The sequence below is a fragment of the Vipera ursinii genome, assembly GCF_947247035.1.
Source record: "Vipera ursinii genome assembly, chromosome: Z".
Taxonomy (NCBI): Eukaryota; Metazoa; Chordata; class Lepidosauria; order Squamata; family Viperidae; genus Vipera; species Vipera ursinii.
This window is the reverse complement of record NC_139517.1, coordinates 78952717-79073342: the sequence shown is the minus strand read 5'-3', so window position 1 is coordinate 79073342 and position 120626 is coordinate 78952717. Positions and strand designations below refer to the sequence as shown.

The 120626-nt window shown below is 37.8% G+C and overlaps 2 protein-coding genes across 10 annotated transcripts; one reads left to right on the top strand and one right to left on the bottom strand.

The window, feature by feature from the left end:
- The first annotated feature begins 20775 nt into the window (after positions 1-20775).
- On the top strand, positions 20776-76838 carry ANO10 (anoctamin 10). 2 transcript variants are annotated; one of them, XM_083378554.1, is made up of 13 exons: positions 20776-20862; positions 24427-24580; positions 27166-27360; positions 27646-27780; positions 35517-35636; positions 36566-37135; positions 38826-38881; positions 39209-39283; positions 40181-40363; positions 42740-42931; positions 44296-44424; positions 50837-50953; positions 76618-76838. In XM_083378554.1, exons 2-13 carry the CDS (start codon positions 24442-24444, stop codon positions 76654-76656), a joined length of 1950 nt encoding a protein of 649 aa, XP_083234680.1. In that variant the 5' UTR covers positions 20776-20862; positions 24427-24441; the 3' UTR covers positions 76657-76838. The 2 variants fall into 2 exon arrangements, with proteins under 2 accessions (XP_083234680.1, XP_083234681.1); XM_083378555.1 differs by lacking the exon at positions 20776-20862 and having other exon boundaries at positions 24230-24580.
- On the bottom strand, positions 76668-117569 carry SNRK (SNF related kinase). Of its 8 annotated transcripts, none has more exons than XM_083378541.1 (9): positions 117301-117535; positions 112760-112904; positions 109975-110662; positions 101499-101640; positions 94199-94411; positions 91200-91334; positions 88002-89188; positions 78701-78800; positions 76668-77040 (listed from the first exon to the last, which is right to left on the bottom strand). In XM_083378541.1, exons 3-8 carry the CDS (start codon positions 110561-110563, stop codon positions 78772-78774), a joined length of 2295 nt encoding a protein of 764 aa, XP_083234667.1. In that variant the 5' UTR covers positions 110564-110662; positions 112760-112904; positions 117301-117535; the 3' UTR covers positions 76668-77040; positions 78701-78771. The 8 variants fall into 8 exon arrangements, with proteins under 8 accessions (XP_083234667.1, XP_083234666.1, XP_083234664.1 ...); XM_083378543.1 differs by lacking the exons at positions 76668-77040; positions 78701-78800 and adding exons at positions 83813-83828; positions 85389-85498 and having other exon boundaries at positions 117301-117569; XM_083378540.1 differs by lacking the exon at positions 78701-78800 and having other exon boundaries at positions 76669-77040; positions 85389-89188; positions 117301-117529.
- Between the last annotated feature and the right edge of the window lie 3057 nt (positions 117570-120626).

Here is a 120626-nt window from a genome sequence, read left to right as displayed (position 1 = left end):
TGCTATAGTTTTTGCTGTAATGAAATAAGGGAAATTTGGGTTGTGAATATTATTTGGGATGTTAAAGGCTAAATTTGAATAATATAATTAAAATTAAAATTAGCTAAACTTTAATAACAGGACATAGATATATCTCAATGAAATTGAATTGACAAATTTTTCAACTGACCATGCTATTTCTAGAAATTTATTAGTTTAAACTGGTTGTATGAAATGTTAAGGGAAATTGAGAAGGATGTTTTGATAATGTAACCTGAATTATGTACTGAAAACTCTTATTGAATCTCTGATTACGCAGTCATCATGATGCTTTCTAAATATGTAGATTTTAACTGAAAAACCAATAAAACTTGTTTTTTTTAAAAAAAAGCTCTGTGCTTACTTTACTAAAATGAATAGCAGTGTGCTTTAAAAAAAACAATTTTGTGTTTGGCAACTATAATAGTACTACAGCTACCACTATGCAGCGAATTAGTATGGATACATCCATTATATAATGAGGCAGTTATGAATAGTACCATTAATGGATCAGTCACTGAATGTCACTAAATAGTCCTCTGCTGTTTATGCAATACATCAGAGGTCTCCAACCTTTTGGTCATCAGGGACCAGTTACGTGGAGAGAGGTTTTTCCGTGGACCAGAAGAGGCCTGGTTTTGTGTACTGCCTGTGGATGGAGCTTTCCTTGCTTGTACGGACCAGTTGCTGGCATGCTGCGGCCCAGTAGAGGACAGGAAGGCCTGGAGGAACGTCGTTCATGGGGTCGTGATGGGTCGGACACAACTTTGCAACTAACAACACTGGTCCACGGACTGGGGATTGGGGACCCCTGCAATACATTATAATCTAGCTTTAAAGAGCTCTTACCTACCTGTCAATTCTGTTAATCACTAATTTTGGAGGTAATTGTTTGACCAGGTGATCATCTCCAGTATATCTGGATATTGTGTGTGTATGTACTTTTATTATTCTGCAATATCTTCCATATGTTTAGAAACTATTTTACCAGGAATTAATTTATTGGTCTATAAGTATAATATATTATTATCTATAAATAATACTTGAGTTTTTGTAAACTCTCCTGTCTTGCTAAAATAATATGTTAAAAGCTATTACCAGTTTGATATATACTGTAGTTATTAAATAAAGAATTAAAGAGCCAGTTTGTTGTAGCAGCTATAGAAAACTGGCTCTTTATTTCTTTATTTAATAACTACAGGTAGTCCTTGACTTACAACAATTCATTTAGTGACCGTCCAAAGTTACAATGTCACTGAAAAAAGTGACTTATGACTATTTTTCACACTTATGACTGTTGTAGTGTTTCCATGGTCACATGATCAAAATTCACAGAGTTGGCAACTGCCTTATGTTTAGGATGGTTGCAGTGTTGATTATTGTGATCACCTTTTGCAACTTTCTGATGGGAAAACCAGTTTCATTTAACAATCATGTTACTAACTTATTAACTTTGCTTAACAACTGTGGCAAGAAAGTTTTTAAAATTGGCAAAGCTAACTTAACAAAGTCTCGCTTAGCAGCATAAATTTTGGACTCAGTTGTGTCATAAGGACTAACCATATATATCAAACTTGTGATAGCTTTTAACATATTATTTTAGCAGCACAGGAAAGTTTACTACACTATAGCCAGATAAAGATGCTAGACTAAAACTGGGAGACTGTGCTTAGTCCTTTAAGGAAGTTGGTTAGATGAATCTGGCCAATTCACTCTGTCTCATACCAGGATTAGGGATTTAAAAACTTCTATCTACAGTACTAACTCAATAGGTCCAGTATGGCAGAAGGTGGCCCATACCCTTCAAAGAAGAGGTTTTCAGCCTGTAATGCATTGATGCCAGCAGATAATGGTAGTAAAAGAGAAAGAAATAGTGCCATAAATTGTTTCCAATTGATAGCAATTTTTAAAACTGGAGAAAATATGTAGTTCAGGGTTGAATTGTTGCATTCTTGCTTTATCTGAGCTTATTTTTCTCCTTGCATATGTTTCATTACCAGGCTAGACAAGAATATCAAGAATCCAGCAAAGAAAGAAATGTCATATTTTAAATCTAAGCAATGCACTCTATACACATTTATTTAGTACTGGGATACAAACATTTGTCACAGATAATGGACAATTGCTAATAGCCAAATTTGTGTTTAATCCATTTCAGGTTTATAGGAAAGATACTTATCTTTCTTATATAACTATTATTGTTTTATTATGTATAAAATTCAAAGAAAAAGAAAAATAGGAAATTAAGGCAAGAAAAAAGAAAGGGGGGGATATGAGGTACAATGGAAGAAAGAAAAAGGCGTTGACTTCCAACTCTTTTTAGCACAGTACAAGAGAACATTACAACCTCAACTTTTTACTTTTACACATTAGTAAAATGTGTGTTGGGGGGAGAGAGCACGGGGGGGAGGCTCAACTAATCTCAATGTACACATGTTGTACTTTGACAATAAAGGTTTATTATAACTAGCCATTTCTATAACAAATCTAATTGCCAAAAACAAGTTTCATTTTTTTTCATCACAAGCACAAAATCTTAAAGTAGTATACAAATTAAAAAACATAAATATATTGTCCTCTTTGAATAGAATAATCAGTTCAACCATTACTGCTTTAACTTCCTTGCTGTTGAAATAATATGTATTTCTATTTGCACTTAATAATCTTTATAAACTACCACCATTTATATTAACAAAATTCACTGTATTCTTTCAGATTCTTTAACCTTAAAGGAAAAAATATTTTTTCATCCATTTTAAAACACTAAGCTTTTTTTAATTTTTTCCCCTAAAATTAAAATATTGTAATACATCTTTTTTAAAACTTCATTTTAGCATACATACTTTAAATTTTCAGATCAATACAACTCTAATTAACTCATTAAATTTAGATCACTTCCTCCAAGTTGCCTTCATAGAATATTTTTTCTTCTTGTATACATCCTTTTTAAAACTAGATTTTTCTTTAAGCTAATACATCTTTTTTTTAAAACTTTGTCTTAACACAGATATTTTCAAATACACTTTCAATAATATTTTACAGACTTTAGGAGTTACTTAAGCATTATATATAAAGGAAAAATATATATTTTCAGATTTTAGATTAAGACTTTCTTTCAATTACAAATATCAAACTGATGAAAATCCATCCTAATTCCAATTGACTCATTAAGTTTAAGTCACTTATTCCAGCTTGTCTTCTATGGAATAAAATCTTTTTCTTCTTTGGAATGTTTGTTAAGTAGGTATAAGCTTCTTTTTTCCTCAACCTTCAGGAGATACTTATCTGGAACTTGATTTAATGTAGTTGCTCAGAGTCACTTCAAAACGAAATAAGTGACAAATAAAACAAAACAAACAAATGAACATTCTTTCCACAGTTGTCCTGGAAGGGAAAAAATAGGAAAACCTGATAGAAAACCCTATTCCGCCCCTGTGAAATGGATAGCCTAGAAACCACAGCTCATATTCTTCTGCATTCACAGTTCCGCAGGGATATTCGCAACTAGTTGATAAATCTTCTTTTAGTCAAATCTTTTTTTATTATTATTTATATAAAGTGACCTATAAAATGGATTTAAGTTTTCACTATCTGCCAATACTTAACCTGGAAGTTTCCACACAGGTCTCTGTTGAAACTTTTTACATTTGGAGGAAGAATGAAGAAACTTCTTACCTTGCACCAAATAATGGGCTTCTTGAGCTTGCAGACTCTAGATTCCTTCAAAGTCAAATTATTTTTCTTCCAGTTACTCTGTGTATGTTCATAGTACACCCTATTATTGTTCCAGTTTAGGGACTATTGATGTTATTTGTGTTCTAATACCAAGGCTAATGGGGAAATCTGGCAAATCTACTAAACAGATTGTTTGGACATGTGTTAGATAAGAGATAAGATAATCTTTATTGTCATTTTTTACTGTGGGCACAACAATACACATCAAAAATGAAATTTAGTTGCCTGCTCTCAAAGTGAAACACATATATGACACATACCTAAAACATACTACATACAACATATGTATAGACCCACACCCCTACATATACATAACAATAAAATATTAAATACTTTCCATCTTGACTATATAACGGAAGGAGGAAGCCTGAGAGTTCACAAGGTTAATGCTGTATGGAATGAAACTATGGTTGAATCTGTTCTGCTACGGATACTGTAATGTATTGAGCTTTGTCTTGCTTGGAATATTACGTGGGGTTAATTGCCAGAAGGTTGCTTAAGCAGGGAAGCTGGCTAATGGCTCCCAGCTCCTCAGACAACCCGTCTCCAGCGCCGCCATTGGCTGCCTCTAGGGTGGCAATAGGTTGCTTCAAACCTATTGGCCGCTGCCTAGAGGCCAGGGTATAAATTGCTGCATTTGCAGCCCTGTTTCTCAGTTCAGTTCCTGCAACCAAATAAACAATGATCCTTGCTGAACTCACTCGCCTCGTCTTGTCAATCAATGCAACGAACCCAGTACCTAACAGATATGTTGAAGCCTCCTTCCAGAAGATAACAAGGAAAACAGGCTGTAAAGAGGATGAGTAGTATCCCAGATAATCTTATGGACCCTGTTCAAACAACGCTTCTGTGCTATGTCCTGGATGGGAGGGAGGGAACTGCCAATCATCTTTTCGGCCATCCTCACCACTCTCTGCACCACCTTCCTGTCTGAAGCAGTGCTTCCAAACTAGACTGTAATGCTGTATGACAGGATGCTCTCAATCATCCTCCTGTAGAAAATGGTCAGAACAGGGGAAGGAAGATGAGCTTTTCTCATGCGACACAGAAAGTGCAGGTGCTACTGTGCCCACTTCACCAGTTTCTCACTGTTGAGCGACTCATTAGCTGCACACCCAGGAATTTGATGGTGGTAACCATCTCCACAGGTGAATCATTAATGCACAGAGAAGTGTGGCTGTGCCTGCCTTTTCTGAAATTGATAATGATCTCTTTGGTTTTTCCGGTATTTAAAACTAGGCTGTTTTCCTTACACTAGTTCACCAACCCCTCAACCTCCTTGTGGTAAGCTTCTGCATTGTCATCATGAATAAGGCCAACTACTGTTGTATCATCTGCGAACTTTACAATATGGTTGGTGGCAAACCTAGCACAACAGTCATGAGTCAACAGGGTGAACAGCAGCAGACTTAGGACGCAGCCCTGAGGAGAACCTGTGCTCAAGAAAATGGTATTAGAGGTATTTGTTCCAGCTCGCACATATTGGGGCCTGCTGGTAAGAAAATCCAGAATCCAGTTGCACAAAGGGGTGTTTAAACCTAAAAGGCCCAGTTTGTCTACTAGATGCTGGGGAATGATTGTGTTAAATGCTGAAAGTTGACAAACAACAAATGCACACAAGCATTTCTTTCCTCTAAGTGCTTCAAGCTCAGATGGAGAACAGAAGAGATAGCATCCTCCGTAGAAGCGATTTGGTCGGTAGGCAAACTGAAGCGGGTCAAATGCTGGCAGGAGGCTAAAGTCCTTTATCAGCTTCTCAAAGCATTTCGTAATGGTGGATGTCAGTGCAAGCTGACGGTAATCATTAAGTCCTGTAATTGTGGACTTTTTTGGCACTGGCAAGATGATGGCTGTTATGTACTGGGCTTTTTGAGGGAATACCACGTGGGTTGCAGGAGCAGCTAACGGCTCTCCAGCAACCCAGACTACAAGTCTCCTGTGCTGCAATTCGCTATCTCCAGGTGGCAATGGTTGATTCAAACCTATTGGCTGCCACCTAGAGGCTAGACTATATATTGCGGCTGGTTGCAGCCATTTCCCTCAGTACAGTCATTGCACGAATAAATCATGAGTTACCCTGTACTCTGCTCCACGTTTTCATTCCTGCACCAAAGAACCTGCTATTTAACAATGGCCATCTTAAAACACAAAGGGACCACTGCCTGCTGCAATGAGAGATTGAAAGTATCTGTGAGAACACAAGCCAGTTCATCTGCACAATCTCTAAGGACACGTCCAGGGATGTTATCTGGGCCTGCTGCTTTCTGAATGTTAAATTTCTTCAGTGTTTTCTGGACAGAGGTGATATCACTATTTTATTTTATTTTATTTTATTTTATTTTATTTTATTTTATTATTTTATTTTATTTTATTTTATTTTATTTTATTTTATTTTATTTATTTTTAGATATCACTATTTTCTGCTATATACAATATCTACAAGATCCCTCTCACAGCTACTACTATTGAACGAGGTACCACTTATTCCATACTGATGCATTTGGTTTTTCTTGTCTAAATGTAGAACCTTACTTTTCTCACCATTAAATTACATTTTGTTAGATCAGGCCCAATATTCAAGTCTATTGAGATCTTCTGTATCTGGAGTGTTGGCTATTCCTGCCATCTTGGTGTAATCCGCAAATTTGACGAGTTCCCTTTCTATCTCTTCATCTAATTCATTGACAAAGATATTGAAAAGTACTGGGCCTAAGTCAGATATCCCAGATGCACCAGGGGTGCCAAAGTGCCGGCCCAAGGGCCGGACACATCACACAGAAACCATGCGCACCCATTGCCGGCAATGGCAAAACTGTCCCGATATGTTGCGTGATGTCACGTGACATCACGAGTTTGACATGTCTGCACTGCATGCTTCCCTCCATACAGAAGCAGTTCTCTTAAAGAATACACATTGAGTGCAGTTATCAGCCAGTTATAAATCCATCTGGTAGTGATGCTATCTACCTTACATTTTTCTATATAATCAAGTTACTAAGTTGTGGTCTGCTTTATCAAATGCCTTGCTGAGGCCTTACTTTGACAAAACCTAGGAAATCTAAGAGGTAAAAAACTTCTCTTCTCTCTTTGCTGCCTCTCTTGGCCTGGATAGCAGGTCACCAGACTGGGTGTGGTAGCAGTTCAATGTAGGCTTTTTTGATAGATGACTAAACACATTAATCTAGCTATCTATCAGAACTATCATACCAGATTTTTCCTGCCAGCTGATGAGATATAGAAAGTGTGGGAGGAACAACTTGCCTGAATGAGAAATGAGGTCACCATCCTCCAGGCAGAAGCCAGCACAGAAGTAATTGAGATTACAGAAGGACACAAAGTCCATTCCATTCCATTTTAGTTTTTTTTTTTTTTTTAGTTTCCAGTCTTGTAGAAGAATCTTTGGTAACGACATAAGTCTGATTCACAAGTGGGAACAAAATGAAGCTAAAATACAATCAAAAGGAAAATGGGAAATGTCGGGGCAAAATGGAGGCACAGTAAACTATTAGTGGGGATAGAACTACAGATTCTCTATTTAAAATCTATTCTTTTGGTAACAGTTGTTATTTTATTGAAGAGAGTTTGCCAGTTAGTTTCATTGTTAACCTGTAGCTTACCTTTTACTGTTTTAGATTTGCTGCAGTGAAGTGCCTTGAGATTATTGCAAATAGATAAGGCTGAACCCATATGCAAGAATAAAATAACAAACAATAAAACATTTAAATAGCCAAGCTATTTCCAAGGAATGGAAAGCACTGAGGTAACACATTTTCTGTGTAACCACTGATTCCCCCTGGGGGATTGGGGGGTCAATCCAGGCAGAGACAATGAAAGAAAACAGTTTTTTTATATACAATTACGCAGCAGCCAGTTAGTATTAACTTCTTTATTAAAATATAACAAAATGTACAACTGAGTAGGTCAGTCTTCCACTATATTTCATGATTCCAGCCATTAAGGATCAGACTTGTTCCAACTGACATGGACTGAAGTATCACTGTTACCAAATCACCAAAGTGTTAAGAGGCATGGTAGCTCAGTGGCTTAAAGATGCTAGATATATATATATATATTATTTTAATTCCATTTATATCCCGCCCTTCTCCGAAGACTCAGGGCGGCTTACAAGCTTAGCAGTAGCCTTCATTCTATGTATATGCCTGCTTATTAGGGCTTTCACACACACACACCAAAGCGGCATTATTACAAAGTCAGCTTAATTGCCCCCAACAATCTGGGTCCTCATTTTACCTACCTCGGAAAGATGGAAGACTGAGTCAACCTTGAGCCTGGTGGGATGCGAACCTGCACTAATTGCAGGCAGCTGGTGTTACTTAAGGAGGCATTAGCCCACTGCTCCACCAAGGCTCTGCTTCAGCAGTTTAAGCATCACATGTTGAAGTGAGCTCCCATCACTTGCCTCAGTTTCTGCCTATCTAGCAGCTTGAAAGCATGCTACCTACAATTAGATAAATAAATACTATTTTAGTGGGAAACAAGGCGGTGTTTCATGAGAACAGTTGGCCCCATGCCAGTGCAGTACCTGCCCAGATGTGATACCAAGGCATCACAATGAGAGGCAACATTGGTGATAAGAGAAGGTCCTGGCTGACACCACAGGATGCTACTCGTCTTTCTGGTATGAAGCTAGTTCGCCTGCTGTGGTGCACCCCAGATATACACAAATGTGAATTAAACAAATTAGCACTCTTCAGCAGCCAAATAACTACCATTGCCATACATTAAATAAACAACCAAAATGTCCTTTTCCCTGATATAAAATGTTACATACCCAAACTGTGGTTCATGATGTTTTTCTTTTGCTTTGTTTATTACAGTTAAATTTGTGCCCTACCTAGTTGCTTTGGCAATTGATGTGGTAAATATATTGTTTTAATTATATTAATTAAAATGTCTGTAATGTTGCATCAATGCTTTGGACATAGGGTTTGGCCAGAACTTTGTTGTCATCTAATCCTATGGATGCCTGCACAGCCTGCTTTACTCTAGAATATTCATCAAAACAATATGTAGCACTCTTATTTTGAAGTGATATAATTCTGCAGCTCTTGGTTGAGTAATTCAACATTATGTTTATCGTTTTGTGTGCCTAGAGTCTTAGTACAGTTTTAATCTGAGTTTCTTCATAGGGAGGTAAAGGCTCTTGAAACAGTAATACCAAGCTTAAGGTGACCTTGTTCCTTCATTTCTTCAAAGATGGATGACTTAACTTGCATGTTTTATCAAATGCTTGTTCAAATGCTTTGCAGTGACTTACCAATTTTTTTTAACTTGGTCCCTTTCTTCCTTGTTCAGACATATCTACCAGATTTAGCTTCTATTTTTAAAACTGTATAAACAATTGTAAAGAATCTATTGTGTCTATCTTGTCCTTATCAGCTCTATCTCTCTATATCTTTTTGTCCCTATGAATTTGAGAGCTTTTCTGGTAGCATATTAAGCAATGTCTCCAAAGAGTTTGAGTTTTGTTGGACAGAAGTCTCACTTAAATTTTAGTGGAAAAAGTTTACTGGAACATTATGAAAATGAGCTGAGCAAGTAATATCATCTAAGTATATAAGGTGAACATTTTTGCACTGATTTGTATAAGATTTGAGGGATTTCATCCCTTTATAATGCCCTAATTTACACTGGAGTACAACAAAATCTTCTGAATGAAAACAGAATGACCAAATATGCTTCCAGGCTTTTGTCATGTAAAGAAAACAAATATTATCAGAATATATATTCAGGAATATCAATTCTGAAGCAACTTTTTACTGCTTGAGAACTAAAGAAGCATCTTGGAAGAGAATCGAAAAGTTTTCAAAGAAAAAACCAAGAAAGGTCACTTGCCTTTTGGAAAAGCACCTTTGGGACAACCAGTATCTGGATGATGATTGAGAATCTCCATAGATGATTACAGTTTTATAATTTTTCCTTTCACAAAACAAAAAATGCCCCATCCTTGCACTGTTACATCAATGAGCTTGTAAAAAAGAAAAAGTAAAAAACTTGCAAGCTATTCCACTGACTGATCGTGATAATGAGCCACAATATATATAATTGCTAAGCACATTGGTTTGTGCTTAAATTGTAAGCCGCCCTGAGTCTTCGGAGAAAGGCGGGATATAAATGGGATTAAAATAATAAATAAATAAATAAATAAATAAATAAATAAATAAATAAATAAATAAATAACCTGGTCCTTCAAGTCTTGCAATCACTACTGTAATTGAATCCATCCGCTCTGCTGCTAGTTGCCTTCTTCTCTCTTCCCACCCCCTTTCCAGCATTACAGGCTTATCATGAAATCTAGGTCTTCACATAATATATTTATGCTTCTAGTGAGAATTCTGGATTAACTTGTTTTATGATTTTTTTGTATGTTTTCTTGCCTGTCCATGGTATGAACAGGCGTCTTCTGCAAGCAAAGTTCAAAAACATCAATATTTTCTTTACATTGCTTCTTTATAGATTTAATTGGTGTCACAACTATTATATGTATGATTCTGATTTTTCTAGATTTAGAGACATTGCATCCCAGTATCTTTTCCAAGGTCTTCATTGAATAAAGATGTTCAGTATTTAATATCTTCTAAGTATTTTTCATAGCTTGACAAAATCTATCATTAATAAAGAGCATATCAACTATTTTGGCTTTTTTCAATTATCCTGTGTAGTAATAATATCTTGTGTTCCTTAGCCTTTTCTAAAACCAGCTTGAAACATGGCTTTTCCTTTTCCATGTAGGATTCCAATCTGTGCTGGATACCTAGGCAGTATTGCTAGCATGTGAAATTAAGCAATCTATGATAGTTTACAAATTTTGTTATTCTCCTTTTTTATAGACTGACCTCTGTTGGCCACTATGCCATTCTTCAGGTTACTGGCATAGTTTGATTAGAACCTTCACAGATTAAGTTGCTTGCTACATTCCTGTAGGCGTTCCATTAGTTCTTATAGGCTTCCAACATGGTAATGCCTGGTGTGCTGATTATCTTCATTTTCTAGCACAAGAGGTTCTTGTAACTAGGAAATATTGCCTGAAGTGTATTTCATCTGCACTGTACAGAATTTCAGTTCACCCCTTTCAGTACAGCCCTTTCACCTCTTGTTTGATTTTCTTTGATCAGTTATTATCTGCCAATTGGTGTTCTATGGCCTAACAATTTAAGCTGGAACATTCTTTTGGATTTGGAAATCCTTTGGAAGACTGTCCTTGGTTTTTTTGTATCTATTTCCATCTTTGATGTCTTTACAGAAGACATAATACTGATTTTTGTCTCTTGTAAAATTTCTTTGAAATTTTTTTTTGTTAATTTGCTTCCTGAGATCCTTGACTTGCTTAGCTTTTGGTTCTCTTCCTGACAATTTCTACAATTAATTGTTTCTCGGTCCTTGAAAAATGTCTTTTCACATTAATCCTTAGCAAATAATAATAATAATAATAATAATAATAATAATAATAATAATAATAATAATAATAACAACAACAACAACAACAACAACATCAACAACAACAACAATAATAATAATAAGTAGTAGTAGTAGTAGTAGTAGTTGGAAGGGACCTTGGAGGTCATCTAGTCCAACCCCCTGCTCAGGCAGGAAACCCTATACCATTTCAGACGAATGGCTGGCCAGTCTCTTCTTAAAAACTTCCAGTGTTGGAGCATTCATCACTTCTGGAGGCAGATTGTTCCACTGGTTAATTGTTCTAACTGTCAGGAAGTTTCTCCTTAGTTCTAGGTTGCTTCTCTCCTTGACTAGTTTCCATCCGTTGCTTCTTGTCCTGCTTTCAGGTGCTTTGGAGAATAGCTTGACTCCCTCTTCTTTGTGGCAGCCCCTGAGATATTGGAACACTGCTATCATGTCACCCCACACCCTTCTCTTCGTTAAACTACACATACCCAATTCCAGCAACCGTTCCCTATATGTTTTAACCTCCAGTCCCCCAATCATCTTTGTTGCTCTTCTCTGTACTCTTTCTAGAGTCTCAACATCTTTTTTACATCGTGGTGACCAAAACTGGATGCAGTAATCCAGGTGTGGCCTTACCAAGGCCTTGTAAAGTGGTATTAGTACTTCACGTGATCTTGATTCTATCCCTCTGTTAATGCAACCTAGCACTGTGTTGGCTTTTTTGGCAGCTGCAGCACACTGCTAGCTCATATTTAAGTGATTGTCCACTAGGACTCCGAGATCTCTCTCACAGTTACTACTATTGAGCAAGGTACCACCTATACTATACCTGTGCATTTGATTTTCCCTGCCTAAATGTAGAACCTTACTTTTTTCACAATTGAATTTCATCTCGTTAGATAGTGCCCAGTGTTCGAGACTGTCCAGATCCTCCTGTATCTTAAGCCTATCTTTTGGAGTATTTGCTATTCCTGCCAGCTTGGTGTAGTCTGCAAATTTGATGATTTCCCCATCTATCCCCTCATCCAAATCGTTGATGAAGATGTTGAAGAGCACTGGGCCTAGAACAGAGCAAAGCCCTAGTGCACCCCACTACACACTTCTCTCCATGTAGATGTAGTTCCACTGAGGACCACACGCTGAGTACGGCCGGTCAGCCAGCTATGAATCCATCCGGTGGTGATGCTGTCTAATCCACATTTTTCTATCTTATCAAGTAGTGGGTTGTGATCTACTTTATCAAATGCCTTACTGAAGTCCAAGTAAATTATATGTACAGCATTCCTCTGGTCCACTAGTTTTGTCACTTGGTCAAAGAATGCAATAAGATTTGTCTGGCATGATCTGTTTTTGACAAACTCTGTTGGCTTTCAGTGATAACTTTGTTTGCATCAAGGTGTTCACTGATTTGTGGTTTGATTATCTTTTCCAGAATCTTCCCAGGTATTGAGTCAGGCTGATAGGTCTGTAGTTTCCTGGATCTATTTTTTTCCCCTTTTTTGAAGATGGGAACTACATCAGCTCTCTTCCAGTCCTCTGGTAGTTCCCCAGTGCTCCAGGATCTTTGAAAAATATAGTTCAGTGGTTCTGAGATCACGTCTGCCAATTCCTTGAGAACCTTGGGATGTAATCCATCTGGTCCTGGTGACTTGAATTCGTCTAGGCTGGACAGGTGCTCACTTACCATTTTCTTGCCTATCTTAACTTGCCTTTCTATTCTGTTTTTTATGGCACTGGTTTTGGTAGGTTGGACTGTTTTTTCCCTTCTTTGATTTTATTCCACCATTTCTCTGATTCTTTATCAATGACATTATTCTTCCTGTTTTCCTTGGGAGTGATAAGTATATGCTCAAAATCCTATTGAGAAAAGTGGTTAACTTTTTTCTTTCACTTTAGCCTGGCTTGGAATTTGCATATGATTAATTTCTGATGTGTGGGGTCCTTGGTGCTGTCTGAGCTTGGTTGTTTTCTTGCAGACATTAGCAAACTAGGTAACATCATCAGTGCTAGAAGGGAGTGTGGTTTGCTTTCTTTATAGTAGCTTGCTCTGTCATTGTTGGTGGGAGTGTTCTTTGTGATTTCTTGATTAAGTTGTTGTTTATTGTTAGCCTGAGTCGATAGTTCCTTGATTGGGGCATTATCTATTTCTTGATTGTTGGTCTAGTATTAATCCTGGTGTTAATCTTTGTTTATCTAGTGTTGATTGCTGGTGAAGAGGTGTTTTGGTCTTTTGGTTTCCTTTTTGGATTTTTGATTGTTTCTTTTGATGATAGATGTTGTTTATCTTTATGTGCCTGTGGGGATGAGACAGCATATAGGGCGGAGGTACAAAAACTATCCATATGGTGTAGTAACAACAACTTGCACCTAAACATTGGCAAGACGAAAGAGATGGTGTTAGACTTCCAGAGAAAAAAGGAGGAACCTGCCCCACTTTACATCGGGGAGGACTGTGTAGAGAGAGTTTTCTCCTTTAAATTTCTGGGAGTCTACCTCTGTGAAGATCTGACCTGGAAAGTTAACACAACCCAGGTGGCTAGAAAGGCCCAACAGAGGCTTCACTTTCTTAGGGTCTTGCAGAAGAACAGGGTAGAACAATGGCTAATGACCCTCTTTTACTGGTCTACTATAGAGAGCGTCCTCTCGTATGGTATTGTGGTTTGGTATGCTGGTCTGACAGCCGCGGACAGGAAAGTATTACAGAGGGTAGTGAGCACAGCACAAGACATTGTGGGCTGTTCCCTGACACCACTGGATGACATTGCCAGGGCTCGTTGCCTTGGAAGAGTGAGGAAGATTCTCAGGGTTGACTCACACCCTGGATGGTATCTCTTTACTCTCCTACCATCCGGTAGGAGATATAGGAATATAGCCAGCCATACCAACAGGCTGAAAAATAGCTTTTATCCGTGGGCTGTTAGGCTTTTAAATGGGACATAATCTTATGCAGAATTGACTTGGGAGGCCGGTGTGTGGTGTAGTTGGTTCACATTGTTGTGTCTGTAAATAGTTGCAAACATGGAAAATAGCAGGTTGCAAAAGTAGGGTTTTGAAGCGGGAGATTCGGGTGCAACCATTGGTTAAAGTAACAAGAAGCGGGAAAATAGTGCTTGATGATTGGCTACAGTTTAAACAGTTCTACTATAAAAGCTTGAAACATTTGACAGTTGTCAGTTGACTTATGTGTATTGAATAAACTCTTTCATTGTGAACAACTCTGAGTCTTCGTCTATCAGAACTAAACAATTGGCGACGAGGGTGGGATAGACGGAAGACCAGAGAAGATTGGCGAAACAGCTGCGCAAAGGCGGCAAAAAAAAAATTGAAAGGTGTCACAGTCAACCAAGCGGCCGCGGCGGAATAAAGAAAAATTCTCCGAATGGCGCAAATCGGGTCATTGAAAGAATTCGACCCAAACTTCCCAGAGGACTGGGAAGAATACATTGGACAGGTCGAAGGGTTCCTGCTTGTGAACGGAATTACGGACGACCGGAAAAAGGCGGCAGCGTTACTGACAATTTGCGGCACACCAGTATATCGGATCGCTGTAGGACTTTGTCAACCACAGCCGGTCTCTAGTGTTCCGTATGCTGACCTGTTAGCCAAACTAAAAGTACATTTCACACCTAGGAGATCCGAACTCTTTTGGCGTCGTATTTTTGAAAAAAGGAACCAGAGACCGGGCGAATCAATTCAAAAATTCGTTGCTGCCGTCAGGGAAGCCGCAGTACGATGCAAATATGACAATTTGGAAATAAGAATTCGGGACCGAGTTGTACTGGGCTTGCGAGACGAGCAGCTGCAAAATAGAATAATCGCCAAACCCACCGGCGATTTGCAAGAAGTGCTGGACGAACTTTTAACATACGAATCCACCGGGTATCGCGACCCCCACCGTAGTAGCATGGCCGTGTCTGCCGAGATCAACCAAGAAGGCTATGTGGACTGCGGGGAGGTGGACCAGCAATGGGAAGACGACATCGCCGAAGCATCCAGACGATTCAGAAAAATGGCGCCAAAACCATCCCGAAGTGAGGGGCCTGAACCGAACTGCCGTCACCAACCCGCAACACTGCAACGACAAACGACAGGGGCCCAACGACCATGGAGAGACTCCACAACGAGACCGCGCGACAATGACAACCGGTGCGGCAGCTGTGGGGGCAACCATCCCCGCGCCACTTGCCGATTCCGTACCGCCAGATGTAGATCGTGTGGGAAGACCGGCCACATCCAGGCCATCTGCAGGAGTCGTGCACGCGACAACCGCCTTCATGAAGTCGATGTGTGGCCCGAAGGTAAGGTAACCCCTTACTATAGTGGCAAAGAGACCCCTAGACTGAGGGCTAAAATTCCAAACCGCGGGGAGGTGGCGCGAGTCAATCGCAGTAGGAAGGAAAAAAATAGCAATTTTCCAGAAGGAAAATTAAAAATCATAGTCCATTTGCATGGGGTCCCTTGCAAAATGGAAATAGACTCAGGGGCTTCAGTGTCAATAATATCCAGTGAAACCCTTGAAAGGATTGAACAAATAAGTGGAAGAAAAATTCCACTTAGTTCAACAAAAATCCAATTAACCGATTTTCAAAAAACCCCAATAAAAATAAAAGGAAAGATTACCCTTAGCGTTAAATTTAAGTGGTTTAAGGGGGTTTTAGATTTAATAGTTACTGAGGGACAGAGGACTAGTCTAATTGGCCTTAACTGGTTCCCGGCCCTGGGCATTTGGATTGGGGGAATAAATTCAGTTATTAAAAATAAGACCCTCGAATCAGTCTGCAATGAATTTGCAGATGTATTCGATGGGTCTCTAGGTAAATACAAAGGGCCCCCAATTAAATTTAATCTAGACCCGTCAGTTAAACCCATCAGGCTTAAGGCCCGAAGGGTGCCTTTCGCCCTGAAGCAAAAAATCGAGGCCGAGCTCGACAAGCTTGTAGGCCAAGGCGTCTTAGAACCAGTTGAGGGAGGTTTGTGGGAAACGCCGATCGTCACACCCCTCAAACCTAACGGGGATGTGAGGATCTGCGCTGACTACAAAGCCACCCTGAACCTGGGAATGAAAAAACATGCTTACCCGGTCCCGACGGTGAAGCAGGTCCTCGCCACGATACAGGACGGCGCCATGTTTGCCAAGTTAGACTTGGCGCAGGCGTATTTGCAATTAACTGTTTCTGAAGAGGCTGCAGAAGCTCAGACGATAGTTACCCACAAGGGGGCATTCCGAGTCCACAGACTGCAATTTGGTATTGCAGCAGCTCCAGGCATCTTTCAAGAAGTGATGGAGAGGACCTTAAAGGGCATACCTGGTGTATGCCCTTACTTTGATGATGTCTTGATAGCTGGAAAAAATGAAGAAATATTAGCAGAGCGGCTGGAACAGGTATTGGAAAGATTTAGGAGGGCTGGACTGAAATTAAAAAAGGAAAAATGTTGCATTGGGGTCAAGTCCACTGAATTCCTTGGATTCAGGATAGACAAAAATGGAATTCATCCTACCCCTGATAAAATCAAAGCAATAAAATTGGCTCCTGAACCAAAAAACAAGGCTGAATTACAAGCCTTCCTTGGCTTAGTAAATTTCTACCATACATTTGTGCCACACAAAGCTGCCATTGCAGAACCCCTCCATAGACTTTTAGATAAAAAGACCCCTTGGCAGTGGCTTAATAAACATAGAGTTAGTTTCCAAACTTTAAAGGACATTCTTTCCAGCCAATCAACAGTAGCCCATTTTATTGAAAATAAACCAATTTATTTAGCATGCGATGCTTCACCTTATGGTGTGGGGGCTGTTATCAGCCACTTAGACAACCAAGGTATCCAAAAACCAATCGCATATTATTCCAGGACGCTGACCAAAGCAGAGAGGAATTATGCTCAGATAGATAGGGAAGCATTAGCAATCGTGGCAGGAGTAAAAAAGTTCCATGATTACCTTTACGGTAGGAACTTTACCATACTCACTGACCATAAACCCCTATTGGGACTGTTTACCACGGATAAACAGACACCCCAAATCATGTCACCTAGAATGCTGAGGTGGTCCATTTTCCTCTCAGCATATTCATTTTCTCTCCAACACAGACCGGGCAAGGACATGGGACATGCTGACGCCCTTAGCAGACTGCCATTAAATATCACTGAGGAAGACCCTGCCCCTGTGGGACAAATAATGTCCCTACTGGACATTCCTGACTGGCCCTTAACCGCTAAAGATATAGCTGCGGCAACAAATAATGACCTTACTCTAAAGAGAATTATGGCCTGGGTCCTCAGCGGGTGGCCAAATACCAACCCGGATGCCAAGTACATTCCTTATTTTAGAAGGAAAGATGAACTGTCAGTTCATGTGGGATGTGTACTGTGGGGAAACCGTGTGGTCATTCCCGAAATCCACAGACCCTCAATTTTACTAGAACTACATGAGGGGCACCCGGGAATAGTACGTATGAAGGCATTGGCTAGGAGCCACTTGTGGTGGCCAGGACTAGACAAAGACATTGAAGAATGCGTTTCTAATTGCTATTTGTGCCAACGTTCTAGGCCTGAGCAGCAACACACTCATACGCATAAGTGGGAGTTAGCCAGGAATCCTTGGTCCAGGATTCATATTGATTTTGCCGGACCTTTCCAAGGGTTAACCTTCCTGGTAGTAGTGGACAGTTTCTCTAGATGGTTAGAGGTAGTACCCGTCAGTTCATTAACTTCAGGTAAAACAATACAAGTATTAAGGGGCCTCTTTGCCACTCATGGTTTACCTGATGTAATTGTGTCAGATAATGGGCCCCAATTCACCTCTGTTGAATTCCAGGATTTCCTCAGGGCCAACTTGATTAAACACAAGACATCAGCACCCTTCCACCCGTCCACCAACGGCTTGGCTGAACGGAATGTGAGGACCACTAAAGACGCATTAAAGAGAATCATCCGTGGCGACTGGCACCAAAGACTGGCCGAATTCTTGCTGACCCAACATACGACCCCATGCACGGCTACCGGTAAAAGCCCAGCTGAAATGAGGTGGGGAAAGAGACTAACCACCAAATTGGACAGGTTACACCCTGACAGACTTCTATCAAGTGCGGAACTGGACATTCCAAACAGATCATTCAAAGTTGGGGATTTAATCTGGGCCAGGAATTATGCACATGGGGACAAATGGGTCCCAGGGGTGGTCACTGAAATATTGGGTCCCTTGTCTTACACTATTGAGGGGGAAGGGAATAGGATCAGCAAAAGACATATAGATCAGCTAAGAAAGAGAACTATTGGCTGTATGCCAGTTGAAGGGGATCAAAGTACACACGGGGGAAACTTTGCATCAAGACTTATTGATAACAACACGCCAGATAGTGGGGAAGCAGAAACGCAAAATAACTCGTCCACAGGTAACCAACAACAACATAGTCAAATTGACTGGGAAATGCCCCCTCTGAGTAGGCCAGCAATAGCAGATCTTCAAACACAACAACATCCACAAAGTGTTAACAGAGAAGCGTCAGAGCCAGTCAGCCAAGAGTCCAGGTCCACCAGAGTGAGCCAGCCAAACAGACAAACAGACAGGAATGACTCTAGTATCCATAGCAATAGATACCCTTCTAGAGTCCATAGGCCACCCAAATATTTAAAAGATTATGTCCATAAATAACAACTTCTGGGGGGTAAGGGGTGTTGTGTCTGTAAATAGTTGCAAACATGGAAAATAGCAGGTTGCAAAAGTAGGGTTTTGAAGCGGGAGATTCGGGTGCAACCATTGGTTAAAGTAACAAGAAGCGGGAAAATAGTGCTTGATGATTGGCTACAGTTTAAACAGTTCTACTATAAAAGCTTGAAACATTTGACAGTTGTCAGTTGACTTATGTGTATTGAATAAACTCTTTCATTGTGAACAACTCTGAGTCTTCGTCTATCAGAACTAAACACACATGGTGTGGTAGGATGGTTTGTTGTCACTGTGTGTTGGGGGGAGAGAGCGCAGGGGGGGAGGGAGGTTCAGCTAATCTCAATGTACACATGTTGTACTTTGACAATAAAGGTTTATTATTATTATGACTGGCTGCAGAATATCCAAATATTGTTCTTGCTTGTCCTTCCTGATTAAGAAAATAATCTCATTCCTTTTTAGCTTTTTGTGTCCAGAGTAATAGAGAATGATATTCTGTATGGAAGTATCCAATTTCAATCCATTTCAATTTGTTGATACCTAAGATAACAATATAAAGTCTAACCTTCCACTGCATTAAGCTTTCTCATATTCATGCTTTTTTACTTTTCATGTTTCAGCTCTAATACTGTTATTGCTGTTTTGTATGTTCTTTTCCTGCATGGCAATATTAGCAACTAGACATCTAAAATTGAGCTATGTCAAAAACACCATTAGTGCTCAAGAAGATCCTTAGCTCTTCCTCAGTAACATGTTGAGTGGTTACCAATTGAGGGGCCCATTGGCAGTACATTGCCTATCCACGTAGTTTTCTTGGTAAAATACATGAGTACTTTACATTGTCTCTTCTGCATAGTAGAAGGGATCATCCACTTCCAGAATGTTCTTGTATTGCTGTTTCTTGTTATATTTAGCTTGCTTACTTGCTTTAGCTGCTGCCTGGGATTATTCAATTTTATACTCTGGGCATGCATTCCTGGCATTTTTTGCTGATCCCTCCCAAGGACAACACCCTTCCTCCGCCAGTGAGACAGCCCAGGAGGAGTGGAATGGGATATTGTGAAATTTTTTTAAAAAATTAAAAGGGCAGTAAAAAGCAGTGACTAGTTCCCCACACAGGCTATTGCAGCCAATAGGAATGAATGGTGGAGGGGCTTATAGGTTATTAAAACACAGCATACTAACTAGAAGCCAAGGTTTGATCTGTCACATGTCAGAAAACAGCAGTTCTGATATGGAGCTAGAGGTAGAGATTATGTTACTAGCCAATTGAGGGTGAATTGACAATTGACATCATCATCATCATCATCATCAACAACCATCTAGCATTGTTCCAGGCCTCAAGAAATGATGGGTGTCTTGCATTGAGGTACACTGGAAGTGTAAATGTGCCCTAAGTTACAAAGATATACAGGATCATGTTAGATTTGCAATAATAAAGTATTTACTGTTTGTGATGGGTTATGTACTTATACACGAAGTATAGCTATACTCTCAAATTCTGCCTCAGTAATTATCCAAAAGAAGATAACTGGAACAAGATGGGTTATAAATAATGTTTTTGGTGTTTTATGTATGCAACGGGACATTTCAAAAAACGCCAATTAATTATACATTTGCTCATCATACATTTAAGTGCCCAGGAAAAGGAAGAATAAGTCAGAGCCATTGGACAAGGAAACAGAATACAGATAAATCTAAATCTAAATCCACGCACAAACAACTAACAAAACACGTCCACAGCCAAAACCATTTCTCCCCTCGCAAGAAATAGAGAGGTGCGCGCGCATCTCCCTACAAGCGCACGGCAGGGTGTTTGCGGAGAAGCTTGCTCTGCTGAGAGAACCAATAAAACTTTCTTTCTCGCCACAGAGGCGGGGCGAGTGAGAGTCCCCGCCCCTCCAAGCAGGCGCAGATCGCCTGGAGTGGTTCCGCCCGTTGGCGGCTGTCATGATGTGTTGCGGAGCCGAGGCGTAGCCTTCCCTCCCCCTGGCGGCCGTTGAGAAGACAGGTTGAGGGTGAGTGAATGGATGAGGGCGTATGCAGGGAAAGAAGCTCCGTTCTTCCTCTGGATGAAAAAGGCCGGAGTCTTCTTCCTCATTCCCTAAAAGAGGGAAGGATAAGTGGTGGTGGTGGTGAGGTCGGGGAAAAGTACGCTCCGGGAAGGGACGCAAAGGTGGGGGTTTCTTGTTTGCTGCTCGTGTCACATTCTTCGCTTCACCCGCTATTACTTCTGGGATCTCACACATTTTGCACTTCAGACTTTCCCGAAACTTAGTACCACCATCCTTGTTGCTTGGACCTTGCCCTTTCTCTCTCTTGGCGCGTGTTTTTCCTTTGGCACTCCCTGCTCGCCTCAAGAGGCTCAGCCGGATTGGGGGAGGGGGCGGGTAAATTTGCAGGAGGCGAACTCTCTTTACTGTACCATGGGAAGAAAAGGAACTCTTGCATTTCTCCAGATCAGTCATTTCCCCGTCCGGAGCTCTGCTCCTGCCTTGTAAGAGAAGATAGCAGGGCCTGGCGGGGGGAGGGAGGGGAGAGGAGGGTAGGAATAAAATGCAGGTCTCGGTTGCTCCAGCCTAACTTCTCGCACGTGGTATGGGTGTAGAATGACAGCCTTAAATGGGAATCTTTGCTAGAGTGTAAATCTTAAAGAATCCCCAAAGAAGCCAACAGCGCAAAATGAAATCACGGAGGAAGAGGGCAAAATGGATTAAAGAACAAGTTAAAGGTTGATAACGTGACAGATTCCTGACTACAATACGCTATTTGTGGTATACAAGGCACCCTTGGGATGGTGCCGGGAGGGAGGGGCAAATGGAAACGTTTGCCTAATAACGTCGTTGCAGTGATGCAACTTGTGTCTTTGCATCAAACATTATGACGCCAGAATGCAATTACCACGTCACCCTGCATATGTTGTCTTTTGACATAATGGAAGTTTGCTACAGTTGTCACTGTTCCAATGCAGTGCTCTTGAGACATATTATTTTGTACATTTACCTTCAGTATTAAAATAAATGTTAATACAGTTTTAAAAGTTTATGAAATATTTCAAATAGTTACAAAAAAATTACTGTTATAAACTGTTAAAAAAACTATAATATGTATTACTATAAAATATCAAAGGCACTAAATGATTAAAATGTATGGATATAATAAATATATAGTCCCAAAATCAATATAACACAATAAATATTAAAATTAACCTAAAATAGTAGCTAAATTAAATTAGTAATTATATATAATTTTAAAATAGTATCTAACTTTTCCAAACTACTATTAAATAAATTTATTTCTTCAAATTGGTTTGAAGAATCATTGAATTAAATAACAAAAGGCTAAAAATACAAAAATAAAGATTTATGTTGTAATTAATGCTAACTCTATATTAGATCTATCAAATATTACATGCTACCCTTGAGAACCTGGCTGTTTTATAAATTACAAGTGAATAATTATTTTGAAGTGATAAATATAATAAAATTAGACTTAATGGATAGATAAGAAGATATATGTTCTTTAATAGATATGATAGATGTACTCTTTATAAAACATAAAAATAATGTAGAAGAACATACACCACAGTTTTAAAATGCCTATTATTTTATAGGCACAGGCATTCTATGTAAGACTCTTCTTTTATCGTTCTTCTAATCCCTCTGGTCTCACCCCTTTTTATTTAGAATAATATGTAAGTGCCTTTGAAGTTTGCATCTATTTTTCAGCTAATATTGGTAGGTGTGGTGCAAAAAATTACACAATTCTGAAGACTCTTAACTTTCTTCATAATTTTATTTGAGAAATAAAATGAAAATGTTGAGCTTAATTCTACAAAATCTACCTTTGGGTTGGTGGATTAATGCAAGGCAGCAAGGAAACAAGCTTTTTTTAAAAAAAATTATATGTGCCTTCTTATGTGCTCAAAATGAAAAGCTGATTCTTTAACACTGGCCCATTGCGTTGAGAGAAGCATAGAAACTGGAAGGCCAAAATAATCAAACAGTTGGGTTGAAGCATTGCCATTACTAAATTGCAGTGGGAGAGCTATTGTCCAGGGCAGAGTAGAACAAGAAGAAAAAGTGCCAAGAAAGGGGAAGGACTGTCTGTGAGAAGAGCCAGACATTCAGGATATGTGGCAATGATAGCAAAGTGCAGCAATGAGTAGAGATGATAGCTGTAGGCCGAAGATTGATGAGAGTCACAGCAGAGAGAATCCCTTGCTAACACCAACTGGTCTCTGCTGGGCTGAGTTCCTTGAGACTATTGTGAGGGACCAAGTATAGACACTATTCTGTAAACTCAGAAGCTGGCAGCCTGGACACTTAACAGATGCAGACGCTAGCAATTAAGAGGTACAAGTGCAAGACATGACCAGTCTGGAAAACAGTGAACAAAGCAGTGGAAGCAGTGGAACAGCCAAAAAGGGCACTTGAATTATCTCAGCAATGCTGCTGTTTGAAGAGGCCAGGGTAGGCCAACAACATCCCACTGCAGCAGACTGGGTGGGGTGAAGCAGGATCTGACTGAACAGCACCAGAGTATAGAAACGTAGATAAAAGAAAGCTCGTAGCGAGGGTTGATGAGAGACCCTAGGAGTTGGCAGTAGTCAGAAGTAGCAGAGGTCCATACGAGTTCCAGAGCAAGAAACTGGGAACTCTCAGTGGGTAGAAAGAGACTCATTGGCACAGTGGCAGAGCATAATACTGCAGCCTGGCAATGAATCCTTGTATCAACTCTACCTTTTAGAAACTGAGTTGGATTAAGAGCAAAATCAGCTGAAATGGCCAAATTTACTATAGGCAAGAAACCTCAAATTAAGAAAGAGGAAAATTAAATCAAAGAAAAGGTAGAAAGTAAGGGGGAATGGTATAACCTAAGCAACAAAAAATAAGATAAGCATTGTAGTACAGAACTAAATTAAATAATATAGAAATGTTATAACAAGGAAGCTACAGAAAGATAAAGCACTGTAAAGCAATGTAGGGATAATCTTGGGAAAGGAATGGCTAAATGGTTGAAGAGAAACAGCAACTCAGTCCAGGGAAAACGGAGAGCATGAGAAAGAAACACAGAACAATCACATCTTGTTTTGGGGTGGGGAAATATGAGATAGGGCAGAAAGAAATTCTTGACAGGTTTTCCAATAAAATGGCATGTGTCTTGTTTCCTGACTAGAAACTAAATCATTGAGATAAACTTCTATTTTAACATATCTACCATATTTGATACAAGGATTAACATACATTATGTTTCTCCAGTTAGGTACCTTGCAAATATTTTTATTTCAGGGTAATCTGCTGATAATTTGTGTAAAAATCTCAAAGCCTTAAAAGTCTGTAGCTCAGAGAATACCAGAATGAAGAGGGAAATAGGGTTCTTTGAAACAGCAGAGCTTGACTGAGAATATGTGGATAAACTGGAAGTGTCTTTTTTAAATTGATGGTAAAATTTTGCTGTTGCTGTACCCAAAAAAGAATGAAAGCAGACAAAAAGTAGTTGTTTTGTAGCAGTGTTGCCTTGAATATTACCATCTTTCACAACCACAAAACCTTTTTATTATTTTCTATTTATTTGATAAGTTGGTTGTCAAAAAGATGAAGATAAGCTGGTCTGCATATGATACATTTGAGGATAATTTCAAGCCTTTGGTGGTGGTTGAGCTTGCACAAAATACCAAAGATGAAACCAAAGAGTGGCTGATGCAGAAGATTGTAGGGAAGAAGAAGAATGGAGGTGAGTGCCCTTAGTTTTATAAGACAATTTATAAGCATTTTTTGTGAACATTGATTTATAATACACAATAGAAAAGTATGCATATGTGTAGGCCAGACATGTCAAACACAAGCCCGGGGGCCAGATCCGGCCCGCGAAGTGGTTTCATGTGGCCCGCGAAGCCATCCTGGAAACAGTGAGGGAACGGCCCCTGCTGCCTTGGCTCTGGCCCAGGCCGGCCAGGAGCCAATGTACAATTTTGTGGTGGTCATTATGCTGAAATATATTCAGTCTTAGCTCCACAAGGCCATCTGGAAACAGTGAGGGACCGGCCCTGCCGCATCGGCCCCGCCCTCTGGGTGCACGCTAGGGAGGTATCACCCTTTGTGAGGAATGAAGAAATGCACCATCGCCTGGAAGTGGCCAGCATATGGCCCTGCCTACTTCGGGCAGGCTAGGGGCTGGGCAGCGTTGTGCTTCTCTTCAGATTTGTGCCACCCGGCTCGGTGCTGTGAGAAGAGGGCCATGTGCTGGCCACTTCCAGGCGATGGTACATTTCTTCATTCCTCATGAAGAATGACACTTCCCCAGCTGCATTTCTTGCCTGTTTTTCTCCCTCCCTCATCTCAAATATTTTCCCATCACTCTGTTCTTAGGAAGGAAGGAAGGAAGGAAGGAAGGAAGGAAGGAAGGAAGGAAGGAAGGAAGGAAGGAGAGTGAGGTTCTGAGGGAAGTTCTGCCTTAGACCTTCCCTGCTTCCCTTTCAACATCCCCTTGCCCCCTCCTCCTGGCCTAACCTGGGTGGTCTCCCATCCTATTGCTAAGGAAGCTTTGGAAACAAAGCCAGGTCTCCTCACATGGAGAGGAAGTGGGCCTCCCTCTTGACGTTGCCCTCATACCCATCATGAGCAACCTGGCCAAGGAGAGCAAGCACAGCAGCTGGGCACCCCCTTGGGGAAGTGGGGGTGGGCTTAGTGCTGCGGGTGCTTGAGGGCTAGGCTGGGCAATTGACCTCCACATCATCGTCCAGCCTCCCCCCCCCGCATGGCCTGAGAGGAACAGTGAGGCTCCTCCAGTGGACCATGCCTCGGCACTTGCTCCAGTCCCATCTCCTTCTGCCAGAGACCCTCAGATTTGTCCCACTCCTGCCCAGGCCCCCATAGGCACCATTGACGCGAACAATGTAGAGCTGGCCATGCCCACCCAGTAGGTCACACACACTCCAGCCACGCCCAACCAGTAGGCCACGCCCATCCTGGCCACACCCACCCGGCCCCTCAAGGGTAACCACAATGCTGATGCGGCCCTCAATGAAATTGAGTTTGACACCCCTGGTGTAGGCAAAGAGATTTTTCAGGGTACTTTTAAACTTTTTTTTTTTTGCAGAGAGACTGTTCTATTTTGGAAATGTGAATCAGAGATGAATAAAAATAGTTTTGTACCTAACAGGAGAAGCAGTCCAAATGTTGTATTTAGCTACAAATATATGGCACATGTGCCAGGATATGTGTTTTAAGTTATTCAGTTTGTCTGTTTCTCTGTAATACAAGAATTTATACAGTCAAGGAATAAGTTTCAACTCCTGAAAAAATTAACTTCATATTTAGGAATTTACTTACAGTACAAACCCTTAGATTACGCAAGAAGCAACGGATTGAAACTAATCAGGGAGAGAAGCAACCTAGAACTAAGGAGAAATTTCCTGACAGTTGGAACAGTTAATCAGTGGAACAACCTGCCTCCAGAAGCTGTGAATGCTCCAACACTGGAAGTTTTTAAGAAGAGATTGGACAGCTATTTGTTGTCTGAAATGGTATAATTTTTCCTGCCTGAGCAGAGGGGTGGACTAGAAGACCTCCAAAGTCCCTTCCAATTCTGTTATTCTGTATGGCTTGATAAATTGCTTTATTGCAGATGGCAGAAGATACATGCATATTGACACACACACACACACACACACACACACACACACACACACACACACCGATTTAGGCTTTTTAAAAAATTAGAAAGAAATTCCACCTTTTGGAATCAAAAGAAATGTTATTTTTTTTCCTGGACCTAAGTTTAGAGATATTTATTAAACAATGCTTCCATCTAGTCTGAGGTTTCCATCTTGCCAGCTTTAGACCTTTTTTTAGCTAAATTACAGTTTGGAAAACCTTTTAAGAGCAACATCTAATTTTGAATGGTTGCTGAACAGAATTATAAGTCAGGGGCTACCTTCATAGAAACTGTGTGGGGAATCTTAAATGGGGAATGTTTTGCAAATACCGTAAGTGAAAATAGGGAAGAAATGGCTATCTTACCCATTTGCCTAGAACTTATATTTTCCTATTTTTTTAATATAATTGCAGCAACCAAATCAAATAAAAGAGTTAGTTTCCCTAATTCAGACCTCCTTTAATCCAAGAATTTCATAACAGAAATGACCCAATAAATGAAATGACTGTGTAATTAGTTTAATTTTATCCAAACATGTCTTGTGAACATAACTGTCATTCCCATTTTTATGACTTAGCATAAGCTGTGTACATAATACACACAGTACATCCTCTTCACTATGACCTTAAATAATTAACTTGATTTGTTTTCCTTTTTTGAAGGAGCCCAACTTTTAGTTAAACCCTTGGTGGAGAAAGGAAAAGATATTGAAGAAAGCAAGAACATATATCTTGTTGGAGCATCTTATTTAAGGCTGCTTCTAGGAGCGGAAACTGTAGGGTTGGTTAAAGAATGTAATGATAATTCAATGAGAGTGTTTTCATATACATCTAGAAAAAATTTTAAAGATTTTGCAGGTAAAAATAAAACAATTGTGAAATAATTTCAAGTTTCTTGCTATTTAGGAATCACACTGTTAACCATTTCAGGAAATATTGTGAAATAAATAAGCATAATGTTATTGGATAAATTTTGCTCAGAATACTAGCATTTTGTTAATGTTAATAACAGTTTTAGAAAAGTGGAGAATATTTCCATTGCATATAGGATATAAGATTTTAGAATCCTCGTGCAATTACTTTTGCTTGGAACTTGTCAAAATAAGAATGTACTTTTCAGCAATGCATTTCTTTTTTGTTTAGAGGACAATCATGATTTCCTTACAATGGCAGAATGTCAATATATTATCAAACATGAACTTGAAAATTTAAGAGCTAAAAATGAAAAGATGATCCCTGGCTATCCTCAGGCAAAGCTTTATCCAGGAAAGTCAATTAGTGAGTAATTTGTTCCTTTTGCATTGCATATGTAATTACATTTTAAAATTAGAATATAAAAATCTTTGGTTCTTCATTTTAGAACATTGTATAATGTTGTAATGGTAAATACTGTCTGCACAACTCCCATAGCTTCAGTTATTTATTTATTGATCATCACATAGTCAGTCAGATATTTAGACTAGGTTTGCCATTTTTGTCTATCAAGCCCTTACCAAGGACCTGGGATAGGCAGATGTGGATATTTGATGGTATTATAGATATTGTTGCAGGATGGAAGCTGTTCCCAGTAAGGCCACCTTTTGCAATTGACTTAATGGAGAATTTGTCAATTCCAATAGTGTTCAAGTGGTGCTCCAATTGTTTTGGGATGCAGCCAAGGTTCCTATTACTATGGGTATTACCTTTCCTTGCTTTTGCTACAGTCGTTCTGTTTCTATTTGTGGTCTTTGTATTTTGTTATCTTCTCCAGTTTTTCTACTGAATCTACTATCCAGACTTTTTTTGTTTTTCTTATTGACAATTGGGATGTTATGGATGTATTATGTATTCAAGATGAACAATGATTAATATTTATATGTTACTTATATGTAAGGTTGTAGGTCTATATACATATATTGTATATAGTATGTTTAAATGTGTGTTATGTATGTGTACACTTTGAGAGCAAGCAACTTAATTTCATTTTTAATGTGTGCCATTGTGCCCACAGTAAAAAATGACAATAAAGGTCTATCTATCTGTCTGTCTGTCTGTCTGTCTGTCTGTCTGTCTGTCTGTCTGTCTGTCTGTCTGTCTATCTATCTATCTATCTATCTATCTATCTATCTATCTATCTATCTATCTATCTATCTATCTACCTACCTACCTACCTACCTATCTGGCAGGTACCTGTTTGAATTCTAAAATCCCAGAGCAATTTGATTTCTTCATTTTCTATGACTTTCTTTATTTTATGGTCCCACCAGTATTTGCTTTCAGGCAAATGATACGTCTTACAGATCTTCCAATGCACCATTGTTGCTACTTTGTCATGCTGCTGCTGTAGTTAGTTTGTGCAATCTTCTTGCAGCAACGTACCAGGTGGTCCACTGTTTCTTCAGCTTCTTTGCATAGATAGCACTTACTGTCTGTTGCTATCTTCTCAATTCTGGCTTTGTATACGTTTGTCCTTAAGGCTTGGTCTTGTGCAGCCAGAATTAGTCCCTCGGTCTCTTTCTTCAACTTTCCTGCTCTTAGCCATTGCCAGGCCTTGTTATTATCTGCTTTCTCTGTTGTTTTTTTTAATGTACTGGCCATATAGTCCTTTGTCTTCTCACGCCTCCATTCTGTTCTGCATTTGGTCTTTCTTGTAGTCCAGTTTGGTCAATAAGCCTTCCTGGCATACTAACTTTAGTGCATCTTCTTCATTGTTCTTCAGTTATTCTTCCAAAACCCTTTTTTCTTCTTTTTCAGCTATCTAATGTACTTGCAATATTCCATGCCCACCTATTTGCCTTGGTAGGTAGAGTCTGTCAATGTTGCTGCAAGAATGAAAGACATGATTCATTGTCATTATTTTTCTGGTCTTCCTATCCATTGCTTTTAGTTCTGCTTGAGTCCAGTTCACTATTCCAGCTGTTTATCTAATGACTGGAACTGTCCAGGTGTTGATAGCTTTGATGATATTTTCTTCCCTTAGTTTGGACTTTTAACATCTTTATTCTCTTGATATTAAAGATTCACCTTTAATTTTTTTCTTGACTTCAGTGAGGTTGATGTTGTCAGATTGAAGGATTCTGAGGTATTTGTACTAATCATCACGCAGACTCTTAATTTTCATGGGGCATCTTGATTCCTTCAGTTTTTACTATTTTTCATTATTTGATAGTAAGTATGGCACATTTGTCCAATCCAAACTCCATTACAATATTTTGGTTATATATATGGGCAGTGTTGAGCAGCAATTCTATTGCAGGTGATGTTTTTCTATACAGCTTCAAGTTGTCCATATAAAGAAGGTAGGATAGTCTGACAGATGTTTTTGATGTTTGATAGCCATGGCCTGAGTTATTCAGTATTGTTGAGAGAGAAAACAGTGCGGTGACAAATACTAGTGGTGACAGTATATCTCTTTGGAAATATTCCTCTCTTGATATTAACCTCTCCCAGTGACCTGCAACAGTATCTTCCATTGTGCCATCTATCTTTGCATAAAGCTTCTGATGTTTTGACTGACTTCTGTTATCTCTAGACACTTGATTATCCAGTCATGTGGCAGAGAGTCGAATGCCTTTTTGTAGTCAATCCATGCTACACTCAGGTTGGTTTTCCTTCTTTTGCAATTTTCCCAAAATCATTTTGTCAATTAGGAGTTGATCTTTTGTTTGTCTGCTATTGGGTGTTTACTTTCTGCTCAGGTGGAAAGAGACTGTTTTCAACTAAATGCTGTTGGACAGAATCAGCTATCACACCAGTTAGCAATTTGAAAATTTTTGGTAAAGAGGTAATTGGCCTGTAGTTGCTTGGTGCTGCCCCTTTGATCTTTCGTTATCAGTTAGGTTTTCCTGGAGGTTAGCCACTCTTCAATTTCACCTCCTTGTAGTATGTTGTTAAATTGTTTGGCAGTGAGTGGGTGTAGACTAGTTAGATGTTTCAAACAAAAACTATTGAATTCATCTTCACCTGGTGCTGACCAATTCTTGATCTTCCTTGCTCTTTTCTCTATTGTTTCTGCTGTTATTACTAGTTCTTTCATTTCAGCTTCTTTTTATTCTTATTCTTCTCCTTTAACCAGGCTGTATTCTTGTTGTATTTCTTTGGGTTATTCCATACCTGTGCTCAGAACTGTACTACTTCTTCCTTGTCAGGTACTGACTGATTCGCTGCAGTCCCTCGATGGATTGTAGAAACATTTCTGGTTGGACTGAAATTGGAGGTTCTGTCTATAAATTGCAATTTGAGCTTCATATCTGCAGATTGCCTTGGCTATAGCTGTTATTTCTGCTTTATTACTTCCATACCTGCTCTTTCAATAGAATTTGCAGATCTAGGAAAAACCCCAGTTATGCACCAAGTCTCTCTGAGGTAATACTACCCCATCCAGAACTAAAGACGATAAATCTCCAGATCCCAGATCTCCACATCCTCTAAATATTATGAAAGGGAAGCCACAGCAGCACGGGTTATGAGGAATGGAGATGTAAAGCTGATTATCCTCAGCGTACTGGTGATATCCTATCCTGTTGGGCCAGATGATATCATATAGTGATTTCATGTAGATATTAAAAAGGAGCAGAGAGAATGCTGTGTTCTGCAGCAGTGGCCATGGGCACCTGTCACACCATTTGGAACTGACCATGGAGAAAGGAACTGAATTAGTGCAACACTGCACCACCCAATTTCAAATCCTGCAACCATTCCAAAAGGATACCTTGGTTAATGGTATTGAAAGTCACCTAGAAGTCAAGGAGAGCGAGGATGGATTCACTATCTCTATCCTGCTCTTGCCAGAGATCATGAACAAGCATGACAATCCTTTCTGTCCCATAACCTGAAACTCAACTGAAAGGGGTCCAGATAATCCATTTCATCCAGGACCTTCTGAAGCTGCAGCATAACCATTTCCTCCACTATCTTGCCTAGATAGGGAAGATGGGAAAAATTGACTCAAGGTGGGGATCTAATTATGTCTTTTTAAGGAGGAGAAGCACAGCTTCCTTAAAAAGTGTCAGGTATACCCTGTCCCACAATGATGCATTAATCATTGCATGCAACTACCAAGAAGTCACCTTCCTGGGGGCTTTCAATGACAAGGATCTAATAAGTAATAAACACTACCTCAGGTCCAACAGGATCAAACTATTTCCAGATATCAACAGGGTAAGTCCATTCCCAGGGCTTCTGTAATGGACTTTCACCATGCTTGGACTCAGAGCAAATCTGAGTGATTTTATATGTTAGGTATTGCACAAACTCCTTCGTGCAGTCCTGAAGAAAATATCTAAGCCTTCCTTGAGGAGGAATTGGATGACTTTGAACAGGGCCATCAGGTGACACTCTGTGAATGCAATAAGTGTGGAGAACTACTGGCATTTAATGCTCTTACTGCCACAAGTTTGGCCTTAATGGCACCTCTGATCTTTGTTCGGTTGGATTTGTTCTTTGTTTTCCTCCAGCAGTGCTCTGGCTTCTGAGGCCATCCCAAAGGACAACAGATTGAAGTCCCCAGGACCATAAGCCTGGAAAACTCTGCTACCAAACCTGAGATGACCTCATGCAGGGAGGTTGCTAAAAAGGAGGATGGTTGGTACAGCAATTAGTCCCAATTGATCCTGCAAAATCCAGTCTCAAAAACATGGTCTTACATGCGGAAACTTGGAGAGCATGGCTCCTCATGGCTAAAAAAAGTTCCTGAACTACAACTGCCACCCCTCTATCCTGTGGCCTCAGTTGGTGCCAAACTAATATGAATAATATTTTCTGAGGCTGGATTAAAACCCGATAAACTGGGAGCCAGTTTGGTCTAAGACACCAGACTTGAAAGTGGGAGACATTAGCTCTAGTCCCGCCTCACTCATGAAAACTGGTTGGTGAGCTTGGCCCAGTTTTTCTCAGCCCAACTCACATCACAGGGTTACTATGGGAAAAAAGTAACAGTATTGTGTAACACCATTAATACATATTCATATGCTTCCCCGTATTTCACTGATAGTATTGATACAATTTTTCTGTTTTTGATGAAATGATAAATGTCATCTGATTTTTGAAAAAAATTGCATCATGGGAGAAACTTTTAAAAATATGAAACATAGAACTTTAAATACTTGTAGAACTTATTTTGTGAACGAATCAATCACTATAAAGAGACTTCAAATTTAAATTTAGAGGGATAAAATGCAGTACAGATGATCATCAACATATAACCATTTGTTTAGCAACCATTGGAAGTTACAACAGCACTGAAAAATTACTTACAACCAGTTGAATGCTTGGCAACCAGCATGTATTTATGATGGTTGCAGCCTCTTGGCACCCTTTCCAGTTGGCTTCATGTCAATGTGGGAAGCCAGATTTGCTTAATGACCCCATGAATCACTGAAGAACTACAGTGATTCACTTAACAACCATAGCAAAAATATAAAATTAGGTACGAATTACTTAATTTTCTTCCTTGGGAAAGGAAATTTTAATTCCAACTATAGTTGTAAATTGAGGACTAATTATATACAGTATAAGATCTGACTTGTCAATACGTCATTATGATGCATGACATTTTGGATGTGGTTCTAAAATATTTATGGTTTCTTTACAATCATTGAATTAGAAGAAGTCGTTTAAGTCATCAATCCCCTACACTCATCAATCCCCTACAGCCAATGCAAGAGTTCAAATTAGAACAATCATGACTAATTTCTATATACCATCTAATTTCTATATACCATCTCTGTCTGAAGATATTCAATGAAAGGGGAGTTCTTCCCCACTCTCTAATCACTGGACTAAATGTTATGTTAAGAGGATGTGGTGGAATGTAGTCTAGATTCTCAGGAAGGAGTGTGTTCTAGAGAAGCAAAGGGGAAGGTTAGATAGTTTGTGTGGAGGAAGAGAGTTAAAATGGCTCCTCCCTTGGAATTTTCAAAGTATATATTTAATGGTGTGAATGGTCTGCTTTAGTTTGGCAAGATTTCTAACAATAGATGAGGATCAATAAAGGAAACTGCTTGGAAGAACTTCAGTGTGTCTTTCTAGGCTTTTGGAGCATGACAGATAACTATTACTGGAATGGGCAGTATTGGGCTTCAGGATTTAGTGATTGTGGTGTAGAGCAGGGCTTTTCAACTTTTCCACCCATTGTACCCCTTTTAGGATATAGCAATATCCGAGTACCACCAGTCACCTAGCAAGGTATCAAAAACTCGATGACCCCCCAAAAAAGTAAAAAAGTGATGAAGTACAGGTAGTCCTCGACTTACAACAGTTCACTTAGTGACTGTTCGAAGTTACAATGGCCCTGAAAAAATTGCCTCCCAAGCCACAGCCGAGCAAGACAACTGCCTGCCTGCCTGCCTGCCCGGCGGCGCTCTTCCTCCTGTCCAAGGTTTTCATTGTTGTGAGCATTTCTGTTGCGGATTGGCAGCGCAGGGGGGTGTTTGGTTTTTATTCCCCCCCCCCCTGCTGGGTGGTTGCAGCAGGTTTTGGTCACTTCACATGACCCTGGGACACTGCGACCGTCATAAATATGAATCAGTTGCCAAGCATCTGAATGTAAATCACAAGACCCTGGAGATGGTGCAACATTCCACCTGATCAGCGCTTCTTCTGGGCTCAGCAGAAGTACCAGGATCAGCACCGAGCTCCAGCTGGAGCCTGGCGATGATCCTGGTGTGTCCACTCAGCCCTGACAGCCCTGCAGCTCCAGCCGTCTCTCACTCAGGCTTTTGCGGTGTTGCCACTGGTTCAGCTCATTTCCCTCCCCGCTACCACTTTTCTAGGATGGTCGCGTACCACCTGCTAGGTGCCAATGTACCACAGGTGGTACCTGTACCACTGGTTGAAAAGCCCTGGTGTAGAGAACAGTTTTCCTGACATTTCATTGACAATTGTGGCTGGCATTTTCAGAGGCAAAGATAGGCAACAAAATGGAATGACTGGGCTTCTGTCTTTACAGCCACATGTCTAATATCTGATTGGCATTTCAGAACTATACAGAGCACACAGTGGTGACTCTAGACCACAATCACTAAACTCTGAAACCGAACACTGCCTAACAGATACCAACTGTGAAAGCCTACATCTGTATATTACTATAGATTAGAATGTAGAATGTAGAATGTAGAATAGAATAGAATAGAATAGAATAGAATAGAATAGAATAGAATAGAATAGAGCTGGAAGGGACCATGGAGGTCTTCTAGTCTGAAGGCAAGTTGTTCTACTGGTTGATTGTCCTCACTGTCAGGAAGTTTCTTCTTAATTCCAGGTTGCTTCTTGCTTTGATCAGTTTCCAACCATTATTTCTCATCCTTCCATCTGGTGCTTTGGTGAACAACCTGGCCCTCTCTGCCTTGTGGCAGCCCCTTAGATACTGGAATACTGCTATCATGTGTCCCCTATTTCTTCTTTTTTTTAGACTAGCCAAACACAAGTCCTGCAGCCGTCCTTCGTATGTTTTAGTCTCTAGGCCTTTGATCATCTTAGTTGCTCTTCGTTAAATTTTTTTCCAAACTCTCAACATCTTTTTTGTGATATAGTGACTAAAACTGGTTGCAGTAATCCAGGTGTGGTCTTACTAGGGTTAAAGCGGAACAAATACCTCGTGTGATCTTGATTCTATGCCTCTGTTTATATACAATCCAGGATTGTATTAGCTTTTTTGGTTGCTGCTGCACACTGCTAGCTCATAGTCAAGTGATCGCGTACTAGGACTCCAAAATCCCTCTCACTGTTACTGTTTTTAAGCCAGATCTTACCCAATGTTTGGTTTTTCCTGCCTAAATGTAAAACTTTGCTTTTCTCCACATTGAAACTCATTTTGTTGGATAGGGCCCATTGTTCAAGTTTGTAAAGATCTTTTTGGATCCTGAGTTTCTCTTCTGGGGTATTGGCTACTCCTGTCAGTTTGTTGTCATCTTCAAATTTGATGAGTTTCCCCTTCAAGTTTGTATATGGTCTTGTATGAGATTGGAAAAATGGGCTTTAATTATAAATAAGATCTTAAAACTCTTCAGAATTTAACAAATTTTTATTTATTTCAGTGCGAAGGTTAACAACTAGTGGCATTCTGCTTCAGGTTTTTCCACTTCATGACCCAGACCATTTAAAGAAACTTGGACAAATATGGTATGAACGACTGAAAATTAGATACCAACCTTTAGGTAAGTTTACTGATTCTGGAAAAGAACAGACTCAGATTTGCATAGATTATGTAATTGTTAGGGGCTTCAGATTCACAAAGACTGTATGTTGAGTGAAAATTCAAGACCATATACAGCCTGTGTGCAAGAAGCAATATCAGAGAATACTGGCCTTTTTATTTGATTTTATTCTTTTCTGATACCATGTATGGGTATAGGTATATTTTTTTAGTGTGATGAACTGATACAAAATTGACATTCACAAAGGGAATTGAAGATTTTTTTTGCTTCCCAAAGGTGTTTTTTCAAGAGGCAACTGGACTTTCTTGTTTTTCTTTGAAGCCATTTCACTTCTCATCCAAGAAGCTTATTCAGCTCTGACTGGATGGTGGGGAATGGAAGGATTTATATTCCTTGCAGACAGCTGGTCATTTGCATTCTTTTAGAGAGTTGTTGAGACCATTTGGAGGTTTATCTGTGTCCTCAGAGTCACCTGAGTAATGCAAATGGCTGTGAAGCCTTCTTGGAACTGCTGAAAGGACTCTGTTGTAGTCTGGTGATAGATGATATCTTATCTCTCCCCTTTGGGACACCTTTGGGACAACCATGATCTGGATGACTGGGAATCTCCACAGACATTTTGCTATAAATATTAAATAGTTAGAAAATGCTTGAAATTGTATATAGCTGATAACTGCAATACAGTACTTACTAGGAACAGAGCAGTATGTAAAAGGACCCCATTTCCATTTCAGGAGATAAGGGCTTGGCTTGGCTTGACTTGATAAGTTAGGGAAATAGTAAGATGAAGATTCATAAATAGATTCATTATATAATATATTCATCATATAAACTCACTGAAGGCTAACCCCATTTAGCTTCTGCTTTTGAACCAGGTTACTTAGGTATTGCTACCTAATGAATGTGACTTTTTTTTTCCCCTCCCACAGATGAAATTCGCTGTTATTTTGGTGAAACACTTGCTTTCTATTTTGCCTTTTTGGAATATATCACATTTGCTTTAATTCCAATGGCAGTCATTGGGATCCCTTATTATGTTTTTGATTGGGAAGATTATGACAAGTATGTGCTATTTGCAGCATTCAACCTGCTATGGTCTACCGTTATCCTTGAACTCTGGAAACGATCTTGTGCTGTCATGGCTTACAGATGGGGAACACTGATGATGAAGCGGCAATTTGAGGAACCGAGACCAGGATTTCATGGGGTTTTAGGCATTAATCCTGTCACTGGAAGAGAGGAACCCATATACTCCAGTTTCAAAAGACAGTTACGGATTTATTTTGTTTCACTTCCATTTGTGTGCCTTTGTCTCTGCCTTTCGCTTCAAATAATGATGATTTATTTTGACTTGGAATTCCAAGCACGTTTGTATTATGAAGAGAACCAAAATGAATTAAGCGCCTTGATATTATACATGCCCAGCATAATTTATGCTGTTGTGATTGAAATTCTAAATCGAATTTATAGATATGCTGCAGAATTCCTGACCTCATGGGGTAAGATTATTCCATCTTTTTCATGTATCTTGTTTACTGTTACTATTATATTAACGTGTATTTATAATGCAATTACTTCCACTCTTGTATGATAGTAAAACTATCACAATTTAGATGCCAAGATAAAACCTGCAATGAAATAATTAGCGTGAAGGTATCTTGAAAGCATAACAACAGAGGATTCTCATTATTGGCAGTAGTTATCTTCAATAAAGTCACTGTGAACACTGAATTAGCAACTACTGTAACATCTGCTGGGAATATGTGTGTTGCTCCAAAGATTTTTGTTTTGTTTTGTTTTGTTTTTGCTGCCCTCTGCATGTCCACGGATGACTGTGAAAGCACAATATCTATTAATTTTTTAGTTACAAATAAAATTTAACAAGTAGGCAAATTCACAAATACAGAATTTGTGAATAAGAAGAATCAACTGTATGGTTTCATGTGTTTTTTTTAAGAGCTGATAAATTACTAAGCCTAAAACAGGGGTGTCAAACTCAATTTCACTGAGGGCCGCATCAGCATTGCGTTTGCCCTCAAGGGGCCGGGTGGGTATGGCCAGGGTGGGCGTGGCCTACTGGGTGGGCGTGGCTAGAGTGCGTATGGCCTACTGGGTGGGCGTGGCCAGCTCTACATCGTTCGCATCAAGGGTGCCTATGGGGGCCTGGGCAGGAGTGGGACAGATCTGAGGGTCTCTGGCAGAAGGAGGGTCTCAGGGCCAAGGCAGTGGGGGCCGTTCCCTCACTGTTTCTAGGATGGCTTTGCGGGCCACATGAAACCACTTCATGGGCCGGATCCGGCCCCCGGGCCTTGTGTTTGACATGTTTGGCCTAAAACATTGAAATTCAATGTTCTTGTTTTGTGATAGCTAAAATATCCATCTTGTTTGGATTTTTTTTCTTAGGGAGTTGATATCTATGAAACCAACACTGCCCTATTAGTTTCAATAATTTAAAGGCAATACAGACTCTTAATTATCTGGAAATGAAAGTTCTATTATTTTATAATAATCATTATAAAATAAAATTTGGATAGATTTGTGGGAATTGAAACTTGCCTTATAACGGATGATGCAGAGTTTGAATCTAGAATGGTAGAGAACTGAAGTTCAAATACCTTTTCAGTTATGAAGCAAATTGCCTTTGGCAAGTTACAATTTAATTCTAATCATTCTAGATTGGGCAAGGTAAAAAGTTATTTGAGTCCATTAAAGTTTTGGAATAAAATATAACTTTGAATTTAACAAAGTTGATAGTGAAAGCTTTGCTACCAGGGTAATTGCCCTATTCTTGCTAATTCCCTCCTACCTAATTTTATTTTAAAAGGCTTTTCTTCTAAAATAGCTTGATCTAAAATTATTTTAGTCACACTTTATTTAGTTCAAGGCTCACATATGGATTGTCAGACTATTTTAAAACTCAGTGTAGTTTTTCTTTCTAGTAGTATGGACTCTAGATTACCGAAGTTGATAATGCATCTTCTTAAAATCTAGGCAGTCTCATGTTTAAAATCATTCTCTATAATAAGAAAAAGAAGAATGATATAAATATTATATTTTTAATATACATTCTGCAGTTTCTCATACTTTTCATTTTTACATTCATTCTTACCTTTATTTAAAGACAAAATGTTTCACTTTCTATAAATAGTCTAATATTTTAACTAATTGCAATTTTTTATTAAATTTCAGAAAACCATAGATTGGAGTCTTCATATCAGAATCATTTAATTTTGAAAGTCTTGGTGGTAAGTATAATTGAGGCATTTTGCTTCTGTTTAATAATACCCCTGAGAAAGCCAACTGAAATTAGTTTGACTCCAGAGATTACTGTTTTTGGTCAGAAAAGTCTTTTGTGTATTGTGGTTACTTGATTGGAGTAGCATTGTAAATCTTGGGAACCACATTTAGTTCATACAAAGATTTTCTGCATTAAACTTCTTTCTCCAACTAATTAAAATTAATTATACACAGGGTTATATGTATGTATGTATGTGTTGTCATATGAATCATACATTACTATTTCTGGATAACTGATAGAATGCCTTTTTAATTAATTTTCTATTTTTTTGCAGTTCAACTTTTTAAATTGCTTTGCCTCTCTATTCTACATTGCATTTATCTTAGTTGACATGAAACTTCTGAGACAGGTAAGTTTTGTGGACAAATGTTCTAAAAATCAACTTAGATGATTTTCCTTTGTAAATATAAACTATTGCTCAATCTTGAATGGTTTGGGTTAAGAAATTCGAAGAACTATTTTCCTGTCATAAAAAAATCTTATGTTTACATTTGCACTGATTTATTTGCTCACTGAAAGAACTACTGAAGTGTGTTGTTATAAAGGCTGTTTTAGTTTGTGTTCGCTTGTATCAAATTTGAAAGACTGCTCTTAATTTACTAAACAATGTTCCATGAAAGTAACACAGTTTTGCCAACACTTCTCTTTGTAAATTAAGATTTGCTAAGATCATTTCTGTCATAGAACATTAATCTGCGTATAGAACAATTGCAGAGTTCAGTGCCTTCATAAAATATAAACTTTTAAAATATATGCACATGTCAGGCTTCATGAATGGGGGAGAAGCAGTAAAAGTGTTGTAATGGAATTTAAAATAAGCTCTATTTACAATGGAATTTTACAATAATAATAGTTGAACTTGAGGCATTTTTTTAATTATCTACTAATATATTTTTCTTCAGAGAATGATTAATTCAGTAAGGCTCCTGAAAGGTAATTGATACCAGGTCTGCAAATGAGTTATTTATATTATTATTGCTACACACATCTCTTATATCAACCTCAATACAAAACCTGGATTAATTCAATATATTTTTAAGTGTTTATATCAGCACTGTTTGCTGGAATTCACTTGATCCTTTCATTGGCTGTAAATATCGTTGCTAAAAATCAATACATATGGCCACCCACCTGGCAAATGTGATTTTGGGTTGTTAACAACACTATAAAGCAATAGAAAAAGCAGTATCAATCACACAAAAGATGTTGAACACTGTTTAATTTGATTTTTTAAATTTTCTTAAAGAGCTTGGCAACTTTACTAATAACTTCACAAGTCCTTAATCAGTTTGTGGAAGCTGCACTGCCTTATTGGCTCCAAAAAAGAAGGAATAAAACAGTAGAGAAAAAGGTGAAAGCCCTGGAAATAGATACTGATATGTCTTTATTTGAACAAGTTAATCTGGAAAAGGGGATGGATACTTACTTGGTAAGCTATGCTCTCTCCTTTCTTTGAATCCTATTAGATTTAATTCATGTTTATTCAGTCAGTGTTTGTCAAAATTGCATAAACATGTAGCTTTATAAAACATTGCTTGGCCATATTTATATTAGTTGTGCCTAAAGCTAATCTGATTTATGAATTGTAGATTATAAAAACACTTGGATTTTGATATGCCAGGAGAATTCAGTTGGAATATAATGTACACTGATTTAATCCAAAATTCCATCTTGTTTACCTGCTTTTGTAAGTTTAGATGTCTATGTCAGAATCCATTTATATCACATTCATAAATGTATGTTTAAGACATTATCCCCGCCCCATGGATTCTGCCATCACCCGAGGAAGTAGGAGCGCATGTGGATTCAGCCTGCCTTAGGTTATTTCAAAGACCAAGGGAAACCTTTTGAACTGGGGGAACAAAGGGGAGGGTTAGGGAAGAAGGCATCTGGCCTGTGTCTCCATTTGAATCTGTAAAGGAAGAAGGCAATAACCATAAAGATTCGAAGTTCCCTTTTTCCTACGAAAGGGATGACACGAAGTAAAATGATGGGGGGCTGACCAAATGGGGTTGAGGGAAGGAGGATTGAACCGGGAACTCTTTATAAAGTTTCAATCTGTAAAACAATACCAAGTCCTGTCTTGTATTTCCACAACCAAGCATGTCCTAGTAAAAATTCCTTTTGGACTAGAACTGACTCCAAGAGTTTTTGTTTTCCTAAGACGTGGATTGGGGTGGGTCCTGACAGTCTAGTCTATACCTGGCAAGTAAATTTTAATGTTTGCCCTCATGAATCCAGACATGAATATTCCACTAGTAATATTTGGGGGGGTTTTCTTCATTTTTTCCCTTTGGACACAAACAGAGAAAGACTTGTCCCAATGGCTTTCATTAATGGGAAAACTTAATTTTGGGGGGGGGGGTGTCAGGTCATTTTTGTCACTCACTTTTTAAGAGTGTTTAATTTAGGGTTGTATTTAATAATAATGATAGTAATATAATATAAGAAAAAAACTCAAGGAAACTGTAGGCCCGCTAAAGGGAGAAGATGGTAAGGAAATTACAGGTAACAGGGAGAAAGCAGAGCTGCTTAACTCATATTTTGTATCAGTCTTCACACAAAAAGAAACTACAGCCCAACATATCAAAAAAATCCACTGCAAAAGACATATCAGAAACAAAAATTAAAATAAGCAAGAAAATGGTAAGGGAGCACCTATCCAACCTTAATGAATATAAATCACCGGGACTAAACAGGCTACATTCCAGAGTTCTGAAAGAGCTGGCAGAAGTTATCTCAGAACTGTTGCATCACATTCTCCATAAATCCTGGAGCACTTTGGAAGTACCAGAGGATTGGAAAAGAGCTGATGTGGTCTCCACCTTCAAGAAAGGAAGGGAAAAAAACAGACCCAAGAAACTACAGACATCAATACCTAGGAAAATCCTAGAAAAGATGATCAAAAAATAGATCTGCAAACAACTAGAAGCAAACAAAGTCATAACTAGTAGCCAGCACAGGTTTGTCAAAAAAGAGATCATGCCAAACCAATCTCATCTCATTCTTAGAAAAACTAGTAGACCAGCGAAACTCAGTGGACATAGTAAACTTAGACTTCAGTAAGGCATTTGACAAGGTAGACCACAACCTACTCCTTGGTAAAGAAAAGGTGGAATAGACAATATCACTACCAGATCGATCTGTAACTGGCTAACAAACTGTACCCAATGAGTAATCCTCAATGGTACTACATCCAGATGGAGAGAAGTAAGTAGTGGTGTACCACAAAGTACCGTTCAATATCTTCATCAATGACTTAGATGAGAGAATAGAAAGGCAACTCATCAAATTTGCAGATGATACCAAACTAGCAGGAGTAGCCAACACCCCAGAAGACAAACTCAGTGAGGACAATCAACCATTGGAATAGCTTGCCCCCAGAAATCGTGGGTGTCCCATCACTGGAGATTTTTAAGAAGAGGCTAGACATCCACCTGTCTGAGACATAGGTTCTCCTGCTTGAGCAGGGGGCTGGACTAGAAGACCTCCAAGGTCCCTTCCAGCTCTATTCTATTATTATCATTGAATGTTGCTGTACTTTAGGGAAGGAAATTAATTGGATGACTCCTAGTGTTAGATGTATACATTCTCTCATGCAGCAGTGTCTTGGTACTTTTGTTTCATGTGAAATGAATGCTTAAATAAGATTAATTGGACTTCAAATAGCAGTAATTTAGAATGGATAATCTCCTTTTAATCTTATTCTCCACTTCCATCTTTGTAATTAGTTAGCCATGTACATAAATTTTGCCAAGTGTTATAAAGCTGCTTCTAATCTGAAAATTATTGTCTTTCTTTTCAGGGTACTTTTGATGATTATTTGGAGTTGTTCTTACAGTTTGGTTATGTGAGCCTTTTTTCATGCGTCTATCCTTTGGCTGCTGTTTTTGCTGTGCTAAACAACATCACTGAGATGTATTCTGATGCCTTAAAAATGTGCAGTGTTTTTAAACGCCCATTTTCAGAGCCTGCTGCAAATATAGGTGTATGGCAGGTAATCCATGTAAATAATTATGTTTTCTAGACTTCATAGATGTTATTAGCATTGAGAAGATTAGGTCAAATATAAGTCAAGGTTGACCATACTTTGTTTCCCCCAAAGCTAATTTTCTTTCCCTCTTTTTTTCCCCTTTAGCTTCTGAGGTCCTGGGGAACTGTGGCAAATAACAGTGATTTCATTGCATGGGTGGGACAATTTCTCATCCCTTTTTAAAAAATCTGGAGACCTACAAATAAAAGAAAGTAGATAAGCAAATCACTTTTCCATTGCCCTCAGTTGAACAAATGTCTTGGATCTCAGCTGTCATAGTTACGATATCTCTGTTTCTATTTTGTTTTATTATTTATTCTCTATGTTATAAAATAGAATGAATGTCTCTCTATTACATTTTGATCCCACCCTCTCATCTGCAAAAAAGCTGGAAACCTGATGCTTTAATAAAAAAAACAACACTGTAAATAAGATTGAAAAAAAGATGCAAATAAATCAGCATTACAGGGCCATGACATGTTTTCATATTTCAGATGCTCTACTAATGACTCAGATCCTCATGGCATTATGGAAAAATAAGACACTAAGGGACGCGGTGGCTCAGTGGGTTAGGACGCTGAGCTTGTCGATCAGAAGGTCGGCAGTTTGGCGGGTCGAATCCCGAGTGCCGCGTAACAGAGTGAGCACCTGTTACTCGTCCCAGCTTCTGCCAACCTAGCAGTTCGAAAGCATGTAAAAATGCAAGTAGAAAAATAGGGACCACTACGGTGGGAAGGTAACAGCGTTCCGTGCGCCTTTGGCGTCTAGTCATGCCGGCCACATGACCACGGAGATGTCCTCGGACAAGCGCTGGCTCTTCGGCTTTGAAACGGAGATGAGCACCGGCCCCTAGAGTCGGAAACGACTAGCACGTATGTGCGGGGGAACCTTTACCTTTACCTTTACCTTAAGAAGACTTAAGATGTTGGGAGGAATATATTTCACAGAATGTGGGCTACCATTGAATAAACCTAGTAACCTGCCAGGGAAGATGAATCTAAAACATTCTTTCGGATCATTTAAATAGGAGAAATAGATTCCTTCTGGAGAAAATGGTTCTTCAGCTAATTTAGCTTAGGCTTCATAGGTTATAACCATCACTTCGAATTGCATAGAGAAGCCACCTGGCAACCCAAGCAACACAGGCAATATAAGTGTAGCACTGCCGTAATTAGGCAGATTCTTATCTAGTTGTAGGTAATTATACCAATATTAAACAAAATATTAAACACATAATAATTATACAAATATTAAACAAAAGAGTATCAGAAAATAATGTGATCGTAGTTAATACATTCTATTTTTTTTTATTTCCTTATTTCTTTTAGATGGCTTTTCAAACTATGACTGTAATCTCAGTTATTACCAACTGTGTCCTAATTGGCATGTCACCTCAAGTAAATGCACTCTTCCCAGATTCAAAATCTGAACTTATCATAATTGTAGTTTTGGCAGAGGTAAGTCAAGGTTTAAATATTTCTTATATTTCAGAAAAAGTGACTATGGATTACATATACTTTCTTGATAGGTTATAGGTGACTGCAAAAGCAGTATTATTGAAAACATCATTTCTTGCTGTTTAATATATCCAACTAGGAAAAGACAAGAAAGCAAGGCTGAGAGCAACTGTTGAAAGAGTTAAGAGTTTATATCCACAAATTCACTATAAGTAGTCATCAACTTATGACCAGTCACCTAGCGATTGTTCAAAGTTATGAAAAATTAAGAAAACATTTCTTTACAAGACCATCAATTGTGTAGGCCATGAATAAAAATAAATTGTTTTGTTTTGTTTTATTTATATGATTTATATAGCCATCCATTTCTCACAAGTCACTCTTGGCATCTTACAAGATTAAAACCCACCAAATATAACTGGTTAAAGAAAAGCCACATGAGTATTTATGAAAATAGAAAATAACTAGTTTTCTAGTTCAAGATGGCTGCATAAGATAACTGCCATTACTTGTCCAAACTTGAATCAAAATCATTAATTATATATGCTTCTTGAGTAAAGCCTAATTAAAAGTATTTTGTAAATTCTTCTAAAACTTGTACTGAACTGAATTGTTGATCTGTTATGTTTAGATAACATATGTATAAATTGTTCTTACAAAATGTTTGTTATAAAGTGATTGATCTTAACTTCATAATTATTGTTACAATATATTTGCATAAAATAATTTCATAAATGCACTCACTAGCATTGTCCTTGGCTCATTCATTTTAATAAATTGATTGAGTTCTACCATAAGGGGGCGTGTGAACATACTGTACAAGCTGTTACTTAATTGAATTCTTGTTTTCCATGAACTCGTAATACTATGAATGTCAAATGAAAACATTAATAGAATTAGGAAAAATAGCCTCAAGTAAAAGAACTTAATAAAAAATTGAGTAATACAATTCTGTCCATATTTACTCAGAAGTAAACAATGCAATCAGTGAAATGTAACTACTTAGTAAAGTCAAACTTTAAGTACACTAATTAGTCATTAATAAGCTAATTTAATCTACATTTATCATAAATCCCATAGCCTAGAGTAGTGGTTCTCAACTTTTTCTTCGTTTTAAATACCTTTTGTGACCACTGCCATGGACTCCCAAGACTTAACTCAAGATTTAAATCATAACATTTTTTTCAAGCCTTTGTATCCTGTGACAACATTGCGGCCTGCCAGGGGTCTGTGGACCACGGGTTGAGAACCACTGGCCTAGAGATTTCTATAAGTGCCTTTGGAAATGTGATTTTTTTTTTCAAAAAATGTATTGGAATATAATTCATAATATATTCATTATTAAGAAAAGAAAGAATGAAATCAATTCAGCTGTTACTTTTAAAAAATGACTGTAACTGTAGCTCCTTTACTTTTTAGCTCCTATACTTGTAATATTCATTTTCCATTTCTCTAGACCAGGGGTGTCAAACTCAATTTCATTGAGGGCCGCATCAGCATTGCGGTTGCCCTCAGGGGGCCGGGTGGGTATGGCCAGGGTGGGTGTGGCCTACTGGGTGGGTGTGGCCAGCTCTACATCGTTCGCATCAAGGGTGCCTATGGGGGCCTGGGCAGGAGTGGGACAGATCTGAGGGTCTCTGGCAGAAGGAGGGTCTCTGGGCCAGGGCCAAGGCAGTGGGGGCCGTTCCCTCACTGTTTCCAGGATGGCTTCGCGGGCCACATGAAACCACTTCGCGGGCCGGATCCGGCCTCCGGGCCTTGTGTTTGACGTCTGCTCTAGACCCTTCCCATTCTTACTTCACTTCAAAGCTATTTTCCTTTTCATAATAATTAGAATTTCCACTGGCATTTGATGAGTGTGCTGTCATCACGTAACCTATTTCATGTCACTTTATTTTCCATCTTGCTTCTCATATCTTCAGTTTCCATAGCCCAGTCTTTTCTAGCCTATGTATGCTATATTACACTAAACAGTTGACTGTTAATAACTGTTAACAGCAGTTAATAACTGCTTCTTCCTGTTACCATTAGTTTCAGCCTTCTCTGTTCTTTACCTATATCTCTGTATCATTCCACTAGTTCATTTTGACACAGAACTATAGATGAAAAATAAATATGAGAGGTTTTCTCTGAAAAAGAAAGCCATATTTAATGTTAACTATAATATCTCATTCTATTACGCTTTAAAAGGGACGCGGTGGCTCAGTGGGTTAGGACGCTGAGCTTGTCGATCAGAAGGTCGGCAGTTTGGCAGGTCGAATCCCAAGTGCCGCGTAGCAGAGTGAGCACCTGTTACTCATCCCAGCTTCTGCCAACCTAGCAGTTCGAAAGCACATAAAAATGCAAGTAGAAAAATAGGGACCACTATGGTGGGAAGGTAACAGCGTTCCGTGCGACTTTGGCGTCTAGTCATGCCAGACACATGACCACGGAGATGTCCTCGGACAAGCGCTGGCTCTTTGGCTTTGAAACGAAGATGAGCACTGGCCCCTAGAGTCGGAATCGACTAGCACGCATGTGCGGGGGAACCTTTATCTTTTTATTACGCTTTAGTCTTTCCTATCTTTTATTATACTGGAGACCTTGCAATAAGCAAGGACTTTGAAGGACTTTGCTCCTGCAATGATGAACCATCAGGATTCTCATAAAGAGTTATTTTAATTAATGAAACTGATATATAGCTGATACGTTTTCTACTTCAAATAGTTTCATGTTTTCCTCTTTTTATACTAATATAACTTCTTGTTTTGTCAAAAGGTTTTGTTTTATTTTTCTGTCCTTTTTCTAACTATCTTACAACTGTCAGGCAAAAAAATCTGTGAAATGTTTTCTCTATACATTCTTAAAATATTTTTAGAAGTTGAATGCATTATATTAAAATTTTATGCATCCCCCCACTTTCTTTTTTTTATTCAGGAAATTATTTAGAAAAGCATTGTTTTCCTGGAACTTGTTTTCATGGGCCTTCCTGGAATCAGCATGTTTGATACCAATTACAAATGTAGGATTTCCCTTCTCCTTCCATTAGCTAATAGAGAAAGACAATTTGCAGTATATTTAATTCCTCCAGTCATACTAATTAATATTGAAGATGAAATTGGCAAAGCATTTCTTTTGTTGGCAGATCTAGCACAGGATAGAATATAGAAAAATTGATAAGATTAAAAAAAGGATTTTTTGTTGTTTGAGGAGCCACAGTGTACTATTTGCCCCAAAGTGCAGTGTTTTCCCTTAAAATACTTGCTGATATGAAAGTGTAGACTGTAAACATAAGTATTTTGGCTGTCTCTAGCATTAAAGGATTTAAGAAGTCTATAATAAAATTGTTGTAAGAATACACTAAATTAGATATCCAAGGTAATAGAGAAGCATGGAATAAGAGATGTGTGGTATCAAACATTAATAGATGAGCATTTTGGTATTTGTTATATTTCTTCATAAAACAAAAATTGTTGGGTTCAAATAATAGTTGACAATGTGGCACTCAATATAAAGCATTGGCTCAATGATGTGTGGCTTCCTTTGAGGCAGATGTTATTTCATTTATTAATTTTCCCCAGGAATACTGTTGTTGTTTTTTTTCAAACATTTAAACCTGAAAATTACCTGGGGGTCAGTAAAAATGGATATTGCATCTATTTATGACTGCAGCAAGGGACGTGGTGGCTCAGTGGGTTAGAACACTGAGCTTGTCCATCAGAAGGTCGGCAGTTTGGCGGGTCGAATCCCGAGTGCTGCATAGCATAGTGAGCGCCTGTTACTCGTCCCAGCTTCTGCCAACCTAGCAGTTCGAAAGCAAGTAGAAAAATAGGGACCACTACTGTGGGAAGGTAACAGCATTCCGTGCGCCTTTGGCATCTAGTCATGCCGGCCACATGACCACGGAGATGTCCTCGGACAAGCGCTGGCTCTTTGGCTTTGAAATGGAGATGAACACCGGCCCCTAGAGTTGGAAACGACTAGCACGCATGTGCGGGGGAACCTTTACCTTTATGACTGCAGCAGCAGCAACAACAACAATAATAAATACAAATATATAGGAACACATTCTCCATCAGTTATAAAATGCACACATTTTCCAACAATTGTTACGTGATCAAAATAAGCTACTTATACTTCAAGTGCTACTTGTAGTATAATTAGAAATTTAAATTGCATGCACAGTTTACATGCTTAAAGTCACAGTTCACACTATTCATATGCTGATTTGATTTTAAACAATTTACTGGAAAATAGCAAGTAGTCATACACAAAGGCAAGCTGATTATTCAACAATTGCATACATATTCTGGAAATGCCTTGTTTGAAAACCAGGTTGTTAAAGAACTCAATCCAGAATAAAAAACTGGGTCCAGAGATACAGATAATTCTTGATTTATGACCATAGTGAAGTTTATTCATTACAGTTGGACTTCAGGATGGCCGTTAAGTAAACATGTGGTTCCTCAGGCAGGGGAGACTCTAGGATCCTAGTGCAGGGACAAGCCTACCTGCCTCACTCCTCCCAAGGCCTTTCCCCTACCCCCTGATATATCCCATGTTCTTCTTGTCCCTCGAGATCCCCAGAGCGGCTTGGACCTCCTCTCCACCCCTGTCACAGTCACACATTTACCTTTCAAAGCACCCAGGAAGTAGAAGAGGAAAGGAGGACAGGCTGTTCCGTTGCTAGGCCACATGGCACAATCCCACAAGTAGTTGTCTTTTTCTGAGTGCGGCTGCAAACTCCTGCCACCCAGTGACCCATGCAACCTAGCAACTAAGGAGTTTGTAACTGTGCAGCATGATCATGGAAGCACTGGTTGAAAAAATGACAGTCACTTGTGGAATCCCAGCCACAGAGAGGTTGCTTTGCTTCTCTGAGGTTGGGATCCTACAAGTAGCTGTCATTTTCCAAGCAACAGAGAGCTTTGCTTTTAAAAGCTTTCCAGGCTTATGGAGAACTTTGTTTTTCTTTATGAAAGAAACCAAACCTGTCAACTTTCCAAGCAACAGAAAGCTTTGGTTTTCTTCACAAAGATAACCAAGGCTCTCTGCTTTCCAGAAATGGAGAGCTTTACTTTTTCCTAATTTAATCATATATTTCAGATACAAAGTATATTTCAGAGACTGAATACATATTTTACTAGGTTGACATGCAGTAGTTTGTTTCTATAGACTTTTAAAATGTTTAAATTAAATCCTAATTGATTTACTTGTGAATTTGTTGCTTCTGAATTTCCTGACGGCTCTAGTGATGTTCCTGTTTTAATCATTTTGAGAAATAACATATTTATTGCAGGGAAGTATGTATTTTTGTATTTTCCTCTATTGTAATCTGAATTAGAATAGGATTTCATCCAGTTACCAGGAAATGTTAGAGTTAAAAACAACTAACGGTAGTGGAGAAACTACTGAGAATTGCAAACTGTTCTATATTCTTACATTCATTCTTTTAAGTGCTACAGGAGGGATGAGGATGGACCTGAATTTTCTCCTGGTTTGGGGGCTGAGAGTAGGAAAGAACCCCATTCACATCTGTTGACTGTAATGTTTTCTTGGCTACTGTGAATATTAGTGTTTGTAATTGTTTTTATTTAATATTGCTTGCCATCTAGTGTTATTTGTTGAGAAGGTAACTTTACAAATTAATTAAATACTACTTATTTATTTATACTGTAATTATTCATAATGCTTCCATAGTATCATTACACCATATTTATCTTACTGTAGCTTTATATTCTGGCAATGGTAAGGGGAAATGAAAGCTCAAAATCCTTGACATATGTGAATTGTGTTTCATGCAGCTTGAACCCACAAGCCAGGTCCACATGCCAGATTTTTACAATTTGATTTTGAATACATATACTTTAAAAGTTGTCTGCTTTTAAGACTAGAATTGTAAAATAATTATTTCAAATTTTCTGCCCTTATGTGAAAACTTGGCTATCTTCACAGCCTAATTGAGCAAATTTATTATAAATAATTATATTATTTCAGAGCCAGTTTGATGTACCGGTTAAGGATAAAAACTGGGAATGTGTGAGTTCTAATTCTATCTTAAGTCACAAAGAGAGCTGGGTAACTTTGGGCTGGTCACTTTCTCAGCCCTGGGGAGGAGGAAAGGCAAACTACTTCTGCAAAAGCCTTGCCAAGAAAATTGTAAGGACTTATCCAGGCAGTCTCCAATTGAACAGACCAATTGAAGAGAAGAAAATAATAAGTATATAGACTTCTATATGAATATCCAGAGGAATCTGCCATAGAGATTTTTTTCTTCTTTCTGCAAGTAGTTCAGAAACATGGTTCTTCAAATTATGATGGTTCAATTAGGCTTATGATTAGCTGCTGAACTAAAGAGTGAATATTTCAGCACAGTATCAATATACGAAGACCTCAACCCTGAATGCTATTTTATTCTACTTTTTTTTCCCAGCATTTAGCCTTAGCAGTGAAGTTTCTTATGTCCTATGTGATTGCTGACAAACCCCGAGATATTCAGATAAAGGTGGCAAGGCTAGAATTTGAATCTTTGGAAGCATTGAAACAACAGGTAAGGACTCTAATACGGGCAAGACAAATGCGGAAAACTATATTGCTTTTCTTAACTAATTAATTAATTAAATTATGTGACAATTACTCATTTGTTTAAAAAATGTATGATGGTCGCAGCTGTTCAATTTTTAATTTTTAAATAATAATCTATAATATGTATCTGCATACGTGTCTGTAAGTCTACATGCATATGTCTCTATTATAACCCTTACATGACATTAACAGGCAATACTAAGAGTGTTAAGGTTAATTAATAGGAGCTGTGGTGACACAGTGATTAGAATGCAGTATTGCAGGCTGACTGCCCACAGCCACAACCTGTGACGTGCAACTGTTTTAAATACATGCCAGTTGCCAAGTGCCTGAATTCTGTTCATGTGACCATGGGATACTGCAATAGTTGTAAGTGTAAAAACTGGTCATAAGTCACTTTTCAGTCATTTAATATTTTTTGTTGAACTAATACTTCCCATTTATTCACTCTTGAAGTACGCTTGAAATAATTAGGGATGTAATATAAAATAATTCTGCATTCTAAACTATGTTAAACCATCCAGGGCCAAACAAGGAGCTTAACAAATGTTTTAACTGAATATAGTCAGCTATTTTAGTTTTCAAAATATCATTACATATTAATTAGCCAATATTTTAATTATTAATTTTCATCTCAAGATTTAAAAAAATATCTCTCTTTGGATAAGTAGTTCCTCTGTCAAACAGTTATTATTTCTGAAAAACTTTTTCTAGGATACAATAGGAATCTGTTATTTTGTAACATAAATATGTATTCTTGGATAATATGTAATGATTTAACTTTTCATACATGTGAAATATTGGTTCTGATTGATTCTGATCAGCTTTCTCACCTATGATTGTAAGATACAATGGCTTCTTAAAAAATATTGGAGAGCTTTGAGGGAATCTGACCTTTTGCTATCTAATCATTTGCTTCAGCCTTTAAAATTTCCTCTTTTCTTTTTTATTACTCTATTGTTGGAAGAGGGAAGGGATTTTTGTTTATTTGTTTGTTTGAAAACAACACTTTTTTAACACATTCATTCACGTGATAAATGATGTGTGGGAATAATATGTGGAACACAGAGCAACAGGAACAATCGTTGGAAGTAAAAGGCAACATGGCCCACAACAGGAATCTGGGCAGAGCAAGAGGTTCAGAAGAGATTCTCTCTATTTGGAATGGAGGGGAAGGAGAAGTACTTTTAGATTTGCAAGATTCTGTTAATATAACTTTATAATAAAGTAGAATTAGTTGACCTGTCTTCATATATCAAATTTTATTAATTTTATCAAGATATAAGATACAAAGGAAAATAAAAAGTAATGGAAAACTAGGGGAAAGGAAAAAGGGAAAATGTGGGGTGAAAAGAAAGTTAAAAAAAAGTGTCGACTTCCAACACACTTTTGACACAGTAGAAATAAATAACATAATAACCTCAACTTTTTACTTTTATACAATATATTGGCCATTTCTATACTAACAAATCTGTCTAATCAACAAAAGCAAAAGCAAATTTTCATTTTTCCCCATCACAAGCGCACAGTCCAGAAGCAGTTTCCAAATAGTAACAAAATTAAATATATTCTCTTCTTTGGATAAAAGAATCAATTTAACAATCTCTGCTTTTTCTTGCTGTGGGAAATAATATATATTACTATTTTCTCATTAGTAGTTATAGATTGTCATAATTTATATTAATAAAATGTAATATATTCTTTCAAACGTTTTAACCCTAAAGGAAAAAAATACTTTTTCTAAATTTTGAAACATTAATCTTTTCTTTAAAATCTTTTCTAAAATCGATAAGTTATAACACATCTTTTTTAATTTTACTCTTTGTTTAGCTTCTGCTTAACATACATACATTAAAATTCATTTTCAATAATATTTTACAAATTTAAAGATAACTCAAACGTTATATATAAAGGAGAAAATACGCTTTATTTTTAAACCCACTTTATAAACCCAGAACCCAAATCACAAAACTAAATTAAAACTTTCTTTGATATCTCTCTCTATATATATCTATATCTATATATGTATATGTATCCAATAAAATCCCAACTAACTACAATTAACTCATTAAGTTTAAACCTCTCCCTCCAATTTATACTCATGCAATAGGATTTTTTTTCTTCTCTTTGTTGTTAGTTGCGAAGTCGTGTCCGACCCATCGCAACCCCATGGACAACGTTTCTCCAGGCCTTCCTGTCCTCTACCATCTTCTGGAGTCCATTTAGGCTCACGCCTACTGCTTCAGTAACTCCATCCAGCCACCTCATTCTCTGTTGTCCCTTCTTCTCTTGCCCTCAACCTTTCCCAGCATTAGGCTCTTCTCCAGGGAGTCCTTCCTTCTCATTAGGTGGCCAAAGTATTTGAGTTTCAACTTCAGGATCTGGCCTTCTAAAGAGCAGTCAGGGTTGATCTCCTCTAGGACTGACCGGTTTGATTGCTTTGCAGCCCAAGGGACTCGCAGGAGTCTTCTCCAGCACCATAGTTCAAAGGCTTCAATTCTTTGGCACTCAGCCTTTCTTATGGTCCAACTTTCACAGCCATATGTTGCAACTGGGAAGACTATATGCACTTTTGTTGGCAGGGTGATGTCTCTGCTTTTTAGTGTGCTGTCTAGATTTGTCATGGCTTTCCTCCCCAGGAGCACGCGTCTTTTAATTTCTTGGCTGCAGTCCCCATCTGCAGTGATCTTGGAGCCCAGGAAAATAAAATCTGTCACTATCTCCATTTCCTCCCCATCGATTTGCCAGGAATTGAGAGGGCCGGATGCCATGATCTTGGTTTTCTTAATGTTTAGTGTCAACCCAACTTTTGTACTCTCCTTCTTCACGCGCATCAAGAGGTTCTTTAGTTCCTCTTCACTTTCTGCCATTAGAGTGGTATCATCTGTATATCTTAGGTTGTTGATGTTTCTTCCGGCAATCTTAATTCCAACTTTTGATTCATCTAGCCCTGCCTTTCTCATGATGTGCTCTGCATATAAGTTAAATAGGCAAGGCGACAGTATACAGCCTTGCCGGACTCCTTTCCCAATTTTGAACCAATCAGTGGTTCCATATCCAGTTCTCACTGTTGCTTCTTGACCCACATATAGGTTTCTCAAGAGACAAATTTATTTATTTATTTATTTATTTATTTATTTATTTATTTATTTATTTATTTATTTATTTATTTATTTATTTATTTATTTATTTATTTATTTATTATTGGGATTTATATGCCACCCTATCTCCCGAAGGACTCAGGGCGGCTAACAACAATAACATATAATAATGCAGAAGTTAAAAGAAAAATTAAATTAATGGCCCTGTAGAATAAATGATGGTCTGGTACTCCCATCTCTTTAAGAACTTGCCACAGTTTGTTGTGATCCACACAATCAAAGACCTTAGCATGGACAATGAAGCAGAAGTAGATGTTTTTCTGGAACTCCCTAGCTTTCTCCATGATTCAGCGTATGTTGGGAAATTGATCTCTAGTTCCTCTGCCTCTTCGAAATCCTGCCTGTACTTCTGGTAGTTCTCGATCCACATACTACTGGAGTCTACCTTGTAGGACTTTAAGCATAACTTTAGTAGGATGTGAAATGAGTGTAATGGTGTAATAGTTTGAACATTCTTTGGCACTGCCTTTCTTTGGAATTGGAATGTAAACTGATCTTTTCCAATCCTGTGGCCACTGTTGAGTTTTCCAAATTTGCTGGCAAATTGAGTGTAGCACTTTTACTGCATCGTCTTTTAAGATTTTGAATAGCTCATCTGGAATACTGTCACCTCCACTAGCTTTGTTGTTGCTCAGCTCGAGATCAGTGACCACCTCATCGTGGTTATCAGGGACGTTAAGCTCGTTCTTGTATAGTTCTTCTGTGTAATTTTGCCACCTCTTCTTAATCTCTTCTTCCTCTGTTAGTTCTTCTCTTTAAAAGTATTTAAAGTATTAACCATTCATATTTTTGAATTTGATTTCAATAATATTTTACAAACTTTGGGATTTATTCATACATATAAAAAGACAGAATACAAACATTTACAAACCCACTTTATAAACAAAATTACATTAAAACGTTCCTTCCATACATATGTCAGACTTGTAAAGATCCATCCTAACTCTGATGAATTCATTTTATTTAAGTCACTCCCTCTAGCTTATCCTTCTCAGGAATGTCTTTTAAGTCCCATTTCCTGAAGAAATTCTCAAGTTTGTTAATATCCATGAAAAAAACCCCAAAGTTCTATTAAAAATTGTAGATTAACCTGAAGCTCTTCCACATAGAATAAAAGTTTTTTCTTCTCTGAAATGTCTATCAGATCTCTTTTTCTGAAAGAATTCTCAATTCTCTATGAAGAAAAAGTCTCTAACTTGTCCTCTTAAGAGTTGTAAATTTTCTCGAAAGTCTTATTTCAGTTGTGCTAAGAGGGTTGTATTCAAACCATTGTTGTAATAGAAGTTGGTGTCAGATTTGTATTTCAAAATTGCAGTTAAGTTATTTGTATTGTCACATATTTGTGAAGTTATCTCATTGGATTGATAATTTTCAACACCTAATTACACCTCTTGCTCTATTTTATATCATCTTTAATACCAATTTGATTTACAAAATAAGTTATTCTTTGTAAAGACATTTGAAAGACTTCCATAAAAACAGACTCAAGCTCAGGTTTAAATATCTTCGTAGTGGTCAAAAAGTTATTTTTATTTATTTTTTCTTTTTCTAGCCAATCACAGTTGGCTAGAGCTACAGATTATTTTAAAAGTAGTGTAATAGAACTACAATTTTCTATCCTTATACTTCTCCATCAAAATTAAGAAGAAACTACTCCACACTTCCTTACTTTAGCTTTCATCCAGCAACCCTTTTCCTTGTTCTTTAACAATAAAGAAGTTTTAAAATGATGCAGAGCTTCAAAAGGGAGTAACAGGCTGTGACTAAAGAGAGCTTCTTTTAGCTAATAAAAATAATAGTCTCATAAATTGCTTAAGAAATGAAAGGCATGGCTTATCATCCATTTGAAAAATAAATTTTGAAACAGCTGTTTTGTCCAATAATAAAGTGATCACAGCCCACCCAGCTATTGGCTCACCAGCTGCTTTGAAGCACAACTCCTAAAGCTATTTGCAGACTGTTGCTGTACGGAGGATCTAGTGGGATGATTCTAGGTCTCTCCCTAACCTAGGAGAGTCAAAGACGAAAGGGAAATCTATTCCTTCTGTTAGTAAGTTGGGAAAAAAAATTCAGAGAGAGACATTCTCTGGGTGTGTCATATCACAGGAAATCAAATTAGTTCACCTGTCATATTTCCCATTTGACCTTCCTCATAAGGCTGACATGCATCCATGTTTTTCACATGATCTCCCATGGGGAGAGCATATTCTACTATTGAAAACTATTAGTTTGGGATAATATCTATTTTTCAAACATAAGTTCATGTTTCCCTTTAATATTTATGATGTTCACCTTGATCAGTGGTGTACAGGCACAGAAATGTCCAACATATACATTGCCTATCAGTTCTAGGCTTTTTTAAAAAAATACATATTTCAATCTGATCCTTCGTTTGTGTTTCTATTTCAAAGTTTTTATTAGTTTCTCAGAATATAAAATACTAAGAAAAATGAAAATAATAGGAAACTAGGGAAGGGAAAAGGGGAGAGGAGAGAGTGTGGAGGGGAGAAAAAAAACCCTGTTTTCTATTTTTAGCAAACTACAAGATAATAACATTACAGCCTCAATTTTTTACTTTTATAAAGTAATATATACTTCTACAACAGCAAACCTATCTAATCAATAAAACCAAAGTTTCATTTTTTTCCATTTCAAGCACAAAATCCAGAAGCGGTTTCCAAGTGGAAACAAAATTAGATAAAATTGAATAAAACAATCAATTTAACCATCTCTACTTTTTTCCATGCTGTGGGATGTAATATATATTTGTATTTGCACTTATTAATCTTTATAAATTATCGTCATTTATATTAATAAAACGCACTATGCTCTTTCAGATCCTTTAACTTTAAAGGAAAAAAAACTTTTTAAATCTCCATTTTAAAACTTTAAACCAGGGGTCCCCAACCCCTGTTCCGTGGACCAGTACTGGGCTGTGGCATGCCTGCAGTCGGTCCGCACACACAAGCAAAGCCCCGTCTATAGTATGCAAGCAGCACACAAAACCACGCCCCTTCCAGTCCATGGGAAAACATCTCTCCATGGAACCAGTCCCTGGTGCCCAAAAGGTTGGGGATCTCTGCTCTAAACTATCCTTTGAAAATATTTCTAAAATCAATATATTTTAGCACATCCTTTTAACTTCATCTTAGCATATATACTTTCATATTCTCTTTCAATATTATTTTATAAGTTTTAGGAATTACTCAAACTTTATATATAAAGGGGGAAAAAGAGAGAAAGACCCTTTCCAAAACAATTTTATAAACACAAAACTAATGTAGTTTTGTGTTTATAAAATTGTTTTGGAAAGGGTCTTTTCTCTTTCTTTCAATTACGTATATTAGACCAGTAAAAATCCATCCTAACTGCAATAAGGTCATTAAATTTAAGTCACCCTTTCAGCTTATCCTCATAAAATAAAATTTCTTCTCCGGAATGTTTCTCAAGTAATTATAAACTTCTTTTCTTTTCCAAGAGATTCTCAACCTTATCAGTATCTATAAAGAAAACGTCCCAAACTTGTTCTCTCGAGAGTTGTAGATTTTCTTGGAACTCTTCTTCCAACTGCACTGGAAAGTTTGTATTTAAACCATCGTCATAATAAAGACTGGTATCAGATTTACATTCCAAAATTGCTGTTAAGTCCTTAAAACCGTTACATACTTATGAAGTTGTCTCAGTGATTTGGTTCTTACACATAATTGCATCTCTTAATTACTCATCTTTCTTCCAATTACTTAACTAGTTTGTTCCTCTTGCTCTTATTTTATAACGTCTTTAGAACATAATTGATCTATAAAGTGAATCATTGGCCCTATCTTATAGAATCCAGGTTTCTTCATTTTCTTAACTCCCTCTTATGGTCAAAGAGTAGATTTTTTTTTAAAATAAATCAATTAATCTAGCTAATTCAGAATTCATAAAAATTTGAAAGTTTCAGCCACTCACAAGAAAACAGTCCAGAGCTACAGATTACTTAAAAATAATAAAACAATGCCACAACTTTGTATCCTTATGTTTCTCCATCAAAGTTTTAAAAAATGACACTCCACGCTTCCTTATTGTAGCTTGCCTCCAGCAACCCTCTTTCCTGTTGTTTAGCAATAAAGGAAGTCTCAAAAGTGGTGCAGATTTTCAAAAAGGGTCATAGATTATGGCTAAAAAGAGTCTCTTTTAGTTCAATAAAGATAATAATCCCATAAAATGAGTAAGAAATGAAAGGTATGATTTACTGTCCATTTGAAAACTAAATTTCAAAATAGCTGCTTTTTCAATAGCAAAATGATTGCAACCTCCCCCCCCCCAGCTGAATGGCTCAATGTCTGCTCTGAAGTACAGCAACCAATACTTCCTGCAGACTGTGGCTGTATGAAGGAGTTGTGGGTGATTCTGTGACTCTCCCTAACCCAAGAAAGTCCTATAAACAAAGGGAACATACTTTCCTTTTTATTACTTGAAGAAGCTTCAATCCGGAGGAAACTCCCTCCAGATTGGTTGGCCATGTTCATTGGAAGCTGCACCTCCTTGGTTTATGTTTGTTACTTGCAATAACGTAATGCTCTATTTCTACTTTAGACAATGCTTAAAAAATTATTGTGAAGTGGCCAGGGAATAAAAAAATTACTATTAAAACATCTTAATACTATCAAAAATATTATTATTAATTTGAAGAATTTAAACCTATTGCAATAGGTAGAAGTAGTGCTCAGTTAACAGTTGTTAAGTAAGACATCAAATGACTCAAACAGGCTTACGACCTTATTTCTGCCACTGTCACTAAGCAAGACATCATGTAACCATGAATTGCAATTTACATGTTTTACTATTAGTTCCTCAGTTGACTGCTTGCAGGAAGTTCCCTCTGAAGTGCACAAGTAGCAATCCTGTGACTGCAAGTTGCGGCAACAGAGATAAATACCTGTAGGTTGCAAATCACCCGAGTCTTGATCATGTGACTGTGGAGATTCTGTAATGGTTGTAAGTTGAACTGATCAAGAGGTTACTTTTTCAGCACCATTGTAATTTTAAATGGTCACTAAACAAGGCAGTCATTAAATGAACACTATCTCTACACATAAACCCACTTGATTTTGCTTTGGTTTGTAGCATGTTATTTAAAGAATACAATATTTGGATGTTAAATTGTTCCTTGTTAAGATTTAATAACTAATGAATAGAACAGGGCTTTTCAACCAGTGGTACGGGTACCACCTGTGGTACATTGGCACCTGGCAGGTGGTACGCGGCCATCTTAGAAAAGTGGTAATGGGGGAGGGGAATGAGCTGAACCGGTGGCAGGACCGCACAAGCCTGAACAAGAGATGGTTGGAGGTGCAGGGCTATCGGCTCAGTGGAAGCGCCAGGATCAGTGCTGCTTTCCAGCTGATTGGCACCTCTTCGGGGCTGTCAGGGCTCAGTGGAAGTGCAAGGATCAGCACCAGGATCCAGCTGGAGATAGGGGCTGATCCTGGCGCTTCTGCTGAGCCCAGAAGAAGCTCCAATCAGCTGGAATGTTGCAGCATCTCCAGAGTCTTGTGATTTACATTCAGATGCTTGGCAACTGATTCATATTTATGATGGTCACAGTGTCCCAGGGTCATGTGAAGTGACCAAAACCTGCTGCAACGACCCAGCAGATGAGGGGAAATAAAAACCAAACTCCACCCCACTGTACTCCCGCTGCCAATCCTCAACAGAAATGTTCACAACAATGAAAACCTTGGACAGGAGGAAGAGCATGCCGGGCAGGCAGGCAGGTGTCTTGCTCGGCTGTGGCTTGGGGGGCACTTTTTTCAGTGCCATTGTAACTTTGAACAGTCACTAAGCAAACTGTTGTAAGTTGAGGACTACCTGTAGTTTATCACTTTTTTCTTTTCTTTTTTTGGTCATCAAGTTTTTGACACCTTGTTAGGCGACTGGTGGTACTCAGATATTGCCATATCCTAAAAGTGGTACAGTGGCTGAAAAGGTTGAAAAGCCCTGGAATAGAAGGCATGTAAAGGAATAATATTTGTTCACCACACGTTTGGGACAAACTATCTTACTCCACAATATTAAAGCAAAAATATCCCCAGATATTTTATAATTCTTTTTATAATATTTGAGTACTACATTATCACTTCATTGTCTTTCTGCTATTATTGAATCATCCCACTGATACCAACATTATTTTCACTCATCATGTAGACTGCACCAGGTATTCGTAATCTTTCATAACAGCTCTCTGACCCAGGCTATTAATATCTATGCCTGAGAGATGAATAAAGTAGCTGAGAATAATAATGGCCAAGGTCATCTGGAAAGTTCTCAGGCTGTTAATAAGATACCACAGTTCTTTATCATTTAAAATGATAAATATTGTGAAAATAATATTGTTAAAAACAAGCAACTCTTCAGTGCAGTTGTAACTTGTTTTTAACTTGCTTAGGTCTTACATTAATACATTACATTTGCAACATTGTACAATAATTTGTGTTAAAGAAACAACCAACATTGACCAGAGGTTTTATAATTGCTTCTTTTTTGATGGAAGGAGAGACATCCTGCATAGAATGAAGTGCTTGCCATAATTTGTATTGTAAAGCTAATAATTAAAATCTGATTTTTAAAAAGATGAAATAATTTGTTGAGGCATATATCCTTATCATATATAGGGTTGAAGATTCACTCACTAATATTAACTGAAATCTTTGAAAACTTGGTAAACCAATACAAGTCAAGATTACCAATACTAGGTTTCAGCTATGCTTAACAAAAATAAAATCTTAGCATACAGTCATGTAAAAAAGTTACCCCATCTCCTATAACCACCATCACCAGGGGCTGAGGGGATGAGTTAATTTTCTATGGAAGTCAAAGAGGATTTTTTCCTTGTTTATTATTGGTTTTATGAGGGTATAGTATGTTTTATGCATAGTATTCTAATCATTAATACAGTTAATACTTTTTGGTACTTACATAGTATTTTTTGTGTATTAGTAAGGTTAATATTACTAATGTATTAGTAAGGTTAATAATGGTCTTAAAGATGGTTTGTTTGTTATGGATTCTATAGGTAAGTATATTATAATAAAACCTTTTAGATGATTAGGTTGAGGATACTGAGCCAATATAAAGGTTAAGGTTATTTAAAGTAATAAATACAAAACTGATGTTATATATGTACAATGCTCTTATTGGAGAGGATGAAAAATCTGTCTGAAATTGGATGGCAGGTTTTCTTACATTAGAGGGAAAAGTTCTAACACAATTATGCTATTGGGAAAGAGATTAATTTAGTAACAATGCAAGTGTCAACTCTACAATGAGTGTAGCTCCAGCCATCTTTCTTGTCGCATTCTAGGTTGCCACATGCAAAGGAGGGAGGGAGGTTTCACAGACTCTTCGTGAGTCTAAACAATATTCTGTTCTGTGGGAACCAAGGTCATCTCTTACTCCTGGGACTAGGGACAGGGCGGTGTATTAGAAAGCGCGCCAAACATTTCTATTGGGAAACATAGTAAAATACATATTCTCAAGGGTGGCCCATTGTACATTGTAACTGGCTAATTTTTAGTGGGAAATTCAGACTTGGTTTCACTTTTGACCATGCCAATACTTTGTAACCAATAAACATGTTGTTTGAGGAATTCACAAGCCTCAGAGTTCTGCTTTATTCATCTCTGTCTATTGCAGGGGTTCCCAACCAGGGGTGCGAGATGATATTCCAAGGGGTGCAAAAACTTGGGTTTTCAAAATTATACTGTATATGCATAATTTGTTGCTGTTATTTTGAATTTTTGTAAGGGGTGCGAAAATATATCAGAAGTGTTCTAGGGGTGCGGGGTATTTGATATTGCTCTTATTAATTTATATGGGCCTATAAAATGATCTGGAATTGTTTGATGTGACTGTGTGTGGCAAGAGGATATGATGTAGCATTTATTCATTTGCTTTTTCGTTTGTTTGTTAAATTTATTTGTCTTTTATCTAGGCAGCTTACAATAATAAAAAGGAAGAAAATGAAAGAGTCTAATTGAAAAGTTGTTTTGACAGCATAGAAGATTGTCCACTTCCTTAGATTCAACAGGGTCAAATTGCTCCGAAATTGCTGGGCAAGACATCTTTTGATTGATAGGTTATTTAGGAAATTTAGTTTGTATAATGGCCTACCATGTTTTTCCTTAGCTAAATCAGATTACCATTTGAAGAAGGTTGTTTTAAGTATCTGATTTGCAAAAAACCCCCAAACATTGGACCAATATTTTATTAGCCACTATTGGCAGAATGAAAACATAGTTGAATATTAACTCTTATATGCTAAGTTGGAAAGTTACTATATATTTCCATTGCAATGAGGGCAAGTGCTTGGAACAACATTTAGCAGGAAAGTTATTTTATTTTTTCAGCCATTCCTTAAGGGATTTATTGGAAAATTGAGAGTCATTGCCATGTCCACTTTTGGTTGAGGTTCAATCTTCTGAGATGGTCTCATATTATACTCAAGCTCCTTATAGTACAATTAAGACTAGATAGTAGATTTTAGGATAATTTTTCTACCTAAATCCTGAAGCAGCAAAGCAGGCCCAAACCATAACATTTCCACCATGATGCTTTACCATTGGTATCAGATTCTTCTGGTAACATGTCTCTTGATACTATGGACAAATAACTATTTTTTCCTCATATTTCTCTTATGTTCTTTCTTGGCAGCAGAGGTTTCCTCCTGGCACACTTTCCATGTACTGTAGATTTAATTTGTGCAGCTTTTTTCTAATGGTAGAGTCATGCATTTTGACATCAGTCATAGTGAGAGGTACCTGTAAATAACATGATGAAATTCTGAGGGTTTTAGAGACTCATTTCAGCATCTTGCATTTTGTGCCTAGGCTGAACTTGTTGGGATGGCCAGGGCCTGGGCAACATGACAACTGTTTGAAATCTTCTCCACTTGTAGGTGATCTTCTCAACAGTTGAAAAATTGATGTCCAGTCGCTTGGTGATCTTTTAAATCTCTTCTTCAGACTCAAAGGCATCTTTAAACTTTCTGAAGGGCTCAAAGAGGCCATCATACTTTTCTATCTAAACATGATGGTACCACTTCAACAACAAAGAGGCAATCAAACTAAATGTCTTAATTATAACAGGTTCCTCCCAGGTACTTTCTAGTGATGTCCTAATTATTTGTACATAATCTAGTGCATCTGATTCTAATTTTTGAAGTAGTGATAAATGTAGGATTGCATTTATTTTTTCCATATGAGAAATTTGTGTTTATGTTTATTTAACTTGAGCAATAGACTACAAAATGTAAATTATGTATGATTTCTATCAATCAATTTGTTGGAACTGAAGATCAAATATCTGCATATCTTGAAGTCAAAAATGTCAATGATTTACTTACTTTTTCACATGATGGCATGTAACCTATTTCTTTTTTGAGCTTTGTGCAACTTGAGAGTAATAACAGGAAATGTGCGATAACACCAAGTGTATTTTTCAGTGATAAATATAGCTTTATAATGAGGGATAATTGAGTATTAACATCATAAGCAAAAGGGTTTTAAATATGTGAGAAAGTTACACAATCAGCTATTTGCTCTTGAAGGAAAGAAAGGCTTTAAGGAAATTGGGGTATATTTTTAGATTGTTTGGCTTCTTTTGTTAAACTGAAGCTGAACAGATCATTGTAGGTATATCCTAAAGCAGATGATCATCTTTGATTGATAAAGTATCTGACAGAATTTGATTTTTAAGTTAGTTTAAAATTAATAGCTATGACAAGTTGTAATGCTGTGAAAAACATGAACAGTAAACAACAAAATGATAAAGATGTTACAGTTGGTGAGTCTAGAACTAGTGGGGCTCAGACCAGTTAGAATCATTATGTAAACATTCAGTAGATATATCTAACTTTCATAACCAGGAAAAGTAAAGCAGAAGTCTCATTAGTCTTTTCAGAGTAATGAGTAATGATATGAGGAAATGAATATTTAAATTCTGGAGCAATCATCTAAATTGGGCACCAGGGACTGCTTCCATGGAGAGAGGTTTTTCCACGGACCGGAGGTGGTGTGGCTTCACCTGCTGCCTGCATCCTGTGGGTGGGGCTTTGCTTGTTTTTGTGGCCTGGTTTCTGGCATGCTGTGGATCGGTGCCAGTCCGCAGACCAGGGGTTGAGGACCCCTGATCTAAAGAGAGAGCTTTATGCTGTATTTTGCTGTAGGCAGTTTTTCTTGTTTCTTTACAATAAAGCAAATCCCCATTATAAGCAAGTTTGAATATCTGGTGAGTTGTGGGTTGTTGTATTGTCTGATGTCTGAGCCTTGTCTGAAGGCCTTGTCTGAAAGTCAGAGCCTCTATAACAAGTTGTTTCTATTTCACCAGTACTGGTAATCATTTAGCAGCTTTCACCTAGTGAGCACACTGGGAGAAAGACTGCTGAAGAAAGTTCCATGATTTTTTGAATGATAAGAAGGATAGGTTTCAAGCTTTCTCTCATAGTGACCAGTTAGATTAGTTATATGACAAACCCGGAGAAGAATCATGCAAAAGGGGAGGATTCTAGATGCTAATTTGTGAATTTGCCATTAATCATATGGAGGAAGTACTGATTCAACATTTTGCTGTTGTGAGAATACTGGAGATGCTTGCAAGGTAACTTAAATGCATCCTGGAAGGTCTGGAAAATACACATGTAGTTACATAGAAGAGTCTTGAAATAATCACTTTTCAGAGAAATTTGTAGTTACTATCAGAATAGCTGTTGATTTGCATTCTGAGCTGTAGAGGTTGATTTTACTATTATTCTCAAGCACTAGACACCACTGTATAAATTACAAATCTCTTCTTTTAAAACATACTGAACATAGGCAATTGAGGCATCCACTAAAAATACCTCTTTCAACTTGCCTGGATTGAGTTTTATTTTGATTTGACACGTTTTTTTTCAAGGAAGGCAGACCTCTGATTCAATCTGAAGAATAGCATGACTTTCAGTGCTTATTATGTATCCCAATTGGGGAAGAAACAGAGTGAAAGATTTACAAAAAGAAAAAAAAATAGTGCCTACAACCATTTAGTTCACCTAATCCAGTGAAGTAGTAACTACTGTACTAAATGCTGCCTAGAGCTCTGGTTGTTTAGACTTGGAGGAGAGGAATTCAAAACTTAAGGATAACTGCATTGGTGTGTTGGACTGTTGCTGACCTCTAATGGAAACATGCTTAGCTGTTAGCTCCAGCTAAATTCATTCCCACTGAATGATATGCCAATTTATGTGGTAAAATGTAATTCAAAATTTAACAACTTCAGTGTGTGACAGATGGCAAAAGGGATTTTTTGTGGTAGCATTAGATATCAGATAAATATCTTTAACCTATGTCCATGCCATGAGACTTTTTAAATTTTAAAACCCACAGAGAATCATATGGCCACCTGTTCTGCATGACTGCATACATCAAAGTCTTAATTGTAGGATATGCTAGAGAGAAAAGTTATATATCTGTTCAGTTGACACTTCATGACTTTAGCCCTTATATAAGGTAATAATATATTCACTGTTGTGGTCACACCGCTGCATCCTACACTGTCTGAATAGTGTTATTTCTTTGTGCGGTTAGAACTGTTTCTTTCAGTACGAAAATATTTCCTTTTTATTCACAGTAAGCTCATCTGACTGTAAACAGCAACTTTGCCTCAGGCAGTCAAAATAATCCACTTGTGTATGCGGTATTTTTAAGCAGATCTTAAATATGTAGGCTAGTTCTCATGTTAAGGATATTCTTGATAACTTGTTTGAAGATAACTTGCCAAGTTTTTTAAGTACTTGGATTTTTGTTGTAAATCAATAATAACATGGGTAAAAAGGACTTACTAATACATGGGTAGAAAGCATCCGTGCGTGTTTTTTTGTTAAGCTTAGAAATTTTTGAAAGCTTTTTTACTATAGTTTATTTCTCTCTCTTTCTGTTTTATACTACTTTTAAACAAACCTGGTTCTTGTGAGAAGACAGGCATTTCTGCTGCTTGATAAGTGTTGACTGTTTGGATAAATTTATGGAACCATCCAACCTGGTGCCCCCCTCCTCAAATATTGAATTATGATTTCCATTATCCCTGACCATTTCTCTTTATTTTCTGGGTGTGCTGAGAATTGTTCTAAACAAATGAATTGTTCAAGCCAAATGATTTTAGAAAAGACAGCCTTAATCTTTTCATTTCTTTGCAGCATTGGCAGTTGAACTGCCACCTTTATATATAAAAAACTAGATAAGGGCTGACACATTTTTCACATATGTATCAGGGAATAAGGCTTTGAAGCTGTCAAAAAAGATTTTTACCTTTGGGATAATATATACAATACTTGAGGAGCAAGCAGTTGCAACCATGCACAGAAATAATTAAAAGAAGTATAATTCCTGATACACAAGTTTTTCTCATTCTCAAATAAAAGTTGTAACCGGCTATAGCTGCAGTGAAGAAATTCATAAGCTTCCAGTATATTTCAGTTTACTTGGTTATCTTCTCATTTGGAAGATACCTAAGAATACTCTCCATTATATAAATATAAATACTCTACTTCTGATATAAACTGTAGATTGCAGAATGAAATACGGTATTATGATAATCTCCCATTTTGAAAGAATGGTGCAGAATGCATGTGTAAAGGGAACCACAGTATCTGAATATGACAGTGCATTAAAATTCCAGCCAAACCCAGTACACCTCAAATAACTCTTGATAGTATTTTTTTTAAAAAAAATATTTCATAATATGCTAAAAGGACTAAACTTAAAAATATTTTGGAAACATATATACACTGAAACATATTTCTGTTATAAATAATATGTCAACTCTACAAATGAGCATGGCTGCAGCCATTTTCCTTCTCATTCTAAGTTGCCACATAGAATGAAGGGGGTTGCCCAGGTGCTTCGTTAGTCAAAATACTATTCAGTCCCGTGGGAAGCAAGGTCATCGGCTGATCTTGAGACTAGGGACTGGGTGTTGCATAAAAAGCTAGCCAAATAATTATATTAGGGAACATAGTTGCTTGCATAGCTTTTATGGGTGGGACATCTAAATTTGTATTGGAAAATTGTTACTTGTGTATCCAGACTGGGTCTCACTCTTGACATGCCCGATACTTTGTAACTAATAAACATGTTGTTTGAGGAATTTGGAAGCCTCAGAGTTCTGCTTTATTTCTCTCTGTCTGTCGGAATCATGATATAATATTTAGTATCATGACTAGATTTCTCCAATATGCAAATAGCAATACTTCCCAACTTCAGAGATTAGAATACCGAATCTGTGTACTTCTTACCTTCTTGAATGAAAGCAGATACCCACAGGCAAATCTCATACGTGTATGTGAAATGGGCAGCTATATAAATGGTCCAAACAAAGAAATTGCTATCCACAGGAGTTTGTGAATTCAGTAACAGTTTCAAAACTTAATTTATATGCCACTGTAAGGTACTTTTATTATACACTAGAATATTGGATATACCGGTAATAAAGGAATTGATTTAACGTGCTCATTCTTATCAGAGAACACATTCAATTTGATTTAATTATACATATATAAAGAATTCAAATTGTTTGGAAATATGCTATTTTTTAATGAACATCATTCTTTAAATAGTCATAGACTTCTAACTAAATTGAATAACTTACATCGCTCATTTTAGTTATAACATTCAAAATGCCTGGCTCTCAGGGATTTTTATGTAATAGGTAGAAAATGTATTGTATTTTAGAGGAATGCCCAAAGTATACTAAAACAAAAAGAGGAAGCTCTCAAAATAGCAAGACTGTTTGGTGAAATGTGTAGGTGAGCTGAATTTAGGGGACCTTTGCTGTTATTTGTACTTATGTTGGATTGATGATAAATTCAGTTTGCACTTGGAGTAAAGAAACTTCTTTCTGTAATATTTTTAATACTCTTTACCTAAGATGATGTTAATACTCTTGCTTATAAAATTGATATTTGACACATTTGTTTCCTATCTTAGCTCTCTGTACAATTGTACGATTAAATTATTTTCCTCTAATTTTTCTAGTCTGTTCAATCAAAATAGGAGTGAAAATGATGTGAAGTCAGAAACCTCCTTTTTTGTTTATATTTAGACTAGATTAGGCTAGGTTAGGGTAGGCTGGAATGGAATGGAATGGAATAGAATAGAATAGAATAGAATAGAATAGAATAGAATAGAATAGAATAGAATAGAATAGAATAGAATAGAATAGAATAGAATAGAATAACAGAGTTGGAAGGGACCTTGGAGATCTTATAGTCCAACTCCTTGCACTGGCAGGAAACTCTACCATTTCAGACAAATGGTTGTCCAATCTCTTCTTAAAAACTTCCAGTGTTGGAGCATTCACAACTTCTGAAGACAAATTGTTCCACTGATTAATTGTTCTAACTGTCAGAATATTTCTCCTAGGTTGCTTCCCCTCTGTCCATTGCTTCTTGTCTTGCCCTCAGGTGCTTTGGAGAATAGCTTGACTCCCTCTTCTTTGTGGCAGCCCCTGAGATATTAGAACACTTCTATCATGTCACCCCTCGTCCTTCTCTTCACTAAACTAGACACTCCCAATTCCAGCAACCGTTCCTTGTATGTTTTAGCCTCCAGTCCCCTGATCATCTTTGTTGCTCTTCTCTGAACTCTTTCTTGAGCCTCAACACCTTTTTTTACATCATGGTGACCAAAATTGGATGCAGTATTTATGAAGAGAGTTTTACCACACAGGCAATGGAAGCATGCTTTGTATCATACCTAACAGACTTAAAGCCACTGAAGGCTTTTTTATAGCATTACTAGAAGAAACAAGTCTTTGTTCTTTTTTCATACTCATACCACTTTCTATTCCTTGATAAAGTTGAATGAGATGTAGTAAAGCAGTAGCTCTTAAAGGACTGAGCCCATTTAAGCTGCAGTGGGATAATTTTAGTAAAGGCTATCATGACTAGAAAGCATTTACGCTACTGTTTCCTGAAATAATAAAATATAAACAATATCCCGGTAAACACAATATATTTTTATAATTTATTTTATCTCTACTAAATTATGATTTTTATTATTACCAGTCCAAATAAACCCCTGCAGATTGAAGTTTGTATATTGTAATCTACCTTAGTAGTACAGTGTAAGATGGTAGATTGATTTTTTACATTTCCCAGTCTAGCGTGAGATTGGTCCAGAGTTACTCATATGGCTTACATGCCTAAGGGAGGATTGAATCTGGGGTCTATCTGTTCCTAGTCCCATCATTGACTACCACGATTTAGATGTATGGTAAAGTAAAGAGCATGGAATATTAAATTTTCAAAGTAGTTTTTCAGATGATTCAGGTTGTATGAACATGACTCTCCAGGTTAGTGTTGAGCAGGCTCGGTTTCCAAGGAAACAATCTGTTATCATCATGAGAAATTAGAGAGTGTTAAAAAGACAAGATTGCCTTCTGAAAGCACATGATTATATTTAACATTTTATGACCATAGTCATTGAAAAAATTATTTTAGATACAGAAAAGCTCTGAGCTTTGGCAGTATGAAAAGCTCTGAGCTTTGGTAGTATGATGCTGTAAGATATGTATGTTCAGAAATAGCTAATTGTAAGAAGTAATACAGAATAAAACTATAATTGAAGATACAACAGTTGCTGTAAAATTGGTTAAAATTAATGAATTCATGTGAACTTTATAATGTGGCAAGATCTCTCACAATTCTATATAAACCAACAATAACCGTAACTCCAGATTTTTGCTATATATTTTACTATTTTATCATTTATAGTAGAATTTATAGTTATCCCCTATTATTTGGATGTCACTCACTGTCATTAGATGGAGAAAAACAGGGGTAAAGGAAAACTCCTTGTGTAACAGACAGTAGCCTTGAAGGACAGTGGGAAGGCAATGATCAGAAAAAGCAGCTTAAATTCATTTCAAGAAACTAACTGGATAAAATGTCTCAGGCAGACTTCTCTCTAATTCACATGAAGATTAAGGACTACACTTTATTTTCATGTGTACTATAGTTCTTCTAATAAAAGTAGCTCAACACCTATACAGCATTGATTTCTTAGCCTGATTTACTCTATAAACATGACAACTTTAGCCCACCTCAGTGGCAGGCTGCTATCCAACAGAGCCTATTATGAGGAAATATTCTCAGTTGTAAAGAAGTTCAGAGGTGGCCTTGGAGAAGGAATTCAACAATTCCTTAGGTAAACACCATCATAATCCTGGAAAGAATCAGTAAAATAGAATGATAATAGAAGAGTCAGGGGAATTCCACTGCCAACCCTGAAACAGCATCAGTCTCACCTGATGCTAGGCACATTTTTGAGAGGGGAACCCCCTCTCCCTGGTCCAGGCCAGGTCTCAGAAATACATGCCAGACCAGCCCACCCATCTGAGATTAAATCACAGATGAAGGAACCTTTATTACAGGCTGACTAGCAGTGGCCAACTTGCTGCAACCAACTCGCATCAGGACAACTTGCTGCACAACAAGACTTAAACTAATATCAAACAAATAGAATAGAATGATTAAAGAAAGGATGCCAAAGGAGGGACAAGATAAAATGTGAATGACAAAAATTAAAATACTTTTTAATTATTTTAAATAATTAAATTGAATTGTTGAATTGTCCTGCAGTGAGTTCTCCCTCGGTGAATTGGCCATGGTGAATTGGCTGCAGTGAGTTGTCACATGCCAGACATAGCAGAGCCTCCAAAAGCCTGATAACTAGATACTGGGATAGAGACCAGAACATAAGTTCAAAACAATGCACCAGCCCCCTGTTCCTCAAAGTGGCGTATCCATGACCTCCCCTTATATCTTCCATATCCATCACTACTGTGATATTATTTATTTATTTATTTTATACCGCATCCCTTTTAATATTATTTTCTGGAGATATAATTGTAAATACTTTTTTCTGTATAATTTTGGTGGATTTCAAACTTACTTATTCTATACATCAGTTTGTTTTCAAATAAAGCTCTTAAAAGTATGCAATACCTTTTTATGAAATGCTCATTCTGTAAAATGGAACAAGAGGATAAGATGCATCATATATGTTTAACTGATTTATATCCATTTGCTTTGTCAATATGTTTTGAACAGCCAATTGTACAATAAGTGTAATATATGAGAAACATAATAATTTTGGATATGTTAGGAGACTTTTTAATCAAGCATATATTCAATTCATCTTATCAAAAAGCTCATTCAAAGTGTACTAGAAGAGAATTTTGATAAATTGCCATGTCGTATACTCAGTGGGTTAGGACGCTGAGCTTGTCGATCAAAAGGTCGACAGTTTGGCGGGTCGAATCCCGAGTGCCGCGTAACAGAGTGAGCGCCTGTTACTCGTCCCAGCTTCTGCCAACCTAGCAGTTCGAAAGCACGTCAAAATGCAAGTAGAAAAATAGGGACCACTACGGTGGGAAGGTAACAGCGTTCCGTGCGCCTTTGGCATCTAGTCATGCCGGCCACATGACCACGGAGACGTCCTCGGACAAGCGCTGGCTCTTCGGCTTTGAAATGGAGATGAGCACCGGCCCCTAGAGTCGGAAACGACTAGCACGCATGTGCGGGGGAACCTTTACCTTTACCTTATATTATTTTTGGGTCTCCTTTGGTGAGAAGAGAGAGGTAATTAAGAGGTTATTTTATAACAGATTGACTAAATCTTTCAAATATGTGCATATATAAAACTAGAACCATTAGAAGCTGTACAACGAACCTTCTGTCCTGGTTGTGATAGATAGAACCAAATAAATCAGAACTCTGAGAACATGTTTATTGGATACAAAATATTAGCAGGATCAAAAGTCTGAAATTCTCTCCCAAGAGTTACACTATTACAAAGTCAAACTTCCCACCCCAGTGCTATGCAATTATTATGTTCTCCAATAGAATAATTTGGCGAGCTTTCTAACAAAAAGTTTCAACCCAGGTTTTGCACTCTCCTTCTTCACCCGCAACAAGAGGCTCTTTAGTTCTTCTTCACTTTCTGCCATTAGAGTGGTATCATCTGCAATCTTAGGTTGTTGATATTTCTTCTGGCAATCTTAATTCCAACTTTTGATTCATCTAGCCCTGCCTTTCTCATGATTGCATATAAGTTAAATAGACAGGGTGACAGTATACGGCCTTGCCGGACTCCTTTCCCAATTTTGAACCAATCAGTGGTTCCGTGTTCATTTCTCACTGTTGCTTCTTGGCCCGCATATAGGTTTCTCAAAAGACAAATAAGATGGTCTGGTATGCCCATCTCTTAAGAACTTGCCAGAGTTTGTTATGATCCACACAATCAAAGGCTTTAGCATAGTCAATGAAGCCGAAGTAGATGTTTTTCTGGAACTCTCTAGCTTTCTCCATGATCCAGCGTATGTTGGCAATTTGATCTCTAGTTCCTCCTTCTCTTCGAAATCCTGCCTGTACTTCTGGTAGTTCTTGTTCCACATACTGCTGGAGTCTAGGTTGTAGGATTTTAAGCATAACTTTACTAGCATGAGAAATGAGTGTATTGGTGCAATAATTTGAACATTCTTTGGCACTGCCTTTCTTTGGAATTGGAATGTAAATTGATCTTTTCTAATCCTGTGGCCACTGTTGAGTTTTCCAAATTTGCTGGCAAATTGAGTGTAGCACTTTTACTGCATCGTCTTTTAAGATTTTGAATAGCTCAGCTGGAATACTGTCACCTCCACTAGCTTTGTTGTTGCTCAGCTTTTCTAAGGCCCACTTTACTTCACATTCTAGGATGTCTGGCTCGAGGTCAGTGACCATCTCATTGTGATTATCAGGGACATTAAGCTCATTCTTGTATAGTTCTTCTGTGTAATTTTGCCACCCCTTCTTAATCTCTTCTGCCTCTGTTAGGTCCCTGCCATTTTGGTCCTTTATCATGCCCATTTTTGCATTAAACATTTCCTTCATCTCTCCAATTTTCTTGAAAAGATCTCCGGTCCTTCCTATTCTATTGTTTTCTTCTATTTCTTTGCACTGTTCATTTAAGAAGGCATTCTTATCTCTTCTAGCTATTCTCTGGAATTCTGCATTCAATTGGGCGTATCTTTCTTTTTCTCCCTTGCCTTTCGCTTCCCTCCTTTCCTCAGCTATTTGCAAAGCTTCCTCAGACAGCCATTTTGCTTTCTTGCATTTCTTTTTCTTTGGGATGGTTTTAGTTGCTACCTGTTCTACAATGTTGTGAACCTCTGTCCATAGTTCTTCAGGTACTTTGTCTATCAGATCTAATTCCTTAAATCTATTTGTCACTTGTACTGTATATTCAACAGGGATATGATTTAATTCATACCTGAGTGGCCTAGTGCTTTTCCCTACTTTCTTCAGTTTAAGCCTAAACTTTGCAATGAGAAGTTCATGGTCTGAGCCACAGTCAGCTCCTGGTCTTGTTTTTATTGACTGTATAGAGCTTCTCCATCTTTGGCTGCAGAGCATATAGTCAATCTGATTTCTGTGTTGACCCTCTGTTGATGTCCATGTGTAGAGCTGTCTCTTGGGTTGTTGGAAAAGAGTGTTTGCTATGACCATCGTATTCTCTTGACAAAATTCTATCAGCCTGTGCCCTGCTTCATTTTGTACTCCAAGGCCAAACTTGCCTGTTATTCCAGTTATCTTTTGGCTTCCTACTTTAGCATTCCAATCCCCCATGATGATAAGGACATCATTTTTTGGTGTTAGTTCTATAAGGTGCTGTAGGGCTTCATAGAACCGGTCAATTTCATCCTCTTCAGCACTGGTGGTTGGGGCATAGACTTGGATTACTGTGATATTGAATGGTTTGCCTTGGATTCGAACTGAGATCATTCTGTCATTTTGAGGATTGTATCCCAGTATTGCATTTCCTACTCTTTTATTGACTATGAAGGCTACTCCATTTCTTTTGAGAGATTCTTGCCCGCAGTAGTATACCTGATGGTCATCTGAATTAAATTCACCCATTCCTGTCCATTTTAGTTCGCTGATACCTAAGATGTCGATGTTCAGTCTTGTCATCTTTTGTTTGACCACGTCCAGCTTTCTTTGATTCATGGATCTTACATTCCAGGTTCCTATGGAGAAAAAATCTTTACAGCATTGGACTTTCCTTTCACCACCAGACATATCCACAGCTGAGCGTCCTTTTGGCTTTGACCCAGTTGCTTCATTCTTTCTGGCACTACTAGTACTAGCCCTTTGCTCTTCCCCAGTAGCATATTGGACACCTTCTGACCTGAGTGGCTCATCTTCCAGGGTCATATCGTTTTGCCTTTTGGTACTGTCCATAGGGTTTTCATGTCAAAGATACTGGAGTGGGTTGCCATTTCCTTCTCCAGTGGATCACGTTTTGTCAGAACTCTCTGCTAGGACCTTTCCGTCTTGGGTGGCCCTGCACAGCATAGCTCATAGCTTCATTGAATTACGCAAGCCCCTTCGCCACAACAAGGCAGTAATCCATGAAGGGTAACTTACTCAGAAACATTTGTAGATTCTTCCACCAATAATTAAACGCTTTTATTAGGACATGATATTATATAGAACTGGTAACAGATACCATTATTCAAATCTGAGAAAACAACTCTTTAGAACTTGGAACATCCTAACTAAATTATTTTCTTTTTCTTCCATGAATTAGTTATTCCATAACAATCAAAAATAAAAGTAAAAGTGTACTTTGGACATTTTGCAATCTCGCAGTCTTCTGAATTTACTTCTAATTGTCCTCTCAGAAATTAAATTATGTACACACTGTATATGGAAACTTAATTATTTATGTAATAAATTTATATGACCACCTATCTCATATACATGTGTCTGGATGGATAACAATTAAAAACAAAGCAGTAATCAACAGTTTAAATAGCAGCTTAGAACACTCACCACATCTGCTTTCCATCACCTTTGTGTTGAGCCCTCTATTATGAAATTTTATTTATTTTATAGCCACCCATTTCACAAGAAGTGACTATGAGCAGTGTACAGCAGATGTGTTCAGTATGTTCAGAGCAAGAACTATTTTGTACCAGTTTCTTAGAAAAATAGAGCATAGAATAATAAGGTTGGAAGGTCTTGAAGATTTTCTAGGCCAACCCGCTGCTCATGTTAGGGGATCCTATACCATTTCAGACAAATGGCTGTCCAGTCTTTTGAACACCAACAACCTCCGGAGGAAAGCTGTTCCACTGATTAAGTCTTCTCACTGTCAGGAAATTACTCCTTAATTCTAGGCTGAATCTCTCTTTAATGATATTCTTCCCATTATTTGTCCTGCCCTTTTTATTAATAGTTGATGGTCCACATGTAGAAAGGAGCATTTATCATTGAAACTGTTTCTGTTTTACACAAGAAACAGAGATGCCTAGTGATTCAAGCACATATCAGATGATTTCTATACTGGGAAGAGGCTGCTAAGAACTTGTTCTATATACATGAATGATTCCCATATTTACCTTAAGATTGGAGATTCATATATTTCAGGCAAGCTGGGAAGTGAGCTGGTAAAAAAGAAAATGTAAATACAATAAAGTGTGCTTGGCTAGCAAAACCATTTCTTAAAATATATGACTTTTACTTTCTTCACTTTTTGTCAAATAATGGGAGATTGAGGAGTTAGCTGGGCTTGGTTCCTTTTGAAAAATGTCACAGGTTTATGTTATACAAAAGTTATGAATTATCTAAAATACACAGATGGATCATAAATTATTAGCTTAATCTCACTACACTGTATGTATGGACTACTCAAGAAAGGCTGGTATACAGCAAATTTTTAGGCTTGATAATTTGAGCTGCATTTGTGAAATTGTGATTTAGAAAATGATATTCATTTCCGGTCTTCCATATCAGAGCAGTTGTGGCACTCTGGTTAAAATGCAGTACTGCAGGCTACTATTGGTGCTTGCCATTGCCAGCAGTTTGGCAGTTCACTTCTCATCAGCTGAAGGTTGGTGAGCCTTCCATCCTTCTGAGGTTGGTAAAATGAGGACCTTGGGGGCAATATGCCGACTCTGTAAACTGCTTAGAGAGGGCTGTAAAGCACTGTGAAGTGGCATATATGTCTAAGTGCTATTGCTATTCCTGACTATAATGAAATAATAGACAACAACACACATCTGAAAATTGACTAGAAAACTACAACAGAGCAGTTACATTTCAGACGTACAATCAAACATGATTGTCCATATATTAAATATGTAGAAAGCTATTCTGACTGCTTGTCTAATACTGTGTCATGTTCACACTGCTGGCACCCATATATACATTCTTAAATGTGCCATTTACCCTTGTCTCAGCCATCTATGACCTCTCCATTTATATTGGAGCAGAATGGAGAATGATGCATTTTTTTCATTGATCTCAAAGTATAATTTGTGGCAATATTGATGAAGCAACTCTTTTTTTTTCATTCTGTGCATAAATGGATGATGTTTCTAATGTTTATGTCTTATGATTTCCTTTCAGCAAATGAAACTGGCTGCAGAGTCTCTGAAAGAATCCTAGGATAATAAACTGAACAGTTGCAGAAGTATATTCTATACTCTATACAATAGTAAGAACAAGAAATACATGCTTTTGTATGATATCAAATTGTGATATCAAGGATTTTATCTTTATTCATCATAAAAATCTCAATGTAACTGTTTTGCATATTACAATATACTCCATAGAAACTGATTAAAGCGATTCTTGTTAGAACTCAGCCACTACTCTGGTTTGCAATTTCTTAAGATTCTTATGCTAATTCAGTAAGCATAACCATAAATCTGAGCTGTAGCTTTGGAATGTAACAGCAATATGTAAATTCATATTCCTATGGCATCTTCATGTTTTTGTCTCTTTGTAGAAGGCTTACTACACACTCTGCTATTGAAGAAATTTTGTTTTCTGTAAAATATAATACATAAATTTCAAGTTAGGATCCAGAGTTAAGTACTTTGTGTCAATATATTACTGTAAAACATGTATGGTGTTTTAACTTGAATGATTATTCTCAATTAAAATGATTAATAATTGAATCAAATTATTATTAATAATTGAAATTATTAATTTAAAAGAACTTGAAAATATTTTTTGCAGGAAGCTCAGTAAACTTGATTCATTGCCAAGCTACGCCCTGCTTATATAATCTCTCTCCTCAGCATTTATTTTCCTGGATCATTAAAAATAGGCTGTGGGGGAGGATAATTTAATCTACTAGCAGAATTATATTAAACTGTTCATTGTAATTCCCATTTCCCCCTTGTGCATACAGGAACATTTCTGTCTCAAATGCTTTTTTTGAGTAACTTTTAAACAATGATAGTCTTTATGGCCAACATTTCTTTCCATAGCATTATGACATGGCAAATAACTTGCTTTTTATAAAACATTTTGCAGACAAATTGTAGTGCATTAACATTTCCTTCCATTTCTGTTGAAAAATGGAAGGCTAAAGTACAAGAGCTCCTCAGGTTATGACCATTTGTTCAGTGACTGTTCAAAGTTATGACAAAGGGAGTTAAGAATGGCATTCAGAGTTCTGGCCATTGCAGCACCCCTGTAGTCACATGAACACAATTTGAGCACTTAGCAACCAGCTCTCACTTATGATCAGTTGCAGTGTCTTATCATCATGTGATTGCAATTGTATATGTCCCTTGGGAAGTTTTCCTGCCTCCTGGCTTTTCCAAACTTGCATGCACATGTCCTTCTTCCTCCTTCACTTACATACACCCTGTGCCCTTTTGGCCTCCCTGCATTTGCCTGCACTCACCTCATGTCCTCTTTTCCTGGTCTCCCTGCACTAGCATACACACATTTTGTGCCCTCTTCCCCTGCACTCAGCAAAGATACACACCTCATGCCTTTTCCTTGGCATCCCTGGGGATGCACACATGCACACAACCATGTCCACTTTCCTGGCCTCCCTGTACTTGCACACATATACTCACCCCATGCCCCTTTCCCCAGGCTGTGCACTTGGCACTTTTTTCCAGCTTTCCTAAGCTCATATTAAACGGCACCCACCCATCCCAACTCTGGGTGTCCTCCAATTTCCTGTGGCACCTCTGCATTCTTTACCTAGGATTTCTTCCTCTTTCCATCTAATGACCTGCATGTCTGGAGTTATAACAACTAGGAGTGTCTAGATTGTTGCTGCTAAACAATGTAGATGTGATAATGCACTTTATGATCATCTCTTAGTGATGACAGATCTGATTCCAATTACTGTCATAACGACTAACTGTATTAATAATGTCTGAAGTCCAATATATATAGCAATTTCTCCAGCAGTCTTGTATTAGCCACTGTTTTCTTAATATGGAAAAGAGATTGTGAATTTGTTTAAATTTTGTATTAAGTTGCCAGAAGAGCCCATATGCAGTCACTAGGAATCAAGACTGAATAGAAGATACAAAACTTAAATTAACTTTTAAAGTTAAAAAAATAAGCTGGTGGATATGCATCATGCATTATAAAAAGATTAAAAACTCAACAACCTAAAGTTCATTATGACTATTGCTGTGAGTTTCAATTATTTTTATGGTAGTACTACTGAAAATACCATCAACATATCACACTGCAAGATGTTTGCATCAATTTTAGCTGATTCCTATTCCCCATGTAAGAATTCCCTTAGGATTTGTCTTCTGCTACACTTGTATCTGCAAAGAAAAAAAATAGGTTCTCATACTCTTGGAAATATATTCCAGTACAATACAAATACAATTGCTGATTTATTTATTGAATTTTCTATATTATAATTTGTGCATCCCAAATGTGCTTTTTCAAAAGCAAATTAGATGTTGTTTTTCCTTGAAAACATTTAGAAGATTGATTGATTGAATTGTGGAAAATGGAAGGACTTATATTTATTGGAATTTATATTCCATCCTCTACTATTCAGAATAATTCAGAATGTTATGCAATGTTCTCTGGCAGAATAGGTGTTCTTTCCCTACATTATTTTTTAAAATTAAAATTTCCATGCAGCAAGTTAATACAAATTGGAGATCTAGGGAAACTACAGTATAGGAAGCATACTCATACAAATTAAGTTTTCTAGTGTATCTTAATTTCAAGTCATGTTCCTGTCTGGCTATTTTTTTCATAGTTTGGATTTCATAGTATTAAATAACCTTTTTCAACATTATGGTGATTATAGAGTCAATGGTGATTATAGAGTCTAAATCACTATTTAAATCACTATTAAAAAGGCTTGATTTAAATCTACTCGATTTAAATCATAATTTTAAAAGAGCGACTGTCATCTCTGTCCCGCAGCAGCTTCTCCTCTGACTTGCTGTTGACTCATCAACAGTTCCATTCACTTTTAATGGGATGGCTGGTGATGTGGCAGTGACATAACAAGGTGAGGGATGTGGCTGGCAGCAGGTGAGTGGATGCCCTCTAACAGGCAATGCCATGATGGATTTGAAATGACATGTGCTTTTTAAATGTTAGAATCTTTAATATTATTATTTGCAAACAAAATGAAGGTTTCCTATTTAGAATAATAAGCTGTCAGGTTAGTAAAACAGCGATATCAGAAGTGATTTTAGGTTAATAGGTTAATCACATATAGTTGGAGAACTACTCAAATTGTTTTATTTAATTAAAACAGTTAGATCCTGGTACATATGCATTTCTCTTTCAATAATTTTGTAGTGTACGTAGATTTGCAAAACAATAGGATAAAGAAATATTCCTGAACTTTGTTTTATGATTTATCTCATGGTTACTCTGAAATTGTGTGAATGCATCAATGCAGTGCATGTTATCTCAGCTTGCAGAGCTTAGATTCATTGAAAGAGTTGACCAAAAATGTAAATAGTGCAGAATAGTCTCATGCTACATACGGTAACTAAGCTCCATTTTATGCTGAATAAACTAAATTATTATCTTAAATAGAAAACTATAGATATTTTTGCTCCAAAAGCATTTTATTAAAATAAATTTGATAAAAATAAAAAATCCAATTTAAATTTAAAAAATCCATTTTATTATTTTTTTAAAAATCATCTATTATTATCCACCCTGATCATGGACTGCATTTCCTACACGAAGGATTCTTGGGAAGGAATGGGCTGCATCTCACTAAAACAGGGAAAATGTACATGGAAAAAGACTGGCCCAACTCATCAGGAGGGCTTTAAACTAAAATCTAGGGGGAAGGGTGACCAATCTCTAGAATCTCTAGAACCCAAAACCAATCACAAATCCCAAGAAAACATATCAAATAATAAGGTAGGCATTGATGAGAAAAAAGAAAAACTCAAACAACAATCAGGAGATGCAGGAAACATACTCACAGACAGGCATAAAAGTCTTAAATGCTTATATACAAATGCTCAAAGCTTGGGGAACAAACAGGGCAAACTAGAAGCAATAGTATATGAGTGAGGGTATGACGTAATTGGCATTACAGAAACCTGGTGGGATGAAACCCATGAATGGAATGGACTGATGGATGGATACAAATTGTTCAAAAGAAACAGGTCTACAAAAAGAGGAGGGAGAGTTGTACTATATGTAAGAGAACACTACATTTTTACAGAAATGCACATGATCAAAGATAAAATCTTTCCAGAATGTATATGGGTCAATATAAAACAGAAAAAGTGACATTTCCATAGGTGTATATTACAGGCCACCCAACCAATCAGAAGAAATAGTTAACAAATATATGTAGGAAGTACAGTATACCACAGTAGTAATGAGAGACTTCAACTATCCAGAAATCAACTGGGAGACAAACTGCAGTGAGCAGGAGATCAAACAGATTCCTAACCAATCCAGCTGACAACTAGTAGTCCTCAATGGCACCACATCCACATGGAGAGAAGTAAGCAGCGGGGTACCACAAGCTTCTATTTTAGGCCCAGTACTCTTCAATATCTTCATAAATGAATTAGATGAGGGAATTGAAGGGGAACTCATCAAATTTGCAGATGACACCAAACTGACAGGAGTTGCCAACACCCCAGAAGAGAAACTCAGGATCCAAAAGACCTTGACAAGCTTGAAACAATGGGCCCTATTCAACAATATAAGTTTCAATGTGGAGAAAAGCAGTTTTTCATTTAGGCAGGAAAAACCAAAGGTACAAGTACAGATAGGGCGAGACCTGGTTTAAAAACAGTACCTGTGACCTTTGAGTCCTAGTGGACGATCACTTGACTATGAGCCAGCAGTGTGCAGCAGCAGCCAAAAAAGCTAACAATCCTGGGTTGTTTAAACAGGCATAGACTCAAGATCTCGTGAAGTATTAATACCGCTTTATAAAACCCTAGTAAGACCACACCTGGAATACTGCAGCCAATTTTGATCACCATATCACAAAAAAGATGTTGAGAGTTTGGAAAAAATTCATAGAGCTACTAAGATGATCAAAAGTCTGGAGACTAAAACATGTGAGCTGCGGGACTTGAGTTTGGCTAAAGAAAATAGGGGAGACATGATAGCAGTATTCCAGTACTTGAGGGGCTGCTACAAAGAACAGGGGGTCACATTATTCACCATAGCACCAGAGGAAAGGACGAGAAACAAACTGATCCAAAAGAGAAGCAACCTGGAATTAAGGAGAAACATCCTAACATTGAGTTCAATTAACCAAGGGAACAGCTTGCCTTTAGAAATCGTGGGCGCTCCATTACTGGAGATTTTTAAGAAGAGACTAGACAGCCACTTGTCTGAGATGGTATAGGTTCTCCTGCTTGAGCAAGGGGCTGGACTAGAAGACCTCCAAGGTCCCTTCCAGCTCTACTCTATTCTATTCTATTTAGTACAGCAAAGTCATAAACAAGTAGGGAAGCCAGTTAACTTTTTTCCTGCTCTTGAAGTTACCACTGAATCTTCATATAATACTACTAGAGGTGAGGTCTTATAAAAGGAAGGGTTCCCTTGGCATTTAAAACTGCTCTAGACAGCTTTCCAGTGTCGACTCATTTGTACCCTTCTGAAATGCAGATTCTGTGAACATGAATGCTATTCACAATAAATGCAATGAACAATTTTTGATATGTGGAGCCTTACTTTGCCAGTCTTTATTTTCACATGCTGGAATACTGCATGTATTATTCTCATATTGAGGCAGTCTTATCAGAGGACTAATTATATTTATTTTTTATTCCATTTTATTACCTTATAAATAACTCAAAGCCACAAACACACCTAACACTTTCTCCTATTTTCCCCACAAAAACCACCTTGTCTATTGGGTTGAGAGTGAGTGACTGGTGAAATACCCAACCAGCTTTCAGGGTTAAGGCAGGAGTAGAACTTAATAGTCTTCTGGTTTCTAGCCTGTTTAACTGTATACAATCAACATTTCATATGATACATGCATACATAGCCAGCATTTAAGAGTATGATTTCTTCAGTTGTCCATTAATTTATGCCATTAAAAGGGTTCTTTTGTTTTAAGGTGTTTCAAAGGATCAAAAACAAAACAAAAGTCCCTGGCTGCTTTTGGAGCTGAGGTCAAAGTCTGAATTGCCAACATACAAGCTTCTGCAGTATTGTTTGAGGTAGTAGACATGTTTTGGAATGCATGCATGCAGACTTCTTTCCTGATTTTAAAGAAGTACATTCTTAATACTAGAGTGCCAGATTGTTTCAACAAGAATCAAAAGGAACTTCAGTCCTGATTTTTTTTCAGTAGCAGCCTCAGGATGTTGAGCTGCTTTTCTGATTATGTGATGTTATGTGTATTAACAAATACAGATTGTCTCTCTCAGAACATTTCATAATCTGATCAAACCTGAAGTACATTTTAAATTGTTAGCTTTTTCTTTGCACTTTTTAAAGCTATGATCAATATTTATGAACCACATTTCAAATTTCAGCATTGATATTAATAACTACATTACCAGATGTATTCATCCAACAATTTGGTTTACATACACTCCTACACATCTGTGGCTATTGTAAAATGGTGGGCTTTGGACATGGTTTGTTAATAAATTGAACACAGATGGTAGGTAAAATGAGGACCCAGATTGTTGCTGACTTTGTAAAAATGCCGCGGGGGGGGGGGGGGGGGGCGAAAGCCCTAATAAGCAGGCATATACATAGAATGAAGGCTATTGCTAAGCACATTGATTTGTGCTTCTTAGATTGTAAGCTGCCCTGAGTCTTCGGAGAAGGGCGGGATATAAATGGGATAAAAAAACAAAAACAAATGGAATAGTCATTTGTAGTTTTAAACTTATTATTTTGTACTGTTAAAAGACATACAACATATTGAACAGATTAAAAAAAATTCACAAGAGGAATACTTTGCTTTGTATTTTTAGTTCTGCTAAGATACGAATAAATCTCAAAATACAATGTAATTTAAAGAGTGCACCACTTCTAAAAAAATATTATCTTCATAGTGGATATCTGTACTGAGGTGACATAAGAGCAGAGGGAAGAAGGAAAGCTTAACGCTGCACATGTGTAGCAGTTAGAAAGCAAATGCATAGACCAGACATGTCAAACTGCCAGCCGCGGGCTAGATGCATCATACTGAAACCGCACCCACCCCATTGCTGGCAATGGGGAAAAAGTTGCAACATGTCATGCAATGTCATGTTACGTCACGAGTTTGACATGCCTAGCATAGACAATCACTCATAGAGTAATAGTTATAGATAAATATAATCATAATTTACCTATTACAACAGGGCCAATATGTCAGCTTTTCAGTACTGAAACAGAAGCCACACTAGTGAGTATAAAAAGTTGACATAGAAATCTTTTTTTCACTGATCAAGAGAACATTTTATTAATTGAATTTTTGTCACACACCATGAATAGTTACATAGTGAAGAAAGCCAAACATTGCTGGAAGCAATTGACAAAGATCAACTGATATTTCTGTACCCTCTCTTAAAAGGCTTAACTTTTCTGCATTCAGTTTTGCTTAATTTAACTGCTGCTTGCAAAATTAATTCTCTGTCAAGATTGTCACATTTTAAATACAGATAAATTGCTAGAGGTACATTATATATTCATACAGAAAAATACAAGACTAGTTGCTTTCCACAATATTTATATGCTACAGTAACTATAAGCAATTTGTAAAGACAAATTTAAGGGGTACAGAAAACTGTTACTTGTTCTATATAATTTGGTCCAATATATTTTAATGTAGTGGTTATTCTCTCCCTCCTTTAACAGAACATAATACAACATACAATAATACATGCACAGCCATTCACTTGTGAACAGATGAATAAAAGACAACATTCAAGCAAACATCTGAACACCCAAGTAGTTCACCCAACCATACTAACTAAAGGCTATTTTACAGCTATGCAGCATAATGGTCAACACCGCTGATCTAAAGTGAGCACCATATATATTTACACATATACATATATACACCATTGTTTATAAAAATGGAAGAAACAAAAACTCCTGGGGTTGGTCAAAAAGGTGCCTTTCCTAGGCTGTACATAATGTGTGATATTTACAGCAACTTGAAAATAAAAGCTGCAACGAAGTTTATTGCCAATGCCCTTTATAAATTTATCCTACTTTTTATATAGATGCCCTATTTACTGATATCTATGAACTTTCCATATTTCTGGCCTTTATAAGATCCCTGCCCAAGAAAATTTCAAGCAAATATTTTCTATGGCTTCACCCATACATCAGTTCTTTCAGCTCTGTGCATGTATATATACATGCACAATGTTACACAGAGTACTTATGTCATACTGGTAAAGATCCAAGCAGTATAAAATTAGATTGCAACAAGAGTCTGTAAAACAAAAGTGAAATATTTCATTTATAACTTGCTATACTTGGGACATAAAAATTATAAACCCTGAACTAGGCTAGATATTAAAATACACTGCATGATTCAGAACTATAATGAATCCGTATTTATTTGGAAATAACCCATAATGAACTCAAGTGGCTTTCTAATAAAATGTTTTAGATTGTACCTTCAGACAGATTTACCATGCTAAAAAGGAAGCATAAAATCATAATCCAATGTAACAATTCTTTGGTGCTCTACAATCTATAACATAAATGAAATGCATTATACTTGACCATTTTGCTAGCGTCACAATACTACTGAGCTATAGAAAGTATTCAGACCCCCTTCACTTTTATTTTGTTATGCTGCAGCCTGTTTCTTCAGTTGTTTAAATTCATTTTTCTCATTGATCTACACTCAGTACCCCATAATGATGAAGTGAAAACAGAACTTTAGAAATATCTGTAAATTTATTAAAAAGAAAAAAATGAAATATTACATTAGCATAAGTGTTCAGACCCGTTGCAACAATTCTTGAAATTTAGCTCAGATGCTTCTCAGTTCTCTTGATCATTGCTGACATGTTTCTACACTTTGATTGGAGTCAACTTATGGTAAAGTGGTTGGACATGATTAGGAGGCCTCACAGCTGACAATGCATGCTATCACAGAGCAAAAGTCATGAGGTCAAAGGAAGTGCCTGCAGAGCTCACAGAGGCACAGATCTGAGGAAGGCTACAATGAAATTTCTGCTGCACTGAAGGTTGCAGGGAGTGGCCTCCATAATTCTCAAATGAAAGACATTTTGGCACAAGCAGTACTCTTCCAAGAGCTGGTTACCCAAACTGAGCAAACAGAGGAGAAGGGCCTAAGTAAGAGAGGTGACCAAGAACCTGGCAGTCAGTCTGACTGAGCTCCAGAAATCCTGTGTAGAGAGTCTGAGAGTCCTTCAGGTGCTTTTTTGCAAACTCCCAAGTGGACTTTCATATATTTGTATAGGAGAGGCTTCTGTCTAGCCACTGTGCCATAAAGGCCAGATCAGTAGGGGGCTGCAGTGATAGTTGGCCTCCTGACTGAGCTTGAAAAGATTTGCAAGGAAGAATGGCAAAAAAAAAATCCCCCAGTGAGGTGTGCAAAGCTTGTCGTGTCATACCTACAAAGAGGCTGTAATTGCTGCCAAAGGTGCTTCAACAAAGTACTGAGTGAAGGGTCTGAATACTTGTGCCAATGTGATATTTCAGTTTTTTTCCTTTTTATTAAATTTACAGACATTTTTAAACTTCTGTTTTTACTTTGTCATTTATGGGGTACTGAATGTAGATTAATGAGAAAAAAAAATGAATTTCAACAAGAATAGAATCAGTAGCATAATAAAATTGAGAAAAGTGAAGGCGGTCTGAATATTTTCTGAATGCACTGAATGTAAACTCTCTCAGACAACTGTCTGAGTTGCTGCTACATAATACCATCAGTTCTTATAGCATTGCTTTAAAGACCCAGTGCACAGAGCAAGAAAACAATAATATTCTTACATTTCCCCAAATTGGGTATATTTTATTCTAGATACATATTCAGAAAAGTTAATTCATCTAGTCAAAACTATTTTTAACATAAAAAAGTGCCCAAACATTCATTTGCTGGCATTTCAGTAGTAAGGGATTTTAAAAAAGCAAATACGTCAAGAATGAAAGAAAATTGTTCCATGCCAACTTGTGTTACTGATTTGATTTGGAGAATTTTTAAAGCAAATTAAATACTACATCCAAAGCTAAATGTCCATTTAAATTTATTTTCCAGTAAAATAATCTATGGTGCATTTTAAATCCATGGAGAGAACTTGAAGATATATTATTATCAATTTTATTTGCCACCTATCTTGTCATGGGGCATATTAATGTATTCCAATTAGGCTCTGATAATCTGAACAGACTCTTCTTTTATTCAGATAAAAAATAATCTTTTACTAGAAATGACTGGCTGAATTGACTATATGCCTTACAGTGTTCTGAAGCATTTCTGATAAAATTAACACTATACAAAAGTGACAATTACCTATTTTGTCTCATTTATCTGCATGCTCAAATTACTTTTATTATGTTCTTAGTCAACTCTTTATGACAATTCCATTAATAGTAAAATATTGAAGGGCATAATGGAAAGTACATTTGGAAAAAAACAAACTGCTTTTTCGGTATCAACAGTTAATATTATGAAATGATTTATTGGAAAAGATATCAACTAGAGATCTATTTATTGAAACAGATCTCAGCTACCACAAATTGGTCCATTTTAAATATTTTGCACAATACTTTACAACCAATTATATATACCAGTAATGAATGCTTTCCCCTGGATGGGGAAAAAAACTTAAAATTATACTATTCCTTTGTTAGATATTTCTTTTAAAAAAAGATTGTCTGCATTTAATTATGGGGAAAGCTGCCTTAGAGATTTTTTTTTTAAAAAAATCTTGTCTATATCAAATCAAGATCTTCGTTTCAGCTATCACTCATGCATTTAAGATAAAGATGTGGGTTAAAAATCAAGATTTCAAGATAACTTTTCAGTGCACTTTTGCTTTGTACAAGCCTTGAAATTCTGAAAGCTCCAGAAGAGATTTAAGTATCAAAGTTTTATTGCTTTGGTTCTGTTGCAAACACAGATAATTATGCCACATCTTATGTATTTTAAGTAACACAGAAGATCCAAACAAAATTTGACGTCTTACAAAGAAACAAAAAAATCTGTTTCTAATTAAGTGCAGAATGTGAAACTACCAAGTGCTTAATTTATACTGGATTTGGACACAAGCCTTACTATAATCCAGATTTTCTAGAGTAAAATTAGAAAGAAAATTATACAAATCTTGGGTTTGTTTGGAACAAAAGAAATTACTGGCTAGCAACATGCACAGTATCATGCATTGTCATAACAAGCAAAACTAAACTGTAATAAATTACTGCTTAAAGCCTATGTTAACATAATAAGACAAAGATAACAAAAGGTTCAGTGAAATAAAGTATTCACAGCTCTGAACAGGAAGATTGGTGATGTCAAGTAGAATGGGTTAAATATGATTACTGTCAAACAACATGACAACAAGTTGTCTGACCTGATGTACATAATAGTCCCTCCTTCGGGTTTCGCTGAATATTCACAGATATTGTTTTTTCACATAGAGGTAGTTGTAGCACATTATTTTTCAAGTTCTTGTTCTTTATTCGTTCTAATTCATTTGCTGCATCTGACATTTGGTCAGAAAACAATTTTATGCTGCTCAAAGATGAAACTGGATTTACACTCCCAGAACTTATGCACATTTTCCATGTTGATTTCTCCTGCACCTTCACACTGGAAAATGAAATGTTGCTTTGGGGATCAATTATGTACTTAGTGCTACTGTGAATCTGAGAACCTAAACAAATGCTCATCAACTTGAGACTTTCAACAAGATCACCTGCATTTCTTGATGACAACTGCACTGAATTACCAGATCCTGCACATCTGCGAGTGGAACCTGAATTATTATTCGTGCTTCCACTAGAACTACTGGAAGGACTTCCACCCTCTTTATGATTATCACCAGGACTTGTTTTGTCAATCCCTCCATTTCCATTGCTTGGTTTTCCTTGTCCACTTCCATCTCCTTGATTTCCTGGAGGACCTTCACTACTATCTCTTCTATGCCAGGAATAAGTAAATCCACTGTCTTTATCTAGACGTCGCCTACTTTCTGAGTCATCATCACTTGTTTCTGAGCTACTGCAACTAGATCCACGACCCTGACTTTTCCTTCTGTGATAACGTTTATGCACAGTGCTGGGTGAAGCAATATTCATTTTTAGCCGACTAAGTTTGGGAGGCAAATTCTCATCCATATCAAATTCATCATCAGATTCCCCTTCTTCAAAAATCTGATTAAGAACTGGGGCACTTTTTCGGGAAGTAAGACGATTTGTAACAGAAGATTTACGACGCAGAACAACTTGATTTGACAGAGAAACAGTTTTTTTATCTTCTTCATCCTCCTCCTCATCTTCTTCCACTCTAAACAAGCACTTCCGACTACTAGTTGTAGGTTTTAAATTCACTGACGGAACAACTGAAAGTGCTGGTCCAGCTAATTCAGGAATATCCTCTTTCTTGGCTGACTCATTAAGTGTCTTATTTCTGTGTCCATTAAGAACATTTTCAGCACTACGAGCAGGAGATTGGGGAACAGCTCCATGAGACAATGGAGAAGCTGTAAGATCATCATCTAAATCTTGGGGAACATCAATTTTTGTTGGCCATGATTGTCTAAAATAAACATAAAACAAAGAAAACATGAAAATGCAAATTTATTTAAAAATAAAAAGCAAAAATATTTCAAAGCAAAATCTTTATTTCATGTTAATTGCTTCTCATTTTAATAAATATATTATTACTGCAAGTAATATAAAAAGTGAGAAATAATCAATATACATTTTAAAATTAATCACATTTTTCTCATTAGCTTGAGATCAAATATTTGAACAATTAATTCTGTCTGGTTACACTTTAAATTTTAATTTCTTAAATCATTCCAGGCTATCTTTTGAAAAGGAAGAGACAAATTAAGGCATCTTATATCAACATATAAACAAAATGGAAATTCCACTTTATCTCAAACCAATCTTTGGATCCATTTTTTCCTCTTAATGGCTTTAATTGTTTAGTCTTTTTTTTTAGTAACTAAAGTGATACTAATGTACTGATATGTAGTGCAATTTATTAGGACTTTAAGAATGCCACAAAAGTAATAATGGAAGAGGCAGGTCCAACAGATATTTTGGTACTTCCAGAATAGTCTTTTATAATCTAGCCAATATTGATTCCAATCCTTGTATATTCCTGTGGCTCTCAAAAGAACTGCTGGAACCTTCCCATGTGTAAGTGGGACAGGTGACTGATAATTCATCTTGGAGGCAGGCAAATAAAAGAGAAAAAATTAGACACAAGAGAGCCACCTGTTCACTTTCTCAAAGAAAAAGTTAATGAGGACCATGTTAAAGCAAATAGGTGAAAGAAAAATAATTGTATTGGTTTTCATGGAACCAACAGGTAACCCATAATACCCTCTGAATATTTTTTCATCAATGAAGAATCAGACCAATTTGGAACTAGACTGAGAATGAGACTTCAAGTATCAATTACTTTTTATGACTAGTAGATTTCTAGCCGAAATTTCAGGTACGGAAATATTTTTTTATTAACATTTTTATCTCCTCTGCCCTAGTCATGTTTGATATCTATTACAACTCTGGCAGACTTTACTGCTTCAGAGCTAGATAGTTTAGGACTGTTTCAGTTGATTGCCTTGGTGCTAATTTTAAATTTGAGTTTTTAGGAAATCCATTCAACCAGTCTTATGCCTATATTTCAGAAGTTCAGTCCTGCTCAGATTAACATATTTCCAAGTGCATGCAGATTTTTACTCTTAAAATACTCCTAATTTTAAGTTTTAATCCCATCCTCAGACTGGGCATCTCCCCATTCCTAATTTTCCCTATGAAAATCACCCTCTCCAAAACCACTAAGCCTTTTATATATACGTGGGCCGTATCGTGATATATCGGGGTGTGTTTTGCCCTTGTGGGCCTGGAGTGGGTGTGGCTTGCTTGGGCCACGTCTGACATACCTGAAATATTGGATTTAATGATATAATTGGACTAGTATCTAACTTGTTACATTTTTTTTAATTTACTAAAATAAGATATCTTGCTTCATATAGTCTGTTTGACGGAGCTTTTTTAATACAGTGCCATTTTCCTGAACTTGTTTGGGCTTTTTCTATATCGTAATATATAATTTATTTTAGCCTCTATTATAGTGATTTTAAATACTCTTCCTGAAGAGACTCTCTTAATTATATCTTCAAGTTGTTTATTCCATTTCTACATTTAAATTAGTTTGATATTTTTAGAGTTTATTTATTTTTCTACCTCCTGCTTTTTTATACAATCGTTCTTTAGAAAAGGCTGCAATAAGATTTAAGCATTATCATTTTACAGTATTTTTAAAATCTACATTTAAAATAAAAAGGTTGTGAGTCCCCATAAAGAATTTAGATACAAGTAATAATAGTTGGGAGGGATAGATAGATAGATAGATAGATAGATAGATAGATAGATAGATAGATAGATGTATATACTACAGACACACATATATACATATAGAGTGATACATACGCACAGTCTGTCTGTCTGTCTGCCTGCCTGCCTGCCTGTCTGTCTGTCTGTCTGTCTCTCTCTCTCTCTCTCTCTCTCTTATATTAAATCTTAAATCTTACCTAAACTGCGCTTTTATATTGCTTGGACTTGCTGATCTGGTTTGTATTTCTTTTTCTTGTTTTTCTCTTAAAATCCGCTCTGCTAGTAAAAAATAGGTGGCAGTGATGTGATTGTATTTGTTTGTTTCCAGAGCCCTGAAGAAATAAAATATGTATTAATGGTTTTCTCAAACTGTACATATTGCCAACATATGTACAAGAAAAAAGTTGAAGAGTACCTCATAACAGAAATTTGTACTTTAGACATCTTTACAAATGGCCACTGCATTACAAAAAACTGGGAAATTAATGCAGCATGTTTAATAATTACAAAATACCTGGGGTGGTACAGTGGTTAGAATGCATTATTGCCGGCTGACTCTACTCGTTGCCAGGAGCTCGATCCTGACTGGCTCAAGGTTGACTCAGCCTTCCATCCTTCCAAGGTTGGTAAAATGAGGACCCAGATTTTTGGGGGCAATATGCTGACTCTGTAAACCACTTAGAGATGGCTGTAAAGCACTATGAAGCAGTATATAAGCCTAAGTGCTATTGCTAGTCCTTGACTTATGATCTATTGCTTACCAATCGTTTGAAGTTACACTGCTCCCCCTACCAGGGTACTTACTTACAACCCGGTTATGAAGTTCAGAAGGATCTCTCTCCCCCCTGCCCCCCAGGGTCACTTGACCATATGTCAGGTGCTCAGCAACCAGCTTGCATTTAGGGCTGTTTGCAGGGTCCTGCAGAAAATGACCACATTTTATGACATTTTTGCCTAAAACCAGCATTTTTACTTCTTCTTTCTTCTCTTTATCTTTTTGCAAAACCAGCCTTTACCAAACCATTGGTTCACTTAATCTCTGTGGCATTTGCTTAACGACCTCCATAACAAAGGTTGGTTTGGTCAAGTGGATGATTCAATTTACAGCTGCCATAATGTACGACTATTAGTCATAAGTTGAGGACTACCTGTATATGGGGAAAAAAAATTTAACAGCTGAAAAAATGTTCCGGATGACAACTTATTGAATGTGAGTCAACAGTATTTCCAATTGCCAGATACAGTATATGATCACTTCCCTATATTTCATGCAGGTGCAACAGAATTTCTGACACATATGGCTATACTACTGTAACAAATCTAGTTGTAACTAGGATTACTGAGAACTAGTTTATTTTCAATGACTCCTGAGGATGGTCTATAATTGCTAAAAGAAGCAACTTCAGTGACACACTCCCAGTTTGGAGAAGTGGCACTTCAAGTCCAATGGATGGCCTCTTCTTCCACACTCCTTCAGAGTTTGGGTGATTTATCACTACTTAGTGGACACCAGGAAGCAAACTGAAGAAAGAAATCAGTCAAGAAACACACTACATGTTATCTTTAAACTTTCAATACTAAAGAATGCTTCTGTGTCCTCTGCCATCAAATAAAATTAAAAGCTAATTTAAAACAAATGAGCAATACTTTTCCTCATATTGCTTCAACTAACTTGAAGTGAACTTTCTCAGTTCAGAGCCTTCTTTGTAATTGTTCATACAAATAAACGTCACACGAGCAGCAAATCACTGACTCAATACATGATAGATTATTGTTAGATGTCAAATTCAAGCAACCTACTGCTCAAATGCTTAAAGGGATTTACCAGACACTTGAAACACTTATTACATGAGACCTAAATCAAGCTATTTGATGCTTATTTCATTTGCACTAACAGATATATTTTATCAAAATAAATGTGCATTTACTAACAACAGATTTTATATAGAAAGTGAGCTAATTATTATTAGCTCTAAATTTGAGAGCTAAATATTCTCAAAAGTTCAAAAGTTTTTAAATAGATTATTTATTTATTATTTAAACTTGTATACTGCCCTATTCCCATAGGACTCAGGGCGGTTTACAGGGAAAAATTAAAAATACATAACATACAAAGCTAAAATCGATTAAAACTAAGATTAAATTAAGTCCCTGAATTTAAACTAAAACCCCATTAATAAATAATTAAAACCCCTCAGTCTGGGCCAGACAGCTCAAAAAACCAGGTTTTCAAGTCCCTGCGAAATGAGCGAAGGTCGGGGGCAGTCCTAAGCTCCGTGGGAAGTTGGTTCCAAAGGGCCGGCGTGCCCACAGAGAACGCCCTTCCCCTGGGAATAACCCGCCGGCATTCCTTGACCGGCGGTAACCCTAAGAAGGCCCTCCCTGTGGGAGCGCACAGGACGATGGGAAGTTGATGCCGGCAGCAGGTATTCCCTTAGATTATAAGCAGATACATAATATAAATACAAGAATTATTTTCATATGGAAAGAATTAGGCGGTCAAATGACAGAACTACCTGCTTTCAAAACCAATCAACAAACACACATGCACAGAGAGGCAGTGAAGAAGGTGTACTACATATCAGGGTATTTTACATGTCTTGAAGTCATTTCAGCTACAGCATCTTGCCTATGCTTTTGCCATCTATCTAATTACAGTTAGAAGAGTATATTAGTATAGCTGCTGTCCCATAGATTCTAGAAGCAATTCTAAAAAAACCCATAAAACTGAATAGATTACAACTGGTTATATAGTTATGTTTTCTTTATTTATTTAACTAGTCAATTTTTGCTTAAGTTGTAGCTGTCTTACTATGGAATTGTTTTAAGGACCAATTTTTTAAAAAAAATAATAATAAAGAAATAACATATTACTTTATTTGTTCTAAATAACTTCAAATTAAAGTAGAAAAGTGCAAAATAAACATTTGACATGAAGGAATTTCTCTGAAAACCAGAAACTAAGGATATACACAACCTGATTATGATGCCAGAGAAGTTCTTGTGCTTCTGAATGTGCTTTTCCAATTGCATCTTCTGGACTAAATATTTATAATTACCACATAAAATGGCTGTTGACTATGACAGCTGTTAATGCTGGGGCTGAAATCCAAATATCTATGGAGGGCATCAGACTGAGAAACAGTATAAGAACAGCTACATACTGAATTATAAAACTGTATAAAATGTTACTTACTCCACAATAGTATCTCGATCTGCAATATCTCCAAGAACCATGCGCTGTATGATGCTATTGTGCTCTTCCTCTGAAAGATTTTTATATGAAACCAAAGGAATATTATATTTTGTTGCAGGTGATGGATCAACTCCTTGTAGCCAAGGGTGATTTTCAATTTCTTCCAAAGATGCCCTTCGTTTCGGATCTCTTTGCAACATTCGTGTAATTAAACTGGCAAGAAAAATACAAGCATATATTACAATCAATCTATAAGGGTATATTCCATAAAGCTGGTTTTCTTTTATAATACAACTGGTTCTTACCCAGGATATAACTGACTATTTCATTTCTAGAATGCTTCTTATTCAAATTTATTTTACTGAGATACTAGATCTCCTTCAAGTTTTAAAATTATTACACAGGCCTATGAGATATTTTCCAAATCCATCAGCATATAAATTTATTCATTTGAGATTAAAAGATTTTAAGTCACAGCAGATGATAGCACTTATCTAGCCTTATTTTTATCTTGATAGGTAAGCTGGATCTGACTGGTTAGGGTTTCTACAGAAAACAATCAGGAAACCCATCACTGTAACTAAACTAGAAAGCACATAAGCATGTTTTGTTTAATGCTGTGTTTTGCTTTGCCTTTCAGTACATTTTAGAAGGTTTTACACATATATAAGTATAAAAGTAGCTTGAAAACTGAAGATCACAGCATTAAGTGAGGGAATACTCGCTTTACAGAATTCTCTGGGCAGTTTAGAATGTCAGTATATTGCCCTCAACAATCTGGGTCCTCATTTTACCAACCTCAGATGGGTGGAACGTTGAGTCAATCCAGCCCCCATCAGGATTGAACTCCAGACTATGGGCAGACTTTCACTGCAATATTGCGTGGAAATAACTGTGCCACCAGGGCTCCATTTATATAAATAGATGATTTAAAATATACAAGTTCTGATTATATTTGTCTTTATAACATACACATGAGCTGCATTGGTTCCCGGTTTGCTTCTGGGTCCAATTGAAAGTGCGGGTTATCATCTTAAAACTCTTCATGGCATGGGACCAGGTTCTCTTGAGGAACTGTCTCATTCCAATGATTTTATCCAACAAAAGGGATATGCTGTGGGTCCCAAAGGTCAAAGAATTTTGGGGGTCTAGAAGGAAAACCTTTTCTACTGTGACTCCTGCTCTCTGGAATACCTTGCCACCTGAGGTGAGGTCTGCCTCTACCCTTTTGCTTTCCCAAAGGGAAAATCTAGCTCTACTGATTGGCTTGGGATCCTGATGTGGACATTCCACACTAAAGGTTGCTTGCTGGTGGACAAAGATGCCACCCACTGTACTGACCTTTCCTTTTATTTCTTGTCTTTGTGTCTAATGTTTTAAATATTTTTGTATTTATAATTTTAGTTGTAAGTCACCCAGGTTCGCTTGGCAAAGGGGTGAGCAGCATATAAATGTAATAAATAAATACAGTTATTGAAAAATTCACACTCTCAGTAATTTTTTAAAGCACTCTTTAAAAATAGGCATGGAAATGCAATATGATATCATACTGTCATTAAAAATCAGTTTCTTAAACAAAAGCAGAATAGTTATAACATTACAGCTTAAAATAAAACAACAATAATGTTGGAAGGGACCTTGGAGGTCATCTAGTCCAACCGCTGCTCAGGCAGGAAACCCTATACCATTTAGGACAAATGGTTGTCCAATTTCTTCTTAAAAACTTCCAGTGTTGGGAGCATTTATCGCTTCTGGAGGCAGGATGTTCCACTGATTAGTTGTTCTGTCAGGAAGTTTCTCCTTAGTTCTAGGTTGCTTCTCTCTTTGGTTAATTTCCATCTGTTGCTTCTTGTCCTGCCTTCAGGTGCTTTGGAGAATAGCCTGACTCTTTCTTCTTTGTGGCAATCCCTGAGATATTGGAACACTGCTATCATGCCACCCCTCGTCCTTCTCTTGATTAATCTAGACATACCCAATTGCCAACATACGCTGGATCATGGAGAAAGCTAGAGAGTTCCAGAAAAACATCTACTTCTGCTTCATTGACTATGCTAAAGCCTTTGATTGTGTGGATCATAACAAACTGTGGCAAGTTCTTAAAGAGATGGGAGTACCAGAACATCTTATTTGTCTCTTGAGAAACCTATATGTGGGCCAAAAAGCAACAGTAAGAACTGGACACGGAACCACTGATTGGTTCAAAATTGGGAAAGGAGTCCGGCAAGGCTGTATACTGTCGCCTTGCCTACTGTATTTAACTTATATGCAGAGCACATCATGAGAAAGGCAGGGGTAGATGAATCAAAAGTTGGAATTAAGATTGCCGGAAGAAATATCAACAACCTAACATACTTATTTTTTATTTATTTTAATTCCATTTATATCCCGCCCTTCTCCGAAAACTCAGGGCGACTTACAAGCTTAGCAGTAAGCATATGCAGATGATGCAACTCTAATGGCAGAAAGTGAAGAAGAACTAAATAGCCTCTTGCTGCAGGTGAAGAAGGAGAGTGCAAAAGTTGGGTTGAAACTTAACATTAAGAAAACCAAGATCATGGCATCCGGCCCTCTCAATTCCTGGCAAATAGATGGGGAAGAAATGGAGGTAGTGACAGATTTTATTTTCCTGGGCTCAAAGATCACTGCAGATGGGGACTGTAGCCAAGAAATTAAGACGCTTGCTCCTTGGGTGGAAAGCCATGGCAAATCTAGACAGCACACTAAAAAGCAGAGATATCACCCTGTCAACAAAAGTGCGTATAGTCAAGGCTATGGTCTTCCCAGTTGCAATGTATGGCATTGAAAGTTGGACCATAAAAAAGGCTGAGGGCCAAAGAATTGAGGCCTTTGAACTGTGGTACTGGAGAAGACTCCTGCGAGTCCCTTGGACTGCAAGGTGATCAAACCGGTTAGTCCTAGAGGAGATCAACCCTGACTGCTCTTTAGAAGGCCAGATCCTGAAGCTAAAACTCAAATACTTTGGCCACCTAATGAGAAGGAAGGACTCACTGGAGAAGAGCCTAATGCTGGGAAAGATTGAGGGCAATAGAAGAAGGGGACAACAGAGAATGAGGTGGCTGGATGGAGTCACTGAAGCAGTAGGCCTGAGCTTAAATGGAGTCCAGAAGATGGCAGAGGACAGGAAGGCCTGGAGGAACGTTGTCCATAGGGTCGCGATGGGTCGGACACAACTTCGCAGCTAACAACAACAACAACCCAATTGCAGCAACCGTTCCTTATATGTTTTAGCCTCCAATCCCCTAATCGTCTTTGTTGCTCTTCTCTGTACCCTTTCTAGAGTCTCAACATCTTTTTTACATTGTGGTGACCAAAACTGGATGCAGTATTCCAAGTGTGGCGTTACCAAGGCATTGTAAAATGGTATTAATACTTCACATGATCTTGATTCTATCCCTCCGTTAATGCAGCCTAGCACTGTGTTGGCTTTTTTGGCAGCTGCAGCACACTGCTGGCTCATATTTAAGTGATTGTCCATTAGGACTCCGAGATCCCTCACAGTTACTACTATTGAGCAAAGTACCACCTATGCTATACCTGTACATTTGTTTTTTCTTGCCTAAAGGTAGAACCTTGCTTTTTTCACCACTGAATTTCATTTTGTTAGATAGCGCCCAGTATCCATGTCTGTCCAGATCCTCCTGTACCTTAACCCTATCTCTTGGAGTATTGGCTATTCCTGCTTGGTGTCGTATGCAAATTTGATGAGTATCCCCTCGTCCAAATCTTTGATATGTTGAAGAGCACTGGGCCTAGAACAGAGCAAGCCCTAGTGCACCCCACTACACACTTCTCTCCATGTAGATGTAGTTCCACTGAGGACCACACGCTGAGTACGGCCGGTCAGCCAGCTATGAATCCATCTGGTGGTGATGCTGTCTAACCCACATTTTTCTATGTTTTCAAGTAGTAGGTTGTGATCTACTATATCAAATGCCGTATTGAAGTCCAAGTAAAGTATATCCACGAATTCCCATCGCCCAGTACGCTCACACAGAGAAGGCCTCTTCAGGGTACCGTCGGCTAAACAATGTTGGCTGGCGACCCCCAGGGGGAGGGCCTTCTCTGTGGGAGCGCCAGCCCTGTGGAACCAGCTCCCCCTTGAGCTTTGGATGGCCCAAGATCTCCATTCCTTTCGCCGCAGCCTCAAAACACTCCTTTTCCACCTGGCTGACCTGGACTGACAGGGATTTTAATTATGTTTTTAATTTTTAACTCATTTTAATTTTAATTTATTGTACAGAGGCCTTTAATTTTATTTTTTATCTTAACTTCTGTATTTATTATATGTTACTGTTGTTAGCCGCCCTGAGTCCTTCGGGAGATAGGGCGGCATATAAGTCCCAATAATAAATAAAATAAATAATATAATATAATATAATAAATATATAATATAATAATATAATAAATATAATATTATAATATAATATAATATAATATAATATAATAATATAATAATATAATATAATATAATATAATATAATATAATATAATATAATGTTGGAAGGGACATTGGAGGTCATCTAGTCCAACCCCCTGCTCAGGCAGGAAACCCTATACCATTTCAGGCAAATGGCTGTCCAGTCTCTTCTTAAAAACCTCCAGTGTTGGAGCATTCACCACCTCTGGAGGCAGGTTGTTCCACTGGTTAATTGTTCTAACTGTCAGGAAGTTTCTCCTTAGTTCTAGGTTGCTTCTCTCCTTGACTAGTTTCCATCCATTGTTTCTTGTCCTGCTTTCAGGTGCTTTGGAGAATAGCTTGACTCCCTCTTCTTTGTGGTAGCCCCTGAGATATTGGAACACTGCTATCATGTCACCCCTCACCCTTCTCTCCATTAAACTACACATACCCAATTCCAGCAACCGTTCCCTATGTTTTAGCCTCCAGCCCCCTAATCATCTTTGTTGCTCTTCTCTGTACCCTTTCTAGAGTCTCGACATCTTTTTTACATCGTGGTGACCAAAACTGGATGCAGTATTCCAGGTGTGGCCTTACCAAAGCATTGTAAAGTGGTATTAGTACTTCACTTGATCTCGATTCTATCCCTCCGTTAATAAAGCCTAGCACTGTGTTGGCTTTTTTGGCAGCTGCAGCACACTGCTGGCTCATATTGAAGTGATTGTCTACCAAGACTCCGAGATCCCTCTGACAGTTACTACTATTGAGCAAGGTACCACCTATACTATACCTATGCATTTGATTTTTCCTGCCTAAATGTAGAACCTTACTTTTTCACCATTGAATTTCATTTTGTTAGATAGTGCCCAGTGTTCGAGTCTGTCCAGATCCTTCTGTATCTTAAGCTTATCTTCTAGAGTATTGGCTATTCCTGCCAGCTTGGTGTCGTCTGCAAATTTGATGAGTTCCCCATCTATCCCCTCATCCAAATCATTAATAAAGATATTGAAGAGCACTGGGCCCAGAACAGAGCCCTGGGGCACCCCACTACACACTTCCTTCCATGTAGATGCGGTTCCATTGAGGACCACACGCTGAGTACGGCCTGTCAGCCAGCTACGAATCCATCTGGTGGTAATGCTATCTAACCCACATTTTTCTATCTTATCAAGTAGTAGGTTGTGATCTACTTTATCAAATGCCTTACTGAAGTCCAAGTAAATTATATCTACAGCGTTCCTCTGGTCCACTAATTTTGTCACTTGGTTAAAGAATGCAATAAGATTTGTCTGGCATGATCTGTTTTTGACAAACCCATGTTGGCTTTTAGTAATGACTTTGTTTGCATCAAGGTGTTCGCTGATTCATTGTTTGATTATCTTTTCCAGAATCTTCCCAGGTATTGAGGTCAGGCTGATAGGTCTGTAGTTTCCTGGATCTATTTTTTTTCCCTTTTTTGAAGATGGGAACTACATCAGCTCTTTTCCAGTCCTCTGGTAGTTCCCCAGTGCTCCAGGATCTTTGAAAAATTAAGTTCAGTGGTTCTGAGATCACGTCTGCCAGTTCCTTAAGAATTTTGGGGTGTAATCCATCTGGTCCTGGTGATTTGAACTCATCTAGGCTGGACAGGTGTTCATTTACCATTTTCTTGCCTATCTTAACTTGTGTTTCTGTTCTGTTTTTTATGGCACTTTTTTGATAGGTTGGATTGTTTTTTCCCTTTGTCTAAAGATAGAGGCAAAAAATGAATTAATAGTTCCGCTTTCTCCCTGTTGTCACTTTCTTGCCACTTCCCACCAGTTATGGACCAATCATTTCTTTAACTTTTTTCTTGTTTTTTACATGTTGAAAGAAGCTTTTGTTGTTGTTGTTGTTTTTATTTTTGACTCTGGTCGCAAGCTTTAGTTCATTTTGAGCTCTAGCTTTCCTCACTTCATCTTTACAGGCATGGGCTATTTGCTGATATTCTGCCTTAAGCTATGTGCCCCTCTTTCCACTTTTTATACTTGTCCTTTTTATCTTTCAATTTATAAGAGAGTTCTTTATGCAGCCATGCTGGTTTGTTTTAAGAGCTGTTATTTTTCTTCTTTGTTGGTATTGTGCTAGACTGGGCTTTTATTATCTCACTTTTCAAAATTTCCCAAGCTTCTTGAGTTGTTTTCCCCTTTAGGATTCTCATCCATGGAATCCTTTCCAAGGTCTCTCTAAGTTTATTGAAATTAGCTCTTTTAAAGTCCAAGACTCTAGTTTGACTATGTTCTATTGCTTGCACTTCCAGAATTTTGAATTCCAATATTGCACAATCACTTCCCCCCAAGGTTCCTGTGGCTTCAACACTTTCTATCATTTCATCTCTGTTATTGAAGATTAGATCCAATATGGCTAATCTCCTACTTCCCTTCTCTACTTTTTGGGAGACAAAATTGTCTGCTAGGTTTGTCAGGAATCTGTTTGATCTTCCACTTGGTGCAGAGTTTGTCTTCCCATTGATGTCAGGGTAATTAAAGTCCCCCATTACTATTGTGATGTGCTTCCTACATACCTTAGCTGACTAGCAAAACGTTCATCTATTTCCTCTGTTTGGTTGGGTGGCCTATAGTATAGACCTATGGCAATATCATTCCCCCCTCCTTTTATATTAACCCAAATGCATTCAAGTTCCTCTCCAAGTCATCTTTATTGGGTTATGGTCTGACCAACCACTAGTTTCTATCTCAACTTCTTGTATCATCGTTTTAAGTTCCAAACATGTCCATATCATATCAATTCTAGACCATGATTTATGTCTATTTGAGTAAAATATATTTTGTAATTTCTTTGATTTTTTTCTCTACATATATCTTGGATACAGAGATCTGTCATTTTATAGAATAATTTACTTACTCTTTACATTCTTTGGACACCCGAGATGGTACTGTGTATTTACAATCCATTATCATGGTCAAAGTTTCACTATCATTTGCTTCTTGAAAAGGCGGTTGACCACATACCAACATGTAAAGAATAACTCCCAGACTCCATATATCTAGGAAAAGATAATGAATTTTAAACTTCAAGACAGAAAATATTTATATACTATTTGACCAAACATTTTAATTAGTCAGAATTTACAAGATCATAACTAACTAGATAAAGACTGGAAAACTTACATGAAATATTTTAATTTTTATATTTCACTTTTTCTTTTTATAATTTTTAACATAATTCACTTTGAATTTTTCAGGTTTGGTGATCCTATCAGTCAAAACAAATAATAAAACAACTGCTCTGACTGCCAAGCAGCTACCAAGCCAAATTCAAGTTTTGCTTATATTTAAATTTCTAAACATCAAGAAACAAAGAAGCCAAAAATGAGGACAGGTAGTCCTCATTTAGCAACTGCAATTGGTTCCAATGACATAATCCCTTAACAAACCATGTGAAAGAAAGAGAAGGAGGGAGGGAGGGAGGGAGAGAGAGAGGGAGAAAGAGAGAGAGAGAGAGAGAGAGAGAGAGAGAGAGAGAGAGAGAGAGAGAGAGAGAGAGAGGTGTTACAAAGACTGCTAGTAGCTACCAGCTTATCTAGATTAAAAACTTCTATCATGCAAAAATGCCAGTGTTACTCTCATTACAACATGTGTTCTCAGGTGCAGAAATTTGAGCATAAGGTACTCATAACTCAGAAAATTATTTTTATTATTGTTTAGTACTATTGATACCATTATATTTGTGAATGGTTATTTACTGAGACAGTTGCTAAATGAGAACTACATGTTCATTATTTAGTTAAGCATTGACATCAGGGACAGTCTTACTGCATAGAGAACTAGAGATCCTGAAATTGCTTGTGTACGAACTTTTCCTACGGGAGCCTACATTTAGGAATGTTTTCTTAAATTCTGTAGATGCCTACAAAATGTTAAATGTTATAGCATTGAAGACCTCTATCAAGCCTTTTTATATGAATACTGAATAAACACTTCTTGTTTATCTTTGTTTTCCTTTCCCCTTTTTCTGTATTTTCTTAATTGGGTATTTTATATTTTGTAGGCCATGTATTGTGCATTTGAATAGAATTAAAATGCCATTTTTAAAAAATATATCTTCCTGTCATAAAGCACAAGTCAACAGAACCCACATTTGAATAAAAAAGTCTATGTCAGATGGATTAGCAGTCTAACCTGTTAACAGGCAAGGTCCATTTATTCATTAAAATGCAGGGCAGAACTCCTTAAAATATCTAAAGTGAAAGTCTTTCGTATTAATTCAGGAGTCCCCAACACCCAGTCCATCGACCAATACTGGGCCGCAGCATGCTAGCAATCAGTACGCACAAACAAGCAAAGCCCCATCCACGGGATGCAACCAGCACACAAAACCACACATCTCCGGTCTGTGGAAAAACCTCTCTCCACGGAACCGGTCCCTGGTGTCCAAAACATTAAGGACCTCTGTATTAATTGGACCTCTATGATTTTTTTTCAGATTATGATTAAAAAGATAAATGGCAAGAGCTTTGCTGCCGGGCTTTAACTAAAACAATTGTGACCATTTGGAAATACAATTTTACATTAATCAAAGCAATCAAAAATTATACAGAAGAAAAAATATTTGTGTATTTGTTACTAAGTAGGAAACCAAAAATTATTTAACTTAAAAGTTTTCTCAATATTTCTCTACCTCGCTTAGCATTCACTTAAAAAACTTTCACTACCATGATTTTAGTTATTTTTAGATTGGTTGCTCCCATTAGCAAACAGTCAGGCAACAAAACTTCATGAAAACTCTGGAGCAGTATCGGGAATCCAAGTATTTATCAAAAACAAATTAAAAATTCTATTAAATACCCTTAAACAATGGATCTGATTGAGTCTACAAAAATATTAGGAACATCAGTGATTTAAAACATAATGCTTCATTTAAGGAAAGTCTTAACTCTTAAATATATAATTACACAGTATGTAATTTGGAATTGTAATGTATTAAATTTATAGCTTCTGGTTAGCATTTGCTGTTTTTCAAATGCTTCTGAAACACCCCAATTGTGAAAGTTGTTCCAGCCAGATTCTCAAAGCCATGACAACCAGGCAAATACATGCAATTTCCTTACTCCTTACATAACATTAAGTCACTGCTATGGAAACCAAACTTCGTCACTGACTACCTCTTTAATGCTTGTCACAAATCTAGTAAGTAGAGGGCTCCAAAATTTACTGTGGATTTTGTTGTGCAGATTATTAAAAATGCAATTGTTTTATTTTGAAAAGAATGCCAAACAAAACTGACAACTAATGTATTTTACATTGAATCCTTAAAGAATTAATAAATTGTTCTTTAATGAAATAAAATGTTAATCAGTAGAAAAAAACCTGTCTTTTTAATATAATTGCATCACGACAAAGGAGGCATACTATACTTTGTTACTAATTTCTAAAAACATATAAATAAAAAACGATTATACATCTTTAGTCATATTAGTGGCCATGAGCAGAATCTTTTAATAGCCTTAGAAATTAATTACCTGTAACATTCATCAGATATACCTCTTGGACTAACTACAAAGATATTTTGTCAGCATAAAGGAGTAAGCATTACTATGATATAATAAGAACTCCAGGTGCCTGGGAGTGGTATTACAGAAACGTTATGTGAATAAATGTTTTGTGGGATTCTCATATTAATCTTTATTTTCATTAAAATATCATAGAAAAATTATTTGTGAAAAATTTACTATAACATAATGCAATCTCCAGATGGCAGGGAGTGGTACTGCAGGAAAAATCAGTGAATAACACACTTTCATGGGACTCTCCTGTAAATCCACATTTTTTTTAAAAAAATACCATGAAAAAATTATCTGCAAAATAAGATTAATTATATAAGATACTATTAATATTATGTAGCTTGAAACTATTAGTGCAGGCCAATCTCATCCAAATGATTTATCACCAGATCATCATTTCCTAATGATCTTCCAGAAAAGTAAGATTTTTGATAGTAACAGATGCACATGACAAATACTAAAAAGGAAATTCACATGAAACATTTCAAACAGGTAGCATTTTTTAAATCACTGACAGATATGCATACCACAAATTTATCTTTCCAACTATATACAATTTACTTAGTAATTTATTATTCAAAATGCCTACTTTCCATTTGAATGGGACTTCCTAATAATGTATTACAAAAACTTTAAGCAACTAATTCAAAGACCATATACCGTATATACTTGAGTATAAGCCGAATTTTTCAGCCCACTTTTTGGGCTGAAAAACTCCACTTCGGCTTATACTCCAGTCAACAAAAAAAAGAACTGTCCCTTCGTTCGGAACAGGCTGCTGAGAGAAGGGAGCGGCAGAGCCTTGCAGAGCTGGCGGCAGTCCAGCGTTGTTTCTCCCCCTCGTGCGTGCTTGTGTGTGTCAGACCCACGGGAATGGCTGGTAGGGAAGCGGCATTCCGGCATTCCCCCCCTTCCTGTGTGTCGAGCCCACGGGGCTTGACACACAGAGAAACGCAACTAGCCATTCCTGCGGGTCTCACACACACACACACACACACGCCGCCGGGCTCGGCTCCTCGGCAGGAGGGGCAGCCCCCGCCACGCCCCCCTCCCGGCCCGCAGCGCCGCGCCGCCGCCGCTTCCTCCGGGCAAGTCGGGGGGGCTTGCGGGGCGAAGGCACCGGCCAGGGGGCAGGCAGGGTGGGAGGGCGCGAACTCACCGCCGCCGCCGCTTTCCCCCCCATCTCTCGCTCGCCCGCTGCCTCGGCCGTTCCGCCCCCAACTCACCCGCCGGGATGGCTTCGTGCTGACTGCTGACCTCACGTGTCTTGGGCTCCCGTCGGGACTGGGCGCGCGCCTGCCTCCTTCATGCGCTCTAGCGCCTTACGTTTCGCTTTCCTTCCCAGCCTTTACTTACGGTAAGCAGCCGCCTTTCTTTCGGAAACCCTGAGAGCTAGCTAGGTATTGCGCCCGGCTTGCCCGGTCGCCCGCCCGGCAGCGCAATCGTAGCGCCGGGTGTTTTTCCTAAGCTTGACCGGACGGAGTGGCGGTGGGGGGGAAAGCGCCGGCGGGTGAGTTGGGGGCGGAACGGGCGAGGCAGCGGGCAAGCGAGAGATGGGGGGGAAGCGCCGGCGGGTGAGTTGGGGGCGGAACGGGCGAGGCAGCGGGCAAGCGAGAGATGGGGGGGAAGCGCCGGCCGGTGAGTTGGGGGCGGAACGGCCGAGGCAGCGGGCAAGCGAGAGATGGGGGGGAAGCGCCGGCCGGTGAGTTGGGGCGGAACGGCCGAGGCAGCGGGCAAGCGAGAGATGGGGGGGAAGCGCCGGCGGGTGAGTTGGGGGCGGAACGGGCGAGGCAGCGGGCAAGCGAGAGATGGGGGGGAAGCGCCGGCGGGTGAGTTGGGGGCGGAACGGCCGAGGCAGCGGGCAAGCGAGAGGTGGGGGGGAAGCGCCGGCCGGTGAGTTGGGGGCGGAACGGCCGAGGCAGCGGGCAAGCGAGAGGTGGGGGGGAAGCGCCGGCCGGTGAGTTGGGGGCGGAACGGCCGAGGCAGCGGGCAAGCGAGAGATGGGGGGAAGCGCCGGCCGGTGAGTTGGGGGCGGAACGGCCGAGGCAGCGGGCAAGTGAGAGATGGGGGGGAAGCGCCGGCCGGTGAGTTGGGGGCAGAACGGGCGAGGCAGCGGGCAAGCGAGAGATGGGGGGGAAGCGCCGGCGGGTGAGTTGGGGGCGGAACGGGCGAGGCAGCGGGCAAGCGAGAGATGGGGGGGGAAGCGCCGGCGGGTGAGTTGGGGGCGGAACGGGCGAGGCAGCGGGCAAGCAAGAGATGGGGGGGAAGCGCCGGCCGGTGAGTTGGGGGCGGAACGGCCGAGGCAGCGGGCAAGCGAGAGATGGGGGGGGGAAGCGCCGGCCGGTGAGTTGGGGGCGGAACGGCCGAGGCAGCGGGCAAGCGAGAGATGGGGGGGAAGTGCCGGCCGGTGAGTTGGGGGCGGAACGGCCGAGGCAGCGGGCAAGCGAGAGATGGGGGGGAAGCGCCGGCCGGTGCCTCACCCGCCGGCGCTTTCCCCCCCACCGCCACTCCGTCCGGTCAAGCTTAGGAAAAACACCCGGAGCCCAGTACTTCTAGTACTCCTGCACCAAAACAAAGACGCAGGTCATACGAAGCTGCTTTCAAACTAAAGGTTGTGTCAAGAGCAGAAAAAAAGACTCGGCTTATACTCGAGTCACCAACTTTTTCCAATTTTGGGGGGTAAAATTAGGGGTCTCGGCTTATAATCGAGTCGGCTTATACTCAAGTATATACGGTAATTAGTATTATCTGCCCATGTTCTAACAAAATTACAGATTTTTAACACTTTTTTATATTGCCCTATTTCTGCTTCTAATCATGGGGAAAAATTGGAACTCTTGTGTCCATGAAGATTCTCAATCATCCCAAGTCACGGGGGTCCTAAAGGGTTTTTTTTTCCAAAAGGCAACTGGACTTTGTTTTTTTTACCTAGAAACATTCCAATTCTCATCCAAAAAGCTTCTTCAATTCAGTTTTAGAGCCCTTCAAAGAGGAGTAATTTTGGCCTGATTTATACAATATTTAATAGATTTGGGAAAGATTTGATGAACATTCATTAAATGTTCTTAACCTTTTATTAAATAATACTCCATTCATTTTATTTGATTTTAATGTATTCTAACATATTTTATGGTTAACATTTATCTTAACTGCTGTATTGTTATGACCTGCAGTCGAAAAGTAGACCAAATTGAAATGGATAGGTTAAGGTAGCTGTATGAAACTGTGTGGATATCCTAATATCCACGGTCAAAAAATCTCAAGAACATACCAATTTCTTCACCTCCATATTTATTGCTACCATTAGAAGTGTCAAACAAATTTTTATTTGTTTTACTCAGTATCTTAACTTTTGACTATATTAGTCTCAGACTTTTGTCAGGGCATTTTCAGGACAAATTTATCTTTTTTATGTTACCCTTTAGACCCCAGTTAGCTTTCTACTTATAAAAGGAGAACTTTGAAGTCACATATCCAACTGAAATACTTCTCACACAATGGCCACATGAAAGCAAAAAAGACTTTCAATTGTAAATCAATTTCAGTTGTTACTAAACTTTCATGTAACATTTCCCCAGCAACTATTTCTTTTCTATCTACTTTGATTATACATACTATGTGCTCACTCTTTCCTGCCCATTTCCTTTTTTGTGTGGGGGAATTACTATTTTAGTAAAGGATTTCCTGTTTAACTGTTGTACAATACTTGGCTTGTAAGAATTAAGCCTAATGTTGTTTCACTGATAATACTGCATGTATAATAAAGGAAATTAGCAACATTAGAAAAACCACAGAAATTCAAGAAATCCAAGTATCCAAAATATGTGGTTGAGAGGAAAAAACAATAGATTCATACATTTAGAGAAGAAATATCTGTCACCATAGTGCAATTAAAGTAAGTAACCATTTTAGCTGCTCACTGAAGCAAATTATTATATCCATCCTTTTTTCATGATCAGTAAATCAAATTTATACAATATGGATTTGAACAATTGTGAACCATAGGCCTTTGATATAAACTTGAAGATGGTCGTAACTGGTTATGTGTTTTGTTATTTGAAACATGGATCCTATCTGGAACCCTTGAATAAAGTTATAATTTCATGGAGCAGTTACAATTCCCAATGGATGAAGGTTTGATAATGAAAAAGTTGCATTACAGCTTTTAAACTAAATTCTGGGGAAAGCAGACAAGAGCTGGAAGCCAACTATTTTAAGATGAATTATCTCAATAGTATATGGATTACAATATTTTTAATTATCAAATAGAAATGTGACCACAACTAGGCTCTGTGTGTTTGTGTGTAATAAAATGAAGTACCCCAGGATTTTTAAATTAAATTAAACAAACCAATCCTGATTCATAAAACTGCAGACATGTTTTTTCATGAGAACAAGCCCATTTAACTTTGGAAAGGTAGCTGTATACACCCCTTTTTTTGCCTTAGTTTCTCTTGTTCAAAGTTGGGGGCACAATTTGGGGGCACAGTTTGAAAACTCAACAATAGTCAATGACAACGGCAAGAGTCACAATGAAAGAATACATGATTGAAACATCTGAAGATTTTTTGCTGAAAATTAGAGGCTACTTCCACATAAATGCAACTATAAGAGAAGTCAGTAACCAGAACACTTATGTTGTACTCCTAAATCAGAGAGGTAATGCAAGTATTTGAACTGTACTTGTGAGTGCAAAATTGGTTATTTGTTCATAATAGTTAAGATCAGTGGTGGGATTCAAATATGTGAACAACTGGTTCTCTGTGTGGATGCTGCTTCCAGAAGTCCATTCTGGGCCTGGTCAACAAAGAAAATTAGCTACCGGTTCTGCCAAAGTGATGTGAACCAGCTGAATTCTGCCACTGGTTAAGATGCTATTAAATACATACTGAACTATATTATATATGAAGTGAACATTATCTAGCACCCATTGTAAATTGCACAGTATATTTGAGATAATATAATCATAGAATGTGTCAGCTTTTAACCATGATTACAGGTAGTCCTCGGCTTACAACAGTTTTAGTGACCATTCAAAATTACGACCTTGAAAAAAAATGACTTATGACCATTTTTCTCATGACTGTTGCAGCATCCACATGGTCATGTGATCAAAATTTAGATGGTTGGCAATTGGTCAAATTTATGACAGCTGCAATGTCCTGGGGTCATGTGAACAGCTTCTGACAAGCAAAGTCAATGGGAAAACCAGATTTACTTAACAACCTTGTTACTAACTTAACAACTGCAGTGATTTCCTTAACAACTATGGCTAGAAAGGTCGCAAATGGGGCAAAATTCCCTTTAACAAATGTCTCACTTAACATAAATTTTGGGCTAAATTGTGGTCATAAGTCGAGGACTAACTAGCTGTAGTTAACTTTAACTGTACTAGGAGTTAACTGTAGTTAACTTTAGGAGTCACCCTTAAAATAACAGAAATAGGCTATAGTCTCCAGTTGTTTGAAATTTGCTGATCATATAGTTGAAGCTTAAATGAATTTGCAGTTCCAAAATATCTGGAGGATACCTGATTACTTGCCTCTAACACTAGATTAATACAATGAAAGGACACAAATATCTTTTAAAATGTACGCTTCGAATAATTAAATCCACCCCTTTCATAACAAGGTATCCTCAAAATGTCTTAGAATTGCAACTTTCAGAATTCTTTTTTAGCCTATTAGCTGTGAATTCTGGAAACTGCAGTTCCTGGATGTCATAAAATTGGGAAACACTGAATAATTTTTCAAGAATAGCTCATCTGAACACAAAAATGTAGCAATTAAGATTTTGTTTAATAGTCCATTAACTTACCTACTGCAGGTGCATCATATTCATCACCAAGTAAAATTTCAGGAGCAGAATATGCAAGAGAGCCACAGCTTGTTGTAAGTTTTTTCCCAGGTTGAAATTTGTTGCTAAACCCAAAATCAGTTAATTTCACAAGTCCTTGTTTTTCAAAAAAGACAACATTTTCTGGTTTTAAGTCTCTGTGAACAACATGCAGTTTATGGCAGTAGGATATAGCATGAACAATCTGAGCAAAATATTTTTTTGCCAGATCTTCATTAAGACCTTCTTCATGTTTCATGATATAATCAAACATATCTCCTCCATCACCAAGTTCTAAGATCAGATAAAGTTTGGTCTGGGTGTCAATAACTTCATACAGACGAACAATATTAGGATGTTGCACTAGTTTCATACATCTGACTTCTTGGAAAAGATGTCCAGTGGCAAGAGTATCTAACTTGGTCTTGTCAATTACTTTTACTGCCACTTTTTCACCTGTAAATACATGTCGGGCAAGCTTCACCACAGCAAAATGCCCTCTGCCTAAGGTTTTATCCAAATCATACAATCCAGCAATTTTTCCATCATATCCTCGTTTAAAACCTGCCATACTCTCCAAGTAGTAATGCCGACACTTTATAAAACTTGTTTTTTTTCATATAAGGATCTCTGAAATAGACATACAAGTCATCTTCGCTGCCAGACACACCTAAAAAATCAGAAATAAAATTATTATAAATGTACATTTAAAAAAACATTTCTGCTATGTATAAGCGTTGTACTTTTTTTATGAAAGAGCCCAGTATAAAAGAATTTTCTTGAAAGAAATTTGAATAATTTAGATTGGTCAGTTTAGAAATATCATAGACACAGACAAGGTTTATCTAACACTCCAAGTAGTTGAATCATTAAATTATGCAGTTTAGAAGGGAAAAAAATGGGGGGGGGGGGAAGAAAGCTAATTCCACAAAAATTTTAACAGATGACTGCTATTTCCTGAACTTAAAACATATTAAGAAATCTGAAAACTGCTGAAAAGATTGCCAAATGTTACACCTCTGCTCCGTGAGCTGCATTGGCTTCCAGTTGTCTTCCGGGTGAGATTCAAGGTGTTGGTAATGACCTACAAAACCCTACATGGCATGGAATACCTTGGGGAGCACCTGTGGCCGGCGTCAACTTCCCTCCGCCCAGTACACTCCCACAGAGAGGGCCTCCTCAGGGTGCCACCGGTCAAAGAATGCCGACTGGTGGCCCCCAGGGGGAGGGCGTTCTCTGTGGGTGCGCCGGATTTATGGAACCATCTTCTGGTCGAGCTCCGGATGGCGCCTGACCTCCGCTCCTTCCGGCGAGATCTCAAAACCTACCTTTTCGAACAAGCTGGCCTGGCCTGATGGGATGGGGTTGGGTTTTATTAATGTGTTTTAACCTACTTTTAATGTGTTTTAACTTATTCGTGGGCATTTTTTTAATCGTTTTTAATTTTTGTATCTTGTTTTTGATATGTATTGCCCTGTTCACCGCCCTGAGTCCTTCGGGAGAAGGGCGGTATACAAATTTAATAAATAAATAAATAAATAAATAAATAAATAAACAAATAAATAAATAAATAAATAAATACTAGTAAATAAAATTTCAGGATGAATATCTGACATATTTTCTAATAAAATCAGATAATTTTATACTTATCTATTATTTTATATTACAAAACTCTTTTATAGGAACAGAGTAGAGCGAGAGAATAACAAAGCATCTATCATACAGGTAATTCTCAACTTACAACCACAATTAAGCCCAAATTTCTGTGGCTGAGCAAGACAGTTAAGATAATTTTGCCCCATTTTATGATCATTCTTGCCACCACTGTTAAGTGAATCACTCCAGTTGTTAAGTAACACAGTTGTTAAGTGAAGGTTTCCCAATTGACTTTGCTTGTCAGAAGGTTGCAAAAGAAAATCAGATGACCCTGGGACACTGCAATAATTATAAATATGAACCAATTGCCAAATATTCAAATTTTGATTACGTGATCACAGAGATGCTGAAAGGGTTATAAGTGTGAAAAATGTTTTTTCCAGTGCTGTTATAATGTTGAACAGTCACTAAATGAATGGATGTAAATCAAGGATTATCTGTAATTGTCCGTACTTTTTGCTTATTTCCATATTATCTCTTCACTATAGGTAATTTCTCTAAACCCCAACCATTTGCATGTGTATTCTTGTGTCTCTCTTTGTGCATCTCTCTCTGTGTATACAGAGAGGATGGGGTCATAATATAAAACTATGCAATATACACAAATTACTAGAAAGACGGATTCATGAGACAAATGTTATATTTAGATTTCAATGCTTATCATAGTCAATTATGTATTAATTATTTTTTTAAAAATGGAAAAATAAACTATCAGGAATAATACAGTCAAATTGTACAACCAAGGCCTTTCCAAGAAAAATGTGCAGCATATTATCAACTATGATTAAAGTAAAACAAAATTAAAACATTTTTTGTAAAAAATGTAGATCCTGCTAATCCCAGGTTAGAAAAAGTCATCTCAACAGCTTGACCTGGCCCATCTCTTTTTTCTCACTTTAATCCTGTCCTTCCTAAAAGAGAACTACAATAGATCATAATCTTTTGTCATTGCATATACATTTGTAATGAGAAGAAAATAAATATTTTAATGGTCCATTGTCAGATGACGATCCATATTAGAATTGTATACATTTTTTTATATCATTGTGACAACTAAGACAAATCTCCAAGTGAAATAAAATCTATATTCAATAAGTTAGGGTCTACTAACCTTGGAAATGCTCTTCTCAAAGGTAACATCTTAGTTATGCTTTGATCATCCAGTTGCAAGGTTTCTTCATATTTTTAGAAGATTCATCTGCTGACATTTCTATATCCAGTACCAAGACCAGTTTCACATCTTCCACTGTTATTTCCTACATAAAAATATTTACTTAGTCGCCATAATTGTTTTATATTTAAAGGAGTTATATAAATCTCACAAAAAACAACTATATGAATATATACATAAACTGTCATCCTAAAATTCATTTGGAAGGACATATAAACTGTCAAGAAAAATATATTGCTTTCTATTAAAAAAAAATCTTAAATCATAAACATTACTAACTGTGTAGCCTTAGAGCAGGGGTGTCAAACTGCCGGCCCACAGGCCGGATGCCATATGTTGAAACTGCACCCACCCCATTGCCAGCAATGGAAAAAAAGTCATGATACATCGTGACACATGACGTGACATTGCGAGTTTGATACTCTGCCTCAGAACATATATAAAAACTGAATTGAATACATGGAAGGAAAAAATGGAGGCTTTTAATACTTCATTCTTTTCTATACCCAAACAGGAACTTTCTCTCTAGTAATCACTATATTTTAATTCTAATAGTTATGTTTTAATTCTACAACAAACTTTCCTTATTTTTAAAAAATATTTGGAGACTGGATTTTTAATTGCATCATCCTGCACATTTGCCATTAGTATATAATGCTCTACAATGAAGTACACACAGGACATATACATTATGGGAATATATTCTTGGAGACTTCGTTTTATCACTGATATCTGTCCAAATGTACCTTTTTAGGAAATCCTCGAAGCCAAGGGACACAGATATTTTTGATAATATCTCTGAATGGGGCCAATTTCTTTCTTATTCCCAATTTTTCTATTTCTGATTTTGTCTTTTATATACTTTTTATCAGAATCAAGAAAATATATAACATATTACAAATAAAGAACATATCTGCCAAAGAGAAATTCTGGTATTATCCTCATAGTAACAATTCAGCCTGTACAAATTTTGAAGGTTAAGATCTTCAGAAATTCTTTGTAATGATAACTTCCAGGAAAATTCTAAGTAGTAAAGTTTTAGAATTTCTTGGAGCATGGTCAATTATTTAATTCATTGTTAGTTTTGGGATAAGTTATTTGCCAATATATTAAAATCATGGAAACAGACCAAAAAAAGAATTCTGCATGAGACTACTTGAAATACTGGAATGCTTGCAGTAAGTTTTATGCTTCCAATCCCCCCCCCCCCCACAAAAAAGCTGGTTAGTGGACATTCATTATCTAAAAGATGGGGAATTTTTTTACAGAGTTGTAGGAACCATTAATTAATAAAACATAGATTAATAAATATGTGGTCCAACTATAATTGAAATTACTTATAAATCTGTATTAGAGGCACACTTCACAATCCCTTTACAAATATGCATATCCTTTTTAATTACATTGTTTAAGTTATTTACATAACTATTCCATTATTTTTAATTAATCTTCTAAGCAGTCAAAGATTTAAATATGCCTCTAAGACAATATCAAATCAGCTAAAAGAAGCAATCAACAAATTTAATAATTTCCTCATAGCATATAGTAAGAACTACATGCCTGAGGTCCACAGCACATTCCAGTCCAGGTGTTTTACCAGAAATCCATGATGCCAAAAATATATATGTATATTTGTCTTTACAGAAACAACACATAGACAAATATACATATGCACACACAGAGATATAACTGAGGTTAGGGGAGGATATACACTTGGGTCATGATTATGACATTGGCTAGAGCTTAAGTCCTTCCTGATCTGGCTTTCTTGCACACTTTCCAAAGCTACTTCCCATTAAGGATGAGCAACCCACCCCCATAGGCCAGGACATTAATTACTGCAAAATGACCAATGAAGTTAAACTTTTCAGTGCTACAATTCTGAACCTTCTCCCCATTAATATTTTAAAAATACAAAAATCTAGAGTTGTGGAAACAATGTTCTCTTTTAAAGCAAGATGGAATAGATTATCTATTTACTCAATATTATGGCATTTTCTAGAAAGACTGTGCTATCTCTACTACAAAAACCATTATATTTCTCTATGGCTCGACTCAGTTGAAAGTGTTTTTCATCTATACTGAAAGTGAATTTTCTATATTCAAATTTTTAAAATTTTATTTCCAGTTAATTAAAATACTACTACAAACTGCACAGAACATCAATGAAATCATGTTATAATGCATATTATACTCTTGTATATGTAGGAAAATTGTTTGAAGGAGAACAGGAGGCCACTTCAGTGAAACACTGAGTATATTACAAAAAATAAAATACTATATTACTTTACTATTTTATTAAATAGTACTGAACTTTATATTAGTGCTCAGAGAAAAGTGCTCGCACTTGCAAGTTCAAGTGCAAGTGCTCACACTTGCAATAACCTAATAAAACTAAATAAATTCTATTCTAGAACAGGACAATGGGAAAACAATATTATGAAAGAATTTGTCAAGCAAGAATGATCAAACAATTGCTACATCTATTTGGTATCTGTCTAAATATATTAAATGCAACTGAAATGGCATCCAGAAAATGTTGCCAGTGCACCAGAAGGGCAATTGATGAATTAAATGAAGTTAGACAAACTTGTCATAAAGTGTTCTCTGAATAACAAACTACATAAAAGAGAAATAAATTGTGATTGTTTACACTGAATAATAAAAAGTCTATCCGATTTAAAAAACAAAAAAGTATTTTATATCATCTGGTCACCTAGATATTTCAGTAAATACTCTTGACAATCACCATGTATCAAATTAACTCTAATTTTTCTATTTTTAAAAAAAATCCAAAACATTAGTATTATAATTACATATAGTACAGGACAAATGAATAGAAACTTTTCAGCTTTATGGATTTCATTAGAGTACACATATATGCATACACACATTATACACACACATATTCATTACATACTCTAGTCTAGAAAATTAAACATTGTAAAAATGTTCAGTTAGGTCTTCTATATAGTCCCTAATTATACTATCTAAATAAGCTAAGCCAAATTGTGTATTTCTGATGAGAAGTTATCAGTGTGAAAGGCCATACAACATAATCACTACAGCTGGCAGTAACAGGAAAAAAAAATCAGTTATATTTTTTGGTTCTGAGAGTAAGCCTTACATTCCTAAGAGTATCATTTTCCAAGCAGGTTTATCTGTTTCAGAGACCATATGTACTGTGCCAAATCCTTATTTTGTCCCACTTCCCTACATCAAAATGCTGACTCTTGTGATTCCCCATAAATGATACATAAAAATAATCTTATATAGGTAAGTACAATTGCACTAGAGGGCAGGCTTTAAACAGTTGTCTCATATCTTTCTGAAGGATTCATATTGATATTAGCCAATTGTGGGAGAACAATAGTTAATCAAACTACCTTTTGTTAAAAATGTATTTTAACTTCTAAAAGAGTAAGCTTTAAAATCTAAGCTACAAAAATATTTTCAAGAAATATTTCAAGCATTTGTTCAAAGAATGAGACTTTAATATATGCACAATTCATTGTACATTGCACTTTAAAATAAGGATATTAAATAATTATAAACAATAACATTCCAATTAATATAATTTTCTTTTCAATCAATAAGATATAGTCTAAACTATAAAAACCTGTTCCATGCTCTTTCATCTGCTTCAATTAAGTAGAAGAAAGTGAATAAACAAATAAAGACGTTCCACAGGTCTGATGCCTGTGTCAAAGATGGCAAATAAAACATAAATTGATGCAGCTTAGAAAAATGGCTGTTTGCCAAAGAAATCATCAAGCCATAATGTGTTTTTGGCATGACAACGCTATGTAAGCACTTTCACAGAAGACAGCTCTGTGCACAAAAAAAAATAAAGACTGCTATGCTCATTCTGAACAAACCTGTTGGCTCCCTATCCAGCTTGCAGAAATAAGATGCACTGTCATCACCCAAACAGATCTGCAGTTCGAATATACGAATTTCTTATCTGCCACCTAAGCCGGACGAATGCATAGCGGGGTGGGTGGGTGAAGGGGAGCAAGAATGCTGTTCCTCGGACTGCTGAGGATTGGGGGAAGAAAATGGAAACAAAAACGCTAGCGATGCCAAGGGGACAAGAAGAGGTTAAACTCAATTTCACCTTCCCCTTGTAACTGCTGACAATCACAAACAATAAACGAATTGTAACCCACCATGCGTGCTCTCGGGGACACTGTAATTACACGCAAAGAGCCTCCCCATTCCGTCTCTCTCCGTGTCTCGTACACATACGTATTTCCTCGCCTCGCCCATCTACTGCAAAAGGGGAACGCGAGAGGAGAAGCACATGAACCGTACCTATACGGTTCCTTCTGGGCGCCTTCGGGAATGACGGCGAGAATCTGGGGAACTCATGTCCTCCCATCGCCAATAGCTGCTCGTTCCTTACAGGAACCTGCCCCGGTAGGCCTCAGAAAGAGAAGGCCAAACTGGGTCTGTCTCGTACCCCGCCCTTAGCAACTTACTCTCGCCACTGGTGACGGCGGCAGGCTTTCCTTTTGTCGCGGCCTCGACTTTCTAACCGCCGCTCCCTGCATGGAAAGCGGAGGTTCCACTTCAGCGTTCGCCGCCTACAAACGCACCGGACAGAGGAACGCAGACCGGCCTCTTTAGCGAAGAAGCGCCAGCCAGCCACTACGGAGGACAGCCGATCGCTATGCGCTATGCGTGGCCCGCACCCCTTTCCTGTAAGTTCCGAAGAATCTGCGCCCAACGGACTACGCTCGCGCTTCCTCCGTCCCACGGCGGGCGACGAAACGTACTGACAACAACAGCCCGTAGTCCGAGGACGGCAGCGGGAAAGGAAACGCAGGATAAGGAGGGGCCTCGGCAGAGAAAAGGAAATGCGCGTGCGTCCTAGGAGGGAAGCGCCATCCAAGAGTAGCCAATGGGAGAGTTCGATTTCTGCGGCTTGTCTTCCCGCACCTTCGCTGCGTGAGGTAAGCTGCTGGTCATAAGCGCGGGGGCTGATATAGTTGGTGCAGACCAGTGACTCCCGACTGTTGAAAAATGCTTCATAAGATAACGTCTAGAGTGGCTTAGTTGGTTAATACCGAAAAGGGTTTCTTTTCTCCTTCATTGAGCTCTTAATTTTTAATGTCTCCGCATCTCATCAGCAAAGCTCAAGATCATAAAGTTTTAAGGTCACGGTCTATTTAGTGTTATGTATGTACTGAGGAAGTTATAGATAGACCAGAAATCAGGCTGCACGATTATCGGTGAAACGTTAAATTTCAGTGTTCATTAATGAGGGATACAGTGTCATCAGTGGCAGTTTATTACGGATTAATTAATTAGATATGGTGTGCCAGAGCTTTTTGTTTTTAATAAAATGTGGCAGAAGGCTGGTTGCTGGTCCATCCCCTTTAAAACATTTAAATATCTAAAATACTTGTAACCGTAGCATAGTTATATATTAGAATGGTTTTTGTATTTGCTTTTTGTATGTCGTCCAAATATTTTATTTACTTGTTAAATTTATCTCCACTGCAATAAAGACTAGATGGTTTACAGAGCAACATAAAAAGAATATAATAAAATGTCCATGGAACAATTAAATCAATAACTAAAAATAAAAACAAAACTCTCAACATATATAGACCAATAAATCAGTGGCATTACTTCAAACTACATAGTCTTTTTGAAATATTTTAGTTTTTGGCTAACTAATGAGTAGTTTGGAGGTTAAATGAATTTCCAGGAAGAGGCTCAGAGGGATCCCATCTGAAAAACAGAACTTGTAAACTTTCACCTCTCTTGCTCCTGAAAATGGAAATCACAGACCTTTCTTCCATGATATATCTAATGTATTGGCTTTTTGCATATGTGTAAGTGTTTGCTTATGTTGCACTGCTTGCTAATTGCTTGAATTCAATTGCTAAGTGCTAGTTCACATGTATGCTTATAACGGTTGCTAGTTGGCCCAGACTGGTTCTCTCTAGCCGGCTAAGTAGGTCTTTGGGTGGGAAACTTCTGCTTCAAACCTATTGGTCACCGCTTATTGGCCAACCGTATAAATAGCTGCAGAGCAGCTGCTTCTGTTATGTTTGACCTTCAATAAAGCCTGTTGCTGTTTTGGACCTTCTGTCTCGCTCAATATCTGCAAAGAACTGGCTACACAACACTGGCGATGAGGGAGGGATGTGCTGCTTCATCGTATGAGCCTGAAGTCACTAGGGGGTGAGACAGCAGAGAGTCTGGTAGGGAACAGCGTTCCCCCCCTCTGTCTGCCTAGCAAGCCACGCTGGAGACCACCCCACCCTGAGGATCAGTCCCAGGGCCAACACAGAAGCCAGCAGCACAAGGCAACATGAGACACGAGCCGCAAAGACTTCTCACCATGGCGAAGGTTGGAAAGCTTGAAGAATTTGACGTGACGCACCCAGAGAGATGGTCGTCCTACATTTCCCGGGTAGAGAACTACCTGCGTGCAAATCAAGTCAGTGAAGATGTGTTGAAGGCCGCGACCCTCCTCTGCGTGTGTGGCCCAGTCATCTTCGATATCACTGAGAACTTGGTAACCCCAGCACTTCTAGAAACCATCACGTATGCTGACCTCAAGAAGAAACTCCACAACCATTTTGAGCCTAAGCTATCAGTGATAGCATGGAGGCACGCCTTCGAACAACGCGAACAACAACCCGTCGAGATGGCAACAGAATTCATTGCAGCACTTCATCAAGCTTCGTGACTCTGCAATTTCTCCGACCTAGAAGAGTGACTAAGAGACCGTTTAGTCTGTGGAGTCAGGAACAGAGAGCTCCAACAAAAACTTTTTGTGAAGGAGACTCTCACTTCAAGAGGCCTTAAAGGAAGTTATGGTGGACGAAGCCGCTGGAGGAGCCATGAAGGCATTGCGGCCCTCCAAAAGTGTGCCATCTACAGAAACCGTCCACCACGAGGACGGTGAACATGTGGAAGACACCGGCTCCGATCACGAAGTCGACAACATTCAGCGGCATCATGAAAGAGGAACAAGGCCAGCTGTCAAGGCAGTTCTGTTCCCAAGGTATTTGGGCTGCGGAGGCTGTCATCAACGCGCAGATTGCCGTTTCAGGACAGCCACGTGCCGGGCATGTGGAAAACCAGGCCACATCGCTGTTGAGATCGCCAGAGGGACCGCCAACCGGACAAGAATTTCAGGAGAGGTACCAGGGCCCGATGGCAACACTGAGTAGGGTTCTGCTCCAGCCGCCGGAGCATTTTTCATACGGGTGCCCATCGACCTCTTAAACAGAAGTTGCAACTGCAGGTCGAACTTCAAGGAGTTCCATGTAAAATGGAACTGGACACAGGCTCTGCTGTGTCCATCATTTCCATCGGAACTTTTTGGCATGTTTACAGCCGTAGTAACAGATGGGTCAAGCTACGACCATCTAATATCCTACTTGCCGACTTCCAGAATTCCAGAGTGGTGGTCAAGGGCAAGGCCACACTTGCGATGAAGTTCAAGGGGTTTTCAGGCCCACTAGATGTTATTGTGGTAGATGGCCAACGTACGAGCTTCATAGGGCTCGATTGGTTCAATACATTGGGCATCAAGGTCACCGGCATTCACCAGACTCAAACAACAGATTTGTCTTCTGTCTGCAAGGAATTCGTAGATGTTTTCAGCCCAAATTTGGGAGAGTACAAGGGCCCTCCGATAGCTTTTAAACTTAATTCCCAGGTTGCGCTAATTCAGGTCAAGCCCCGCTGTGTGCCATTTGCATTAAAGCATAAAATTGATGCAGAGCTGGACAAGCTTGTTAGTCAAGGGGTTTTACAGACTGTAGTCAGTGGGGAGTGGGAG

What these genes read in the sequence shown, in the direction of transcription:
- ANO10 (XM_083378554.1), top strand. Translation starts at nt 24,442, where the DNA reads ATGAAGATAAGCTGGTCTGCATATGATACATTTGAGGATAATTTCAAG. An exon ending in TTATCCAGGAAAGTCAATTA is followed by an intron (nt 27,781 to 35,516) that starts GTGAGTAATTTG and finishes TATTTATTTCAG; the next exon opens with TGCGAAGGTTAACAACTAGT. An exon ending in CAAATATAGGTGTATGGCAG is followed by an intron (nt 42,932 to 44,295) that starts GTAATCCATGTA and finishes TATTTCTTTTAG; the next exon opens with ATGGCTTTTCAAACTATGAC.
- SNRK (XM_083378537.1), bottom strand. Translation starts at nt 110,563, where the DNA reads ATGGCAGGTTTTAAACGAGGATATGATGGAAAAATTGCTGGATTGTAT. An exon ending in GTGTCCAAAGAATGTAAAGA is followed by an intron (nt 94,412 to 101,498) that starts GTAAGTAAATTA and finishes TTTTCTTGCCAG; the next exon opens with TTTAATTACACGAATGTTGC. An exon ending in GATCGAGATACTATTGTGGA is followed by an intron (nt 91,335 to 94,198) that starts GTAAGTAACATT and finishes TTATTTCTTCAG; the next exon opens with GGCTCTGGAAACAAACAAAT.